General features: G+C 40.4%; 3 protein-coding genes, 2 long non-coding RNA genes and 1 pseudogene across 10 annotated transcripts in view; 4 read left to right on the top strand and 2 right to left on the bottom strand.

Moving 5' to 3' along the window:
* The window catches only part of LOC123480698 (uncharacterized), a 9,749-nt gene extending 9,383 nt beyond the window's left edge, over positions 1–366 (bottom strand). The window contains exon 1 of the long non-coding RNA XR_006656787.2: positions 91–366. This is a non-coding gene — a long non-coding RNA (uncharacterized lncRNA). The remainder of the gene's footprint in view (positions 1–90) is intronic.
* On the top strand, positions 361–3,176 carry LOC128779968 (uncharacterized). The gene is made up of 3 exons (XR_008425990.1): positions 361–440; positions 1,915–1,974; positions 2,848–3,176. It is a non-coding gene; the product is annotated as an uncharacterized lncRNA (long non-coding RNA).
* Positions 3,177–20,790: 17,614 nt separating this feature from the next.
* On the top strand, positions 20,791–48,660 carry CA5B (carbonic anhydrase 5B). 2 transcript variants are annotated; one of them, XM_053917191.2, is made up of 9 exons: positions 20,791–20,984; positions 21,639–21,746; positions 29,546–29,732; positions 37,534–37,731; positions 42,511–42,629; positions 43,688–43,783; positions 44,306–44,368; positions 45,347–45,502; positions 46,464–48,660. In XM_053917191.2, exons 3-9 carry the CDS (start codon positions 29,591–29,593, stop codon positions 46,641–46,643), a joined length of 954 nt encoding a protein of 317 aa, XP_053773166.1. In that variant the 5' UTR covers positions 20,791–20,984; positions 21,639–21,746; positions 29,546–29,590; the 3' UTR covers positions 46,644–48,660. The 2 variants fall into 2 exon arrangements, with proteins under 2 accessions (XP_053773166.1, XP_024425647.1); XM_024569879.4 differs by lacking the exon at positions 21,639–21,746.
* Positions 48,661–53,767: 5,107 nt separating this feature from the next.
* On the top strand, positions 53,768–72,852 carry ZRSR2 (zinc finger CCCH-type, RNA binding motif and serine/arginine rich 2). The gene is made up of 11 exons (XM_024569886.4): positions 53,768–54,124; positions 54,530–54,609; positions 56,596–56,686; positions 59,658–59,766; positions 59,975–60,061; positions 61,871–61,909; positions 62,515–62,633; positions 66,427–66,640; positions 69,378–69,433; positions 70,191–70,300; positions 72,335–72,852. The coding sequence occupies exons 1-11, from the start codon at positions 54,084–54,086 to the stop codon at positions 72,832–72,834; spliced, it is 1,446 nt and encodes a 481-aa protein (XP_024425654.1). The 5' UTR covers positions 53,768–54,083; the 3' UTR covers positions 72,835–72,852.
* On the top strand, positions 60,799–60,907 carry LOC112313433 (small nucleolar RNA SNORA26; annotated as a pseudogene).
* A 2,244-nt stretch (positions 72,853–75,096) lies between the features above and the next one.
* Positions 75,097–103,531, bottom strand: AP1S2 (adaptor related protein complex 1 subunit sigma 2). Of its 5 annotated transcripts, none has more exons than XR_008425996.2 (6): positions 103,355–103,525; positions 100,997–101,175; positions 94,005–94,113; positions 93,271–93,408; positions 88,551–88,645; positions 75,097–76,575 (listed from the first exon to the last, which is right to left on the bottom strand). XR_008425996.2 is itself a non-coding variant. In XM_053917303.2 (6 exons), exons 2-6 carry the CDS (start codon positions 101,173–101,175, stop codon positions 80,594–80,596), a joined length of 516 nt encoding a protein of 171 aa, XP_053773278.1. In that variant the 5' UTR covers positions 103,355–103,531; the 3' UTR covers positions 79,219–80,593. The 5 variants fall into 5 exon arrangements, 3 of the variants coding, with proteins under 3 accessions (XP_053773279.1, XP_053773278.1, XP_053773280.1); XR_008425997.2 differs by lacking the exon at positions 75,097–76,575 and adding an exon at positions 79,219–80,633; XM_053917303.2 differs by lacking the exons at positions 75,097–76,575; positions 88,551–88,645 and adding exons at positions 79,219–80,633; positions 81,314–81,363 and having other exon boundaries at positions 103,355–103,531.
* Positions 103,532–142,168: the final 38,637 nt, after the last annotated feature.

Below are 142,168 nucleotides of genomic sequence, written 5' to 3'. Positions count from 1 at the left end.
CCGATGGACAGGCGGAGCCACGGGGTAGCGTAATGACACAAATGACGTAACAGGGAGGGGCGTGGCTGTAGGCGGAGAGCAAGGACGTACCTTACTGTGAAGGCGCGCCCCTTCCGTGGGGCGTAGCTTTGTCCCTCACAGAGACGTCACAAGGCTGATCCCGCTGGAAGGAGGGTTGGACCTAGGCGGAAGGCAGGGGCGCGGCCAAGTTGGCGCGCAAGCGCGCGACTGCTGCAGAAGCTCGGAGCGACCTAACCGGAGGCGCCGTTAGGAAGCGAGGCCGGAGCGGGGGCGGTGACTGCGTAACGTGAATAAGCGAAATGACGTAATCGGCGTGAGGGGCGTGCCTAACCGCATAGGGGCGGGGCCAAGATGGCCGCGCGCAGAATCCTCTCGTTACAGTAGCGAGTGCAGGGGTTTGCGCTCAGAGAAAGGTTCGGGTAAGTTTCCACGGGTTGTGGAGCGTGGGCAGCAAGAGGGCATAGCTTGCTAGAGAGCACGGGGACCCTTCCACGTATAGGACCACGCTCTGCGATGCGTCCCGGAGTCGGGACAGCTGTTGACTTCGCTAGGATGGCCACATTCCAGCAGGACTTCTGAATAATAGTGGGGAGGAAGCAGGAAATCTTCTCTTTCCTACTCTAATCCTGTCCCTCCACGCTGAATATCACTGGACAGCTACACCTCTTGGCGTCTGTACATTTAAAAAGTAGAACAGCTGTCCCAAAGAATTTGGGAGCTGTGGGGGTTGCAGTTCCAGAAACCCAGGGGCCTCAAGCTGGACTCATTCAGACCTGCATTGTTGATCTTTCGCCTGGGAGGGTGCTATGGAGAGATTCACAGCCACCCCCAGGGCGGAAGGTCAATAGTATAGCTGTGTTATTTGGACAGCTCTGAGCCTTCTCTACTTCTCAATTCTTTCTTCTTTTCTGTTTCTTTTGTACCCCGTCCCGGGAGCTGGAGGGGAAGAACCTACAAAATACAAACTTTGTTGGTGCCTGTGATCCTTTGTGGCATGAGTTAAAAGCTGCTGCTCTGAGGCTACTGCAATCTTGTTTTAATAAGTGTAATTCCCCTCGTTCAATTTTGCTGAGAAAAGCTTGAGAAACATGGGGAGATAACGAAGTTGTGTACACTTTAATTTGGGTAGGATTTATTCTTTGTCAGCAAAAACCACGTTGCTTTCTGCTTTCCCTTCTTCCTTTACTTACAATCTGGCCAGTTCCACTTTGCAATTTAAAAATCTTGCAATTTAATTTAAAATTGTTGGAATATGAAGAAAAGTCAGAAATCTCTGATGGAAAGCTGCCGCATACCCGACCCATAATCTGCCCCTGAACATCTCTCATAAAGGTTACTGTACCGAGCCTGCCTTGGCATCTACAGTGAACCAAATTCACCCCACCCACCCTCCCTCCCTTCCCGGCCCTGGTAAAGAGCTACACTGTTCTTGAATATTTTGGAAATGAAAACCTTCAGCTTTCTAGGGCTCTCCTCCTTTACTCAGAAATTGTAAACTCATTACCAGGACTGAAATTCACCTAAAGGCCAAAATGGGACAAGGGCTCCATTCCAGTGCCTGTGTATACATACCATGCAAAAGGCTAGCACCACTCACAGCTCAAACAGTAAAAGTTGTGAATTGTGGCTGAAGATGAATATTGGGACATTCCAATGGAAAGAGGGAGGTACATTTCACTTATCAGCAAACAGCCTGCTCATTTGTCTTGTATCTGCTTTCATTCGATACGTTTATAACATTCTAAATTGTCAATTTAGATGCAGTTTCAGTACTGGGGATTGTTTTTAGCTAGTCACCAGGTATCTGATTTTAATTAGCATTCTATTACGATTAGCATTCTATGACAGTGAAATGTCAGTCGTTTTAATGTTTTCTCATTTATTGTTCTTTAGCTATCCAAACATAAAGAGCTACAAAAATTGGAGTATACCATTCCATCAACTAAGCATAAGGTAATATTTGTTTTGTAAATCACTTGAAATATGTTTATGTTTCAATCTCAGACTAGGAACTGCAAGGCCCTTTTTGTTGGGAGATGTCATTCACCTCAGTGGATTCCGCTGGTGGGCACTGGCCACTCTGGTTTTGCTGCCATGCCACTGAGCACTCCGGGACTTGGGAACATAATGGGGTCCCCTCCTCTGCTCCTGACACCTGCTCCTTCTCAGTCCTTGTGGTGACCCTCAGAGCAGCCTCCTTAACTCTAGCTACCCTCCCTCAGGCAGGAGGCAGAGAAAAGTTGGGCTCAAATTTGGTTTGTCCACCTTTAAAGAACACTTACCTGTATCCTTCAGGACAGGTGGCTTTGTCCAGCCCCAAGATCCACTGTTCAATATTCTGAATACCAAAGGGGCCGCTCCCTGGAAGTCCATATACTCTCTTAACTCTTTCCCTCTCCCTTCCCCTCCATCTCCTCCTTTTTCCTTCCCTCTCTCTCCCTCCCTTTGGAGTCCAGGATCCTGGCTCCTCCTAACTTGCATTGCATTGTACAAAGGGAGAGGACTCTATTAGACTCTTGGAAAAGGAGCCACCTTATTTATGCACCAGCCACCACGTAATGCCTCCCGACCACCCACTAGAAACTCACTAGAATGGAGGGAGGACATGCGCTCTGCAGTGTTCCCACCAAGGAGTGTTACAAATACACAGTTGATCCCAGGAACGAGGCCTGGCCCTGATTTGGCCCTGAGGTGCTCAGAGGGCCCAAGGAGCCCCTCTGGACCACTGCTTGTCCCCAGACACTGCTAGCATCATTGCCTCGTCATCTGCTTCCTGGGTGGTTTTAACCATGACATGATAGCTCCGTGACCCCTTCCCTTGGCCAGGATGCCCTGGTGGAATTTGGGTCATTCGACCCTGCCTGCCTGATGCCCACCTGCCCAGATTACTGGAACTACTCAGGATCCCTGACGACCCCACCACTCTCTGAGTCTGTCACCTGGATCATTAAGAAGCAGCCTGTAGCCCTGGCTGGTGTGGCTCAGTGGAATGAGCACCAGCCTACAAACCAAAGAGTCGCTGGTTTGATTCCCAGTCAAAGCACAAACGTGGGTTGCAGGCCAGGTCCCCAGTTGAGGGAGCACGAGAGGCAACCACACATTGAGGTTTCTCTCCCTCTTTCTCCTTCCTTTCCCCTCTGTCTAAAAAAAATAAATAAATAAAATCTTTTTTAAAAAGCAGTATGATGAGGTGCGTTCTTTCCATTTTCCCTCATGGATATTCTAGTCTGCCCCATCAGAACAAGGCTAGGTAGGCTCAGACTTTGGAATCAGTTTTTAGCATCATATAATGCTTTCTTGCATTGCCTCCCAGCCAATGTAAGAAAGGCAAAAGGAGTTCAGACCACTCTGGTTTGAGACCCCAGACACTGAGAGAATGAGTCAAAGCCCAGGGCGCCAGCTGACTGCCTTCAAGCCATCTAGAGAAAGGGGTGATCGTTTCCCTTGGGCCCAGGCCTGGGCCTCTGCTCCTGGTGCAACAGGGTCCAGAGGAGGACACTGCCACCACCCTCCCTGAGCCTTCCCTGTCTGCCACCCACCTTGATGCAAGGATGCCACTAGCCCAGGCCACACAGTCACAGCCTTAGTCTGAGGTCACCACTGTGTCCTGTTAGACAAGGTCCTGAGTCTCCAACCCACAGTTCTTAGGCCCTGGAGAGCCTTGCTCTAGCCCTGCATGAGTCACAGACACCAGGAGGCCACCTCCCAAGGCGCCCACTGGCAGGTCTGCCGAGCCCCAGACCCTCCCCCACCCTCAGCTGGCAGCTCCCACGTGCAGAATCACTGCTATGATCAAACTGTTGCCTGCCTCCCATCCACCCCTGTCCCTGCCTTTTCCCAGAGCATGCTCCTCAGGGAGGCGTCTTTCCCCCATTGGCCCACTTTGTATACCTATGAGTGTGTTCTTAATTTAAACAATTATAGGCATTGTTATTATCATGAAGATTCTCATAGTCTTTCTTTAAAGATACATACAATAGGATTTCTTCCACACTACAGTTTCTCCACCTTGGCACTGTTAACATTTGGGGCCAGATAAGTGTTGTTTGTTGGGTGCTGTCCTCTGCATTGCAGGAATTTAACAGAACCGGTCTCTAACCTCAGGGTGCCAGCAGCATATCCACCTTGTGAAAATAATGCCATTGCCAAATATTCCATGGGGTGGAGGTGGAGGCTTGGGGGGAGGGGTGTGTGTGTGTATGTGTGTGGGGGGGGGTCCAAAAAAAAAAACAATCACCCTGGTGAGAACGACTGGGGGACAGTGACCTCTACTGGCAGGAACAGTCAAGCTTGGTCTCCAAAAATGTGTGATTTTAAAACACATCAAAGATTCAGAGATGAACAACATGAAGTGGTGCATGCTTGGAAAATATTTACCCAATTTTGTGGAATGAATTATTCATGGTCTTGCCATTATTAATAATCAAACAGTGTAAAGTTTTTCCTAAATGAGCTACTCATTTAAGCTCTCCAGGTTGGCAAAAGTTGAAAATGTTAAATAACAACAAATGCTGGGAAAGATGCAGACAATTAGAATCCCAAATGGTGCTGTAGGTATCAGTGGGTCCAGCCATTCTAGAAATGTTTTCTAGAACGCTAGAACGGTGGGCGGCTACCAGTAATTCCCTTACATGGGGAGAGAGAAAGGGAGAGGGAGGGAGAAAGAGAGGGGAGGATGCTCTCTGCCAAACTCTGTCAGAGCTGAGAACTGGAACAACCTCAATGCCCATCAGTAGGGAACAGAGAAGTAAATCTGGTATGGCTACCAAGCGAGTACTAGTCCACAGACTCAAGGGAAGAGAGCCCAGGATTTCTAGACCACTGGGCTATTGAGTCGGACAAGTCTATGTTGGGCAGATGTGCTCTGCATTTCAGGATGTTTAGCAGCTGCCCTGGCCTCTGTCAAGTAGGTGTCATTAGGCCACCTCCAGCAGTGACAATCAAAAATGTCTCCTAACATCGCCAAATATCCCTTGAAGGACAGAAAGAACCCCCAGTGGGAAGCTACTGAAATAGAGCTACCCGTTTGGTTTTTTTTTTAAGGGATAAATGTCAAAAAGTGCATTATTGAATGAAAAAGGTGGGGGCAGAATGTTATGTGTAGCACTTGCCATTTACATGAATTAAAGAAATACACAGTAATACTGCTGGTACAAGGGAAGAAGCCAGCAGCCAGGTATGAGGCCATTTGAACACTTGGCCTATGTTTTTCTTTCCATCTAAAGCCTCTTTAAATGCGACTCAAACATGAACTTCATGGTATTTTTCTTTTGAGAGTCAGAGAATGTGGTGTAAGCCAAGCAAAGTCCCTTGTCCCATGGAGCCTGATTTCTAAACCAGTGGAGACAGAAGACAACCAAGTACCGTATTTTTCAGACCATGAGATGCACCTAGATTTTAGAGGAGGAAAATAGGAAAAAAAGTTTTGAAGCAAAAAAAGAGGAGGAAAAAATATTTAATAACATAAATAACATAGTATTTCACCAATGTCAATGTAAGCTACATTTGGACTATAAGATGCACCCCCATTTTCCTCCCAAATGGGGGGGGAAAGGTGCATCTTATAGTCCAAAAAGTACGGTAAATAATGTGCACGCTGTCAAGTGGGCAGAAGTGCGGTGGAGAAAGATAAAGCAGGAGGAGGAATGCACGCACTCCCGGGACACGACACGGGCCCCAGTACTCTCCTGTCTTCCCCTCAGCATGGAACTACACTAGCCCTTACCATGAATTCAGATTCTGTACTCAGTGATTCTTTAGCGTGGCAACTCACGCTGTAATGAGCACCTCGGCAAATAAAATGATAAAATATAAATGTCTTCTCAACTTGGAAATAAAGATTCTCAAAAGATTAAAATGTTGCCGAAATACTCAACCCAGCACTTGCAATGAAACCGTTACTGTGAGATACAAACAGCCTGGCACGGAAGCTCTACAAATGAAGCTTTGATTTAGCAGATGACTTCTTGTCATTTGCTGGACGTGACTCGGGGCATTTCATTCTACAAGACTTAGTAGAAAGGGGCTGAGATGTCAGCGTGTCAGTGAAGGCACTGCTGGTGTTGTGAGAGGAAATTCCTCCTCGTTACATGGAAATGTCCTGAGTGGGCGCCACACCGAGTATCTCTCACCCCCACCCTTTCAATGCCAGAACGGTCTCCAGTCACAGATATGGCCCAGCAACGTACACATTTCCATGTGCTGCAACACAGGGCCGGGGTCAGTGCCATGCCCAGGTGAGAAACACTTACAAAGCTCTCCAGATGTGTCAAGGGCATGAAGAACAAGGGAAGATGCAAAGACTGGCAGACTGGATCAGGCTAAGGAGGAATGGGTTCTAGAACAGAAAAGGACCGCTGGGGTAAAACAAAGGAAACCTGAAAATGCTACAGTTTAGTAGTATTGAGCCAATGTCAATTTCTTAATTTTCATGTATCTGTCATGGTTATTTAACATAGTAACCTTAGGAAAACGGGTGAAGGTTCTACGGGAGAATTTCTCCACCTCAGCACTACTACGTGGTAGGCCGGCTAGCTCTTGCTTGTGAGAAGCTGTCTATTCTTTTGAGGGATGCATCGCGGCGTCCCCAGGCTGTACGCGCTAGAGCACCAGACATTTGCAAACATCCCTGGGAGCAGTGGAGGCACAAAGTAGCCCCTGGTCGAGGGCTGTTGGTACGCAGAATCTCTCTGTATTATCTTTGCAACTCTTGTAAATATCCCAATTAAATACAAACACTCACAAATACAGGAACACGGCAGTTATTTTTAAAGTTCCCTGGACACACTAAAATGATCTACAAGAATAAAACAAGGCAATGGATTAATAATGGTGCTTACTGGCTTCCTTGATACAGATGTGACAAATACACATGTACTTAGAACAATAAGGAAGAGCTGAATTCAATTGTAAAGTAATGGGAACTGTCAATGTAAGGGTGCTCTTAATACTTATTAAAAATTTCTGAAAATTGGTTCTGTTGTATATTCAACTGTATCAAGTGTTTGTTACAATACCTCCCACTGTACTAGTGTCTTAGGAAGCACCGTTTCCACCATTTACCCAAGACTGATATTAGCCAAAAAAGGGAGTAGCTTTAGCTGCTTGGGCTCTTCTTCAACAGAAGAAACTAAGCGTCCCTCCTGCGTGATGCTTGCACCAGGAAAAGTAAGTCTAACATTAAACAAACCGAAGTCACTGGTGCTCAACAAACACCAACCACAGACATCTAATTGCGGACATGTGTTCATATTTTGTTCAGATGCAGGCAGTTGCAGTAGCAATGAGTAAGCACACCTCCTAACACAGCAAGGGGGAGGGAAAGGGCCAGGGGAAGCACACCACAGCTTCTGGAGGCGGCTGCAAGAGCAAGGCCACAGAAGAAGATGGGGACACACTCAGGGACTGGGGCTTCCTCCTGCTTTGCACGATGCTCTGAGAAATCAACTGAAGTCTTGTCTGCCCCAAGAGTGTGACAGGGAGGCTCAAGGAGAGAGAAAACCCAGGCAGCAGGGGGCTACTTCGACTGTGGCTGTTCTCAGTCTTAGAAGATCTCAGCACAGAAAAACTCCTGTGACTCTGTATGGTGACATATATTAACTACACTTATTGCGGTGACCGTTCCCCAATATATGCAAATGCTGACCCATTACGCTGTATACCTGAAGCTAGTACAATGAGGTATGTCAGTTACACCTCACATAAACAAACTGAGATGCCATTAGCACAGCTCAGTAGAAAATATGTGCTTCAGGCTGTAAATAGAGATGGGTCTGCTGGCGTTCTTTAAATTTACTTCAATGACCATTTTGACCAATTGTTTTTACCAAAAAAGTGATTTTAACACATGCACGAGCGACTTCTTTCTGCCAATCACTGAAAAGGAACCAGTGCCCACGGCCTTTCCTCGGGTGTGGAGAGCCCTGGTCTGAGGGGGCTCTCTGAGAACTGGCTCCCCCGCCATTTCTCTCCAAAGGACCAGACAGGGCCAACTGCGTCCAGCGGGCACCAAGAACGGGCTCTTGTTTCTGGAAATCAGAAGGACTAGGTAGCAGCTGGGCTGTGTCTCTCCAGCACAAGACTGTTAATCCCCTTACCGTGGATACAGCACCATGTTGTTCCTTGGCAGATCACAGGACTTGTCCCTGAATAACTCGGCAGAGGAGGAAATCCATTCTCTGCCCGCCACCGTTTCACTCAGAGACAAAATGCCTTGCCTGAATTAGACTTCTTCCTCTCTTGCAAAAAATAAATTATTGTAAGAAATATTGAGTAAACTTGAGAAATACTGTAAACTTTCAATTTAGGTTAAAGCTTCCTTAGAAACTACTTTCAAAATTATAGTATTCCTGTGACTCACAACTAGTAGATAGTAAGTCTTAGAGATCTAATGAAAAGTATAGTGAGGATGGACAATACTCTATTGTAAACATTAAACTTGGTAACAGACTAGCTCTTAAGTATTCCCACCACAAAAAAGAAATGATAATTATGGGAGATGATGGAGCTATTACCTAATGCTACAATGGCAATCATAATGTATAAATGTGTCAATTCAAAATGTACACCTTAAACGTACATATTATATATATTTCATTTTGTAAAAATACTAGTGAAGCTGTTTTAATAAATCTGGCCTAAGTCTTATTGTAAAAACTTGAGCCCTGTGTGCTGTGGCTCAGTGGGTTGAGCATATCCTGCAAACCAAAAGGTCACTGGTTCAATTCCCGGTCAGGGCACATCTCTGGGTTGTGGCCCAGTCCCTGGTTGGGGTGTATGTGAAAGACAACTGATAGATGTTTGTCTCTCACATGGATGTTCCTCTTCCTCTTTTTCTCCCTCCCTGCTTGTCCCTGTAAAGATAAATACAACATTTCAAAAAGAAATGGTACAGCAGTGCATAAATATTGCTTTGGTTTGCAATTGTTTGTTTCACGTAAAGCTGAACATTTCATATGTAAAATGCATTTTTGGATCTATTTTTTTGTAAATAGCTTAGTGATACTTTGTCCTGTTTTCTACCAAAGTGTTCATTTTTCTCAAAACTTCTTGCACCGATACGTGTGTGTACAGACATTGTCGGTTATCCGCTCCCCCTTTCAATTTGTTATGATTTTTTATGCATTTTCCTATTAAGTAATCCTGTATTTCACATCATCTACACATCATTTAAATTTTTCTCCTGCTTTTCAACAGTAATACCGAACTGTTGATGTCATTGTTGCTTTGTCTCATTGTAGTGGCCCCATCAGAACTACAGCTAACGGTGAGGATAGCACAGAGCCCTGTCGTCTTCTCTGCTCTATGGGAATGCTGAGGTTCCACAGGGTCTGGTGACTCACTTTCATCAATATGTGTCATGAGATAAAAGTATCTTCTATCCCTAGTTTACTGAAAGTTCTTTCTATCAATAATTGATGTTGCATTTTATCAACTGCCTTTTCAGTATGTATTAGTATGATCACTGGGGTTTTAGCACTTGGTGCATTATACTAATACATTTCTTTACATTGATCCAACCCTTAGAAAAGTTCATTTTGATGATGCTACTTTACTTATTTTGCTATTTGTGTCCCTTGGATTTTTGGATCTATTTTTACAAGAAGAATAGCATATGGGCTCCTTTTGAGGTGCTAATTCTTGATGATTCTTTTTTTGTCATTATATTACCATCTTGAAAATTGGATGCAAATATTTCCAACATTTTCTATATAGAGAAATACTTTAAAAGCATAAGAAATAAAAACTTCACAGGCAAACCATCTGGAACTTGCCTATTTGGGGCAAAGAGTTTTCTGAAAACTTTTCATTGTTTTTCATTGTTAGTCATTTCAGATTTTATACTTCTTTTAAAAGCCATTTAGAGTCCTTTTAATGTCTAAGAAAATTATTTAATTCATTTGGATTTTCCAGTATTCTTGTGAGATTTATAGAATATTTGTCATAAAGTTTACTTGTTGCTATGTTGGTAGTGAATACATTTTTTTTTTTCATTTTTCATTAGACTTGCCAGAATTTTTGCTATTTTTTTTACTGTATTATCAAAGAATGTGTTCTTGGGTTAATCTTTTATTTTTATTCTTTCTGTTTTCTGGTTTATCAATCTTATTTACATTTACTAAGTCCTCCCTCCAGTTGTTAAACTCATTTTGCTGTTATATTAATAACTTTTGAATTGACTAATAAGCTCATTTATATTTAGACTTAGTTAATAATGGAAACATCTGTGGCTATTAATTTTCCCCTGAGTACTGGTCTGGCCACATGACGTAAGAAGTATAGAAGTGCAGTGATCTCACCCTGACCTGTGTGGCTCAGTTGATTGGGTGTTGTCCGGGTCAGAGCACACGCCTTGGTTGTGGGCTGGTCCGCAGTCAGGGTGCATGCACATGCAAGAGGCAACCAATCAGTGTTTCTGTCACACATTGATGTTTCTCTCCATCTCTTGCTCCATCCCCTCCCCTCTCTCTAAAAATAAATAAATAAATAAAATTTTAAAGTACAGTGATCTCATTATTATAAATTATCAAAATAATTATAATTACAGTTTCTTGTAACTCAGTAATTACTTAGAAAAGTGTTTTCCAAATTTCTAAGTATGTTTCAGATTTAACTATAAATATATATGCATATGTTACATTCTAAATGGCATTCTTATTGCCCTGGCTGTTGTGGCTCAGTTGGTTGGAGTGTCGGCTTGTAACCCACAAGTTGCAGGTTCCATTCCTAGTCAGGGCACATGCCTGGGTTGTGGGTTTGATCCCTCATTGCGGGTGCGTGTGACCCCCCGTCTGGATGTGTTGATCTCCAGTCCAGCTGCATATGGCAGGCAACCAGTCGATGCTTCCCTCTCTCATTGATGTTTGTCTCTCTCCCTTCCTCTCTCTTAAAAAAAAAAAAAACAATGAAAAAATCATGTCCTCAGATGAGGTTAAAAAATAAATAGTGTTCTTATTAGTCTCAAATACATTAATACATTTTTAGTCTTAGAATTTATAAGAGGAAGTTTGTAGGGTTTACCCATTATCTCCAAATCTATATTATTAAAAACTTCAAATAAGCATCTAATAATATTCTTTTTAAAGGAATCATGAATGAACACTACACTATTAGAGTAAATTTCCTATACTTATAAAGCATTATATGTGATTATTTCACATTGTTTTAATATAGATATATCATAATGTTAAAGAACTGTGAAATGGAAAATTTCTCAAGGTAATAAGATTTTGATATCAGGATAAAGCAAATTCCTGGTGATGGGCTGATGTCCTTATATGTTTGGATTTATTTGACAACAACAAAAGAAATTGTCAGATGTGTGGCCCAACATGGCATGATTCAAAACATCAACTTTTATAGTTCCTGTCAGGTGCAGAGAAAGATAAAAACTCAATTATGACAAATATGAGACACTGTCAATAACTTGACTTCACATCCAAAGACACCACATGTTACATATCACATAGAAAGTAGGAAAAATGAATTAATTGCTAAATGGCTTGATGGAAATCTCAATCTAATGGATGGAAAACAGACCTGCATACTAGAATTCTTGCCTCTCAATGTACTCTCTTTACTTTCTTACATTTTTCAAAATCTTGTACAAATGTAGTGTTTGTTTTGATGTATAAGTTTTAAATAGTGAATGTCTACAGGATTCATATCCTTGTAACTTGCTTCCTAAAAGGCTCATTTCAGCAATTCCACAAATAGGAGCCTAATAACTTACTAGTAACAGTGGTAATGGTGACAAATAAAGCAGTTTCAATCATTCTGAGTATGTTACTATTGACTTCCAATGTTCCAAGTTCAGAGAACACAGATAAAAAGTTGAGATTACTGTTGCTGTAAGCAATACAAAAGGCACTGAGTTCCTGAGACAGGAAAAAGAAACACATTTTTCCATGTTTTTTCATACTCCATGGCACTATTGAAAAGCAGTTTCTTGGCACATGACTATTGAGCTACTGCTCTGGAGGGTAAATTAAATATGAGGTCATGCAAAAAACACATGAGTCATTCTTTTTACTCATTCAAGATGCCTTTTAAAGTTCATCAGGGTTGTAAAAGCATGTGGGCATATATGTAGCTTTAATTTACCTGTAATAAAACAAGAGGTAATGAGAATTGATGTTGCTTTTTAATTTTGACCCCAATCATCACAAACAAAAATTTCCTAAATGTATAGCACCTAAATCTCCTACAGTAAACCATGAAATTGTTTAAAATATGATGTTACTTTGTACATTTTTATGTTTTTGGAAAAATATATCTGGCTGAGATGCTTTCAAAGAAATTAAAATACCTTTAATTACTGAGTACAGAAACTTTTATGAGATTTAAAAAATCCTGCACTTTTTAAAAAAATATTTTATTTATTTATTTTTAGGGAGAGGGGAAGGGAGGGAGAAAGGGAAAGAGAGACATATTGATGTGTGTTTGCCTCTCATGTGCCCCCTACTGGAGACCTGGTCTGCAACCCAGGCATGTGCCCTGACTGGGAATTGAACCAGCAACCCTTTGGTTTGGAGGCTGGTGCTCAATCCACTGAGCCACATCAGCCAGGGCAAAATCCTGCACTTTTAAAACTAGCATCTATACGCAGTAGAATACTACACAGCAGAGAGAAAGAAGGAGCTCCTACCCTTTGCAACAGCATGGGTGGAACTGGAGAGCATTATGCTAAGTGAAATAAGCCAGGCGATGAGGGACAAATATCATATGATCTCACCTTTAACTGGAATATAATCAACAAAAGAAAAAAGCAAACAAAATATAACCAGAGACGTTGAAATTAAGAACAATCTAACAATAGCCAGAGGGGAGGGGGGAAGGGATAGTGGGGGGAAGGGTTTTCAGGAACAACTATAAAGGACAAAACCAAGGGGGTGGGTGGAAGCAAGGGAGGGAGGTGGGTTTGGCTGCGGGGGGGGGATGCAGACAACTGTAACTGAATAAATAAATAAATAAATAAATAAATAAATAAATAAATAAATAAAACTAGCATCTACTACACTTATTTAGCACCACTCACTAATTTTCTAGAACAGAAGTTGTAGAGTATTAATCAAATCTGATTCTTCACCATTTAATTGGAATGAAATTGATATATAATAAACAATTTGAAGAGGTTTATAATCATTACCCCAATATTTTCAGAACAATTAGAGAGGTAACACATGATTCTACTCTCTTTGACCTATCATCAGGTTAAGATATACTTGTTTAGGGGAATAAAAGATTTTTGCCTCACAAGCAAACCTATTATATTTTAGCTCAGTGGTTCTCAATCAGAGGCAATTTCTCCCTCAAAGAACATTTAGAAATGTTTGGACACATTTTCACTTGGTAGAACTTCAGGGGGCCAGAAATTCGGTGGCACCTAATCAGTAGGTGGAAACCAGGGACTCTGCTAAACATCCTACAATGCTCAGTACAGCCCCCATAGCAAGGTGTTGTCCAGGTGCATATGTCAAGAGCACTGTATCTGAAGAACCCTGTTTTAAGGTAACAAACGGTGCTGCTTTCATTGTGCAGATGCTTTTGGGTCAGGGATCACATATTTCTAGTTTCCCAATAACAGAAACAACAACCTGGAATCTAGTATATTGGAGACAATAGTTGGTGGTAACAATTTTGGCATCATTACTCTTATTGTTCACATGTGTAAGTAAGTAAGCCACATGTCATGGTCTGTGGAAAACCTCCTAGCTGTAGGTGTAGTGAGTTTTCTCCTTACTGGCTTAGGTACCAATGATCAGGTTCAATCTTGAATGTTGTATAGAAGCTACTTAGGAGTGCACAGTTTACCTTGAAGAGTTCTCAACTTGAACACACTGGTATTGTATTGAAAGAATGCAATAAGTTTGATTTAAATTAACTTTTTACACTGCTTGTGCAAGTGAAGTTTGACTTTGACCCAAGTCTCTTCTCTTTTAAAACCGTTTTCCCTGTGACGACTACAGCATTTCGGCTATTCAAAGCTCTATATTTATGAAGGTTTCTTTCCACATTGCCACCATCAGTGTAACTTTTCAATTTGCAAATTTCATCAATCTTTGTCTTCCTTTCTTTACTCCCATTCGTCTTATTTGGGGTTATTTCCATGAACACAAATAATAAGTAAGAAGAAAGCACCACTTAAAGGCCTAACTAATGTTTCTCTAAAAATTACCATTTAATAAACTTTGGATACTGATTAAATGACAGATCAGTCTAATATATATAATATGTAATTTTTTTCATCACACATATTATAAGCGTATCATTTATCATTTTCTCTAAATTCTAAATTTATTATAAGTTCATTTATGTTATTAAGATGGTTAATTATAGAGTAGAATAATCAAATCTATGATCTTATTTCTACTTAAATCTCAAGATCATTACCACCATAACTAATTATACCCTGCCTTATCTACTTTATCTAACTTGCCGAATCAAAATTTCATTTTAGTTTTCTTTTTAAGACTTATAGGGGAAAAATCTAGACATTTTGATGGTTGTCAGATGGCAGGGGGATTTGGGAGATGGGTGAAAGGTGAAGGGATTAAGAAGTACAAATCGGTAGTAACAGAACAGTCGTGGAGATGTCAAGTACAGCATAGGGAATGTAGTCAATACCATTCTAATAACCATGTATAGTGTCAGAGGGTATTAGATTTATCAGGATGATCACTTAGTAAGTTATATAATGTCTAATCACTGGGGTGTACACCTGAAACTAATATAATATGGTATGTAAACTAACTGAAAAATAAAAAAATGATTTACATTTACCCAAAGGAAAGGAAAAAAGAAAAAATCTTGCTTTAATTTGCACTCAATTTTATCCCCTCTACATATCCCCTTCTTGAGTAAACACTTAACTATTAGTATTAAGTAACAATGTTGAACATTCCCTTTTTAAAAGGCTTTATTTATTTACCCCTAGAGTGAGGGAAAGGGAGGGAGAAACAGAGGGAGAGAAACATCAATGTGAGGGAAACATCAATAGGTTGCCAACTGGAAATATGGCAACCCAGGCATGTGTCCTGACTAGGAATCAAACCAGCGACCTTGTAGTTTGCAGGCCAGCACTCAATCCACTGAGCCACACCAGCCAGGGCTGAGAATTGTTTACAAGAAAAGACTTCATGGTTGCAGCACCTTCCTCTTGGGACCAGTGAGTTGATTCCCACAAAGGTTGTTTGGGGAGGAAGCCACTTCTCTCCTCCTTGTGTCCCCACTGGGGTCCTCCAGGCCCTCACTTTCCTCTAGTTTATGACATTGGGGCTGTTTGGAAACTCCTCTAACTAAAATGCATGCATACTGCCCGTATGACTGTGCATTCCACTCTCTAGTACCTAATGCTTAGTCCTTGCACGTGATAAGTACTCATAGGTTGCTTTTAATAATAATGTTAAATTAAAAATTTTAATGGAAAATTGGAGTTTGTGTATCTTTGGATGTATCACATGGTTCCAAATGATCTAGCTGGAAGGTAAGAATAATTGATTATAGGATTTTAACATTTTTTAAATATTTTATTTATTTATTTTAGAGGGGAAGGGAGGGAGAAAGGGAGGGAGAGGAATCAGCAATTTGCAAGAGACACATCAATTGGTTGCCTCTCTCACGCCCCAACCAGGCACCTGTCTTGCAACCCAGGCATGTGCCCTGACTGGGAGTCATACCAGCAACCTTCTGGTTCACAGCCCATTGTTCAATCCACTGAGCCTCACCAGCAAGGGCTGGATTTAAAAGTTCTTAATAATATAAGGGTTGCATTTCTCATGGCCCATCAATATTGGATTGTTGAATATAACTGAATTAACTAATCATAATCATAAACTGGATTTCTAGGAAGCCTAAAACTGTTAGAAATGAAGTATCTTGAGGTACATTATACATTTTTTCTCATTCCTAAACAAAAAGAAAAAAACACTTTCAGGATCTATCATAAACAAGGCTTTGGAATACTTTTGTCCTTATCCTGATCTTTTATGGTGTATTTTAAGATGAGAAAATCTTATGAAACTAGGATATTCAAATGGCTCGTGAAATTTTGTAGGTTAATTACAGCCATAACCATTATGAACTTTGGCTTATATTTTACAGGGTAAGATGTTTTTACTTCAGTGAAAGTTAATCACTATCGCTTGGAAACAAAAATTATACAAACTGAGTAAGTGTAATTTTGCCAGCGTTATATTCCTAAAGGGGGAATTTAAAGGGCACTCACTTAAATGGGATGTATGTGTGCCTGTCTTTGTGTCTCATCCTGTGAATGAACACCAATAAATCATAATGATTCCCATGTAGTAAAAGCAAGACTCACACCAAGTCTTCTGGTATTTCCTCATAGATGTTTCAATATTTATACTAACTGCTTCTTGGATGTACATTGAAAGTTTTCCATGGTGTTGGCACACAATGCTTATTTTTCTAAGCTAAAATCCTTACAGCTAGAAAAATCTAGTAGAAGTTTTTGGTCTTTACTCACCTAATAGGCTGCCTGTTGTAGTTTACCCAGAGGTGTGTAGCCTTGCCTATGTACACTTCATCTGCCAGCCTTTATAAAGAGGTGACAAGGCATGGGGGCATGGGGCCACTTTTGTTAGATGCTCTCATTTTCATAACAGAACTTTAAACTACCTTCCTCTTCAAAGCAAATAAATGGGTCAATATCTCAAATTTTCTGCTCTGAAGTTTTGACCAGTGACAGTGACCTTGCACATAGGATAATTCTCAATACCCTATAATGAGAAATGTTGCTTTTGGAGACCGGAATGCAAGGCCTCGATTCCTACAAATCAGAGATGCCAGACAGGTTGTTGCTCACAGCGGACACTCACCCATCCTGCCACGTTAACCCCAAAACTTTTTCATTCTGAGTGTGGACTCAGCCACAGAACTTCCCAGCACAGTTATGCAGGCAGCTTTTGAGAATGAATCGGAGTTGAAATGTAAGTTGAAATTTACTTGCCATCCTGGGTGACAATAATGTAAATGCTACCCTGGATTCAGCCAGACCATTCATGACTTGTGTACTTTACTCAACTGAACAGGAAAGTTTGGACAGTTCATAGCATCAGTTTAAAGCACTGTGCTTTGTCATTGTAGCAATGGTTTCCACTGAGGGGAACTGTGTAATTCCTTATGACACCTATTTTCCACGTAGCTAACATCACTTTTATGAGACATCAGGATTTCTCTTGGTACTAAAAATCAAGAAAAACTATAAATAAATTTTTTTAAAAACCCAGCTTTTATATCTTATGAACACAGGAAAACCTTAAAATGATTGTCATTCTCTCTATGGGCATTCCAAAGTTTACAGTCAAATCTCTGGCCCACTTTAACAAGAACATTTTCCTCCTTGCTCACAAGGACAAAGGATCCAGTGGATTGCCTATTTGTTTATCTTATCATTGGCTGAATTATTCTCTTTCTTTTAAGTTCCCCTTTTCTTGATTCTTTCAACTATGTCTTTAATCCGATATTGCCTATATTTTCATAAGTTGCATCAAGTCATTTGTGAAGAAGTTAGCTATTGTTACCTACGTAAATATTAACACAAGTAACAGCATGTATTTGGTCTCACTTCCTGTTATTTTTTAAGACAAGAAATGAATGCTATTTAAAACATTTTATAGAAATGAAGCAGAGTTCTCAGGGTCAGAGTGAGCCTAATGAAAGTGTTCTATTGAAAAGTTCTTTGTGTTCCTTCTAGTGCAACATTAGTGAAAGTTCCCACTGTCTTCAAGGCAGAAATGGAATGGAGGATGGGAAGGGAAGAGAAGGGAACTAATATGTGATCTTAAAATCTGTATTGCTGGCATATAAAGAATTATATGTAGTCGATCTTGCTACTATGGAGGGAAAATATAGCTCTCTACATGAGTTAAAGTGGCATGCAATTCAATGAAGATTTATTGGTAATTTATTGTGTAAGGGGCTGTAGTAAGTACTCTAAAATTGGCTTCCTATGTGTTCTGGCCAAAGATATTCCTACTAATCAGATCAAGAAGACCTGTGGTTACTGTCAAATGACAAAACAATTTACTAACTGCTTTGATGTCCTTTATTCAAGGGAATACAATCCATGGGTTGAGGGAGTCCAGTGCTTCACAATCAGAGGAGCTCTCTTCCCCAGGGATTCTGGGCAAGAGCGAGTTTTGTAGAATATTAGAAGAGGCAACGTGGAATTGGGGCAGGATGGGCTAGGAGGTCGGAGATTTCTTCATAAGGCAAGCAGGCCCTATTTTCTAGGGTAAGGTAAGCTAGGTAAAGCTGACTTGGACAATGGTGATTGGTGAGTGTTAGGTGTCCTTGACAGGTGTGTACCATAAGTCCAGGACGACTTAGGTTTGGATTGGTGACATGGGCTGGGCCACTGGGGTGGCCTCCATTTTGTGGGTCCCAATAATACAAATTAACTTTACCATTACCAAGTCCTTTTCCATCTATCAATCCCCTTAACACACATTCCTTTCTAGTCATTTCTTGTATAAAAACCAAAGTTGGGGCAACTTCAGGCTGTAAGATCCTTGAGGTTTGTCTTATTTATCACTGGAATATAGTACTTGATAAAGATCATTTGAATGAATGAGTGACTGAATGGCTAATGGAGAGAGCCCTTCCCCTAGAAGTGCCCATTTAGAGATTTCTGGACAAGAAAGAAATGTAGTTATAACCTCTTCAATTCTTTTTTCCTTCTGGACCCAGAGTTGTAAATGGAGGGAGCAAGTATCACATGGGTACTAGACTTATTGGGGTGATCACTTCATAAGTTATATGTAAATGTCAAATCACTATGTTGTACATCCAGAACTAATATAATATTGTATGTCAACTGTTATTGATAATGTTTAATTATTTTAAAAATCTCTGGCTCACCTTGAACAACTGCTTTGGATCTGATGGCGAACATACTAAAATGCTAAAATTCTCATTGGTTTCATTATTCTCCATCCATTTAGTCCCCTTTTCCTTGGCTCCTTCAATTATTTCTTTTATCTAGTAATATCTATACTTTAGTAAGCTGCCTCAAATCATTGGTGGAAGAAGATGAGGTAGAAGTAACTGTATGAAAACCAACTGAGTAATTTATATAGGCTCTGTTTGGATTGATTTCTAAGTTAATTTTTCAGGCAAAAATGAATTACAGTTGAAATATTTTATAAATGAGTCAGGATTCTCAGGGTCATGATGTTCTATTGAAGCTTATTCTTTTCTCTGTGTTCCTTCTAGTGTAACATTTTGAATATTTCCACTGTCTTCAAGCCAGAAATGCAATGGAGGGAGGGAAGAAAAAAACTAAATATGCTATCATAAAAGTTTTATTGCTGACATGAATAAATAAAAGTAGCAAATCTTACTGCTAGGAAGTGGGAAAATGTTATCTTTCTACAGATGTGAAAAGGGCAAACATTCGATGAAGATTTACTGAGATTTATTATTTTAAAAAGTGTGCTAAGTCCTATAAAAGTGGTTTCCTGTTTGCACCCAAAAGCATTCCTACTAATCAAGTAAAGGAGACCTGTGACTATCAAATGCTTTTCCACTTGTCAACCACTTGCCACATCCTCTTTAATGTTCTTGTCATAATTGTTGCATCTAAACCCAAACTCACAACTTCAGACTCTAGGCTCCTTGAGGCTCATCTTATTTGTCAGGGGAGCATGTACTCAATAAATATGATTTGAATGGATGAAGCATATTTCTGTACAGGGGTAGAAAAGCTGGTTAGATCCTCATCACTTTTTTCTTGTGGTAAATGGAGAGAGTAAGGCTAGCTGAGTAACCTCAGCGCAGGCTGGGCTGCAACCAGCGTTTCAGTCTAAGTGTGTTGTCTCCACAGGCCCTAGACAGGAAGAGCTCACTGAATGCCTAGGAAAGTTCATGTGGAGGAGACATCAGGAAATACAAGAGTTTCCTTTCCTCCTCTCATCTGCCTGAGGGACTAGAAAGAAGTTCAGAGGATGTGAAAACTGGCTTGAAGAAACTCGGGTGAAATGGACATGAAAACTAGCGGGAAGGAGCACAGCTGCATGACCTGTCTAGTGTTTGTGTTTCCCTCCTGAGCCACCTACTCTTAGTATATTGTATTGATGTTTGGAAATGGTAAAAACCTGAGGAAAGTCATGTTTTTTTTAGACTAGGCTCTTAAGCCTGCAGTTTTTTAAAAATTGTTTTTCAAGTACAGTTGTCTCCCTTTTCCATGCCAGGATGCCCCCCCGCCACCAGTCATCCCCGCTTCCCACCCTCCAACCTACCCCCTATGGCTTTGTCCATGTGTCCTTTATACGTGTTCCTTGATAACCCTTTCCCCTTTCCCCCCATTATCCCCTCCCACTTCCCCTCTGGTCACTGTCAGTTTGTTCTTAATTTCAGTGTTTCTGGTTGTATTTTGCTTGCTTGTTTGTTTTGTTGATTAGGTTTCACTTATAGGTGAGATCATATGGTATTTGTCTTTCACCACCTGTAAGCCTGCAGTTTGACTTCCCAGGACAAAATGACGCCAGCGCTCAGTTCTGGGGCAGGGGGTTTTCTCTAGAGACAAGTTGGGACTGGGGGCGGCCAGACGACAGCGAATTCCCGCGACCAAGTCCCGCCAGGGAGGAGGGAGGGCCAGCAGCTAGGCGGGGCGGGATAGGAGGGGTGGAGCCAGAGGGAAGCAGAGGGGCAAAACCAAGGCGTGGTGGGCCCTAGGGTAGCTCAGGAGGAGGCGGGAGGGAGGGGCGTGGCTGTGGGGGGAGGGGGCTGAAAAAGCCAAAGGCACAGTAGCACTGTCTGCAGTGGTGTGGCCAGGGCAGCAAGTAAGGACGTGGAGGTGGAGTGACCAGTCATATGAGGCATAGTCTAGAGGTGGGGGCGTGGCCACGGCCGTGGGACTAGACGAGGGGGCGTGGCTATGATGGCTAAATTTGCAAGCCCAGGCTCCGGAGTAAGATTCGTGCTCTTCGGAAAACGGTCAGGTAAGGGCCCTCCGCGGTGTTGGAGGTATATGGAGCGGGGCTACAACAGGGGCTGGCAGACTCGGGGAGGGCTGGACACTCCTCACATACCCCAGCACCGCCCTGCCGGGTCATGGAGCTAGGACAGCTGTTTGTTGCCGGGGTCCCCGTGGGTTGCCCCGGGGACTGGGTAGCCTAGCAGGGCATTGCCCTCCCTGCCTCCCCTCCCGCCTCCCGCCCCGCAGCCCTCTTCTTCTATGGGAGTCACCAACCAAAGGGCTGCACTTCCTTTAGGGTTATTTGCACTTGACGGGAAAACAGATGCCCCAGGGAATTTGTGCGGGGTGTGAGGAAAGTTCCTTAGGAGGGAAATTTGCTAACGGTGGTTGGCCGTGAATAACTCAAGAAGCTGTGAAATAGCTGGACACAGGGGTAAGGACTACAAATCTGAGATTGCGGTTCCACAAGCCAAGGCACGGCTAGCTGGGACTGACTTGGGTCAAGATTGTATTTCTTCCCTCCCCTGACTATGCCAGGGTCTGTGGTTGGAGTCACAGCCACCCCCCACCCCACCCCAAGGCAGGGGTCGGCATTACAGCAATGTCAAGGGGACAAATCTCAGGCTTCTGTGTTTTGTAATTCCTTCTTGCATTTTCTTTTTGTGCCCTGGCCCAGAATTGGAGGAAAACCACCGAAGTACAAATGTTGATGGCAGTGAGTCTTTGTGGCATTCAGTATTAAATGCTATTGCCTTGAGGCTGGTGGCAACCCCTTAATATTCATGTAAGTGCCCTCCCTTTCCATGTATTTTAACTGGGAAAGTTGGAGAGGTGCAAAAAGTTAATGTGTACACCTTAATTTGAATAGAACTTGCTCTCTCCCAGCCACTGAAAACCACATTGCTTTCTGCTTCCCCCACTTCCATTACTGATAAATCTGGTCATCTTTACTCTGCTATTAAAAGTCTTGCTGGAATGTGGAAAGGAGTAACCAGATTTCTCTAGTGAGGGAAGCTGCCTCAGACCCTACCCCGGATCTGTCCCAGTGCATCCCTCAGAACGGTCGCAGTTCTTGGTATGTTGGAAATGGGAAACATTTCAGATATGCAGGGCCTTCTGCCTTTACTCAGGTGATTTTTACGTCAATACCAGGACTGTAATTCACCGAAAGGCCAAGAGCAGCAAGCGTACCATTCTCTGTGCCTGTACACACCTCCCTGGAGCCAAGGGAGACGGTGTGAAGGTTCAGTTGAATGCAGTAAAGACTGAGTGAATTGCGAGCAAAGGAGTGAACGTGAATATTTTAGAAATCTGATGGAAGGAGGATAGGCTACACTTGGAAAGTTAGTTGCAGCCCACTAAGTAGTTACTAAAATGTATTTTGAAATCTTTGGCAACCCCAGATTAGAAACATACTTTCAGAAAAAAAAAAAGTGGGTGAGAGGAGAAAGCTGCGCTTTCTCAGTCAAGACATGGAAACATAATCTCTAATTTAAATTCAGAGAATGGCAAGAGGCTGACGTCCTTTCTAAATCAGGAGGTGAGAAAATGAAGGGCCAATCTGATAAGGATGAAGGAATTTTTTCAACGTAATCATAACCTTTAGTAGGTATGTCTTAGCTGTCTCTTTTTCATACATATAATTGACTTTATCAGGCAGGGTTCAAACTATTTGTCATTTAATAAATACATGACTTATGAATGACTACTTTCAAAGCTTTCAGAATTTTCACTTTTCCACACATATCTAAGTCTGCAAAACAGCAGATGTGTTAGTAAAATCCAAAGACATACATAAATAATTAGTGATAGCAAAGTCATATAGTATAGAAAACTTAGCATTCCTGGGACCCGTCCAGTCCATGGTTCTGGAAAAATTAATATGAATGGAGTCACTTCAAAATGGAATTACAGCTGTCCTCCCAAAGGAACTGCCTTGCCCATCTTACTCCTCAACATAAACCTGGGCAAAAAGCCTTCAGACTGGGCCTATAGCATTATATACCAAACAACTGCAAAGCTAATAGGAAAGTAGACATGACTATATGACAGAAAATGAAAGACATTCTTTAAAATTAGCATCACTGTTAACTTATCTATAGCTATAGGAATTCCTTCCTTAGCCTATTAACACCCACAGAAATTCCACCTATTCCTGCACTTATTCTCCTTTCCTTTCTCATAAAAACCCCTTGCCTTCACCACTTCATCAGAACACTATTTGGGTTTCTGCCTGAATCAGTGCTTCCTGAATAGCTGTTCTTCCAAATCTCAAATAAACGCTTTGTTGCCTATCACTTTAACCTTTTATTTTTAAGTTAACCCTTCCATCTTTAAGGACAGACTTAAGTAAGGACAAATTTTCTGTGAAATCCAGTAATGTGGTAGTAGTTCATTGTTATGTATTATGTTTGATAATTAAACATTATTTGTGGTTTCACAAGCTTGCATTTTATGAGATCCTGGGTAAGTTCAAATAACCATCTCTGTAACTTTTAATGTAACAGAGAGGATTGGCTTTAGCCTTGAGTATAAATAATCTCATGTATTATTAGAGATAGTGTAGCCCAGCATTAGCTATACTGAGTGTCTGTTTATTTGGATTTTCCTGGAACCCTCCTTGCCCCTGGCCTTCCATGCTCCATTCCTTTCTTGATTGCCTTTGACTGTTCCTTCTCCATCTCTTGGCAACCTTAATCACTCCATTTTTTTTCCAGTCTCCCTCTCTACACCTGTTACTCCCAGAGGAAGAGGGTGATCCTTCTCTCTCTAGCCTCATAACCTCTCCTGAGCACCAGAGCTGTATTGCCAACTCTCCTACACCTTTCCTCTCAGCCCTACCTTAGACCTTAAGTCCAATGTATAATTAGACGAGGACTGTCATCTTTCCCTTCCCACCTCATGCCAGGTTCTGTTTCTCTGATCAGGGATACATCCTCATTCTACCACCAGCATCATCCAGCTGTAAAATCACGAAGCCACCTTCAACTTCTTCCCTTTTCTCTCCTCGAGTTGAGTGCAAAACCTATGGGTGTTTTGTTTTGTTCTGTTCTGTTTTACCAAAATGGTGATCTCTTGAATGCAAAGTACCTTGTCCATCTCTACTTCTGTGCAGTTCAGTGCTTCATATTCTCCACTTGGATGATTGGGATTTCATTTCAAACTCCACATGCCCAGCTCCGAGCTACTAATTTCCCACCCAAAACCTGTTCCACACACTATTGTCTTCATCTCAATTTATGGCAACTCCATTCTTCCAGATACTTAGGCCAAGAATCTCCCAGTCGTCCTTGACCCCTCTCTTGCACATCTTACGGGCTGTATTCCCAAGGTGTGGCCGACACCCAGCCACTTCTCACCACCTGCACCACAACATCCTTACTTCCAGCCCCAGGATTATCCTGAATGATGTCTCTGCTTCTTTTCTGCCGCCCATCCCAGTTGATTTTCAGTAGGGCACCCTGAATGATCTCTTAAAAATATAAGTCAGATTATGTCCCCCTTCTGCTCCAAAAACTTCATCGTGTCCCCATTCCGCTTAGAGCTGTAGTTCCGAATTGGAGGTGATCACCATTCTCCAAGGGCCATCTGCCATGTCTGGAGATGGTTTTGATTGTCATAGTTGGAAGGAGGGTAACACTGGCATCTAGTGGGTAGAGACCAGGGATGCTGCTAAATGTCCTACAATGTACAGGTTGCCCCCCCCCCCACCACACACACAAAAAATCGAAACAGTTATCTGGTCAAAAATATCAACAATGCTAATGCTGAGCAACCTGAGTTGGAGAAAGAACCTTTACAATGGCCTGGACGTCTCCTCAATCTGGTGTCTGTTATCTGTCAACCTCATCTCCTCCTACCCTCTTCCTGGTTGACTCTACTCCTGCCCTCTTGACCTCCTTACCCTCCCTTGTTTGTGCCAGACACACTTCCGCCTCAGGATGTTTCCACAGGCAATTCCCTCTGCCTGGAATACCCTTCTCCCTGTTAGCCGTATAATGAATTCCTTCGCCTCCTTCAATCCTTTGCTCAATTTCCACCTGCTCAATAATGCTTCCCCTGACCAATTTGTTTAAAGAGCCAACACCCCTTCCCAATGGCACTCCAAATTCACCTTATTCCGCTCTACTTTTTACTGAACATACTTTAATTGTCTCTACAACTAACTTATGTATTAAGTTGCTTATTATCTATTTTTCCCTACCGAAATGTAAGTTCCACAAGGGTAGAGACTGTGTTTTGTTCTCCAACGAACCTAGCATTTAGGAGATGTTTGATTGGTATCTTGGTGAATGAAAGAACAAAAGAGTGATGGGATTGAATGAAGGCTGCTTGAAGGAATCACCTCATCACTGGCTTTCCTGGCTCCATTGTTTGCCCACTCCCATCCGTCATGCGCTGCGCTGATCAGAAACCATCAGAAACCCTCTGTGCTTCCTCCTATACACATGGAATAATATCTAAAAGCCTTCCAGTCCCTTGGAAATTAATATTCTACAAATTAATCTCAAATCCCCAACCATCCCTACTTTCCAATGTGTCCCCGTGGGCATTGCTTGGCCAACACCTTAACAGACTTGGAATTATGGGATCTTTAGATACATTTTGCTTTATTATAAAAAGTAGGATTTTACAAGATTTAGTTTTTGTTTTTGTCAAAAAGCACAAGGTAATATTCAGAGTCAGTGTCCCTTACAGTAAGATCAGCAGTATTCTTAGGAGACAAACAGAAGTTCAGTCTTCCAGACCACTATGTGCAGTCCACTACTGGGTGGGCTTTGTGGAAGAGGACAACCTAGAAGGTGAGGTTGACATCAGGCCCTCTGGAGCTCTTGTGTCCCCCTAGTCCTAGAGAGCCAGTCTGGAAGTGGGCAAGAGACACTTCCCATGGGTGAGGTGTCATCAGCCACCACCCTTGGCATTGTGCACAAACGGCATGATTGCAGATGCAGAGCAGTCCCCAGGGCATGAACACGGCCTTGGAATTCAACTCTAGCCTTCTGCTCGCCTTGGAATTCAACTCTAGCCTTCTGCTCGCCTTGGAATTCAACTCTAGCCTTCTGCTCGCCTTGGAATTCAACTCTAGCCTTCTGCTCCAGCTCAGCCTTGCCCTAGGGCTTTCCTGATGGCTCTGGAGCTAGACCAAGGATCAGTTACCCAGACTGCTCTAGGTACCATGGTAACAGGTCTCAGACCTTCACATGGCCCCTTGTGCAGGGCTAAGAGCATGCCTACTCATTTTTACAACTCTCTTGATGATCAGGCATGCTGTTGACCTTGCCTTATCACAATATTCTCTTTGAAGGACAGGCCAGCAAGTCCCTTCTGTTGAGTATACTTTGTACTTGACATTGTGTTCCTGGAAATTACTATGTCTCTTTTTTAATTTAGATTGTAAGCAAGAAAGGAGTCCTCTTCCACATGGTTACTCACCTCCCGCTGACACTGGGATTGATTACTAAAAAAACACAAGGTTCTGCCTATTTCAGCCTCAATTGTCCCGTCTGGCCTTGGCCCCTAAGCACCCCTGTCCCTCTATGTCCTCATCATTGCTGACATTATCCCTGCCCATCTCTCTATCTCTGCCCCTGCTGTTAAAATAGACTCTCCTAATGCACATGGTTCAGATGTTACCCCTCCTTAAACTTAGAGCTTCTGTCCTCTGTTCATAATGAGTTTAGTCAGGGCTGTCATCACACCTGGCTTTGATTAAGAAGTATTTGTTTAATTATGTTAAGTGAAATAAACCTTACTCAGAGAAAAAATATATAATTCCATTTATATGAAGTATGTAGAATAGTCAAATATATAGAGACAGAAAGTAGAACAGAGGTTATTGGGTTTGGGGGTGGTCAGGAGGAATGGGAAGTTATCTTTTAACAGGTGGAGTTTATAGAGGAAATGATCAAAAAGCTTTGGGCATAGATACTGGTTATGGGTACACAACATTGTGAGTATATGTAATGCCACTTCAAAAAAGTGAAAGTGATAAATATTATGTATATTTTACCACAATTTTAAAAAGGTAACCAAAATAACATAGGTTGTTAGTTTAAATAGCTTTTCCTTGTATGTTACAAGCTTGTGAGAATAATAAGAAAACATGACCTTTTTATCTTTACCCAGCACACTGCTTTAGATGAGATAGTCGCTCATTATTGTTTCAATTTGGGAATGGAAGTCAGTAGAAAGACGAAAAGGAATTAATGTACATTTTGACACACCTGCTCCCTCCAAACATGTATATATACAAACACACACATAAAACTTATGAACAAAGGTGACTAACTTGGTTTGAAAATTTCCAACCCCTTTCAACAGTGAAGGCATACTTTAGGTGTCACTGCCTTAAAGAACCCAGGAAGGGAGTCAAGCCTGCAGGTAAGGAGCCTCTGTGGGGCTCAGGAACTTCCACCACTGACCTTTCATGTGGTGACCTGCATCTCCGCTCCCTGAGGTCTGTGTGTTCATTGGCAAAGTGTTGCAGACAACAGTGCACAGCACGAGGCTGGAAGCTGGCTCCTCGTCACACCCCATTTTACAGTACTTGTCCAGGCACTTGGATTAATAGCTAATTAAAAAGAGTTCTGGCTGGAGCCCTCGGTGATTCTTTTCAGGGTAGTAGCTGCTTTCTGCCTTCACTGGACACACCCCACCTTTCCCTTGCATCTGGCCTTCTCCCCTGTAGCTCAGATCTGGTGGAGTTGAGGGCAGTGGTACAGGGTAGAAGAGCTAGTTCACAGCCAGTTAATAGCAGTGAAGTACATGAAGAGAAGAGAGGGTGAAATCAGAAAGGGGGCCTCCTTTCTCTGCACTGTGGGGGATCCTAATGTGCTTTTTTTATATCTTACACCCTTCTTGGAAAGAAGGTATGAACAGTAAAATTCAAGTCTGTAAGTACATATGTCCTTAGTGGCCTTTCAATTTCTCTTTCTCTGCTATTTGGCACCTGTCCTCTCCTGGCATTGCCAAACTGTTGAGAGGCCTCTAATAAGCCTAAGGCAGAATCTGAGGAGGCTCTAACACCTACTGAGAACTGGATTGGTTTGTGTTTCCCTTCCCATACCATTTACATTATTTTATTATTCACATGACATAAAGTTAGCCATTTTAAAGTATATAATTCAGGAATATTTAGTACATTCACAATGTTGTTCAAACACCACCTCTGTCTAGTTCGGAAACAATTACATCACCCTCAAATAAAACCCCATACCCATGAATCAATTGCTCCCCATTTCACCCTCCCCCAACTCCTGGCAACCACCAAACTGCTTTCTATCTCTAGATTTCCCTTTTCTAAGTATTTCATATGAATGGAATCACGCCATATGTGACCTTTTTTGTCTGGCTTCTTTCACTTGGCATCATGTTTTTGAGGTTCATCCACATTGTACCACGTATCAGGACTTAATTTCTTTTTATGACCTTGTTCATATTTCATTCCAGCACCCAATACACTGCCTGGAGCAAAGGAAATGACAATAAATGTTTGAATGAAAATGAATACTGGCAGAATTCCCCATCCCTGTAAGACCAGGCTAGGTTCATATTTGGGTAGGTTCCTCTTTCAGATGAGGCACAACTTTGAGGGTCCTTCAGATCTTATAGAGAGAGATATGAGACCCTGCTCTTAAAACACAAGCATTTTTTTTATTTTTAAAAAAGATTTGATTTATTTATTTTTAGAGAGGGAAAGAGAGGAAGAAAAACATCGCTTGGTTGTCTCTCCCATGCCTTCAACTGGCAACCTGGCCCACAACCCAGCAATCAAACCAGCAACCTTTTGGTTCACAGGCAGACACTCAGTCCACTGAGCCACACCAGCCAGGGCTAAACACAAGCTTTTAAAAATGTTTCCAATGTACAAATAAACCTACAAATGGGTGATGATGACATGTAGAAAAAGGAACTTAATACTGAGAACATACTAGCAGTCACTTCATTATTCTCAGTTCTTGAAATTAGGATCAAGGTCTTCCCTATCATCGAGGTCTTCTCCACCTACTCATCAAGTAGCCATCATGTGCCAGGCACTGTGTCCCTAAGAGATGCAGCTGTGACTAAGAGAGAGAGTCTCTGCCACCGTGGGGCTTAGATACTGGGGAGATGGAGTTATAAATTACATTCCTGATGAGGTATTTAGTTCCATTGTGATGAGCTCTATGACCAAGAGTAAGAGTACACTGGGATCATGAAGAGAGGCACGGTCAAGGGAGGCTTCTAGGAACTGACGTTGGGTGTGATTATCAAAGCATAGATTAGCCAGGCACTGAGGGAGTGAGAGTGGTCCAGAGAAGAAGGAACCTCCGGTGTTGGAAGAACTCAAGTCCACGTGGCCAGTGTGCAGGCAGGGGCAGAAAGCGGACATGACAGACAGCAAAGGAGTGTTGTGCTGGGGTGACTAGTGAGTTTCAGGAACAAGAGTGGCTAAACTCTTGACTCTCATTTGGGCCTCCTGCATCCCCATGGTGTGTGCAGATAATCTGAGTGTGGTCGTCCTGCTTAGAGGGTTCCACATGATCCGCAGTCTCTACTACTTACAGCTTTTACTCCTCTGTCCTCCTGCCTCTGGGTTATTAGGTTCCTGCAAGTTCTCTGCAATCTGACCAAGACCTCAAGCCAAAGATGGTGGTGATGAGTAGCCTGAGAGTCATTCTTCAAGCCTCTCCATGCAAAACACTGTGGAGAAAATTCCAGATTCCGAAGTCCGCACCCGTGAGGCCCTGCAGCCTCTACACCTGCACTTACAAGACCCGGAACCGAGCCTGTGAGTACACTGCTGCCTCAAAGCGAACAGGAGGCTTGTACTTCCATAACAATCACGTGTGTCAAGGATTTGTACATAGGATATCACCGGCATTCCAGAGTGGGTTTGTATTGACACATAACATGTGTGAGTCTGAGGTGTGCCACATGGTGATTTCATGCACTTGCATATTGTACGATTACCACAGTAAGAGTTGGGAAGTGCTTTTCTTGACCAGTTTTAATATATTTTAAAAGATTTTATGTATTTAGTTTTTTAGACAGAGGGGAAGGGAGGGAGAAAGAGAGGGAAAGAAACATCCATGTGTAGTTGCCTCTCACATGCCCCCTACTGGGGACCTGGCCCGCAACCCAGGCATGTGCCCTGACTGGGAATCGAACCAGTGACCCTTTAGTCCACAGGCCAGTTCTCCATCCACTGAGCCACACCAGTCAGGGCCAGTTTTAACATTTTAAAATGATATTCACACAGAAATAGGACAGGGGAGATATCCCAGTTCCAAGTACTTTGGAACCTGTTCTGTATTGTTTCTTGTTAGCATTGTCTTTTTATTAAGGTTGATCCACTGACTGCGAATGATTTCTGTGGATCTGAACTTCCTAGAAAATGGGTATTAATGCTTGCTAGCAGTTCAGAACAGTAGCTGTGCCCTCTGGAGTATTCTTTCCCGAGTTAGCCATTGCAGGTACTTCTAGCTGACCAACTGGTCAAGTGTGTGTTCTGCTGTAAACGCAGCAGATGGTCTTCACCTGAAACCTCTCGCATCTCATCCCCTGCAGAAATACCAGTTACATGCACGTCTCTACGAGCCAGGGATTTTCTCTTGTGGCACTACTGGCATGGGTGGGTGGTTCTGTGTAGTTGGAGGCTGTCTTGTGCACTGTAGGACGGTGGATGGCATCCCTGGCCTCTACCCACTACATGCCAGCAATAGCCCCTGCTCAGCAGTAACAATAAAAAAGGTCTGCACACATTACCAAGTGAGCTCTGGGGTACAAAATTGCCCCTGGTTAAGAACCATCGAGATGATAGGAGAGGATAACCTGTGTATTTGTGGAGAGATGAGTTTGAGTTTATAGAGAGATGAAATGGATAAGTGTATTGTTGAAGAGGAATTTTTTTTATTTGCCATTATTTTAAAGGGGTTGACTCTGAGTTTTCAAATGTTAGTTTTCTTCTAGGACTGGGTTTCTCTGCTTTTTCCCTTTGGGTTTAGTCTCTTTGACCTCATATGTACACAACAAAAAATAGGTAAGAAAAGAATGCTTGTAAATTAGGAATGATAATCTAGCTAAATCCAAGGACTTGAAACTGCTCCATCAGTATATTTTTATTGATAGTGTATTTTGTTTCCTCCCACGTTGACTATGTTCTCGTTAAAAAGAACTGGCCAGAGTTAAAGTATATTTCTGGTTGTTGGGTGTGGCTTCCTACCAGCAAGCCCACATCCTACCCACACTGGCTTATTTTCAACACTGGCACTTTGACGCATAAAGTGGAAAAAAATACTCATATTATCTAGTTAATAAAGTTACTTTATAAACAGAAAGTTGAAAGATATAAGTCTAAAATCTAATATGCTCATATTTTTAGGATAGTTTTGCTTCTGTTTTGCTGACCAAAAAAAAAGTAGTGGTAGCTTGGGAAAGTAGAGCTTCCCTTGATTAAATTTCCACATCAGATGTCCTTCTTGGTAAGTTACTAAGAAGCACAGGTGACAGTCACCATTTGATTTGGCTTTTGTCATATGATACCCTCTCTCCCTGTTTTCGCCCAGGACAATAGTATGGTCCCTGCTCCCTGGGCCAGTGGGCAGATCTTTTTCTGACATACTGGTATAAAACCAATATTCATTATTTCTGGCAGCTCAGTACCCCAGTAGGAGGGCCAGTGTTCGCTGACTTGTGACGAAGAATGACCCAAGAGTGCTGAGGGTTATTAGCAAAGATAACTGGAAAGCCCTCCTGGCGGCTGTGCCGGTCCTGGGATGGTTATCCTCCTCACCGTCTTTCTCATCATCATAGGTGCAGTGCCTCCCTCAAGTGGGACCACATTTAACACAGGGGGAAGCGGATGAAGCTGTCAGTAAAGGAGGATCTGGCAAATTCAGAAAGCAGCATCACACAGAACCCTGTGCTCCCTGATTTACTTCACTGCCCACCCTCTGCCCAGGCAATCCCTGGCTGTAAACTCCAATTGCTGTTTGCTGTTACCTCAGGTGGCAGCCACTAAATGTTGACAGTCCTAACTGCGGAGACTGATAACATGATAAAATATAGATGAAAGCATTGCATCTGTATCCAGGAGGAAAATAAAATCACTTTCAATTAGTGTATCATCCTGTGAAATTCAATGGAATTGTCACATGAAAGAAATTTAGGCATCAGATCTTAGACCATGAGAAAATAAATTTAATTAGGCTGATTCTTAATTTAATGGAATATAAAGACTATCATCTAGAATGGAAATGGTATAGATCTGTTTTTTTCCAATGATTGTTAATGTTATGATCTCTTTACTTTTAGAAAGAAAGGAAACATTTCTTTTCAGGACAACCTGGAATAGAATGGCAGTGTATAAAATATGGCCACTAGCCCTGGCTGGTGTGGCTCAGTGGATTGAGCACCAGCCTGTGAACCAAAGGGTCACCGGTTCGATTCCCAGTCAGGGTACATGTCTGGGTTTGCAGGCCAGGTCCCCAGTGGGGGGTGCATGAGAGGCAACCACACATGGATGTTTCTCTCCCTCTTTTTCTCCCTGCCTACCCCTCTGTCTAAAAGTAAAAAAAAAATTTATATAGCCACTACACTCATATATTTACATGTAAACATAAACTTACTAAAATGTTATGGCCACATGTGGCTAGCATGGACCATATAGGAAATGCCCATTGTCAGTTTGACAGGATTGGTCTGTATTATAACTGAACTGTGTTAGAGAGTTGTTCTGTATTCTCCAATTAATGGTGAAGGGCACAGATAAAGCCTGGAGAGCAATAGTACAGTATGTCCTCAGCTAGCATCAGGGATGGTTTCTTGGAGACTATGACTAACCAATTATACCATAGGCTCATTCATATAAATAAGAGTTAGGTTCCTATGGCATGCATCTGTATATCAAGGAGCCTATGGTAAACTTGGTGTCATTGTAGGTTGTTTTGCTTAAAGTCGCAGTTTCCAAGAACTGTGTTGAAGATTTAACTGTATCAGAAAGAGTGTTTTGCAATGTCTTCTTCACCAGGAATTCTGGTAATCCCAGAGAATATCATCCAGGAACACCCAGACTGTGTTGTCTGTCGTTAACTTTCAACAAGTCTTGAGAAACAGTGGGCTGGTTAAGAGCAACGACCTCTGGGGTATCTGCAGCTACAGGACTGTGGGCTTCGGTCTCCTGCACGGGGAACTGCATGTGTGTGCTGCGGTTCACTGGGTTCAGCACTGCAGGGCCCTTTGCGGCCCCGACGCTCTCATAGGGCAGTTTGCTAGGATCACCCTCACAAAGTCACATGGAGAGTCCCTGTGTGTCTAGTCACTGCACCGAACCCTAGGCTTACTGGGTGGTCTTCAGTTAGATAAGGAAGCAGCACATCTCACTGTAAAGTATGGTACAGTGCAAGACGCAGGAGAAAAAGCTAACAGAATATAGAATAATGCTATGCAGTAGTTAAATAATATGAGCCACAAAAACGAGCCATGTAGGCAATTTTATATTTTCTCTGTAATTTCTATAATTATCTCTTTTTTAAGAAAAACAAATAATATGTCAGTTATATCTCAATAAAACTGGATGGTAGTAAATTTTATCAGTTGTGAAATTAATTTTACTGATATAGAAAATATGTAGGTAAAACAGCATATAGGTGAAAGTAATTTTAGTAATATATTTTATTTAACCCAATCTATCCGAAACATTATCACTTTAAAATTAGATGAATATAAGAATTATAAATGAAATATCTTACTTTGTTTTTTACTAAGTCTTCAAGGTCCCTCGGTGTTTCACATTCACAGCACATCTCAGTTGAAGCTAGTCACACTAGGTGAGTGGAGACCATGTAGACAGTGCAAGTACAGAGAGCATTTGCCTGATAGTAACAGCCAATGAGGGGAACACAATGTAATGTGGGGGTTGTCAGGGAAGGGGCTTGAACTGACCTTGAGAGCCTGGTAGGATTTTCAGAAATGAGAGAGAAACAGGCAGCTGTGATCATGTCAATGCAGGAGGTGTTCTGGGGTATACCTGCTTGCCTGGCTCAGAAACTATGGGTGAGCAGTAAGATTAGAGAGCTTTAGTGTCAACTTGTTTGGTTTCTTCTATCAGTAAAATAAGCATTGAGTACCTCCTTTGTGCCTGGTACCGAGTCCAGCCCTCGGCATGTAGAAAAAGTACAGAACTCTGGCCCTAAGTATTTAGAGTTGACCCAGGCCCTTGGAGCACATAAAGTAAATGCACATTATATGAGGCACGTTTGAGTGCTAAATAGTGTGAGAGTGAATGCAGTGTGAGTTCCGCAGAAGGAAAGGTCATAGTGGTTGGGAAAAATGTCAAGGCCAGAGTTTGGGAAGATGGAGTAGAGGGGAGTGAGAGAGGAGGCCAAGCAACCAAGAGGCATGGTATGAAGTTGTGGGCAGGGCAAGGAAGAGTTAAACCTGGAAGATTTTTAAAGAAAAAATAACGTGGTCAGTTGGGTAATATGAAATAAAGATGAAAGGAGAATGAAATCTTCCCGGCGATGTTCTTAATCATTTTCATTCAATCCACAAATGATTCAAAGCCAGCTCAGTTCTGGCCTGCAGAGCAGCAGGGGAGGCAGATAATTACACATATGTGCGTAGTGAGGACAAATTACTTTCATTCTACTCTTCTGAATTCTCGGCTGAGCTCCCAAGACAGACTAATCAAAGAAAAACAAACAGAATTTTAATAACATGGATACCAAGCCAAGAAAGAAAGAGAAAAAATGTTTTGGGAGCAAGTTACCATATACAATGGTTTTATATAAAACATCAACTGTCTTGTTTATTTTGATAAGCAGCAGTACCAGCTTCATTTGTAATGCAGTCCATGGCATTGGAAAAAAGAATTCTGTGATTGTTGATTATATTATACATGCAAAGAGAAGATAAATGTTGAAAAACATTTTCTTAAAAAAAAACACATGTATACATAGGAGTGACAGAGACCCAGGGAAACCGAGTAACTCCTCAAAATGACGCAAGCCACCACCTAGTTCAGACCAGACCCCCTCAGTAGTCCTCACAAACTCTGAGTATTTATAGTCTAAATGTCCCCTTGCCACACTTGTTTCTTCATGTGCTCTTAGGGGTAAGCCGCTGTGGGGCCCCTCAGCAGCTTAGCTGCTGAGTGTTTATCAATGAGAACAGATGAGATGACATCCTGACAAAGTTTACTTTGTATCCAAGTCACTTGTATCAAAACAACTTTACTTATAAAAACAACTTCATTCTTAGATGAAAACAACTTCACTCTTAAAAACAACTTCAATTTTCATAATAAACAAGTAGATTTGAAATTATATCAAACTGATACACAACAGGTGTGAATTCTCAAGACCCCAGCCACAAGTCTGAATATCTCAGAGGGGAAGATGTGAAGACTCTTTGCTCCAGGCATATTTAAAATTGACTCAGGGCTGTTCTAGGTGTTTAAAAATATCACAAAATCCAATACAGCTTTTTATTTTTTATCCCAACAATAGCAGTTCAATACTAAAATTAAAGGACATGTATCAAATATGGCACTACAAGACAACAAAAGAGGAGGAAGATAAGGCTCCTGCCTGCAAGGAATTTGCAGTCTAATCCAATTATAATATGAGTATATTGTACCAATTCATATACAGTTTCCACTTTAGATTTCTGAAACAGTTCTTGTTCTTCACAAGTTCTTTCATACTAAGAGAGAAAACCCAATACATTAGTTTCAGACCTCTCTAGAAATGAGAGTACTGCATTATATTTAAAAATGGAAAGAAAAAAGTGAATACTCTGAGTTTGCCTCTGCTTTTAGGTCTAGACCAAGATTTCTCCACTTTGGCATTGTTAACATCTGGGGCCAGATAATCTGTGTATTATGGGATGTTTAGGTGTATCCCTGGCCCCCACCTGCTAGATGTTGGTAGCATCTTCTTCCAGTTATAACAACCAAAAATGTCTCTAGACACTGCTGAATGTCCCCTGGGGGTATAATCCCTGGTCTAGAAACTTCCTGGAGAGCTTTATGTCTATACTGCTGGGGCACTTTTTCCCAAAAAGACAAGGTTAAGATCTTGCACTTCCAGCTTTGGGTAACTGCTTCAGAGAGAAGAATGTTTCCTCTATAAGACTAAACCAGAGGCAAGTTTCCGTGTTGTTGTTGTTGTTGTTGTTTTTAATCAAAACAGGAGTATCAGGGACCCTGCCATACACAAGGAAGTTTGACTGGACAGCAGCTGCCTTGTCACTTTCTCAAATCCTTAAACTCATTCTTAGCAGTGGGGTGAGGTGCAGAGGGTCATCAGTAATGATGTCTCTCAATTCATATATCTTTTAGTTCTCCTGTTGGTCTTAGTTCTACCCACCCATGGTACTTCTAAAGGGCAGAGAACTCTAACACCCAAAATCACATATGTGGGTTCAATCCATCATGCATGGATATCTGAACAGATCTATCTGTGTAACGGGGAATTCTGCTGAGATTTATCAGGGACTTGCCACAAAGACTGTTACCAAACAGAAAGGGTTCACTTGCCTGCACACATCAAAGCTCAATAAAACACAAACAGGAGTTTGCAGCAAGGAAAGTAAAGGTTTACTTAAGGAAATGGCACCAAGACCAGAGACACATGTGAGTGATTCTCAAAGACCTGGCTCCCTTATGGCTCGCATGAGGACTGACTATATACAGGACAAATGATTAATCATAGTGACTAAGGGAGTTGGGGTCGTGGGATCTATTGATTGGTTGGGGCCAGAGAGGGAGTAGTGATCATTGTAGCGGGTCCTGATGTCAGCCACGGGGTCAGTTTGTCCAGTTTTGTGAAGGTGTGGTGGGTAGGGACATTCTGCTTTTATGGTCCTGGAGCTAAAGGACAATGAGATCAAGATATTATCTTTAGTTTGAAACTGTTCCCTAATCAACAGACCTGCAGTTTTATTCCTAAGACCATTTGATGCTAACCAGAACCTGGTGTTCTAAGGGCTTGTACCATGACATACTGCACACCCACTCCTTTAATGGGTGTTCTAACCTGGTGATTAAGGGAGTGGGTGTGCAATATGTCATGGTACTATTAGACTGGACAAAGCCAGTGCGAATTAAGGAAAAAGTCATATTAAAGAAATGAAGTTCCTGTGCAGTTACAATACCTGGTGCTTGAATCCTTGGTAGAAAAGTCAGCATCAGTGGTATTATCAGTGCCCATGTGGGACAAACTGTGTATATACACCTTAATATATAATGCCCATAGCTATTCATGTTATAAACAGAACTCTAGGAACCTTAGCAATGATAATACTCTACCCAGGTTTTGCAGAATGCCTAATCCTCAAAGCTTGCTTACACAAGAGGTGAATTCCGCATGCATACTTAAATAGAACCATATCATTCCTCCAATGGGATTCATCTCTCTCTGGTTCTCTTTGCTCTGACATATTTCTCTGCTGTGATTCAAGACGTATTTGAGTCTGTACTTAAGGGCTTAAGTGTCTCATGTCCCCCATTTTCCTCATTCTTCTGAATATTGGTATGTAATCCCAGATAAGGGACATCCTGAGGACCATCCTGATATGCTTTCTCCTAGTGCACCCACTCTGGGAGAGAACGGACCTGGTCCCGGCAGGTGAGCGCCAGTCGCCCATCAACATCCGGTGGAGGGACAGTGTCTACGATCCTGACTTAACACCACTCACCATCTCTTATGACCCGACCACCTGCCTACATATCTGGAATAATGGATACTCCTTCCTTGTGGAATTTGAAGATTCTACAGATAAATCAGGTGAGGGCCAGACTGGTAGTCTCATCTGGAGTTAAAGGCACAGTTTCACCTTGGGGACACTTGACAATGTCTGTAGGCATTTCAGTTGTCAAAACTGGAGGGCAGTGATGTGACTGACATCTAGTGGATCAAGGCCAGGAATGCTGCTAAAGATCCTACAATAGACAGGGCAGCATTCATGAAGTTATCCAGCCTCAAATATCATTAGAGCTGAGATCGAGAAACCCTGATCTAAAGGAAATTAATTTCCTCTTATGAGTAGGAGGAAATGAGTCCATGAAAGTGTTCATGAATTAAGTGAAAGTATAAATTAAAGCATAAATAGAGATGTTCACTCCTATTTATCCTGGCTCTAGGATTCTCAACCATACCTTGGTTTTCCTTGTATTTTCATAGTGATGCTCTGAGACCTACACATGGCCCTCTGGCCCAACTGCAAACAGACTGATCCTTGGATGAGATTCATCTCTCTCTGGTTCTCTTCCCTCTGACATACTTCTCTGCTGTGATTCAGGAAGTATTCGAGTCTATCCTTAAGAGCTTAGGTATCTCTATGTTGTTGTGCATTTTCTTCCTTCTCCTCCATGGTAGTACACGATCCCCAAACCCTAAACATCTTATTTATATTTCTCAAACTAGAAATGGCTCCTTTTTCTCCAAATTCATCAGTATCTCTCATAATTTTTGCAAACTCTAGAGTTTGTCCCCACCTCAACTGGAAACCTATAATATTACATTTTGTGTAAGGATTCCAGGAATCTTCATAACAGCAAGCTAAAGTCCTGTGTTCCAGGTGACCATCTTGCACTATGGTGAGCTCTGCCTGTCTGCCATAAAGCTCTACCATTACTCCTGCCAGAGGTAGACTAATGGACAGACTCAATGTACAGAATACCAGCTCTCATATGTTCACTCTGGATGCATAGCAATGCCCTCAATTAATTAGTCTCAATCTCATTTAGGTCCTTAGCAACCTTTTTTCTTCTGAGGATCCTAAATGGTGGTCAGCCTTCTAAGGACCTTGACAGTCTAGGGACTATTGCCAATATATTATTGCTTTGTTGAGTTAGCTTGGGAAGTTGTTCAATGGGTTTCTTAATCAAGTAAGTTAATCCCAAGATAGTTCAAGGCAAATAGCTTTTTGAGCTATTTGCTTTTATTTTTTAGTCATGTTTTTTCTCATTTGAACAATAAATCCAAGAATTTTTATACACCCATTTGCATAGGCAATCTCTTATAGAAAAGCAAGTGACCAACATTTTTTTCATAATAGCTCTCTAGATACCTCCAGACACAATAAACTAAGTCATTCCTTAATCTTACCTTCCTTCCCTAGGTGAGTTAGTGTCACACTCTTTTTACAAAATGCAAGAAAAATTGTAGAGAGGTTGCTAATTCTCTACTTGTTTTATCAGTAAGGACCAAAAGAGATAACTCCTTTTCATTATGCTTTAGTAATTATTTTCTTTAAGATACCGTTAATCTTTAATAAATACCTAACTCTCTACCTCTTTCTTTTTCCGTATTTCAGTGACTGTCTCCTAACTCCTGCTTATTCTTCACTGCTATTTCTCCATGCTGTTTCAGAATAACCAATAGCATTCAGAGAGGAAGAAAGAATGAATGAACGTAAAAAATAAAGGAAAGCAAAGGCATCCTAGAGAGGAAGAAAGGCAAGAACAAGTCTAATTCTAGAAAAGAAAGGATCTAATAAATATCAATGTCTATAAATTTCCCTCCAAAAAGTAGGAAATGCTGCTACAGTGTGCTTTACAAAGAACTGAGGATAAAGTGTGCAGAGGAAGGAGCTGGATAAGGTATGTGACAAAAACAAAACATGCCAAATCTTATGGGATGCAGCAAAAGCAGTGCTTCGAGGGAAATTTATAGAAGAAAATGCCTATATTCGAGAAGAAATTTCTAAAATCGATAACCATGCCTTCTACCTTAAGAAACTACAAAGAGAAAAGCAAACTAAACCCAAAGCAAATAGAAAGAAGGTCTTAATAAAGAGCAAAAATCACTGAAATCAAAAGTTGGTTTTTCTAAAGATCAACAAAACTGACAAACCTTTAGCTAGGTAGACCAAGGGGAAAAATAAGAGAAGACCCAAATTGCTAAAATCAGAAAATAAAGAGGGACATCATGACCAGCCTTACAGAAATTAAAAGGATAAGAGAAGGCATCTGAGCATCTCAAACCTCTGCCCTCTGCTGGGCATTGTTTTGTTACTTGGCTCTTCCAAATAAGACAGTTATTGATTCTAATAAGTGCATATAAGCTATGCAAAATATCATAGGAAAAAGCACTGAATTATGCCAGGGCTGAGTCCCATGGATGATTCCTGTAAATGATCACCTGCTCTGAAATTATTCCCATTGGCAATATCACCAGGCATTAAAGAGGAGAGATGAGTCCTGTTGTTGTTCTCTTAAGGATGCTTCCTGCCCCATGTGGGTTCCCTTCACACTTTTAGGAGCATTGCCAAAGAACCTATTAAGAATGCTTTCACAAACATTTTAAGTTCTCCATCCCTACTTTTGGTCCTACATCTACTTTTTTGGATTTCAATATACAGAGTGGTGCAACCAGGAGTAAATCCCATTTTAGAGCATTTCCATCATGCCCAAAAGTTTCATGCCTGGTCCTGCATTTCCTTTTATTTGTATGGAGCTTGTGTATTACCTTTCCCTTCACTGTCCCTTTCTCTGCCAGCTCCCTCACCTCCACATTAAAAGCAAAAGAAGGGAGCAAACATAACATAGGCTGCTTACCTGACACTATGCTAGGTATTTTATATTTCTTATATATATTTTTACAAGTTTAATCTCCTCTCATGTTAGAACACAAAAAGAACAAAACATCAACAATCTCAAATAAATAAATATATAATTATTTGACATATCTTATGACTACTCTGCTTTCTAATTCACTATCTTTTGTCACCCTTCTCTGCCCCATTTCTTGCCAACTGTACTTGCCCCTCTCATCCATGCATCTGCCTTGACTGACCTTACCCTTTTCCATGCTCTTGCTGAGGTTACCAGTGATGTTTCAACTAACCAACCCAACAGACACTTTACAATCTATTTCTTTAGTTCCTGGTTTCATCGAGGATTTTCTAAATGCCAGGCACTGTGCCAGGTGCTCAGAATAGAAAGAGGAAGAAGGGATGGTTTTGCCTTTAAAGAACTTACAATGTGGTGGGGAGACAGAACTAGTGGCACCATCTCTTCTGTCCAACCTATTGTCACCCAGTGGGAGTGTGTGCCCAACGTGGTCATGGTGTCTCATTCTCAACTTAAGTTGGAAGTATGGATTTTTATGTGAAATCGTCCAGATTTAAATGTTGGCAATGAATGTAAAAATGTCTTCAGTATGATGTGGGTGAATCCAAACACAGCTGAAGACCAGTTCTGATCCCCGCCCTTGAAGCCACTTATTGGTGACATCTCCTCTCTGCCTTGCTCATCATCTTTGAAGGAGACACACAGTAAGTGTCCAGGAATTGTGTTGCCAGTGTGGTTCTGGGGATAGGATAGAAAAGGTGGCCCTCTCCTCTGCCATGGTCACTTAACTTGGGACAAGAACTTCAACTTAATTCAACAGATCAGATTGAATACTTGCCAAACTCGTGCTCACAATATGGAGTTGGCACAGAAAAATAAGGATTTGGGGGAGATGTTTTATTTTTATATCAGTACACTTTAGTACCATCCTCCTATTAATTTAGTAAATTGATGTGGGTTTATGCTCTGCACCTCTCCTGTCCCCCAAAGAAAAGTAGTCTTGCTCACTTCTTACAAAACGCCTTCTTTTTAAAGAGGAAGTTAGGTAAAACATTTGCAAAAGCCAGAACAATACATAGCAGACCATTATATGACATAGCCAGTGTATTTGGTCCTTGGGAATCCCTGAACTCAATCATTCATGTACATAAAATTCAACGAATGATGTGATGAACTCTAAAGATCATTAAGATAGATGGCATGCATGGTTTTCGTGTTGTATTGTTTTAGCCATGGACAGACATCACCAGGGGCTGATTAGTTGGAAGAAATGAGGAACTCATATGCTTTAGCAAATTCAATCAAAAGAAATCAGCACCACCCCAAGCCTGAAGAAGGGTGACTCAAGAAACTCATATCCAAATATTTTCCCTATACTGTAATGTATTGATTTCACTAGTTTCAGAGAACTTTAGTCTAAACAAAAGGTATTCATTGTCTAACACAGTGAAGCTAGTGGTGAAGTGTGTGTATGATTCAATTGTTCACTGTGTCCAAAGGGAAATATGTGATATTTTTAACTTGCAAATATCCTATTCCATTTCAATGAAAGGGAAAGGAACAGTAGTATCTACGAAAATTGAAAAGCAAAGTATCAGTGCACAAAAAATAAATAGAATATCTTTTGTCTCCATATTTCAGTTCTATGAGATTGGATTGGATAAATATGCTGAGAGAAATAAGCATTTTACTGTACCCGCAAAAAACTGGTTACAGTAAATATAGAATATAAAAAGAAGTCAAGAATTGGCCTTTAACAATTGTATGTAGCTTGGAGTATAGTTAAGTCTTAGTCTCATTCAGAGTGCAGATCTCCCCCTTACACGTGTATTACCTGCATGGAACTCAAGTGTATAAATACATGAATATAATACAGTGTGCTCCACTTAAGACAGTTCATATAGAAAGTTCACTCACAGATTTGGCCTTTCCCCTGCATCTCCCCTGGCATCAAAAACTGTCCCCTAAATTGTTGGATGTGCCATTTCAGTGATCAAGGGAGGACCTCTGGAACACAACTACCGATTGAAGCAGTTCCATTTTCACTGGGGGGCCATCGATGCCTGGGGTTCCGAGCATACCGTGGACAGCAAATGTTACTCGGCAGAGGTAGGTTGAGATGCGTGGGAACAGGGACAACTGTGGTGAAGTGGGGATAGTTCTGATTACTAGTTCAAAGAAATTCTCAGGAAGGACCAGGCGGTGCCTATAAATCTAAATAGCCCTCTCAGGGGCATATTAGATCATTCTCAGTTGTTATACATGAAATGATAACTGCCCTCATCTCAAATAACATAGCAGAAATGAACCTTAAGTTTCCAAAATGGAATTCTTTCAGAATTCTAAGATAAATTCAAATAATAGGCTAAAGTAAAAACCCAGGGAATAGTGCAGGGCCACCAGGTCCAATTAATTCAAGTGATTGATGATGGGACCCTACCAGTAAAGGAAGGCTGGGACAAAAGAAACAGAGAAAAAGAGCAAGATTTAGCAAGTGCTTCTCAAATACGAGCAACAGGACTTGAAGCAGGGTGCTCTTCATGAGAGGAGAAGGAGAGGAAGGAAACTATGACCTTGCGGGTCTTACTTGGGAGGCTGGCTAATGAAGCATTCACAAATGATAGACGAGAAATAATTTGTAGTGAAATATAGGGAGTACATAGGCACAGAGAATTTCTTCTAACAACTTCCCCCCTACCTTAGTTTTAAGTGTTACCTTAAAAACAAACACATTTTAACTGGTTCTCCCTCAGAGAAATGTGTTTTCAACTCCTGTCTAATTGGCATAGGGAGAATCAATTTCTCCCAAGGTAAATATCTCTCCTTTATATGCAAATAGTTTGGGATATGAGTGTTTCATGCAAATCAGGATGGGAATGGACAAATGTTGCTCCCTCACTGAAATGTTAGTCCCTCTACTATATATAATTTATTTTTCTCCCCAAATAAATGTCTCTATTCCAAAGTAATATTAATTTTCACTGCTGCATGCATTTCTTCTTGTTCTTTATTTCGATCTCATTTTGTACCACACTGTTGTATACTTTTCCCAGTGGATTTATCTTGGGTGAGGAAACATATTAAAATATTGTATATTGAATAAGACTGTCTGTTTTGGAACGATACTATGTGGTCACATGTCAACCCATCTTTTAATGATGTTTCAGCTGCACCTGGTGCATTGGAATGCAGTCAAATTTGAAAGCTTTGAGGATGCAGCGCTGGAAGAAAATGGTTTGGCTGTGATAGGAGTATTTTTAGAGGTAAAAAAAGTTACTAACATTAAGTGATATGTAGTATTCTAGGATGAAAGGATACAACATTGCAATGCTAAGTTCTAAGAATATTGGGATAAAAATAAATACTGGTTAAAATACAAGATTATTATGAAAATATTTTTAATGTTATAAAAATGCACAGTCCAATAGCATAGTCACAAGCCATATGTGACAATTGAGCACTTGAAATATGGTTACTTCGACGGAACAATTTTTAATTTTAATGAATTTAAATTTCAGTTTAAGAACTGATAGTTAAATGGAGGGGCACCGTTCCCTGCAGGCATGCTGAACCTGTCAGCAAACAGCCTGCTCATTTGTTCTCTGTGTAGTTTAATTCAGTGATGTTTATAACATTCTACATTACCAGTTTAAGTGTAGATTAAGTAGTATGGTTGGTTTGTTTTTATGTAATAACCAGGTGGTTAATTTTAACTCACATTCTGTTATAGTTTTAAAAGTGAGGTGTCAATTGTTTTTAATATTTTCTCATTGCTTCTTCTTTAGTTAGGGAAACATCATAAAGAGCTACAGAAATTGGTGGATACATTGCCATCAATTAAGCATAAGGTAATATTTTTTTCAGCATCACTTGAAGTACATCTTATGTTTCAGTTTCAGAGTGGAAATGCTAACAAGGCCCTTTGAATTTGGAAATGTAATTAATGTCAGTGTAATTGAGGTTCTCTTTGAAAGTTCCCTAGATGACAACTTGCCATTTATGATGCTTGTGTGTTGAGAATGAGAATGCCCCTGTACCTGGGACACCTTTTAGGGGACAGAAGGGTTTCCGCTGGTGGGCACTGGCCACTCTGGTTTTGCTGCCATGCCACTGAGCACTCCGGGACTTGGGAACATAATGGGGTCCCCTCCTCTGCTCCTGACACCTGCTCCTTCTCAGTCCTTGTGGTGACCCTCAGAGCAGCCTCCTTAACTCCAGCTACCCTCCCTCAGGCAGGAAGCAGAGACAAGTTGGGCTCAAATTTGGTTTGTCCACCTTTAAAGAACACTTACCTGTATCCTTCAGGACAGGTGGCTTTGTCCAGCCCCAAGATCCACTATTCAATATTCTGAATACCAAAGGGGCCGCTCCCTGGAAGTCCATATACTCTCTTAACTCTTTCCCTCTCCCTTCCCCTCCATCTCCTCCTTTTTCCTTCCCTCTCTCTCCCTCCCTTTGGAGTCCAGGATCCTGGCTCCTCCTAACTTGCATTGCATTGTACAAAGGGAGAGGACTCTATTAGACTCTTGGAAAAGGAGCCACCTTATTTATGCACCAGCCACCACGTAATGCCTCCCAACCACCCACTGGAAACTCATTAGAGTGGAGGGAGGACACGAGCTCTGCTGTGTTCCCACCGAGGAGTGTCACAAATACACAGTTGATCCCAGGAATGAGGCCTGGCCCTGATTTGGCCCTGAGGGCCCAAGGAGCCCCTCTGGACCACTGCTTGTCCCCAGACACTGCCAGCATCATTGCCTCGTCATCTGCTTCCTGGGTGGTTTTGACCATGACATGATAGCTCTGTGACCCCTTCCCTTGGCCAGGATGCCCTGGTGGAATTTGGGTCATTCGACCCTGCCTGCCTGATGCCCACCTGCCCAGATTACTGGACCTACTCAGGATCCCTGACGACCCCACCACTCTCCGAGTCTGTCACCTGGATCATTAAGAAGCAGCCTGTAGAGGTTGATCATGATCAGGTGCGTTCTTTCCACGTTTCTGCGTAAGGAAATTCTAGTCTGCCCCTTCAGGACCGCGCTGGGCTCTGACTTTGGGATCAGTTTTTAGCATCTTATAATGCTTATACATTTGTACTAAAAGGTGCTAACTTCTTGTCTAATTTGGGTATGAAGTAGGAGATGCTTCAGTTAACCAGAGAGAGAAGTTAAAACTTATGAAACAAGCTTTTTACTTCCATATTTGACAAAAACAGAATCAGAAAAAAGAGCAGAAACAGAATCATAGATATGGAGATCACATGGAGGGTTATCAGCTGGCAGGGGGAGAGGGAGAAATGAGGGAAAAGGTACAAGGAATAAGAAGCATAATTAGTAGGTATAAAACAGACAGGGGGAGGTTAAGAATAGTATGGGGAATGGAGAAGCCAAAGAACTCACATGCACAACCCATGGACATGAACTAAGAGAGGGGATTGCCAAAGGGAATGGGGGGGTACTGTGTGTAGGGGGGCAAAAGGGGGTAAAATTGGGACAATGTAACAGCACAATCAATAAAATATATTTTTTTAAAAAAAGAATTCAGTTTAAACTTGAAAAAACAAAACATTTTTGGTGCTGTTACATCAGGCCCTTCCTTTTTCATTCTCTGGGCTGCTGTTTTGCCCATTTTTCAGGATGAAGTTCCTGGGATCAAAGATGAAGTAACTCATTCTTGGCAAATGGCTAATATTTGGGGGGCAGGACCTTTGACCCCCAGTTCTTGGGCCCCAAGTGCCCAGATGGTCTCACCAGCTCCTGTTCTCTCTTCCCCACACAAGGACATCTTCCTCCTTGTCTGGTGGTGAAGGCATTCCTGTCCAGAAATAAGTTCTTCTGTGTCCACTTTTAGAGGAATGTTTGAGTTGTAAAAATGAAAGTAATTTTTTCATTCAGTGAAGCAGTTTTTCCATTGAAATGATTTGTGTTTTCTGTTTGTTTCTAGCTTGAGCAATTTCGGGCCCTCCTTTTCACTTCCAAGGGAGAGAAAGAGAAAAGAATGGTGGACAACTTCCGTCCCCTTCAGCCTCTCATGAATCGCACTGTGCGCTCATCCTTCCGTCACGATTACGTGCTCAATATACAAGTGAAACCCAAGCCGACGACCAACCAAGCGAGCCCCTAAGTGCCCATTTCTAGTTGGTGTTTTGCGTTCATACATACTAGGTTTTAAAAAATTAACTAACACTATTCTAAACACCTGCATTTAATACTAATTGTAAATGTGCATTTCTTGGTATGGCAGTGCTCCTTCAGTCTTTTATTGATTATGATGGTTAGCACTGATGTAGCAGCGAGAGACACAAGTTTCTCTTAGAGCAACCTGTCTGACATTTTTGGGCTGGTGAGTCACAGACACTGACCATCCAAAATGCAGGCCTTTCAGCAATAGCCGCAGAGCTCATTCTGGTACTTCTTGGCTGAACATTGGCCATGGTTGTAGGTACGTTTTATTTCAAAACATGGATGAGTTTTCTTTTATAAGGCCTTCTCAATGAGCATATTTGCCCTGATCTTTAGTTATCTTACTAGTACATATGCTTCCTCACTGATTATCAATTTATGATATAGAACAAATATTTTGCAATCCTAGGAAAACAACAATTTACTGATATCTGAGGATCAGATCTCTTACTTAAAGGCTTGATCATATAGAAAGCATATGCAGTGTAGAACATTTTAAAGATAATGCTCAAAGTGCCTAGAATTTAGAATTCTTTCAGACATATCTACAGAAGAATTTTTCAAATTACTAAAATATAATCTATAGTTTATACTATTATTTTGCATTATTTGTACATTGTTTCATAGACTATGATAATATTTTTTGCAATGACAGAACTATTTTGGCTTCCCTTGAAAAGTGTCTAAACTTTATTTCATTAGTTGAGGTTCCATGAAAGGCAGGTAATCAGAATAAATCTCCCAATTTATACAGCGGCTTAGAACACTGCTACAGTAGTAGGGGGAGAAACTTGTCAGGCAGGCTAAAATCTAGATAATTCTACAAATTCTGTAGAATCCATGCCTGTATTGCCCTTGCTTGTATATATCTTGGAATGTTGCTAATTGCCAATAAGCCTGTGTTCAAGCCCAATATTGCATTAATCAATAGTATTTCTTTCATTAATATGCTAGTCATCTCATCTGCAAGATAGGGTTGGATAAATACATTGTATACTTAACACTACTGAACCATACACTGAACAACGTTAAGATGGTAAGTTTTTTGTTATGTGTATTTTACCACAATAACAAATAAATAATAATTCAGTAGGAATAAACGATAGAGTTGGAGTTGTATGTGTAAGTTTAAGGGGATATCTCTGCTCTAAAGGAGTTTAGAAGGGGGATAAAGGCATTTGCTTCTAGGGTACATGCCTTTTCTGGGAAAGGGAAAGCAAGTATACCCTGGGAAATGAATACAATTCTTAAAAAAAAAAAGTCTTATTTATTTATCTTTAGAAAGAGGGGGGAAGAGAGGCAGAAAAACAGGGAGAGAAACATTGACAGGAGAGAGATGCGCTCTGACTGGAGCTGAACCTGCAACACTTCGCACCGCGGGACTATGCCCACCCAACTGAACCACACCGGCCAGGGCTGAATACAATCCTTAAAAAGATGAATGTGGGGCCCTGGTTGATGTGGCTCAGTGGATTGAGTGCCAGCCTGTGAACCAGGGGGCCACAGGATCGTTTCCCGGTCAGGGCACATGCCTGGGTTGCAGGCCAGGTCCCCAGTAGGGGGCATGCAAGAGGCAACCACACATTGATGTTTCTTTCCCTGTTTCTCTAAAAATAAATAAATAATATCTTTTAAAAAAAGACGAATGTGGGGGAAAAGTTTGTGTCAACTAAATGATCTGCTTCAAACCATAGTTATCTTTAAAATGTAGACATACAAGATATGCATTATTTTTCTCACACAGGTTTCCCTCCTAGGCCTCTTGCAAACTCTTAATACAAAATCCTATTGCAGTGAGTTTCCAAATTGCAGTGAGAAGCAATTTACAGAACACCCAACTTACCCTTTTATCTTAGAAATACAAGGGGTGTACAGCTGACCCTTGAGCAACATGGTTTGAAATGTGTGGGTCCACTTATACATGAATTTTTTTCAATAAATACTTGCAGTACTGTAAATGTGTTTTCCTTATCATTTTTTTCACATTTTTTTATTGTTCAAGTACAGTTGTCTCCATTTTCCCTCCACCACTCCCCCCCACCCCAGCCATCCCCACTTCCCACCCTTGATCCTACCCCCCTTTGGTTCTGTCCATGTGTCCTTTATACATGTTCCTGAAATCCCTTCCCCTTTTCCCCCCATTATTCCCTCCCACCTCCCCTGTGGTTACAGTCATTTTGTTCTTAATTTCAATGTCTCTGGTTATATTTTGCTTGCTTGTTTGTTTTGTTGATTAGGTTCCACTTATAGGTGAGATCATATGCATTTGTCTTTCACCGCCTGGCTTATTTCACTTAACATAATGCTCTCCAGTTCCATCCATGCTGTTGCAAAGGGTAAGAGCTCCTTCTTTCTTTCTGCTGCGTAGTATTCCATTGTGTAAATGTACCACACTTTTTTGATCCACTCATTTACTGAAGGGCACTTAGGTTGCTTCCAGCACTTGGCTATTGTAAATTGTGCTGCTGTGAACATTGGGGTGCATAGGTTCTTTTGAATTGGTGTTTCATGATTCTTAGGGTATAATCCCAGCAGTGGAATTTCCAGGTCAAAAAGCAGTTCCATTTTTAGTTTTCTGAGGCAATTCCACACTGTTTTCCACAGTGGCTGCACCAGTCTGCATTCCCTTCAACAGTGTACAAGGGTTTCCCTTTATCCACATCCTCGCCAGCCGTTGTTTGTTGATTTGTTTATGATGGCCATTCTCACCGGTGTGAAGTGGTATCTCGTGGTTTTAATTTGCATCTTTCTGATGGTTAGTGATGCTGAGCACCTTTTCTTATGTCTCTGGGCCCTTTTTATGTTCTCCTTGGAGAAGTGTCTGTTCAGGTCCTTTGCCCATTTTTTAATTGGGTTGTTTGTCTTCCTGGAGTGGAGTGGTATTAGTTCTTTATATATTTTGGTGATCAAACTCTTGTCCAAGGTATCATTGGCAAATGTTTTTCCATATAGTTGGTTCTCTTTTCATTTTAATGATGTTTTCTTTACCTGTGCAGAAGCTTTTTATTTTGATGAGGTTGTTTGTTTATTCTTTCCTTTATGTCTCTTGCTCTAGGGGGCATATCAGTGAAAATATTGCTGTGTGGAATATCTGAGATTTTCCTGTCTATGTTCTCCTCTAAGACTTTTATGGTGTCACGACTTAAAAAGTCTTTTATCCACCTTCTTTATGATTTTCTTAACATTTTACTTTCTCTAGCTTAGGTTATAGTAAGAATACATATATATAATATACAAAATATGCATTAATCAAATGTTTGTGTTATCAGGGCTTCCAGTCAACAGTAGGCTATTAGTAGTTAAGATTTGGGGGAGTCAAAAGTTATACACAGATTTTTGACTGCTCAGGATGTTGGTGCCCCAACACCTGCATTGTTGAAAGGTTAACTGTTCAGAGTGGGGCAAAAGTAGGTTTACAATCGTTCATATGGAAAACAATACAATAATAAATAAATAATAACACAAGAATAAACTCTGTGTTTCATGTACTCACAACTGTAAAACTACTTTTGTCCCACCTGTATTTATAGGGTATTTCTCAGGTTGCCACTTCTGATTTACTTACACCTCGTGTTCTGGTGTAATTATTAACAGCACTCTCTTTCACTCTCAATCATGTCCTAGTTTGCATGATAAATTCTTGGTTACCTTCCCTGCAGGGATTATGGAAACTTCCTTGGGGGGGGGGGTGGTTTCATGCATGCCTTAGTCATCTGCCCGCCAAAGGGATAATATAGACTCCCTGGCTACTGATACACCCTAGCAGGAAACTTTTTATCTGTTTTATGCCTCCAAAAGTGTTTTACTTGTACCTTCGTAGACCTGGAGGGGGAAAATGGGCTTGAGATCTGTCGAAGGGCTTTTGTATTTAAATTGCTGCTCATCTTTATTGAATAATACTAGATTAATAACAACAATTTCTTTATCATATTAATATTTATTGAATGACTTTTTCATACTATTATTTGTCTTGAGTATGGAAGATGTCTGCAAAATTAGTGAGACATCCTTTAACATGTAGATCAGAAAGTGACTACAAAACTCATAAGGAATTCACTAGAGAAGCAGGAAAGGAAAGATCCACCGGCTCCTCCCCAACTCACCTCATTCTGTGAAACCTGGGCACGATCTGCTGACATCACCAATAAGGCAAGCTGCCTGCCCCTTTCTCCTTTCCCGGGGCTACATGGTTCAGAGTAATGTTGGCTATTGTAAAACCAGGCATCCACCTGAAAAAAAGTTTAGGAAGCTGTCTTTCTGGGAGACACATTCTTTGGCACGATATTAAGAAAAATACAGTATTGTAATCACTTTAGGTATTTTTCTGTGTCACTAGAAGAATCATTATTTACTTGATACCTATTCTACTTAATGTTTTACTCTTTTTAATTCAATTTTGTTGGTTAAATTTTTTCATGTAAGATTTTATTGATCAAAATAGATATAGTTCATTTAAGTGAATATGCTCTCATTTTATCATATAATTAGTACATATAAACAATACCAGCTGTGTTACAGATAAATAGTAATGCACTCTTGTATTTATGGACTGAGTGTGTACCACCCTCCCCTAAGGTGATAATGGATTAGGATTTAGAGCCTTTGCAGGGGGGGGGGGGGGGAATTAGTGACCTTTTAGGGTGGAGACCATCAGGGTGGAGACTTTGGGGTTAGTGACCTTTTAAAGGAGACCCCAGGGAGCTTTCTCACTCCTTGCACCATGTGAGGACAGAGCAAGAAGATAGCTGTCTATGAATCAGGAAGGAGGCACTTAGCAGACACCGTATCTGTTGGCAACCTGATATTAGACTTCCCAGCTAGAACTGTGAGAAATAATTTGTGGTTATTTATAAACCACCAGTCTGTGGTATATTGTTATGGCAACCAGAACTGACTAAGATGTTGTCAGAATATGTGCACTTTTATTCCCGTTTTTTAAATTCGACCAGTCTTCAGAAATGTAGTGATTTGGTTTGGGTTCCTGGTGGGCACATCAGCTCTGCCACCATTCATTCTCAAACCACCGGCACTTGTGTTGCTTTGACCTTACCACTATACAAAAGAATCAAGTAATAAGAACTGTCACTGGATAGTTCTTTCCTCCAAAGACAACTTTTCATTAGTTTTTACAAATCAACATTTTTCCTATTAATACGCATTCATAAGTACTTTTATCTTGCTATTTTTAAGTTATAACGTAATCTGCAAAAATATATAATGCCACTGGCATAGCAATGAGGGTTGTAGAGACTTGAGACTCCATTGTATGTCTTTGAATAAATATAATACTGAAATTAATCATAGGTAAGGAATGGAATTTTGTTTATTTATTTATTTTCAGAGAAAGGGGAAAGGAGGGAGAAAGAGAGGGAGAGAAATATCACTGTGATTGAATCAGTTGCCTCTCATGTGCCCCCTACCCAGGCATGTGCCCTGACTGGGAATTGAACCAGCGACCTTTCAGTTCTTAGGCTGGCACTCAATCCACTGAGCCACACCAGCCAGGGCAGGAATGAAATTTTCTTTCCTGAGGATTTCTGCATTGACCATTGAGTGAATCCTAATACCACTGTCCTACTAAAGCAAGAAATCTAACTGAAAGAGTCCAAGCCTGGCATTCAGAAAGTAGACACTTTTTTCTTGCTATCCTTTTATGCTTGCAGTAAACAGATACATTTATGGATTATTCTTTGGTAACTTTATAATAACTAAGACTTTATTTAGTAATAGCATCATCTACTACATCATTTATATGAGTAAAATATTTTCTTTTTTAGATAATCAGCTATTTTCTACTGACAGTATAAGTTAAAAATTTAGGCATTTTCCCATAGAAGGGGCATAAACTGAAATAGACACACTTGAGAATAAGTAGATGTATTTCAAGCACCAAGGAAAAATAGGAAATATATGTTATAAGATCACCTTGTTTTATTTATTGGACTCTCATAGCAGAATGTATCTTTGCATTAAATTTTTACATTACTTTTTTCTTGTGATCTATCAATTCAAATGATGGTAACTATAGTTTGGAAATGGAATTGGCTTTTTAAATTAAGAGTACCTTCCTAGAAGACATTCTTTCTTATTGTTATTACCTGAAAGTTTGGTGCAATTTATAAGAAGTGTTACAGATGTTTTCAGAATGGCAGTGATTCTCAGCCTAAGTCCTGGTCACAGGAAATAGCAAAATTGGTGACTTGCACAGCCTACATTCTGTGCCACTCAGGGCATTCTCTAGTTTGGGGATATAACTTTGAAGTCTCTACCTTCAAGGAGTTTAAGATTTAGTGCAAGAAGCAGACCTTCGAAAGCAACAAAGTGCAATATAGTGTGATAAGTGTCATGAAAGGTGAAATACCTATGCTGGGAGCTCAGGCAAGGTGAATATCTAACTCCCTCTTGAGGGGGTCAGGAAGTTTTCACGATAATAATAAAACAACGAAGGTGTCAGGGACAGTAACTATTGCCAGGCACTATGCCAACATGCAGCATACCTTTGGAAGTATTATTGTTATCTTGATTGTTACAGATGAGAAAACTGGGGACTAGACATTAAGGAATTTACCCAAGGTCAGAGAGCCAAGGTTTGAGTTTCCTAGTCCATCCAAGTCCAAAGCCTAAGTCTCTAGTCACTGATGCCCTGAGCTGAACTAGATCAATATGCAGGTGTGTTTACTCCAAGTGGCTCTATAAGAGGGTGTAAGGCCAGGCTTTAGGCAGAGTTTGGGCTTCTGTTGAATGACTCCAAGGAGGAACCAGGGGAAGCAGGGGCAGTTTAGTAATTGGGTAGCTCAGTAATTTTGATTTGGAGCAGAGAGTAACAAAGCCAGACCATGGAATTAAGTTCATGTGCAGAACCGGTAGGTGTGAATGGAAGGGGCTTTGTCTGAGGCGCTGATAGATGGAATCCTGGCAGGAGGAAGAGCCGGGGGAAGTTGAACTCGAAAGCAAGGCAAGCTGCTATAGGTGGGGTGGGGTGTCATTAATGGGTGAGGAGAAAAGAGGGAGGAGTGTGACTTTAACCTCCAGGCTACCAGACGCTCCACTGTGGTGTAGGGAGCGGAAGGGTTAAGGTACTGGGGAAGCGCTAGGAGGGAAGAAATACTTCCAGGGAGGGGTAGAAAATTTTGAGGAGACATTTATCTGTGCAGGATTTCAGAAGACGAGTCACTCACGGAAATCTCTCGCTTTGCGTCTTGGGTCTGCCTAGGAAGAGGTACCCTCCCTCGCCCCTGCCAGAGACCGCGCGGACCTGCGCCTGCGCGCGGGTGCACACGCGCGCGCTCGCGCGCTCGCGCGCTCTCTCTTTCTGTCCGTTACTCTCTCTCTTAAACCCGCCTTTTCCGGCGGCTCCGGTGGGCGTGGTGGCGCTGGCAAGATGGCGGCGCCCGGAGCGTTGATACTTCCGGAGAAACCAAGGTAAATTGGGGTGAGGGTGATGGGCAGGCCAAAAGAGGGGACTGAGGTTGATCCTGGATATGGAGGCTGTGAAGGCAGGAAGGAAAAGGGAGCTAGGTCAACCAAGCGAGCCACCGCGGCAGCTCCATCCCTTCCCGGTGCGCGGCGTGGACTATCCCGGACGTCAGTGGGCTAAGGGAGTCGAGGAGGGGAACAGGTGGCCAAATGGAGAAGACCTGCCCTTGGGGCCTGGAAAGGCGAGGGATGGTAAATACGTGTTTTGTAATCAGAACACGAAAGCGAGATTTCACTCCCGAGCACCCGATCGCTTTCCTGTCACTGTAAACTGACACTGATGAAAGAGGAGCTCAGGCAGGCAGCGCTGCAGGTGCAGTCACAAAACTTGTGCTTTTCTCCTTTTTCCAGCCACAAAAAATACAGGGCCGCCCTGAAGAAGGAGAAACGGAAGAAACGACGTCAGGAACTTGCCCGGTTGAGAGACTCAGGTAACGGACTCCTTATTCTGTTTTCTATGTATGAATTTGCTCTTCCCACTCCCATCCTAACTTGCCCCAGTGTCAGAAGTGTGCCGAGTGCTGTATCTGATAAGAATGGCTGTGGCTACTGTCTCCGAAGTAAAGTGATACTAGATACATGGAAACAATGTACAGGAAACAATGTTACAATACTAAAGAGGGCGAAAGAGGCATCGTGAATCATCATCCACTGATTATATGTAACTATTCATAAAGTATCTAATATAACAAGTGCAGGCAACATGAATTACAGCAGCTAGTACAGCCCTTGCACATAGTAAGTATTCGGTGGACACTTTTCTTTGCAAAACCAGCAGGAGTTAAGGATTTTAGATATTTTGCAAGTTTCTCCAAACTTGAGTAATATGAGACCCTTTGTAAACTCAAGTTATTACTAATATACTATTGAAATATATAAGCATAAAACTAGTTATGAAACTTTTAACTATAAAACAATGTACTTACAAATTACAAAAATAAGTGAAATTACATATCCAGTAAAAGTCAAACCTGCATTAACTCAGTGTTACAAATGATGGGAGACAGATGCTCACAACATGAATATGGTACTGATTGGAGTTTGAAATGCTGCTACTACTACCATTGCCCTGGGGTTATTTACGACTTTTAAAATTTTCTGTTCAAGTACTTTGGAACATTCATCTGTACTGGCCATGGGATCACTTGGCCTTCATGTGGCACAAGCTAATATTTATATATTAAGCCTGCCTGTTTAATAGAATGAAATTAGTACTACTAACTTAGCTATAAAATTATATTGTAGTTATCAATGCTGGTGGAAGCACTGAAATCACCCTGGAGTACCGGGCTATAGTGATTGCCATCCTGATTATCCAGAAAATCCTTATTCAGTTATCGTGACAATTCTTGAAGACCACAGACCATGGCCTCAAGTAACCGGGATTCTCAGGCTTGAGAAACATAGCCATAAAGGTTTTATTTACCAGTGGAGTTGCTTAGTAATTATTTTAGTGGCAATGCTTGCAGTATTTAGAATGGAAAGAGCAATGTGTTTAACTGCAGCCTTTGTTAGCATCTCCGTTTTTTTATTCATTCAAAACTGGTCCAGTAGAGGCAGGATACATCAGCAGGAATGAAAGGAAAAACAGGGTAGGTTGGAGTTAATGATTCTCTTAGTGATCCCCTCACCCCCTTAAAGTTCTCAGCTGCCTTTGTTCATTAACCTGTTTTCTTCTAACACTTTTTTTTTAAAGCTCATACTTTTTTCTTTCCATTTTAAACCTGTGACTGTTGTTTGTATTGTGTTGATTTGTTTTCCCTTTGACTTTGCAAAGTGTTTTTGGAGTGAACTTTTGTGGAGAGGCAGATGTATCATGTCCTTTGGCAGTTTAGTCAGTTGAAGGATGCAAGTCACAGGTTTGTTCAGAATTATATGGCTAATTGCAGAGCTAAGATTTAAGTACTTGTCTCTGTATTACTGCTCCTACTTTTGTCCACTCCAGCTTCACAATTCTTCGCTAAATTGTTATTCGTGAATACTGCAGCCTACTAAACACTGCTGTTCATTGCAGCATGTATTGGGTGGGTAAACATGACCCCGAAGGGTACAGTATACAAATATTCTAAAGAATTGCTATAAGAATGAATTGACAAATAATTGGTAGAAATTTCTGGAATGTCAACCTCTCAATTACAGGTAGCCTCCTTAGCACCCAGTTCCACTTAAAGTAACCTGAAATGAGCTGCCTTGTCAGCAAGTTGTAAAACTGGTGGGATTCCATATCTAGTTACATGTGTTGTCAACTACCAATATTGTCATTTTTGATACTCACATTGTACCAAATTTGGGCAGTTGGAGCCTTACTAGAAAGTTTTAAAAACAGGATCATACCCTAAGTGTACCTAGATATTTTCCTGAATTATTGACTAAGGTTTTATAATACTCCATTTAATAAATCCTTTAAATTCCCTCAGGTCTCTCACAGAAGAAGGAGGAAGAAGAGAAGGAAGCTATTATTAAACAAGAAGAAGAAGAAGAAGAAGAGAAACTGTTGGAGATACAGAGGTCAGCACTGACTGAAACCCTTCTCATGAAGCCAGTTATTTGATTTGAGTATTATGTCTCTACTAATAAGTATGGGTCTTCTATATAATACCTTGTTCAAAATAGGTCTTATAAAATACCCTGGGTAAACTATTTCGGTCTCTAGCTGACAAGCTAAAACCAGATGTTGTCTTTTTGTTTTTAATGGAAACATTTTTCACTGATTTTACTAATTCATAAATGTTTATGAGAAGAATCCAAATAGCCCTGGCTGGTGTGGCTCAGTGGATTGAGTGCCAACCTGCGAACTAAAGGGTCATCGGTTCGATTCCCAGTCTAGGGCACATGCCTGGGTTGCAGGCCAGGTCCCCAGTAGGGGGCATGTGAGAGGCAACCACACATTGATGTTTCTCTCCCTCTCTCCCTCCCTTCCCTTCTCTAAAAGTAAATAAATAAAATCCTTTTTAAAAATACAAATAATTGAGAAGTATAAAAAGTGAAAGCTTTAATGAATTCAACATAGTCACTGTTAAGAGTGTAAGAAAGAAAATGTAAGTAAAGTAAGATACTGTACTTCCATATTAGTGTAATACGATGATATCTTTATACATATCTTTCTATGAATTGCTTTTTTGCTAAATATATAGGCTATTTCAGTGTCGATGCAGATTTAATTCAAGCATTTCAGTGGCAACATAGTATCCATTGTATAGATACAGCATAATTTATTCTTTATTCATAATTTATAGTTTACCAATGGACATTTAGGTTATTTACTGTTAAGTAACACAATGTTATTAATTAATTTACATTCAGGTTTCTTACTATTGTATACAAAGTTGCAGTGACCATCCATGATCATCTATCCTTGGTAATTGTCCTATTATTTCCATAGGAAAATGCCCGGAAATGAAATGGTTGGGATCAAAGGATCCCATACAGTGTAGATGGGCAGGTGGGAAGGGCATCCCAGTTTGCAGTCTGCAGCCCTTCCAACAGTGAATCAAGGTGCCCATCTCCCTATACCTTCACTCACACTAGGTATTATCAATTTTATAAACTCCTATATTCAAAGTTTCATATGTACTTTTTTTTTTTTTAGCAGAGTTGAATATCTCTTTATATATTTTCTTACCTCTTAGTAGATTGCTTCAGTCTTGCGTCATTCTCTTTTGGGATTTTTTTTTAAGTTTTTCGTAGCAATGTTATTACTTGATTGAGGATATTAATTCTTTATCTGTCATATGTGTGATGTATATTTTTTCTCATTTGAACCTCACTCCTAACTTGGCTTACAGCATTAAGTACCATAATTTGATTTTAATGTCGTCAACTTTCATCATGATATCTGGCATTGGTGTCTGACTTATAAAGGCCTCCCCCACCCCAAGATAACAAAATATTCTGTTTTTTTCTCTCAGTATTTTCATTTTTATTTTTAACTTAAACACAACAATGGGAATGTGCTTAATGCTACTCACTTGTATACTTAAAAATGGTTAAAATGATAAATTTTATGGTATGTATATTTTGCCACAATAAAAAATAAAAATTTTTTAAAAGGAGAAAAAACTTTATGGACACTCTCTAGCTATTCAGTGTGTTCACTGGAAATATTGCTTCTTATAATTAATTTATCTACGTAAGCACATAAATAGGTGAAATTATCAAAATGCCAAAAAGAAAAAAATATAATAGTGATTGGGAACATGGGAGTGGATTCCAGTGCCGGCCCTGCTACTTATTCGCTGTGTTCAAGTTGCGTAATCTCTCTAAGCTTCAATTTTATTGCCTTAAATATGGAGATGAGTCCATCATAGTACCTACCTCATAGATTCAGGGCAATTAGATGAGATGGTAAGTGCATAGTGCTTAACATACTGTTAGCAGATAGGAGGTGCTATGATAACTCTGGTTCTTATTATTATAGATTTTTATAGATTATAGTTACACAGTTGACCCTTGAACAATGTGGGGGTTGGGGGCACCGACTCCCTGCTAGTCAGAAATTCATATATAACTTTTGATATTTGCAATACGCCAGTCTCTACCATGGCTAAAAGACGTGTTCCTAGTATCTGCAGCTGGAAATGGAATATGTTTTCCCTGTAGAGTATTTGAAATTGTGGTTAGGTCCTCGTGCTCGACATAAAACCTTATTTGACCCCTAATGTCGCCAAAGAGATATAGAACAGTTTCTTATACTTCATTTCCATTTCCAGGTTCAGTGAGAAAATGCGCTCTAGGTTCTAAACATGCATTGGCTATAAACTTTTGAAATATAACCCATCTTTAAATTAGAAACTTATGATATTAGAGGTGCAAGACACCATTTTAAGATAATACTACTCTAAAGTTCGTCATTTTAAAAAATAAACTAGGCACCTGCTGATGTATTGTTATAACTCCTTGTCATCTTAAAACCTGTAGTTGAAAGACAAGATCATGATGTAGTTTTATTTTTCTCTCAGCAGTTTCAGTGCTTGAGGCAGCGCACAGGAGTCTCTTAAGTGTATAAATAGCAGTCCAAAGGTTTATGGCAGAAGATGCCAGTTTTTCCCAGTGCTGCAATATTGTAATGGACACTTTTAAAACATATAGAATAAGAAGGGTAATAATTTCTAAATGCGAAAAGCTGATATGGCTTCGAAACTCATTACTCACTTTATTGGCACCTAAACATAGCTATGGTCAACCTACGGGGAAAATTGTCATATCATTGTTATGTGTAAAAGATGTCATACATACGAAATGTAGAAGTAGTGATTTGAAGCTGTTACCCTATAGGAACATAGTTGCTGAAATGTAGTGCTTTTCTAAGATCGTTACTCATGTCTTCTGACCCTCTTACTCCCACTTAACTGCTTTCTAGAATATGTCTTTCATGATAGTTGAATCATTCCCACACATGTCATTTTTACTATTGTGTGTGTATGTATATTTGTAGATTAATGCCCATTTCTTCTCTTTGAATACATTATCACATTGATAGGCAAAAGTTACATGAGGAGTGGTTGCTGCGGGAGCAGAAGGCACAAGAAGAATTCAGAATAAAGAAGGAAAAGGAAGAGGCAGCTAGAAAACGGCAGGAAGAACAGGAGGTACGGTATTAATCAGATAGCCAGGTGACCAACTAGTTCACCAAAACTCATTAAGAGTTATGTGTCTTGAACTTAAAAAAATGGGTATCATCCATTTGACCGATGCTGTTCAAGTTTTTCATTTATTTACCCTGTATGTTAAATGTTTTAAAACACTAGTCTGAAAAAATACTACTTTTCCTTCCTCCCTCCCTCCTGCCCCATGAAGAGAAAGTTAAAGGAAGAATGGGAAGAACAGCAGAGAAGAGAGAAAGAAGAGGAGGCGCAGAAGCTGCAAGAGAAGAGAGAAAGAGAGGTGATTCCTGACACAGGAGGATAAACGCACTGCGTATCCTCTTAGTGAGCAGACGTGGCAAGTGATGGGGCTGGAGAATAAGCTTTAGGCATAGCAGGGTTTGGGCTCTCCCCCCCCGCCGTCTAGAAAGAGTTAAGTTTTTAGTAAAGTACACACTAGAGTTTCCTTCTGGTGCTCTTGTTTTCAACTGTGCAGTGGTGGACCTTAAATTAAGGCTTTTCTTCAGCTTTACTCATCTTACCCTTTATACCAAGGATTGGCAAACTGTTTCTGTAAAGGGCCAAAGTGTAAACATTTTAGGCTTTATGGTCCGTACAGTCTCTGTCGCAAATACTCAGCTCTGCCAGTGGGATAGATAATCTGTAAATGAATGGTTGTGGTTGTGTTCCAATAAAACTTTATTGTTTTATTTACAAAAACACAGCTTTACACTTTGTACCACTCTAGAGCAAATGGTGTTTTCCTGAGGTTCTGTTTCTATGGATTAACTTAGAGAATAATATTTTGTATAGTTTCCGCATTTATTTAACTTATGAGAGTTAACTCCTTATGGCGAGTCAGCAAGAATTAGTTGATTGAAAGAAATCAGGAACTCTTATATTAAGGAATTAGGAAAGTTTTGGGTTATTAAATCGTGACTTGCTTTCCAACTTGGGCTATAACACAATTGTAGCTAACACATAGTTGCTCATTTAAAAAAATTTATAATGTATTTACGTATCTCCTGTATCTTCAGGATTCTTTTTAAAGATTGATTGGGCTAACACAGAAGGGTAAAGTAAGTCTCCATAAAACCCAGACACGAGGTGGTAAACTCCTCTTTGGATCCTGTCTGGAGTCACAGCTGGGGGGTAAAAAAAAAAAGATTGATTGGGTATATTTTGTTGCTGTTCCTTAACAGTGTGTTTATTTCAAAGATATCACAGCTCATCTTTCCTTGACTCATTTTTCAGGATGTATGTTTTCTTTGTATTGCTGAGTTTGAATAGCATGAAATTGGGTAGCTAATCATTTTATCATGGGGAAAAATGCATTTATTTACCTTGTAGTCACAGCGGGGTCGATGAAGCCTCTATGATATTTGGTTTTTCTGTCTTCGGCTATCAGTTCATTCTAGTGCAGGTTTTTAGACACCCTTATTTGAGCACCGCTTTCCATACAAGGCAAAACTACGCTAGGTTTGTAGGGGCACAACAGTTGTTTGGAGCTTGTCATTTTTTAATAGAGAGTAATTCCCATTTTAGCAGTAGAATGTTCTTCAATTGAGGTCTTTCTGGCATTAGGTAAAAGCTAAGGCTTCTGTCCTGACTGATGTGGCTCAGTAGATTGAGCGCTGGCCTGCAAACCAGAGGGTCACTGGTTCCAGTCCTGGTCAGGGCACATACCTGGGTTGTGGGCATGTGCCCTGACCAGAAATCAAACTGGCAACCTTTTGCTTTGTGGGACAATGCCTAATCCACTGAGGGCATGGCTAGCATTGTGTTTTATAATATTCATTATACCTCATCTCAAAAAGTAGAACATCATATATATGCTCAAATATACTAAATATGATTATTACTATAAGATGATATTTTCAATATTTTGCATGCTGAGCCATTAGATGTCCTATTAGAACAAAAACTGAAATATATACCCTTTGAAATCTTTTCAGAAGATATGTGCTTTAGAAAGCAAATTAGAAACTGAAGCTTTTTATATGTGTGGGTTGTTAAAAATTATTACACATGAGATTCTTCACCAGAGGAACCAGATGTGACGTACCTGATTTCCAGGTTTTCATAAGTCCAATGTTTGTACCATTTGTAGGAGGCTGTGCAGAAGATGCTGGAGCGGGCTGAAAATGAGGTATTTCCACAACCTTTCGTTAAGAATTTGAGACGGATGAGCATTTCTTTAAAAACAATACTTCCAGCGATGTTAATTTTGCAGTTCACTGTTTAGATCATGTCTGAAATACCTGGAATCACTTTTGCGGCTCTGTGGTTTATATAACAAGAGCCACGAAACTTATCAATGAACAAAAGCAAATGGAATCGAATCACCCCTGTGGGCTATACTTGTTCCTAGTCCTTAATGTACAGATGAACAACAGCGCACACTCTTAGCCCAGGGGCATAACCTGCTTCAGAGTAACCTTGATTTCTCTCAGTGGTGCTTCTCTGTCAAGTCTTTTGACCCTTTCCAGAGTGGGTGGACAAAGGGAAACCTTGGTGACTGCTCCTGGTTGCCGTAGTGATGCCTGATAATGGGCAATGACCGGGAGCCAAATGTCTTGGCACAATTGTTTGTAAAGTTTCAATTGCATGTTACAACTTAAGGGTGTATGTTGTTAAAGGAATGTTTATTTTTAAGTCTTTATTTTTGACCAGAATATTTGAATACATTTTAAACGTTTGATTCTTCATGGATTTTTACACTACCAGTAATTTGGTTATGGTTACTTTCAACAGTTGGAAAATGCTGCCACATGGCAGAACCCAGAACCACCCACGGACTTAAGAGTAATGGAGAAAGATCGAGCTAACTGTCCATTCTACAGTAAAACAGGAGCTTGCAGATTCGGAGACAGGTAACTAATTTGTTTTATCATGGCAGAATTAAGTGCATCAAAATGTTGAGGTGTTTGAGTTCTGTTTTGGGGGGTGACTCAGGCTTGAATTTGAGGTGTTTACAGTCAGGCATCTGCTGTGTTCTTGCTGCTTCTCCACATCCCCGTCTTTCTGTCGTCTGCTCCCCCTGCACTGCTCCCCCACAGCCAGTTTTGGGGAGAGGGAGGGCTTCCTTTGCATTCTTTCCACAGCTTTATGAAGACCTTTTGCTTTTTGTTCCTGTGCTTGCATTAGTTCACATGGGACAACTTGAATAGGGAAATCAACTATTTCAAGGGACTGGAGCAGCCTGACTTTATTTTTTGAATGGCAAACATGATGCACAAAAGAGGCTTTAAAAAATTGGCATGCCTAAAGGGATAGCTGTGAAGGATGGGATCCAAGTGAGGGGAGGGAAAGTATTGTGATTTATTCCCAGTCAGCTGTGACTCAGGAACCGACGCCAGGTTCAAAAACTGGCGTTAGTGGCTGTCACTTTGGAAAAGTTACTTAAGCTCTCTGTGCCTTCGTTCCCTCATCTTCAAAATGGGGATCAAAAGTAGTATCCCCTTATAAGAGGGTTGTGTGGCTGAAATGAGAGAATGCCGGGAAAGCAGGTAGAACAGTGCCCAGCAAGTGGCAAGCACTCTCAGAGTGGTTTTTGTTTTCATTGCCCTTATTCTCTGAGACACTCTTGTTCCCTGCTTCTGTCACATTGGTGCTTCCACAAGACATTCACGTGGAAAACTAAGTGTTGACATCTTCATTTATTTAGCAAATATTTATTTGTGCCAACTATATGCCAGGCAATGGTGATTTTTATAATTTGGCCTGTTTATGAATAAATAACTCAAATTGGGTAAATAATTCATAACGGTGAATGAATCCATCTGAGGTAAAACCTAATTATTAGTATGCATTCTGCAAAAGAAAACATCTAGTCACATCTTACTGTTGTTTTAATTCCAAAAAGGGATATGAATAGGCAATTTAATATATATTCAGAGAAACTGTATGTTGTCTCTTGTGTTTATCTTATTCATAAAATTATCCATGCTGTAAGTTCATTTCCTTCTTTGAAAATATGAACCTTCTCTGTCCTTTTCTTCTTTTTAAATTTAAACCTTAATACTATTTTATATCTTTTAAGAACAGTGGTCCTCAACCCTGGATGTGCATTAGAATCATCTAGAAAGCTTTTTAAAAATCATGTCCTACCTCAAATTTAGTAAATCAGAGTCTCTAAGACTTGGGCGTCCTTAGTTGAAATGTCGTCAAGTATTTCTAATGTGTCCCAGGATTGAGAGTCCCCAGTGTAGGGTGTGTTAACTCCATTTATATTTTACATCAATGTGTGGTTGCCTCTCACGTGCCCCCTACAGGGGACCCGGCCGGCAACCCAGGCACGTGCCCTGACTTTGGTTCGCAGGCTGGCACTCAATCGCCACACCCGCCGGGACTCCTTTTATATTTTCCAGTAGGATTATATATTCCCAGAAGGTCTGTGAAACCATTTACAGGATCTGGTTAGTAGTGAAAGCTGCTTCTTGAGGAACTGGGAACTAAGGAAACTTTATTTCCCTTTGTACTTTTACAGGTGTTTTCCAAATGTATGGTCATTTTCATTGAGAAATAGTAACGACTGATGTAAAACACGTCCCCACCAAAGAAAAAATGTACCTTTGAAAGACAATAGAGACTCAATCTGAGTTCACATCTGTGTGGGTAGTTGAACCAGATTGCATTTGCAGGATTCCTCATTGATGATATAATCTCTAACATTTCCTTGAATTTTAAGACTTGTGGTCACCTGGTTCTCGATTCTCCTTCTGTTGGGCATAAGACGGAAGGTGAAATATCCCAAACAATTTCAGGAAATCAGTTGACAGTGCTGATTTGCGGAAACAGGAACGGCCTGTCAGGCTCTCGAAAGTCACCCCTGAGAGTTGTTTCAAGGAAATACTGATAGTGGTCAGATTAGTTTGTGAACATTCCTTAATATTTTGACAGGCATATGCAATTTCACCATCACAACTATCAAAAACAAAGTAGGAGTGATTTGGATATTTTCATTGTGTTGTGTTGTGAAATCAAATTCAATGAAAGTAGCAGTTACAAAATCCAGCACCATCCCTTCGGACAAAAACACTGTGCCCCTTTTACAGGGAGCTGCAGGGACCTGCTCCAGATCACGTAACTGTTCTTTTCTGTTGAGGTCTGTCACGTCATCAGGCGAACACGTCCCTAGCTTAAGCATTTCTTTGGTGGTTCTGTTTCTGTGAGTAGTAGAGTTTAATTCTAGAACCTTTCTGGTGTCGATATTTTTTGGAGTCACAGCTTTGAGGGGATTTATTTTTTTTTCTCTTCAAAGAATATACTTACTGACGAAAGGTAAAACTTACTTATTGGAGTAGTCATTTATACCTTACCTGTTTCCAGAAGCGAGTTAAAGAAAACTCACAGTCTCCTGCACTAACTTTATTAAAAGTAAAACAAATGGAAATCAAGGAAAGGAGGAGAAAGTGTGTTGTGAATGTGCCGTACATTTGGCCCTGGGTTTGAATACATCCCAGGCAGATGACGAGCTATGTCGTTCTTACCGAGAAGGAAGAATGAGCAGTATGTCTGGGAAGCCAGAGATTTTCCTGGTATTGGATTCTAAATGTTTCGCCCATGAAATAACTGTATAAAGACACTGAGTAGGAAGGTGGACAATAACTTTGATAGATGTTTTGTTAACTTGCATATGTAATTTTCACGAGAATTTCTTACAGAAGACCTTCAATAAGTGATTGAGCCTAACCGCACTATATATGAGGACAAGGGTGGGGGTGGTTCCCTCAAAAAGAGAAAAAGAGGCACAGTCAGTTAGCTTTACCTGAGGGAGCATTTGGAGCCCCACACCATTTATTGTCTGTCTTTGGGGTAAGGTAATGTTTAAGTAGGTGATTTTGTGGCACCTACTTAAATATCTGGGTAATAATAGGTAAATAGTGTATCCTAAACAAGGGTCCTCAAACATGGCGGACCTTCAGGACCAGGTGGGGAGTTACTTTGAAAATATGGGCCCCCCATTCCTTGAGGTCTGAACAGATGGTTTGGGTCAGGAACTGAGAAATCTCAGTTTTCCCCCACATGATTCTTAGGATCACACAGGCTTGGTACCACAGCATCAGACTGCCTTCTCAGTTCTCTCTTGTCTCAGCTGACTTTTCAGGAGGAGCTACAGGGCTGGCCTTGAATATACTCACATCTCAAGGCCTCTCTCCAGGCCAGGGGATTTTGCCCTAGACAGGGACTTTGGCTCTGTTTCAGAACTTAGAGACTCTCTTTTAACACCCTGGGAACTACAGTCAAGTTCATTCAGATGTAATAAGCCCGTGAGCAGAATGTTAACCTTGTTGACTTGGTTTCTTGTTTAATTCGGCATATGCTTCCTACTTGTAAAATTCTGATTCACTGCGAACACTGTCAGCCAGGTTGAATCTTCACTCTGCACTGTCAGCAGCTCTACTTGGGAAGGTGGATCTCATCAAAAGGTCCCTATCAAAAGGAGAGAAACGTTGACGTGTGGTTGCCTCTCTCGCACCCCCTACTGGGGACCTGGCCCAAAACCCAGGCATGTACCCTGACAGTGACCCTTTGGTTCACAGGCCAGTGCTCAATCCACTGAGCCACACCAGCCAGGGCTCTATCTCCAAATGTAAAGCAAACTCTTCATGTGTAATGTGTAACTATTGGGCTACTGAATGTAAACTTTTGCCTCCTGTGCAGGTGTTCACGTAAACACAATTTCCCCACATCGAGCCCCACGCTCCTCATTAGAAGCATGTTCACAACATTTGGAATGGAGCAGTGCAGAAGGGATGACTATGACCCCGACGCCAGCCTGGAGTACAGCGAAGAGGAGACCTACCAGCAGTTCCTGGACTTCTACGAGGACGTGCTCCCCGAGTTCAAGAACGTGGGGAAGGTGATCCAGTTCAAGGTGGGCATACACAGTGTGCCTGAAGGGGATGGGTTCACTCCCTGCTGAAGTACCTGACGGGATGGGGGAGCAAGGGCACTCCATCTGGGTGGGGGCGTGTGTGATGGCACAGTGCCTGCCCCCATGTCGGCCACCCAGCCACTCGGTGAATGTAACTTCCTTCTGTAGGTAGAGGTACTGTGTGAACTCGTGCTAGCATGAAAGTTCCCGGGTGCCAGGGCCCAGATGGGAAAGGCTGTTTGATTTCTTCAGTACCTTCGTGGTCTACCTCTTCCAGCCAGTGAATTCTCTGCAGAAGATCCCTACAGACAGCCATCCCAGCACTCAGTTAGTTAGAGACCACCTATGTTGGACGATGCCCTCTCTCCTTCCCTGTCTCCTTCCCTCCCTCCCTCCCTCCTTCCCTCCCTCCCTTCCATACTCATCCCTCCCTCCCTCCGTCCCTCCCTCCCTCCTTCCCTCCCTCCGACTGTAGTGGGTCTCACCTAGAGCTGCAGTGTACACACTGTGAACACCGCTCCACTTACTGAGTTTGTTGTCACATTGTTGCATTACACTGAAGGTGCCACCCCAGGGGCATGTTCTTTCTTCTGGAGCTGTCCTGGAACAGTGGGTCTTTATTTTGTTTTACATCGTTTCTATTCATTGGATAATTTTAACACTCAACATAGTTTTCCCAGAGTTACATTTTGGTACAGCATATGGGATGAAAAAGAGGCATTCGGATTGCACAGGATTATTTGGACACATTCCTGAAGGCAAGAGCAAAGTCAGGTGCACTAGGCGCTGCTCGTGGGACCCAGCAGTTGAACCCTACCACAGTGAAGCCTCCCGCTTTGTGATTTGATCAGATCCGATCCAGAGTATTCTTTTATGTTGGGGCAGGGGAAATGTCCCATAATTTGGAAAAAGATAGGAATAGAGCTGTTTATTTTCCTGCTCATTGCAAATGACAGTTGGAACGGCCAAGAGCAGAACAACTGCTAACCAGCAACGCTCGTGAAATTCAAGGTTACGATTCTTTCTACCGATTTCAAGGTTTTTAAAATTCTTTAAAAAAATTTCTTTCCCCTTTGCCTTTGATTTTTGTTGCATATGCATTCTGGAACATGTCACCTGACCTCTCCGTACCTTTTCCTCATCCCCAAAGTGAAGGGACTGGACATCAGCGGTTTCCCTGGCAGGGCCCCGACATTATACTGCTCCATGAGCTTAGTGCTGGAGTCACTTTCAGAGTTCAGACCCGTTAGTGGAAATCACATCATTGCCTGTGACAGGCCACCTACTAACCATGGTGTATTCTTTTTTTAATTTTGTTTAGAATTCTATCAGCCAAGCTCATGCTGACCACATTGGCAGTTATCAATGGAAAGCTGTTTGTTTAGGAAAATTTCCAAAACCTCACATTTATCATGGAAAATTAATAACAGGGTCTTGGGAACCACTGGCTTGAGTGATCTCTAGGGTCCCTGGTGCAGCTGATGTGGCCTCCTGAGGTATAAACTTGTCCGTTCCTATGGATCTGGCCTATTTTTGGGTGCTCTAATAAAAATACAGTAGAACAAATTTGTAAAGTTAAGCATTTATGTTGAAAATAAAAGCTAAACAATACTATGAATATTTGAGGACCTTTTTATACCATTACATAACGTCAAGTCAGATGTGTCATTGTTGAAGGCCATAATCAAATGTTCAACCTAACTAGTAATAGGAACAGTGCGGATTAAAATAAGAGATTATTCACACCTATCAGGTAAAAAATTTTAAATTTTCTTAATACCAAGAAAGGACAAGGATGTGCAAGTTAGTAAAACCACTCCCAAGGGCAGGAGTTTGTCAGCACCCAGTGGAGGTGCAGACGTACAAATCTGCACGCCGCTTGTGGGCGTGCATGCTGCACAAGTCTGCTGGCCGCTGCACTGTTTGTTGGTGAAAAATTGGAAGCCCTTTGGATAGCTGTCATTAGAGGAACAGACAAATTAATCTGATAATTTGATATATCCGGTATACAGCCGTTAAAATGAGTCATTAAGTTTATGGGATTACATCTTGAAAAAAGAATGTGGAAAGAATACTATGTATATAAATTTTTTAGATGTACAAAGCAATGCTATATGTTGTCAATATATATACATGTTTCTTGGCATAAAATACACACATAAAAATGTGTATACCCGTATATACATAGTGGACATGGATATATTTTATGTGTGTGTATATTTTATGTCTTTGTGACGGTGACTATAGATATTTCTGTGTGTGTGGTGTGCATTTATGTTTGGAATGCAAAGGATACACCCATCCTCAGAATACAGTGCTCATGTACCTGATGGAGGAGGGAGAATAACACGGAAGAGCTTCAACTGGGTCTTTAATGTTTTACATATGTAAACATTCTCAGGCAGAAAGGAGGGGGGTTAGTGTTAAATCTGGGTGGTGTGTGGATGGGCTGGTTTCTGTTCCCTGTATTCTTATGCATATGTGAAACATTTCATAATTCTGGGGAAGAAAAGGATCTGGATGAACAGAGATAAGATCATTGGGGTCTGGGCTACTGCTGTGTGCTTAAATAGACGTGAGAGTGGGGTACTACCTGGAATTTGGACTCTTCAATTGACAATTGGTAAGTACTTTTGGTAGTATTGACCTGGACAAAGTGCATTTGATGACTGAAGGGCTTCTTTTCCTTCGTGTTTTTGTCTTTTGTTTAATGATGGAATTCTTCATTGCTCCTTAGGTCAGCTGCAACTTGGAACCTCATCTGAGGGGCAATGTATATGTTCAGTACCAATCGTAAGTATTCTGAACACAAATGTCACCTTTTGTCATAGCACAGTGTCGTGGATTATGTTGAGGCCTGCAGTTGTTTCCACTGAATTTATAACTTTCATATGCATGGTATTTTTTAAAAATGTAAATATTAAGAGCTGATATAGAAATATGAAGGGATTTGAAAATAATAGGTTCGGATTTCATTCTTTGTATAAGTACATAGTTTTGAATCTTTTATAAATGTAGTTTTTTTACTTCAGATAATTTTAATAATTAAAATACAAACTGAAAGGGATAACTAGAATAGACAATAGAAAAGTACAAGTCAAGAGTATAAGTTGGGAATTGAAGCCCCAAGTAATCTTAGTGTGCAGTTAGTGTATCATTTCTGCTTGTTTTGCTTTTTGCCTGGGCTGTGCTGTGGCTAATGAGTTAAATTAACTATTGTAATAAGAACAGCAATGCTAGCTGAGAAACAATGGGCTGTGACAATGGAAAATACTTCTGCATTTTTAATGGTCCAGTCTTCTGATTTAAGAAGCTTTGACTCAAGCCAATTTTCAGGCATCAGAACCACTCAGAGGGTTATTAGAAAGAGTTCCTGGATAAATTGTGAGCTTCAGGAACTTGAACGTTCTAACGAGTACTCTTTCAGTAGTACAAAAGCAGTGAGATTGGTGATCCTACAGTCAACTAACAAAAGGGTTAATTAACAACAGGATTAATATACATATTAGAACGTTACTATAAAGTGCGTCCTTTAATTTGTGGTTTGAAGGGAAGAGGAATGCCAAGCAGCCCTTTCTCTGTTCAATGGACGATGGTATGCAGGACGACAGCTTCAGTGCGAATTCTGCCCAGTGACCCGGTGGAAAATGGCAATTTGTGGTAAAATACATGATGATTTCCCCCCAGTTGTTCTACACTTATATAAAGGGACATTCTTAGTGGAAAAAAAAACAACAACAATCGTTTAAAGGGGTGAAGCAGCAGGTGAACCAAGATCATTATATAAAGGCCATCACATTTTACATCTGTGACAGACCTTTGAGTCTGTTTATGCATGAGATGATTGCGGTCACCGTGTGTTGGTGGCAGAGTTGGAGCTGAATTGGGTCTTGTCATTCTCAGTCCTGGGCTGTGTGTCTGACACTTTAGGAAGCCTGGGAAGTTGTGTCCATGGGAAGCCACCTTCCCTTACCGTGGTTTCAGAGCTTTTTGCTATTCGTTTGCTCCCCTAACTTGAGCAACGTTGTTTTCCCCGTCTTCATCCCTAATGAGTCTTTGGTCATCTTTGCCACCTAAAACATTACCTATAACCTTCCCTGTCTTACTTGAAATACATGCTTTTGTGCAATAGGTTGATTCTAACTGTAGGATGTGGTGAGGGTACATTTAGTCAGACCGGCTCATCGACAGTGGCCCCAAATCAGGAAATGAGTCAGTTCTTTGAATACCCAGCAATTTGGACAGCCTCGTTCTTGTTTGATTTCTGTTGGATGGGCTCAGCCAAATTGTATTGCTGAGCTACCTGTTAGCAAACACACGGAGCTATCCAATGCCTTAGGGGAGCACGTGTCTGACCCTTTATTTTGCTTTACATTTGCCTGCTTAACATGTCTTACTTAAAAATCTACAATTTAGAAAGTCTGGATCTCTGGCAACCTGGTCTTAATGGATGCTGTCACTTAAAGACCATTTATTCAAGAGAAAAAAAGAAAGACTTTGGAATCCCTTGCTTTGGAAAACCAAAAGAACAATTATAGCTTCAGTTGAAAGGCTGGGGACTGAAAGAAGTAGAACTGTTTTCTTTATAAAGGCAGTTACTTTTGTCAGTTCCAGGCAGTCCAGTATGATTTCAGTGAGGTGCTTCTGAGTGTGACTGACTCCCCCAAAGCAGGGGGCTATTTCACTTGTCTTTTTCAAAATAACAGCTTGGTTGTTTTTCCTAGTTACTAATGATGTTGAGCATTTTTTCATGTCCTTGTTATTGGCCATTTGTGTATCTTCTTTGGAGAGATGCCTATTCAGATCCTTTGCCCATATTTAATTAGGTTATACGTCTTTTTATTACGGAGTTGTATTACAAGTTCATGATTTATTCTACAGACAAGTCTCTTATCACAGATATGATCTGTCAATATTTTCTCCCATTATGGGGGTTGTTATTTCACTTTCGTGGTGTCCTTTGAAGCACAAAAGTTTTTTTGTTGAAATCCCATTTATCTATTTTTTGCTTGTGCTTTTTTGCTGTCATGTCTAACAACCCATTGCTTAGCCCAATGTCACAAAGATTTTACTTGTGTGTTTGCTTCACAGTTTTATAATTTCATGTCTTACATTTAGGACTGTGATCCATTCTGACTTTGTTTTTGTATATAGTGTATGGTACGGAGGTATTTCACTTTTAACTGTTTTACACATTTGGAGAATTTCCTGCTTTTAAAAAGAAAGTTTGAAAACCCCAAGAGGATCTCTGAATTCAAATAGATTTCACTTTTGACAAGAATCTCCCATATTAAAAGCACTTGGTAAATTTAAAATTAGGCCAGTGTTTACCATCTTCTTCTTAAAGTGTTAATTAGGGATTCATTCACATTGGCAGTGAACAGGACGGTGCAAGCCTAGAACAGACTGTGGTCACCACTTGTTCAGTTGCAGTCCACGCTGTACTCCAGCAGACGAGCGGGATATCCTGGCTAATTAAGACTTCTGATTTGTTACTTTTCACAGTGCCATTTGTTAGAACACTTGAATATATTTGAAATTCTGGGAACCAAAACTGTGACATCGATTTATGTAAGCCCCTTTTAAATAATACACAGAAGAAAATAGTTCTGTCACATCCAACATGAGAAATATACTTTCTAAGAAGGATAAAATGCCAGCCCTAAATGCTTTTTCCCCACTGTGCCATTGCAGGTTTATTTGAAATACAACAATGCCCAAGAGGAAAACACTGCAACTTTCTTCACGTGTTCAGAAATCCCAACAATGAATTTTGGGAAGCTAATAGGGACATCTACCTGTCTCCAGATCGGTCCGGCTCTTCCTTTGGCAAGAACTCAGAGAGGAGAGAGAGGATGGGCCACCACGATGAATACTATGGCAGGCCCAGGAGGAGGAGAAGCCCCAGTCCGCCCCGTTCCTACAAAAGGAATGGGGAAGCTGAGAGGAAAAGGAGAAGTAGCCACAGGGAGAAGAAATCTCACAAACACACGGCAAAAAGTCATGAAAGGCACAGTTCACGAAGTAGAGAAAGAAAAAGAGACCGCAGCCGGGGCCGGGGCAGCCAGAGCAGGAGCCACCGGAGCAGGAGCCGGAGCAGGAGCCGGAGCCCTAGCCCCACTAGGTCCAGGAGTCGAGGCCGGAGGAGGTCAGGTAGTAGGGACAGAACTATTCATAGTCCCAAACCCAAATAAACCGATTTTGTTTTGAAATGATTGCATATCTTATTTATTATGGCTGCTGCCTACCTGGATAGAGGGCTCTGAGTTTAAATGGGTTAGCAAGTCTGGCAGAGCCCGATATCATCTGTAAATCTTAAAAATCCTCTTATTGTTTGGTAATTTATGTGAGCTGAAATGTGTAAACAACGTGAATATTATTTGTAATCCTAACCCTTACAGATAAGCAGTTAAGCCCTGGCTGTTGTGGCTCTGTTAGTTGGGCGTCCTGCAAACTGAAAGGTCACCAGTTCAATTCCCGATCAGGGCACGGGCCTGGGTTGTGGGCCCAGTTCCAGTTGGGGATGTGCGAGAGACAACTGATTGATGGTTCTCTCTCACATCAATATTTCTCTCCCTTTCATTCTCCCTCCCTTCCACTCTCTCTTTAAAAAAAAAAGTCACTTAACACTGGAGCATTACTTTAGTCTTTTTTCCTATGGGTGTGTGACCATTTTTTTACAGAAATGTCTGCAGTTGAATATGCTTTTTCTCACACAAAATATTATATTTCTTCAAACCCTATTCTTAATGTTATTTTTACTCACTGAATAGTGTGGATCAATTTATTCAACCATATCCCTTTTGTTGGATTTTAACTTATTTTAACTCTATTAAAGAATCCTGTGCTGCTAACAAACAATCCTGTGGTGGATTTCCTTACTTTCATATACCTCTGACCATATTTCCTGAGGGTAAATTACACCAAGACATATAAATACTGAAGTATTTCCAAATTGCCCTTGAGAAAAACTACAAAACAATTGTCAATAATAAATGTTACCATTCGTACACCCCACATCACTTTTCTCTTTGCTAATTTGGTAAATTTTATGTGTTTAACTGTTTGCATGCATTGGCTAAGTCAAAGTTTTTTTGTATTTAGTGGCCATTAAATTTGGTTGTTTGTCCTTTATTAGTAATCAATTAGATTTTTCTACATGCAATAGCTGAGTACCTTTTTTTACCCTAAAATTCAGTCTCTGAATTTTAAAGGACTAAAGGGTAGTCCATTCTTCCCCCCTTCTACCCTATATTTGCAGTCCTTCCTCGGCTAGAGGTTTCCCATTAGGGTTTCTTTTTTGTAGTGTGATGGAGAGTTCTTTATATACAGGTCATTGCCACCAAATATGCCTAGAGTTACAGCAATTCCCATAAAGTGGTTAGAGAACATTCTATTGAAAATGCTTGATAAAATATTGTTCTTAGATTTCAGAGCATAAAAAATGCTGTCATGCCTCCTCATACATTTTTAATTTCCTTATTAACCTCCTTTCCGTTGACATACTAGGGATCTTGAATTTCAGAGTATATGGAATTTGGCAACTTGAGATTTGGAAATGGAGATTTAAGGACACACAAAATAGTGAAGGTAACAGAAATAGGAATAGAAATTTCAAGACTGGGATTTCTGAGTGATATCTGTTGAAAGTCAATCCTTTACTCAGTAGTCTATAAAGGGAAGTATGTGGTGCAGAATACATTTTAAAAATTGGTGTGTTCCAGGCTTTAAATGCCCTAAAATGACTGAAAATTTTCTGTATCTATAGGATTCACTAATGCTAATTATCACCAAATTCAGTATTTTTCAATACTTTCCTAAGGACAGCCAAATTACTCCAACTTTAATAGTCTAGTAGCTCATGGAGGGGAAAATGTCACGGAGGGTAAACACCAGCTTGTGCTCAAGATTATGAGACGCTGGTGACTTTATTATGAGACGCTGGTGACTTTCCCAAGTGTTAATGGGCAGTGTGCTATGGAGGGGAGAGAAGCAGCAACTTCTAAACCACTGCCTGGTTCATTATCCTGACAAATGTCCATGTCGAACTTAAATTTATTAATGTTTTTTAAACTTATAAACTGATGACTACTTATGATTCAAACATTCCAACTCTACATTGCCCGCAGCCCATAGGCTTGTTTTCAGTAACTGTTGGAGGCTCTTCAAAGCTGCAACTCTTTTTCTTCCAACAGATTAGCAACTTAATTTGATGGTAGTTGTTTCCTTGTCTTAAAGATCATTTCAGTTTTCTAACATTTCCAATCTGCAGTCAATAGGGGAGGTCCCTTAACTAAGCTTGGATTTGCTGATGAGACACTAGATGGCAAAATCAGTCTGTTCAGTGAGTGTGCTGCCACCTCCAGTTCATGCGGGGGGGATCCACTTGATTTGGAATACCTTTGATTACCTGCAGTCGAGTTGCTCATTCGGAAAGAGTAGAAAAGTCCAGTGCATCAGGTTTTAAAAGCAGCATTTATTGATTGAAAATAAATGTGTAGATAAGCTCTCAGTAGCATGGAATCCACATCATTTTTTAATAGACTTGAAAGTATGTGTGTGCTTTTAACAACCACCACATTCAAATGGAAGTGAATTTTCAACATTTCACTGAGAAAAAAAGTTAAAATTCTTCCGTTAGCAGCTCCTCCATAGTTTGACAAGCTTTTGGAAAGAGATAAAAACACACTACAGTGGTGTACATTTAACATTTATTACAACTAATTGGCAATGGGAGAAGACAGTGCACACGTGGCCTGAATATTGGTCACAATCACAACAAAGCTTAATCCAGCCCAGCAGATACAAATGAAAGTGTAAACCGTGAGGACGTTTACATATGGAATATGTATAAAAGTGACATTGATACAGCTTTTAAAAATATAGGGCCCACTAATGCCATTTTACCTCACTCAGCTCTCACTTTTATATGAAAGGTGGTATATTTTTATTTCTATAAGATTCCACGTAACTAGAGAATGCTATGGAAAGGCAGGAAGCTGCCCCTAAAATTTGCAGCACTTCTAAGTGGAGGGAAGCAATAGGGGTGAGCGAAGTAAATTTGGCTGCAAGAAGCACCCCGGAAGGAACGTTAGTGCTTTAAACGACTTAGGCAATGCTTTGTGAAGTGAGGAACGCATTTTCTGAACGACTATCATGAAGAATTCCTGGTAAATCAACATTTCCATTTTACCTGGGGACATCAAAAACAATCCAATGAAGTGGCTAAATGATTACGACCACCAAAAATTTATCTCGAGTCAAATATTACTCAGCCTTAAAAATAACATGCTCACTATTATGAAATACTCAATCTGTGTTCATCCCACATTTGGAATGCCAAAGAAATAATTTTTAGTGCAAACGTAATTCCAATTTAGTCATGTGTTTTCCCTTTGTTTCCAGGTGTGTAGTTTCCAGTAAGGGTCTTTGGTATAATTTGGTTTTTAAAGTTTCAGCGTAAGAGTTAGATTTTATTCATTTGATATGTGATGCCAATTCCCTTTATTCTCATACACACTGAAGTGTACTGGTCTTTGGTTTCATAAGTTTCTTTTGCCAAAGACACTATTAATAAATGTATATTGCCTGATTGTCATTTTCATAGATATATAATCAGATTAAGAGAAACACACCTATAAAACTTAAGATATCCAGGTACCTTTCTTTTTCTGTATCACTCAAATTCATGTTTAAGTCTCCTAAGTTATGAATTGGCTAACCAAAGTTCCCTTTAAAAAAAAAATTGTGTAGGCCCAAATGAAGCAGCTTAGCGTAACAGTAATACTGACAAGACGTCATCTTACACCATTAGCTAACATGGACATGAAGGCAGTGACCATCTACAGTGTATGAAATGCCACAGGAAGTCATCAACAAGGGAGAAGTTATGTCAGTCCAATCTCTTCAAGAACACTACGTGGGGTTTCGGCTTCCTGTGGAGGGAAAATGTGAAACTCTGGTAAGCAGACCTGGGTGGCTTGAGGTGAAACTGACACAAAAGGACGTGCAAGTTTCAGAGAAGCAAGCAGCAGCTCAGTGGTATGGGCGGGTTCTACTACTGCGAGCCAGTGGTTATTTCCGGTTTTGTGTGGGAGCCACGGTATTTTCTGCATGCATGAAATATCTGTTGACTACTGACCAATGTGTTGGACACTGTTGCTGTAACACAAAAAGCAGGGAAACCCACAGGCGATTTAAGAAATCGTTGCCTGTCTCCAGGAAAGGCTCTCTTAAGTGTTAAAATTCAAAACCTCCCGTTAACAAAAAACAGGGGAAACCGCAAGTTCTCCTGATTCTTCACATAATTTTGGTTTCTGTGCTTTTGAGGGTCACATGTGTTTAGAGAAACGTCTACCTCCAAGTTTTTACTCCGTTTTTGACTTAAATGTGCCAGCAGCAAGGCTTCAGAAACTCACCTCCCCAGACCTTCCCAGGGCAACCAGTGGCTTCGGTGGAGGCAACATACATAAAGAATGCTCTGTGATAAAAGATTTTTTTGTCCTACGTAACAACCAATACTAGCTTTAAACATGAAAAGAAGACGAAGCAGGCATATATCTAGAAAAAAATTATTTAAAAATTTCCCAAAGTGGCTTATTTTGCATTTCACAAAATAAAAGGACCAAGTAGATCAAATTTCAGGTATTATTAGCAACAATTTTGTAATTAAAAGGCATAGCATATTTTAATAGAAGAAAACAATGTAACTTTTAGTATCCAATAATAAATTAACTTACTTTTGCATCCTGATTGTGGTAAAGCACAAAAGGGAAAAAAATACATTAAACCATAAGTCCATAATATTAAACTGTATGTAAAGCATTATATGGAATAATTTAAGTTACACTTAAATTCTATGGTCTGTTTCCTCATTGGGAAACAAGGATCATTAGTACTTACCTTCACGTATAGAGATTAAGGGATAAGGCTTAGTACCCCGACTCACAAAACTGCTCAAAATCTGTTGCCTGATAACATTACACAGTTGCAATCTAAATGAAGTTACTGATCAGTCAGTAGTAAATGAAGTACTATAAACCAACTTTATATAAAATTTGTATAATGACCTTTTAGTATGTTTGTATACTAATGAAAATGGTTAAAAATCAGCCTTGGTGACATAGGCTATTTTTTATAAAGTATTCTTGCCCACCCAAAATTGAACCTCAACCTAGCCAGAGTATAGATCTAAATAAATATGGATGATAAGAAAACAAGTTAAACATCGCTGCAAGATTACAATGAGCCAAATACAGAATGGAGGGAATTTTACAGCATAGGTGACTCAGTTAATAGGAACAAAAAGGCAAGGGGGAGAAAGCAGAGTTGTGGAAAACTAAGAGAGGCTTAAGAGACATCAGCTACACACAATGTGAGCCTTGTTTGGAATCTGGTTCTGACAAGCCAATTCTAAAAATATATTTTTCAGATTATGAGTGATGCAGTAACTGCTGCACCAAGGAGGCAGGTTGTTTTTCAGTTATGAAAAATCGAACCGGAATTACCATTAATTTCATGGGGTGTGGTACTTATCTTTTAGGGATACATACTTTAGTTTTGAAGATGAAATGATACGATGTCTAGGGCTTGCTCTAAAATACTGAGGCTAAATGGGATGGCAGTGGCTGATGAAATTAGTATAGTAATCAAATCAGACTGCTGAGGTTATTGAAGTTGAGTGACGTATATACATGAGGATTCCTCATACTATCTATTTGCATGTCTCAGTTTTCATGACATAATTTTTAAATAAAGTCTAATGGAAATGATGTAATACTCCCAGGAGTGATGTAAGCCAATCTCTCATTTTTAATGTCTAGCCTTAAACATTAAATACACTGAATCACATACGCAGTAAAATAGAATTTTTAAAATCCTCTTCATTTAATGTTAAATACTTTTAAAAATCTCATACTTCAATGTATTAATTAAAAGCTTGCCTACATCAAATTCTAGACACTTAACCGTCTTAAGCTTACCCATGTAAAAATGTCCCCAATCCTACTCCCTGGAGCTGATTTCTCCTATGTGCTCACTGCCTATGCCAGTCAATCTTATATTGCATTTCTTGAGGAGAACCATGTTGCTTTTCAAATATGCATTATTTAAAATACTCGTCTTTTTAAAAAGACCTAGAGTTATTTACACATTTTATTCCTTTGAGATTTGTACAGAGAGTACAGTTTTTTCAAATTGTGTTTATAATATAAAGTATAATTTTCACATGTTCACACTGAAACTGTAGCTTAAAATTGCCTAGGAAAACTATTACCCAAGAGTCAAATTCATAAATACATAGAAAGTAGAACGGTGGTTACCAAGGGCTGGGGGAAGAGGGAAATGGAGAGTCGTTTAATGGGTACAGAGTTTCAGTTTCGCAAAATGGAAACTTTCTGGAGATTTATCACAACAATGCGAATATGCTTAACACCACTGAACTATGCACTTAAAAACAGTTAAGCTGGTAAATTCTGTTGTTCTTTTACCACAATTAAAAAAATTATCTGGAAAAACTAAAATGTGAAACACATTATCGAAAGCAATGGAGAAGAAAAAGTCATTCACATGAGACAAAGTACATGCAATATTTTTATTTTAGACATGCAAGGAAAGCTATTTCAGAATCTACTAATTCAAAGCAAGCAGCTGTATACAGAAAACAAAACAAGCAACATCTTGTTACAACAGCTCACCACACAGCATCCAGAACAAACAGGCATGAGACAATGCATATTTATGCAACATTAAAACCAGGTAAATAATATATTGCAGGGATGGAGGGGAAAAATGGAAATGAAAGACCAATGTTTTCCAACACTTTCAATGTAGAATGCTAAATTCCTCATTTGATAGCCCGTCCAGGCGCTATGGTAAGAATGGTGAGCACTGGTTTGCATGCCTGCCTTGTACACATTTTCATAGGTCTTCTCTCAGTGGTAAGCCAGCGTAAGCATCTTTTGAATTTATTGTCTAATGACAGCTTACTGAACTCAGGCTTTAAACTCTCTAGGTATAAACAATGAATTATTTGCTACTTTCCTTTTATAATAAAGTATATGGCATGTTTTACTAAAAGTATACACTATAATGATCAATAATGAAAGGTTTTAATATTCAGAAATATAAAACCATAGTTAACAAATCATTAAGTATTTTAAATGAAGACTATATGATAAAGCCATAACCAGTAAGATATAAGTATTTAAACTTATTTGAGTATTCAAATTTGACTATATAAACTCTATTATTTTGAAAGGGTCACTTACTACTAGATATTGCAGGTGAGATTTTTCTGACACAGCTTTCTGATAGTTCTTAAAGGGATTGTTTGGTATTATTATATAGCACACATGTGATTCAGTAAATGTGGCATTACAAATTTCTTAAAAACTGTGCATCTTTTACCTTAAATGATGTAATTGTACGGATTTTACTAGTATTTCTGAACACACTTGTAATGTGATACATTAAAACACATTAGCTCATATAGACTATAATATAGTCACACTAAATAGTTTTTCCCCCCAACATTTGAAGACCAAACCACACTATATATTATGGCACTGCTTATTTAAACCTAGCATTTCAGCTGCATTTTCTTTGGCAAACATTGTAACAATTGCTAGGTTTTCCTCTTACAAGATTAATCACAAATGGTTCACAAATGACATGGATGTGTTTAAGATGAAATATTATGAAAACATTCATAGGTCACATTTTTTCAGAAGAAATTAAGCCAGCTGCAAGCAGGAGTAAGCTATATCAAGATCACATATAGAATGAAAATAAAACAGAAAAGAGGAATAAGAACAGGAAACAATTACAATTGTAAAGGTATTGATTCTGAAACATTCTATTATTATAAGATGGTCACCAAGCTGAGGATATTTTCTTTCATAAGTGTATCAGCTTTCTATGTCCTCTGTGAGACTCTGCATACACGTCGAGTAGTCATTTAGTACACTGGGACATTAAAATATTCATGACGTGGCTACAAAAGAAATGCATATGTTCTTACACACAGTATACAAACTCACATTCAGATTTCTAGACGGTCTAGTGCACAGTAAAGAAAACTTAAACAAATTTTTGTTTTTGTTCTTTGGTTATGGCTGAATATTTTAACTCCTAAACAATGCCCAGTTCAGATTCATCTTTTATTAACTTTACTTCATTATTTATTTATTTATAAAAAATCAAAATGACCTACATCCTAGAGAAGCCTACAATATTTTCAGTGTAAGTCATCTGGTCAATGCTGAGTTAACTGAAAATTCAAGTAGAATGCTCCCTCCCACCAGCATTCAAGTTCATCAGGATTTTGTTACACCAAGTTAAAGAATTTAATCCCTCAGTGAAAATCATTACATCCTAAGACAGCCATAAACTCTTTTACAGGACCTTAAAGGAAAATCTTTCCCAAGAAAAAGTGAAAAAGCAGTCACTCTGGTATTTTAAGTAGCAACAGACGTTTTTAGCAGTTACCTTAGCTTAAACACACACACATGCACACACCCAAAGACTGCCTTCGAGTCTGGGGATATATTACTTATTAAATAATCCTTTAAAGAACTATCCAAACAGATCTGTTAAATGTCTATGCCTACAAATGTATCGAAAAAGATGTTTCTCACATCAATGAGGCAACCTGAGGGGAGGTTTTAAACTGACCTTAGAGTGTCCGGAGATGAATTTCTAGGGACTCCAAGAACCTCCTGAAACTAGAGGCAAAATTATGTGCAGGTTTCCTGAGAGGAGGACCCGTGGGATAATACCCCCACCAAAAGGCTTGTGACTCAAAATTTTTTAAAGAAGTTTAAAACTGCTTATTTGAGAACTTTAAAAATATCCTCATTTTAGTATTTATTCAGCTTGGTGCTTTAAAATGATAGACCACAAAGTCATATAAACTGTCCCAGTAAAATAAGTAACAGATCCTTATAAAATAACCATTAAAAACAAAAGTATCTGAAGAGAAAAGCCATTTAAATTACACTCTTCAGGTAATTCCTAAACAGTTTAAAGAGGTAATTTCCTCTTTTCCCCACCCAGAATAGATTATAGTGGAATGAAGCGGCAAGTTAAAACAATTATAACAAATTAAACCCCCAAATGCTTCATTTCTTCTATAAGCTCAATTTCCATGGGGAATTCTATATCTGTATCAATGGCATCAGTGAGTCACAGTATTTAATAATACTTTTTGTCAATGAACCTCTTTTAAGCATTTTCTGTGTAAAACAAAATAAATCATGGGTCATTACAAGAACAAAATTCGCTAATATCAGTTAAATGAAATAATTGAGACTATCCCTTGGGATTCAATGTAATTAGACTTTTCAGGCAATGCTAAACTATAAATAATAAACTTGACAAACTTTTCATTACAAACTGAGTTATATATCCTACTACATTCTGATGCATGTCAGTATCCCAGCACGTATTCTAGTATGCTTTCTTACACCTCATGCAACTCTTGCTGCGATACACGTTCATTCTATTTTCTGGAGAGAGAATAAGAAAAGTTTAAGTCTGTCAAATAATCTTTCACCTATATAATACCAAATCTTTGAGCATTGATATTATAGCTTTTAATCCTTTTGTCTTCTCTTAATTTGATACCATAGAGAACACATGCCCATTAAAAGAAGTGTCACAAATAGGGCTGAGTACACAGCCATTCCTCCCCAGAGGAGACTTAACTATGAAAAATAACAAATAATTCTATAGGAACATTTCTCAAGGGTGGTAGACCTTTCACTACTCTTAGGAAATGGTTGATAACAAACCAAACTATCTTTTACAGCCAATGATCCAGATTGTACTTGAACAAAAAATTAGCATTCATCAATTATGAAGAATAGTCTTCATGGAGAGAAAACACTGTATTGGGAAAACATGCTTTGAGAAAAGAAACCCTAAAAAATAAATGTATTCTTTTACTACTTTTAAGTTGCTATATATATTTTTTTAAGATTTTATTTATTTATTTTTAGAGAGATGGGAATGGAAGGAGAAAGAGGGAGAGAAACATTGACGTGAGAGAGAAACATCGACTGGGGACCTGGCCTGCAACCCAGGCATGTCCCCTGACGAGGAACCAAACCAGTGACCTTTTGCTTCACAGGCTGTCTGCTCAACCCACTGGGCCACACCAGCCAGGGTGCTATAACATATTTTAAATAACTTTGCAGTTAAGACTGATAGGGCCTGAAAATGTTATGCTATAAACAAATGCTTTAATGACCACTTAACATTTAAGGTTGATTTTAGCATGTTTATTGATTTTAGAGAGGGTAAGGAAGAGAGAGAGGAGAGAAACATCGATCAGTTGCCTCTTACATGTGCCCTGACTACGGACAGAACCTGCAACCCAGGTATGTGCCCTGACCGGGAATCAAACCCTCAACCTTTTGGTTTATGGGATGACGCTCCAACCAACTGAGCCATACCGGCCAGGGCTAAGATTGATTTTTAACTAAATGATAGATGTGTACATAATTACCCAAGGATTAAACATAACTCTAGTATTCTGGGCCCTGTACCTGTTAAGAATCATGGAATAATTGTATTTAGAATTGAGGAAGGTGAGAGTAACTGTCTCATAACATAGAAGGGCCCTGTGCAGAACTCGACCTGCTATATTCTACCACCCAGGCAAACTGAGTTTTTAGATACACTAAAACGTCAGTGACATAGATCACATGGGAATATGGGCCAGAATGAAAATAGAAAAAATTTTTAATCTGGTTATATTATAAAAATACAAATCACAAGTTTCCCTTAGTACAGACTCCTGGAGAGCTATTTTTTGAATAAAGATTAGGCATTTATTATTTTCAATCTGAAATGGGCCTTCAATCCTGGCCAATCCTTTTGCTCATCACTGATTTCCCTGTTAAGTCTATTCCAAACCCTCAACATTTTCCTCAAGCTCGCTACCTCTTTCTTTTCTCCTCAGTTCCCAGCAGCTCTCCACGAGCTCGTGTAGCTTCTCAAAGCCAAGAAAATGACAACACTCTCAATTTCACTTGCCCAGCTCACGAGGGAAAAAACCAATCTACAGCTTTCCCAACATTATTTCCTCAAGAAAGGAGGAAAAACTCATCTTGCCTAAGAGCAATGTTTGATTCCGTCCCCATTCATCCTCTCAATATAGGTACTTTGCCCTTATTCTATTAGTTTTTCATCACTCTCTGCATTAGTTCCTTCTCCTTAGTATGCTTATGTTCAACTTTCCTCCATACTAAGAATAATCTTTTTCTCACCCCCTACAAAAAGGACCACAGGTAGTGTGAAGTGTAGGATAACAAACATTTTGAGGAATTGAGTTACACCTGTTCTCAAAATCACCCACATTCCTTAAAAAAGACAAACTCATTACCTTAAAAATTCCCAGACATTCACCATACAAGGGTGATGACACAGTGATCTGGGAAAAGTACAATGAAGACGGGTAAGCTAGCCATTATCTGAAGGCTTAAGTCCTGTTGATATAATTGCTTAGGTCAACTAGTGGTAGCGAATCTAAAATTGAAAACCTAGTCTCTGATTTTCTCTTTCTAGTACAGTGTAGTCAGAGAAAACAATTCACATTTAATAAAAAATAAGTAAGTGTAATTTGAAGTTACAGCTCTACTCCACTTTTTCTTGCAGAGGGGCTTCGTTTATTCCTTGCCGTATAAAGTAGTATCCTTTGTCCTTCTTGTCCTAGAAATACAGTGGTCCTTTTGATTACCCCTCACTGAATTCTGTGGCAAAGTCCTTACCAACTCTGGAACCCTATTCCCTGTGCCGAAGGCCAAAGAGCCAAAGAGCCAGAAAGTATGCAAACTCACTGAGATCTATTTTTAGCAATGAATAAAAAGGAGAATTGAAGGCACTTTTTAAGTATCTTTTAGATGACAAGGCTCACAGTCAGTGCTATTTCACAACCAATTATGAAGCACTAGGAAAGTCAAGTGATTTTTTTTACACTAAATTAGTAATGAGTGGCAAGAACAATAATTGCTCCAGATGGTGTCTAAAATGGTAAAGAGCAGACAAATGCTTCACTTTACGTGCTGAAACTTTCTTTTTAGCAAAAGCTACTCTAAGTTTTACCTGATAGAGCAACACAATGTATACTCTTCCATTCACAGTGCTGTCATTTAAAAAATTATACATTAGAAAATTTTATACTGTCAAATGTACTTATAATACATGCTTATTTTTCACTTTTAGAAAGGGGGGGAGATCCTCAAACATTTTCAGAATTAATGCCATTAAATTAATGTCTGGCTCCTAAATCTTTTTTTTTTAAATAAAGATTTTATTTAATTTTAGACAGAGGGGAAGGGAGGAAGGGAGGAAGAGAGCGAGAGAAACGACTGGTTGCCTCCTGCATGCCCCCAACCAGAGACCTGGCCCCAACACAGGCCTGTGCCCTGACTCAAAGGGGCAACCTTTTGGTTTGCGGGATGACGCCCAACCCACTGAGCCACACTGGTCTGTGCTGGCTCCTAAATTTTTTCTCACTTGACGTACCTTAAGCATCTTTTCCATATCATTACATAGAAACTGATCTCATTTCTTTTACAGACAGGTATTTGCTTTGATCTTCCATTTAGATCATAACTTCAAATGTCCTAAATTTAATCAGGATTTTCCAAACAAAAGACTTCGTGGAATCACTGAATTTCAAATATTCAAACTCTAAATATCTTTACTGAGTGAATTCTCTAAGGCTAATTGGGCACTCTCCCTGCCAAAAAACCCCAATGAAATAGTCTTTACACAATAATTCTGTATATGCAAATTCTGTCCATTTAAACTATTCCTCCTTTAAGAAATTATCAAATCCCTAAGGTAGATGGAGAAATGGGCAGAAAATTTAAGTGCTCTAACTGCCTGGAGGATACACTCAGTTGTGTTTCCTGGTAAAAACTCAATTACCTTAATAGATGTTAACAGATTTGGTGGTTGCTGAGGAAATTAAATTATATAGGGACACCCCTCAAGCTTTGTTGTGGGTCACATGCTGAAGTCAACCATAGATTATCTCCCCAGGCACTGGTTATTGAGTAAAAGTAATTTTAGTAAATCAGAGGTAATTCTTCCAGGAATTTACGTGTTCCTAAGGATATTTGTCCTCTTTCCCTAATATTTAGGGGGTTTTTTTCTTGTTTTTCCTTTCCTACTGATTCATTGCTATCTATTCATTTATACTCTGGACTATATACAGGGTGGGGTAAAAAGTAGGTTTACTGTGCTGAGCACGCAACAGTTTACTGTACTAGTATTTATTAAATTAGTGTATTATTTTCCATACAAACAACTGTAAACCTACTTTTGCCCCACCCTGTATTATACTGAAAAGATGTAGCAGTCTTTAATGTAAATGGGATCTATAAATGGAATCTTTATATGTTGCATGGTATTGAATTAAACCAGGATTTTTCAACTTTAGCACTGTTGACACTCCAGGCTACATAATTCCTTGGTATGGGAGGGCTGTCCTTGTCACTGATGGATGCTTAGCAGCATCTTTGGTCTTAACCTACTAGATGCTAGCAGCAGCTCCCCAGCCCCACCCCGCCAGTTGTGACCATCAAAAATGTGTCCAGACATTGCCAAGTGTCCCCTGAGGAGGCACAATTGCCCCCGTCACCGCAGTTGAGAACTAATGGGTAAATCTAATTGTCTCTGGTTGGTGGGTAAGATTGTGTCCTATTGTGCTTGCCTGTATTTGTTAATTTTCCTATAATGGGAATTTTTATTGTTTTCAAAAGGCAACACAAGAAACAATAGAAAAAAATTAAAAAGAATGTGTCAGTAGAGCAAAAAAGAACCCAAAGCCTAAAATTTTCCGGAAAGTACTTTGTAAAGAAACAAAAATCATCACCACAGCTAACAGTATGCCCTTTTGCAGGCCCTAATCCTAGGGGCTCATGCAAGCAATTTAGTACATCAGGATCAGCACAGAAAAAAGGAAGAATAGAACAGAAAATGTGAGATTGCAAAATAAGAATATATTATTTAACAAAAGTTTTTTGGTGTATCTGTATGTAACTATTGTGATATAAAATGTACTTATGACTAAGGGTTCTTATCAAATACTTTTGAAAATCAGATTTACAGTTACTGAATATTTTAAGTTATTCCAACTTTTCCTTATTACAAATAGCCCAGAGTATTGGCTGAAAATGAGTTAAAATTAAACAGCAGGGAGGGGGATCCTCAAAATTCTGAAAAGCAGGCAAATAAAGAGATATGGAAACAAAGAACAAACTGACAGTGACCAGAGGGGAGGAGAAGGGGAATAATGGGGTAAAGAAGGGGGAAGTTTGTCAAGGAACATGTATAAAGGACACATGGACACAGGCAAAGGGGGTGGGATTGAGGGTGGGAGGTGGGGGCGGTGGGGTGGGGGAAAGTGGGGGGGGGGAGGAGACAACTGTATTTGAACATTGATAAAAAATGATAAAAAAAAAAGAAAAATAAATAAAATGGGAAACTAAAGCAAAAAAAAAAAAAAGCACATAAACATACAGCAAAATGATTACCACCTCAAAACCAATGACCAAGGACATTGGCCAAATTGTTTTTTATTAAATGTAAAGTGAGAGGCAAGATTTGTTCTCCCTTCTGTTTTTTTTTTTTACTGTATCTACCCTTCTGTATTTTCCATTTCAAGTATTAACGTAACCAAACCTCACTTATCCAGAATTTGTTCTAAGCAGACCCTAATCAAATTTACCAAAAAAAAAAAATTAAAATATGCTGGCATAAAAGACTATAGCCTGGTTAACTTTCAACGCAATTTCAAAGAAAAGGGTTTAGGCTTAAAGGTTTTAACATAAGCAGTGGTCCCTGCAAAGGAATTATAGGAGTTTTTCTAAGAGGATTTATATCAAAATACTTTTTCCTGTTAGATGGTATTTTATGTATTTGAAAGCATCTAACTTGTGTGCTTTTTTAAAAAAATTTTACTTATTTATATTTAGAGAGTGGAAGGGAGGAAGAAAGAGAGGGAGAGAAACATCAAGGTCTGGTTGCCTCTTGTGCATCCCCTGCAAGGGGCCCAGGCCCGCAACCCAGGCATGTGGCCTGACTGGGAATCAAACCAGAGACCCTTTGGTTTGCAGGCCGGCACTCAATCCACTGAGCCACACCAGCCAGGGCAGCATCTGTTTTAAAATAGTGTAAGATTCTTGAGTTTGACTAGCATGCCCAAATATTCTTAATTAGCAAGATCTTAATTAAAAAAAAAAAACAACACTGAAACTTATTAAAAGACATGAGTTATTAAATATCTCAGGAAATACTTATTAAAATAATTTTAAATTACAAAGATTCATTTTTTAAAGAAATCAGTTTGTCTACTAAGACTGTTACCGTTGTCTACGAAGACCGTTACCTTGCAGTCCAACAGATTACTATTTCTACAAAGATACTGCATAGTATTAAGATATATCATGTAGCCCCAGAACTAAAAGAAATCAGGTTTAGCAGCACTTTCTAGACGAGGCAGATTAACAATAGCAACTCCAGTAAATCTGTTCATAAAGTGGATCATATCGAAGGAGAAACAAATTCCTGAGTGTAATGCTTGCTTTTGGTACCTCACTTATTTTCATTTCTCAGATTGCTTTAGTGAGAAACAATAGCAATAGCAAACAAACCTCAAAAGGAAACCCCCACACTTCAAAACGATGCTATTAGTATAAAAAAGGAAGGCTGACACATCTCAAAAAGCACTGATCAACTCCATCATGCATCTATAGCTGCGGGTTAAAGACCAAAGCCCAGTAGTTAACTACTTGATCTTCACAGAATCAAGTGAGGACTTGACACCATCTCACGTGCAAGAGTTTTGCATAACACCCCATTGTATCCATGCCACAAAAATGGTAAATTTAGTAGTTACCAATAAATAAGTTGGGGGTCATAGGGACTAAAGTCTTAAATTGCTCTTTATCACAAGACATCCTCAGACAAACCTCCCCATTCTTCATTCTGGCTCTATAAAATTAAGGAGCAGAGAAAAACTGTTAAGTGCCTTACTTTACAAAGAAAATGCACTCTATATTCCTCTGTTGTTATATATGTGTATAAAATAAATCCAACTGCATCACTCCCCCTTGCACCACCCCCCAAAAATAGTCTAGCTGAAAACAGGTATTCAAGTGGTGTGTGGGGGGAGAAGTGTCCCAACTGCAGCAAAGAATGTCAGTTTAGTAATCTCAGCATGTTGCGCTTTAATTTTTAAAGAATCAAGTTAAGTATCAGTGGCATGTTAATAAAATGTTTTAAATTAAGACAAACAGTAAAAACTGGATAATGGACAGATTTTTCTGGGCTTTACCCCCAAATCTAATTATGTATTCCTACAAACGAATACCAAAAGGAATAAACAGAGCTCGATCTAGGAATGTCAAAACTAAACCCTTATTTGCCAAGTAATTAAGTAAAATAAAAGCTATCTTTATTACATAATCACTTTGTCTAATATTTTAGTGATTATTGAGTACACAGTTATGTTAAGGTCTCATTACTATTATATGCTAATAGAAAATCTACTTTAGCCACTACTGTCTGCCCTGTTTGCCGATAAAATGAAGGATTACCTACGGAAAACAAGGATTACCTAAACAAACTACGTGACATTCACACAAACCGGGCATAAGGGAAACTTTAAAGAAATTGTTCTGAGAAATATAAACATTCTTAAGGATAGAAATGTATACTTTACAAATTTTAGAAGGCCTAAAATCAAAATCATTGTGTGATTTGCACGTATCTTTAAGCTAACAGATATTTTCATTATAAATTCAAAGCCAACTTTGGTGTTTACAAGTAAGTAATTCAAGCAAAACACCCGACGCCAAAAAGAAAAATCACAAGACAGCTGACCCTTGAACAATTGCAACATCATGCGCTTGAAAATCTAAGTGTAACTTTTGATTCCCCCAAAACTTAAGTTGTCCCTCAGTATCCTCGGGGAATTCGTTCCAAGATCCCTTGTGGATACCCAAATCCGAGGATGGTCAAGCCCTTATATAAAATGATGTACTTCACTGTACACAGTCAGCCCTATGCAGCCATGGACTCCCCACTGGAGGGTCGAAAACGGTGCTGGTATTTATCGAAATAAAAAATCTGTGTGTAAGTAGAACTGCACAGTTCAAACCCATGTTGTTCAGGGTAAGCTGTACATGAAAACCTAGGTAAACATTAATTAATTAGAACTTTTACAAATTTAAGGCTGCATTTAGATAAGTGTCTTTACAGCTGTATTTCCAGTTTTGCCAGCAAAATCATTTCATGACAAAAACCAAGTGAATACTTACCCCAAATTATAAGACCAGAAAGGCTACTATAGATCTAGGTGTTTTGAAAAATCCAACAAGAAATAATTTGAGATGTATGATTTACATCTATATATACAATTTAAAAATTCCAACTATTGATAATTTGGAAAATGAAAATTTCCAGTCCAAAAAATAAAAGATGGTTATCAGCCTTAGGAAATGTATTCTGTTCAATACAAAGAAACCTCCAGTAGAATGATAGGGTTTTTTTACTATATTTCTGAGAAACACAGAAGTCGGTATCTAAAACAGAATGTTTAAAATATACATACCAAGATAATACACAAGTTAGGGGGGTTGGGGGAACAACAAGAGCACAGTGTTTAAGATTTCCCACAGCTCTGGGGTCTCACAGACCTGGGTTTGGAACCCTGGTTTTGCAACTGCTACCTAGGACCTCACTGAGCCTCTACTTCATTTGTTACAAAGGCTCTCATGAGGCTTTCTCAGGGCATCCTGAGGATTAGCAAGGATGCCTCCTGTCTAGGTGCTCAGTAAACATTAGCTATCTTCATAGTTCTCTTTCGTTATCATGGTGTCCACACAAACTTTTCTTAGCAGTTTGTGGAATGCTTTTCTCGTCTTATCCCATCATCTATTATATGAACAAAATATTCATATATTCTTCCAGAGATGTAATCATAATTCATGTATCAACATGTAAATAAATGCATTTTAGGGAACAAGTGCCTTGTCACCCCTGGATTTCATGTGACAGTATGTTGGTGAATAACCTGAATAACAGGTTAGCCTGTTAACCTAGAGCCTTACTGCTGCATACAGACTAGCTTGGCTTCATAAAGGCCTTCACCGGCAATGTATCATAACTCAGTCTAAATTCATAATGGACCAGCCACCTTCTGCCTTCCAAGAACTGAATGGTTAAAGTAAGAAAAATGGTTCACTCCGACCACTGAATAGAAAACGTCTTAATGTACTATCATTTTGGTTTATGTACAAAACAACGTAAAGGTAGTCACTGATGAGAAATAGGGCCAAAGCTCTCTTCTAAAAACAAGGAACTGTTATTAATGGTCATTTTTTTTTTTTTAAGTAGTGGGAGATGAGATCAGAATCATAGACATCCTATGATTCTCTCTCCATTCCTACTTTCCCAGTTAAAGATATAAAGATACTACTTCAAAAAAGGAGACATTACTTACTATTATAATACTTCAATAGGAGGGATACACACACACAGTGTCTCCCAAATAAATATGAACCTGTAATGACTTTCTTATCCCCTAGTACATTAAATACTCACAATACATGCTATGAAGTAAACTTAGCGTGTTTGTCATACTGCAAAGTCTAGCAATTTCCCAGTAGTTTTTTCTTTTCTTTTTAATCCTCACCTGATGGCACTTTTCTCATTGCTTTTAGAGAGAAAGGAAGGGAGAGAGAGAAGGATAGAGCGACAGATCTCTGTGAGAGAAACCGGGAACCAAACCCGCAACCCAGGTATGTGCCCTGACTGGGAATCGAACCAGCAACCTTTGGTTTTGCGGGACGATGCCCAACCAACTGAGCCACACAGGTCAGGGCTCCCAGTTGAGTTTTAAAAGCAATCCAGACACAAGGAATTATCAGTACCCTAAATATAACTCTCCAGAAAAAACATTAAAATTAAAAGTTGAGCTTCGATAATTTTAGAAATGTTTTAAGGCAAGTACAATTAATTAGGAAATGAACTTGGAGGAAATACCAGGATCTGATAGAACAGACTATAGTTCCACAGTAATGCAATATAAAAGTGATCAAGGGAAGAAGGGACAAATATGGAAAATTCCCAATTCCTGATTCTGGTTTTGACCTAATTTTTAGAAAAGTCTGATTAGTGAACAGCAAAACAAGGTGCTGCTAACTTTAAAACCAACGTTACAAGAGCGGACTATGAGCTTGTAGTCAGCATATCTGAGGTGTAAAAAAAGTCTCCCCAATGACATGTTTACAATCAATTAATAAACCCCTGCAGCAAACTGTACATGAGGAAAAGGGGCTAAGCTCAATTCACTGCCGAACAGCGAATGGCATCAGGGCAGCCAACAACATGCTTCCCTTTTGCAGGTACTTAACCATTGTCTTGGTAACTCAAGATCACCACATGTATAATGCACGGTCTCGTATTTTATAAATGTATGGCCCAGATGATGTCATCCCAACTTTGAGCAATCCCCAGGACTGATCTAGTCAGTGAATAATGCAGAAGGATTACAGAGAGCTCCTCCCTCTCCCTACAGAGGCCAATGGTTAAGAAGTTATAATGAAAAGATTTACTCTTCTTCCCAACAGAAGTGCTAAAAAATTGGATTTAAACAAAACAAATGAATAAACAAAACAAAACACCCATACATATAGAGAGCAGGTGATGACTGCCAAAGGGGAGGGATTTAAATCTTCCTTTAATAAAATAAAAAAGCACTTACCTTAATGAAAACATAGTGTATTTTTTGTATTGACTAGTCCCTTCTTCTTATGCGATAAACTTTGATTAAAACAATTATCGCTAAAGCATAATTCAACTTGGTACCTGAAGTAAGGTATCATTAAATTTCTAGAAAAAGGTAGCCTTATCTATGAAGTTTTAAATTGCAGAAATCAAAGGTACGGAAGCATCAAATATACAATTAACCCAGAAGAACTGCAGAAATTAGAAAGGGAAGGGGGTTTATTAATGACTCTGGTGATATAAGAATGTAATCAGTCATTTGACAGAACATGGTTTGTTACCTAAGATCAAGGAAAAGTAAAAATACTTTTTAGATATTTTTCTAACACAAAACTAGACGGTTTTATAAAAAGTATAATTATAACACTATTATTTGCTTGGTTACATTTGCACTTAATGGACATGAGGTAAAATATGAAATTTGGAATGGAGATGCCATAATCTCGGTCAACTCCTGATCATCTACATTAACGAGAAAAGGGGTTATGTTACCTAATTCACAACAATGGATGGAAAGGGCTCAAATTGCCATTAACTTCTGATGAATCTTTGCCGTTTTTAAAGTAGCCTGTTCTCTAGAGGTTTAGACTGTAGTGTTCTAGGGTCCAAAATGGACCATCAATAAGACAAACCATCTTCAAAGTAAATGATCCATCCGTAGATAATGGAGTTGATGTGACTGACACATATTCCAATCAATAAGCTGAACACGGACACCCCATGCCAAGCATGCTTCAGAGTAATTTCTGCAACTGTGAGAATGCGGGAAGATGACTGACACTCCCGAAGAGCAAAACATGCTAGTGTCTGGAGAACTCCAAGCTTACCTCCTGCAGTAGATCAGCCTGCTCAATTGCTTTAAGGACATTTTTCTTGGATGTCTCCTGAACTTCCCCTCCCAAAAGAAACTCATCCAAAATAAAATAAGCCTTCTCAAAATTAAAGATGATATCAAGTTCACACACCTGAAAAACAAACAAACAAAAAATAATAATAAAAAGCAAAAGGTACCTATCAACTATCAGGTAGTGAATAAATCGGACCAGAGTGAATACATCTAAATTCTTTCTAAAAATGGCCATCTTGCCAAGCATCGTTGATTAAGCAGCTTAATTTTCAAATCTCAAGTACTTGAAAATGCAATGCCTTCCCACTAAGACCCAACTCCGCAAGCTCCAACACAGGCACCTTTTCTGCTCATAAAAACTGATTTTTTAAAATACCTCTTTCCTGGGTAGTGCGATTACAACTGCCAACAAAATCTAAATTCTTCCTTAAGCACTTCTAGAATATTACTCTTTGCAGTTGGACTCCTTTCTATTCCACTATTTTGAACCTCACTCTTGCCACCATAATTAAATGCGTAGGTCTGTGGGGTCAAGCAATTTTGGCAGTTAACTGATTGACTAGGCACACTGACAAAAAACAGTCATTCTTTTCCCCTCCCACAGTTAATTTCAAATAGTCAGAATCCAAGACAATCAAATAATAAACTTGTTATAGAAAAAATTTAAAAAACAAAACCGTGGCATTCAATTCCCTAAAACAAAATATTACTCACGCTGCCAAAATACTTGTCAAGTAATTCCACATAACGATGAATTATTTCCAGGGTAATTAGTTCATTGTCCTGATCCTCAATAGCGCAGCAAAAATACAGACTAGCATATCTGAAACAAAAAACAAATGTGAAAAACATTTTACCCTATAATCATGGTTCCTTAAATATATTTTCATATCCTCTTGTGAAAGACACCATGTTTATACAATTGATTTCCTTTTTTTCAACAGTACAGATCATTGTTCTCCCAGATGACAAAAGCAATAAATGTGTAAGAGAAATTTAGAAAAGTATAGGCAAGCAAAAAAGAAAAAAATCATTCAATCACACATTTAGAAAGAGTAAATATTTTGTTCTTCCTTTCTGGCTCCTTTCTACAGAGATTCTAAAACATAACTGACTCAGGTTGTTCTGAAGTTTACTTAATTAAAATAAAATGCACTGTATGACTAATACGAACTACAAGTAAACAAAGAAGAAAATAAACCCTCCAACTGAAGGAGTTATCAAAAGTATCGTCAACGTGAAGTCAATGTTCTAGAATATTTTACTAAAGTGTAATATACACACAAAGAACACAAGTCATAAATGTGTAGCTTAATCAGTTTTCTTAAAGAAAAGTTGCCTCTTGGGTGCTCCCCACCAGGGACCTGCCCTGCAATCCAGGCATGTGCCCCTACTGGGAATCGAACTAGCAACCCCTGGGCTAGCAGGCCAGCACTCAATCCACTGAGCCACACCAGCCAGGGCAGCTTAATGTTTTCAAAGTGAACCTACCTGTGTTACCAGCACCCAGATCAAGAAGCAGATTACTGAACCCCTGAAACCCCTCTCATAGCCTCTCCAGGTCACAACCTCCCACCCCCACAGGGAATCAGTATCTTTTCTAACAGCATAAAACTATTGTTTTTAAAAAGGAGGCTTCTAGGATTGTGGAATAGACCTCAAGAAAAAAACAACAGTTCCAAGTTATCACAAAAGGTAGAGAAAGAGAAAAGAGGGAACTGAGGCCTCTCCTCAAAATTTCCAAGTTCTATCCTGTTGAAGTCTAGCTTCTCACCCTTGAAGAAGGAATAAGGCTGGAAAACTCATATTCACCTCCAAATTAGGATTTTAGCATAGTGATACTTAACCCAAGAAAGCCAAAATTTATTAATATACAACTCTTCAAATCATAGCAAATGGTGACCAGGTCCTTTGAGGATTAGAAAAGCATTTTTAAATGGTTTAAGTTTATTTAAGGCTTTTGGAAAAAAATAAAAACCTCAGGCAGTCTAAACAAATTTCAGTTGAGATTGTAATTTTCACTGAGCATTTAAGTGATTTTTAGAAAACACAATGGGCAATTACTGCTCACAGCATTAATGTAAAATATTTAAATGCACAAAATCTCCCTTTCAATGAATGAATTCCTGTTCTTCAGTATGAGAATAACGACTATTTACATAACAATCTACTAATTTCAACATTATCAAAAACATTTCATCTGATTTGAGCTTTCCAACGGCAAGCACCATCATCCTTGATTACAGAAGACAAAAAAAGAGGCCCAAGAGTACAGGGCCTGCCAACTGGTTGTACTGGGACAAGAAATCTGATCTTCAGACCTTAACTCCAGGCCTTCCCATCTACACCAACATGCCTTGTCAGACACAGCGTGACTTTTTGCCATGTCCATGCTACCTGACTTCTACATTTAGTAAGTTGTTTACAGTGGTGAGTCTCCTGCAGCGCTAGAGAGGAGGAGGTCGAATGCATTCATTTATCATGAAGAACACGACAGGGGACCACCTCCAGCTTTAGCAAAGAGCTTCCTCTTTCTCCCAGCACTAACTTGTTTTTGTTTATCTGTTTCAAAGGCAATGGAATATTACAACTCTCCATGCTCCCAAAGCCATGCTCACCAAAGAGAGTTCTGAATTTGGGGAAATTGATACAAATGACATGTTAAGATGCCCTGAATTAAGAAAACTAAAGACTAAAGGTACTGACATTAAAAATGGTAGATTAAAAACCAGACATAGCTAACATGAATAGAGTGGTAAATGACTCCATTAGAAAGAATTCACTAATAGTTTCAGGTAAAATTCCTTTTAAGATATTTTTGGGCTTTTGTTTTTTCACTTGAATCAGTTTAATTTACTTTCTAAGCTTTAAAATGTACAAATTCTTTGCACTCCCCCCAGGATGCAAAAATAGTACAAGTACAATATTTAAATCAATACGAGTATTTGGCCAAAAGGACTTTTAAAACTAAATTTGGGGGGAGTGGTGGGAGGTAAATGCAGACAACTATACTTGGACAACAATAAAATTTTTTTTAAAAACTAAATTTCATCTGGTAATACCCTACCCGCTACCAACATGTCGACAGTAGATAGGAATTTTAAACAAAACAAATCCAATCTGATCAAATCCACAATTAACTGAAGTTTTCATTTTATTCAGTTCTGAATAAGAGAGCAGCCATTGTTTCATACAATGTACTACACGGCATCAACTTCAGAAGAAATGATCTGACTGGTTTGTGCAAAACAAGAACAGTTATCTTCTTTTAAAAGGATGGGAGCCTTTCAAACTTAGTTCTTTTTCGTTTGTCACAATTTCCAAATAAAGTAAACAGCTCCAGCGCCCTATATGACTATGTCTTCAACAAAGACATCATATAGCCACTTACAGACATAATCTTTGGAACATTCTATAGTTTCAAAAGGTGTTTAAAGTCTCAAGAATACACATTTGCTATTTTTTTCTTCCTTTTGTCTTGCTTGCCTCATATATCCATTGCATCAATTGGACTCAATGACTTAAAGATGTTTTCAATGTTACTGGTAAGCAGTCGAATGCTTGCGCCATCCTTGGTCCTTATCCACCATACTGCCTCTTTACTTACAAATACACAGCACTTAAACATGAGTCTAAGGTCCTCAATTATATGAATCATTCAGAAATAATTTAAGTATCACCAGAACTGATGTGTCTAAACAACAACCGATAATACGTATATATATTTTTAAGGCACATATCTAAATGTTTGTGCCTGCTCAGAATGGAAAAGGAGCCTTCAAATTAAATGAATTCTTCATTGTAAGTGAACATCTACTTATTAGGGTTATAAGACGGTACCTCTTTCCAGAGAGCTTAGGGAAGAAATAGAAGCATAATAAGAACAGGTAACATTCACTGAGTCCTCATCTTTTACCATTTTAATTCTCACAACAACCCTTCCAGAGAGATATCATTATCACTTGCATTTAAGAGACCCAGGCTTAATTGAGCAACCTCCCCGGGAAGTGATTTGACTCCAGAGCCCAAGTTTTCAATTAAAAACTACAGCCAGGAACTGTATTAAATAAAGTAATCCTGCACCTGGCAAAAATTAAAACATATTAAAAGCAATATTTTAACAGGTTTGAATTGGGAGAGATAAAAACTGTTATACTGATTTAGTAAAAGATTACAAAGAGAACCTCAAGTGTACTCCCTATTTTTAGAAATGGCTTTGAAAAATTGAATAACGAGTTCATTTTGTTCTCTTAGTGCATATTTGTAAGTCTAAATCTGAAGTAAAATTAATAGTAGACTAGTAAGAAGAAAGGTATGTTTGGTTATTTTTAGCAGAGCGGATTAAGGCTTACTCTAATTACTGGCACTCAGAGAACATCTGAAAGTTCCTATTCTTATATTCAAAACACATGACTTCTCCACAGTCAGCTAAATATCAGCTGACGGTGGGTGAATGTAGCTAAACTGTTCTCAATACCCACAGAGTCATTAAAAAATTCTTTTGTTAGTAAAGAAAATCAGTACAGTAGTCTTTGACAAATTCTCAAGTTAGTAATTTGGAGATGCATGGATTTTTTTTTTTTTAGTTTTAAGACTTTAATCCAATGCCTCTTCCATAACATGCTGCACAAAATAGAAATTAAAAAAAAAAGCATATAGTGTTCTGTCTTCAAAGACTCTCAAGAGCATTTATTTTAGAGACGAGGAAACAAAGGCCAAATGACTTGTTCCCAATCGTAAAACTAGCTAGTAGTACAAATGGAATAGAACTCAAGTCCCCAGGCTTGGTGTATTTTTTTAGCTATACTAATTTTATCCTCACTCCCTTCCCACCACTCCCTCCGGTGAGGGGAAATCGTTATGCACAGTGCTCAGAAGGGAGAAAAGTGGGAGACGACGTGGGGAAGGAAGACCGGGGCAGATCACTTGCTGATCCGGAACCATAGTTCTAGTTGAGATTTCTCTGGAGCTAAGCGGTAATTCTTTTGCTTAAAAAGTCTTCTCTTCCAGCTGGATAAGGATAAATAATCACCTGTTCATATCAACAAATCAATATATCCTTACTACAATAGGTGAGGCTTTCAGTATGAAATGAGGGGATGCGTGGAAAGAATGATTAAATTCTAACTTTTGTATGTGCATTTTATCTCAATAAAGCTTTTTTTTTTTTTTAAGTGCACCTTTTATTTATAGGAGCTTGATGCAAGTATCAGAGTCAGGTTACATTACCCTTTATAACCTTTAAAAGAAAAAGCAGCGGCCCAACATGGGTGGGCTGAATGCTGCATGTAGGAATACCAACTTGCGCTTTCTATTCTTCCATTTAATGGGCCATTTCCTTCCGCTGTAGGAATCTCCATTCCTGGGATTCATTCCCTTGCTGGTATTTTCATCCTCCACACGGGGGACTCCTTCCCCTGTCTAATAAGCTTAAGTTTCTCATATCTTTTTTTAAAATACTGTCCCCCACTCCTAGGTCTACCGGTAGTTATAACCTCTTCTGTCCTTCAGAGCTGAGCTGCCCAAACAATCTACGCTTTCTGTTTGAATGTCTCCAGCTCTTCACCTTATTTCGAGAGGTCTGACTCTACTATTCTACTGAAAATGTTTCCACAAAGGGCATTTATGAAATGCTCACAGTAAAATCTCATTGATTCTTTCTTCACTTTAATTGGACTTTATGTAACATTTGGCACTGGTGACTCTCTCCTCTTCCCCATGTTACTCACCCTATATGCTTACCCTCTCCCCCTTTTCTTCCATCTTGCACGTGGGTGATCTAACACATTATGCCTAATTTCCCCCCAGGCTTCCATGCCTATGCCTGCTGCAAGAAAACTAGGCATCTCCACATTGAAGTCACACGGGCATGTCTAATTCAACTTATCTAACCACCTCCCCATTCAGCCTGCCAGGGGAACCAGAAATGTGGAATCCCTCCATTCCTCCCCTTCTTTCCTGCCCTCCCGGCTTCTAGCAGTGACCAAGTCTTATAAAATTTACCTGGGTAGCAGCTCTTCCTCCCCGACTGAGCACACAGCGAGATGTCTTCCTTCAGGAACTCATTATAATGAGATCTCCTAACAGATCCCTCAGGATCCAGTCTCAGCCCCTTCCCCACCCATTCTCTCCAATTACAAGGATCTGTTAAGGCAAATCTGTTCTTTTTCCATCCCTGTTTAAATCCTTTGTTTCTATGCTTAAAAATCTGACATGTAGCTCCTAAGTCAGTTACTAACTAGCATATGACCTTAGACAAGTCACTTCTTCCAAATTCTTTGTTAGTTCTTTTTTTTTTTTTAATAAAATTGAAGGTTGATTAACAGTAGTGATTTTCAAACTCAGGAACCACTTCCTTTGCCGAGGGTAGAGGCCAAGTGAGCAGGCCAAGTGAGCAGGGGGTTACAGGAAGGAGTCCACTCTGTACTTCACAAGAGCAACCTCACTTCCACTTGTTTCATTTAAGGTTCTATCCTTGGGGCAAAAAGCATTTTTTGAAAAATCACCTGAAAAGTAATATAATGTTATATACCAATTCTACCTCAATTTTTAAAAAATCGCTTAAATCACCTAACTCGATATTTTAAGACATCTCCCAGCTCTAAAATGCTGTAATTTCTCTCATCAAGTACTACACCAAACACTGGATACAGAATCATCCAAAGATGACTAAATTCATTTTATTGGAAACAGGAGTCTATAGTATTTTTAAAATCTTCGATGTCCTATAACCTCCATTACTTCCTCTGCCATTTCCCCCACAGAATACACCAGCCACGATCCACATTTGGAGTGAAACACAGGAGAGTGGAGATACAACCCGGATTTCTCTGCAACCCTCTTGGCAGCCACAATTGTTAGTTCCCTACACATCCCCCATAGAAGAGAATTTTTCACATGCAGAAACTGTGCAATCGTATGTTAGAAACTGTACATCCTCATATGTCAAAAACGGTACATTATTCCTAACGGTACAGAAATGGGTAAAAAAAAAAAACAAACCCACAAAGTAAATATATTTCTTTTAAGATGATTAGAATGATCTTGAGAAATTTATTTTAAGGTATTAAAATTTTCAGATACTAATTAAGATATCTGGCATTTTTTAAAAAGCTTAGTGCTCATCAAAAATGTTAAAGTCGGTTCTTGGCAAAATTATCTATCAGATCTAATCACACCACCAGCAAAGCAACAAGTGTACCTCAAATTAATAAACACTACTAACGGATCCCGTATACACACAAAAATGGTCTATGTATTCAAGGTGTTTATAAGTTGGTAAGATTCTAAAAGTCATAAGTTGGTAAGATAAAAGGCATGTCAATTGTCAGTCATTTGTAGATTTTTGGGGATGGGTAGGGGGGAATACTTGTCTAAATTCAGGGAATTACTCACACAATTTAAAATACTGATCCTAACTCCCCCTGCAAAGGAATGAACTCTTTGAATTTTTCTAAAAAGATGATTAAGCCATTAATTATATAATTAGTTGTAAAACAACTCCCGATTTTATCACGGAAACTGGGTAATCAATCAAAACAAGTTATTTTAAAAATATAAAGCTTTTTATCTTAAGAACTTTACCATCCATATCTTTGTTAATCATTATCTGTAAATGTTCTCTCTCAAAATCTGCAATTTCTACATTAGAAATGACCAAACATTTGCTTCTGCTATTTCACCTTTCTGAAAAAGAAAAATTATACCTCTTGTAAACAATCTTCAGATCTCGCCACTCAAGAAAGCTGCACATTTTAGGTTTCCGTGCTAAAACAGTTTGAACAAGTTCCCTTGTGATCTTTTTCTTCTCTTTGTCTGATAATGGGACATACCACTTCTGCAGCCGAAGCTTTCCCTGACGACTAAAAAGCAACATAAACTGCATCTGTTAAGATAAACAGAATCAAAATTACATGCAATACTTTGACACAATCAAGTTTGGATTAAGATGATATGTCTCACAGGGAAGCTTTGGGGGGCTTGGCGTTTAAATGACAAATGATTAGTAGCCGTCAATATTTCTATGCCAGCTAAAATAGCAGGGCATTCTTGTAGAATGATCTTCCCACCCGATGCGATGCAAATCTCCCCACCCCACCCACTTCCATGGACATTTGGAGTCTGCAGAACAAAAAGAAAAACAGGCATTAAGTTGAAATGAAAATCTTCAGGTAAAAGAGAGACAACTCTTGCAATTTAAGAAACTGTTGTCTATCTGTGCTATACATTCCACACTGTCTAATATGCATCAAAAAAGAATTGTTAACACCAGCTGGTTTAGGTACATTTGAAAAGAAACAGACGCCCTGCTCTTTTTCTCCCTGAGGCTGTTCTTGTCCCAGGATGAACTACTTGTAGGCAGGCTGCTATCACTTAGAATGCTCTCTTCAGTTTATGCTTACATATTTTTTCAGTTACAGTTTGCATTCAATATCATTTTCATACTTACATATTTTAAGCAAGAGGTCTAAAATATTAACCAAAAAATCCCATAAACGCACATTTTTCTCAGTAAAAGCCTAGTTTTTAAGTATCTCATCTCATCTCACTCTTTAAAAATTCCAACACAAATATGCACACAATAAAGTGGTTATGTATTATGAGAGAGAATATAAGCCTTTAAAAAGCCAAAATAAGAGCTACCCCTATTCAGAGACATTACACAAAACACTTCATCTAAAATTTAAAAAAATAGCATTTACAAATGGAGTGGATGCTGAATTCTACGGTATTTTTTACACTTACACTATTTTGTATACATTTATTTGGAATCTGCTAATCTGTTGATTAGTCTACATGTTTGATTTTCACGAAAAGCTTCTCCTAATTCAACTGGTCTTAAGTGCAAACAGATAAGCATTGTTTCTATGAAGGTAATTTAAATGTGGAATTCAGACAGGTACTTTTTTCTTTTAACTATAGTTCCTTTAACAGTGTCATTGCAAATAAGATTCCAGCCTAATTCTTAATATTCACCACACCATCTCAAATTTGAACATGGGGTAGGAGAATTTACACAACCAGTTTAGAATAAAAAGGGCCCTAAATTCCGCTAAAAAATTATTGCCACTTTTTGTACTAATCCAAACTGGCACCGGCAAGGTATTTAGAAATTTATAATGCGAGGATTTAAAACTGGCTTATTACACCTTACTTAAAACACTTTACTGGCACAAAATTAACGAACAATATTCGTGGTATCTAAGTGCCTCCCATACAAGTCCTGTTAAGATAGTGGCATTCGAAGAGGACAGCAAGTAAAGCATCGACTGGACAGCATTTAATATAAGCCCGTTACTACAACTTGGAAAAGAATAGACCCGTATTCCAGGATCTTGGTGACCAGGAGGGGTGGGGGTTTGCTTTCCAAAGGAGTATGGGCTTCAAGGCTGTCTGTGGCATGGTCCCATAGACCCCTCCCTACCACTTTGTAGCATGAACAAATAATTCACTCTTTAAAATCCCGTAAATGATGTGCTAACACGGGACAAATAGGAAGGCACAAGTATTCTCTCCCTCTTGTTAAAAACAATGCTTTGATTTTACCGCCAATCACAGGGCACCTCAATTCCTCCAGACTAGTATCAAAAACAACGGGCTCCGCCGCGGAGCAGGCTCGGGGCCAGCGGTCCTCAGTCCGGCCGTCTCCGATGCCTCTCCAGTGCCCCACGGGGCCGTACTCCATCACTGATCCAGCCCCGGCGAGGTGACAGGCAAGGATTGGGGCAGACAATGGCATCCGCCGCCGCGCAGGGGGCGCCAAGGGTCCTCCGGCGCCGCCGCCCCGGACCGCGGGCCCCTCCCGAAAATGCCCCACAAAACTTGAGGGGATTCCCGGACCACAGGTGCCGCGGGACCGCTGCGGAGTCCGGGGCTGTGACCCCCGCATCCCGGGACGCGAACGCTGAAAGAAGTGAGTTGCCGGGCACCGCGCCCCAGTGGCGGGCCGGGCGGACACGGGGTGGGGTAGGGTCGTTGGGACACGCGCGGGGGGCGAGGGGCGCGCCCAACGCTCCCGCCCCACTCCCGGTCCCCGGCGCCCCAGCTCTTCCCTCGGGACTTACGGCGGCCGCGGGCCGCTGGTGCGGCGGTGCTTGGCCGGCGGCGGCTGAGGTTGAGGGGAAGCCCCTGTCGCAGCGCTGAGAAGCAGAAGCCGTGTTGCTTGTGGGGAGGGGACCGGGTTAGTGGAGGGAAGGCTTAGGCGGCTAGGGGAGGGTGAGTCGACAGACCCCGCCCCGGGGGCCGGACGGAGGAGGAGCCGGGGATGCGGCGAGCGCAGGGGCGGGCCGGGCGACGCGCGGGAAGGAGCTTTGCCGTCGCCCACAATACCGGAGACGGCACAGCTGACTGCCCAGTCCAAGGAAGCCGATTGGCCAGGTCTCTACCAAGAGGGGTGGTCTGGACCGGAAGCCAGGCCACGTGACCCGGAAGCGGCCGTTGCCGGAACCGGCGAGCCTGCGCACTCCTGCGTGTGCCTTTGGGATGCGCGCGGGCGGCTGCCTCGGCTGTTCGGTGGGAAGACAGGGTTGCGTGGTGTCCTTTGTTGACCCCACTGTGTGGGGTTAGCAAGATCTGGACCGTGAAGAGCCTAGGTCCGGCTCAGATAACTCCCGTGTCCCAAGAGGGTGGAACAGGGAGGTGTGACAGCCGGTGATGGTAACGAGGGGAGAAGGAGTGCTGCAACTGTGGGGAAAACAAGTCAGCTCTGTCGTGGAGCTCGTGCATGCCTTCAGGGGGCGTTCTGCAATTATTCTGGCACTAAAGCTGTACGGAATCCGGCCCCTGCTTCCCAACGCACTGCTACATTCCTAGACACTTTTCACCCCAACCTGTACAAGTGTCAGCCCTTGGCTTTCCCATCCTCAGTGCTGTGGACCTGATGACTTACTGCCCGTTCTCTGCGGAAAAGACCAGACTGCACCTCATTTTCAAGATCCCGCTTCCTATATACGGAGACGCCCCCTTCCCCTGCCCAGCTGTGTTCCAGTTTAGCCTAGCCGACAACTTGCTCCGCCCGGCATGCCCTTCCTCTCAAATGTCACATCTCTTAGGAAGCCTCACCCTCAAACCCCGTAAGAACAAATCCCTCTTTCACCCACATGCCCATTAAGCCTCTCTTTAGCTCATCTTGAATTTTATTCATTTTTCCATCCCGACCTAGTTCACTACCTGGTATATATAACAACTAATAAATGTGAGTTGACTGATAAGCATTATAAAATGATAGATTTGTTAAGAGCTGAGCTCTTAGTGCTGAGCATCGTGCCTAGCACATAATGGATGTCCATATATTTTTTTTTTGAATGAAAGAACGGATGAATCATCTAGTTCGACTCATCTTTTACAGATGAGGAAAGAGGAGCCCCACGGGATTAAGTGGCCTTGTTTGAGCAGACACGGGTTTCTCATGCAGAATGCTATTCATTACCCGTCACCTAGGTTCTTACAAAAGAAGCTGGAAAATTGCTTTTGTTGAGTTATGCCCTTTTTGCAGAGGTTCCCAAACATAGTCGTCAGAATTTTTTAATGGCCCAAAGTGAAAAGGAAATGCTAAGTTTTTCATGAAGCTATATTTAATCAACCTAAAGGAATCCTTTATTAGGGAGTGTGTTCTTTTGTATGTTTAAGATAGTATATAATAGGGATTTTAATGGTCTTACTTGGCAAAAAAAAAAAAAAAGTATAATACCTCCTCTTTTAAAAACTACTATGTTGCTTGGAAAATTTCCTGCTAACATGTATGATTAATGTATACTGGAGTATTAAAGAGGTGGCCTACCCCAAGCACAGGGCTGGCTTTCTGTAGGTCTTTAGGTCCCCTGCCCAAATTTCTCTGTTCAACTAATCAGGCCCCAAAGGTACGTTGTAATGTCCCATTTCTCCCTTACTACACAAACAGATGCCATGCCATGAAAACTCGCCCTCTGAATCCAAACTGCTTTTTTCTTTTTCACTACAGAATACATATATCCCGAAGATTCCTCAGATAACCATCTCCAAGTTTAAACTCATTGGTTGTGCTCCTAATGTTGGTCTGTTGTTCTGAAAATAGGGATGGGAGACTGCTGATGACATATTAGCAGTCTCTGGTGTCCCCAGCCAAGAAGAGGTGGGGGTTGGAGGTAGAGAGGGAAAGGAATTATGGGAAAAATAATTAGCAGCTGAAAGCAGCTATTACATAATCTTGGCTGCTTATTAATTTAGCAGAAGGAATGGCTTATTAAATTCTAATAGCAACAGCACAAATGCAAACAACCTAGCAATTAACAGCACAGAGCCCATTATTTTGTTAGTATGGTCTCTTCTTTTGGCAAGTGTATAAGAACAAAATTTATAGAAGCAGATGGTCTTTTTCAGTAGATTATAGATGGTTTATTCCTCAGTCTTAGTATTAAGTGCTAATTGCGCGTTTACTGTGAAAGACAAAAGAAGCTCTGTTACTATCTTTGTTAGTAATTAATCACTTGACTTTGATTCCTACAATTTTTAAATTGTGGGCTTTGTTATATACATGTTTCTTCTCACCTAGTATGTTCTTCATCTGTTATGTTAATAGAGTATCTTTTTCAATCTTCTGCTTTTTTTATGTGGGTAGTCCTGATTTCTTTGTTGTAAATGACGGTACAAAAATTATTTTTTATGTAAAGTTAAAAATCAGGTTTTGTACTTGGTTTTTTTTGTGTGCAACGGACATTTATTACATAACCATTTTTCATGGAACAAGAACATGTAGTTTCTTGCTGCAAGGCTGCCTGATGTTTCTGGTTTCGATGGCCCAGGTAGGTAAAGAAAAATTCAACAGAGTCAGAAAAGAGAACAGATTTATCCTCAACTAGGAAAGATAACCTTGTCCCACGTGTACAGAAGGGGAAGAATTGAAGGATATTTGGTAACTTGCCTTCCATTTAATTTTTATTGAGATGTAATTGACATGTAACATTATGCTAGTTTCAGATGTACAATACAATGATGATATATAGATATATATATATATATATACCTCAAAATGATCAGCACAGTAAGTTTAGCTACCATCACTTTTTTTTTTAATTTTAAAGAGTGCCTAGCTTTCATTTATGCTAAATACAAGAGGTAAGGGTGAAATGAGGAGTCTACCTTCTAACTATAAAATGTTGAAATTTTTTATGTAATCTTTTAAAAGTTTTCAAAAATAGTTTTAGTTTCCTGTTAAATGTGTAATGGCCATATGCTTTTATCTCTTTTCCCTCTCAAAACACCATTAAATGGAAAAAAAAGAGACACGTTTAAAGTATATATCTACAAGGACAATAAGAAAGGGGATATTAGCATGAGGATCTCAATAAGGATGTCAGGGTACCCTGCCACTCATCATTAAACATTGACAATTTAAGTAAAAATTGTAACATGTATATATTGAGAATATGGAGAAGCAGAAGTGAGATGTTGAAATACTATTGCTAAATCCTCACACACTCACAGTAAGAAAACATAACATGTAACAAATCAAGAAATAGAATTTTTAGTGTATTCTTAGGTACCAGGAAGTAAATTCCAGAAGCAATAATGATTCTTTTTCCAGGGACTGAATCTTGAGGTAGGATGTAATAAAGGTTATTATTGCATTTGATTTTGCTGACGGTTTTACTTAATTTTTTAAAAAATTGTAATAAAGTAGATAAAAACCCTTCTGTTAGTGCTAACATTGTATTATGAACTCACACAGAGGTCCTTTAGCTAGTTCATGCTATGTTATTTAGAAATTATTAAAGAAAAATGCCTTGTAATGGAATTCAGTGCTGAATCAGTGTAGAAGATCACAATAAGTGTAAAAAATGCTTAGAGTTTGTGACTTTGCATCTCCAAAGATAAAGTTGTTCCTAAGAGAAAAGTGGCCTAAAATGCCGAGGATTTGTTAACCAAAGCATTTCGAAGGGAGAGAGCTGCCACTGCCAAAGTCCTCAACAACGAGCTACAGAGAACTGTGGGGCATAATGCTCTTTCTTGAAGCCTGTTTCTATAGCTTTGAATAAAATACAGGAAAATGACTCTTCCATTTTAATACTGAGTGAGAGCAGTGATTCTCAGCTTGGGCAATTTTGCCTCACTCCACCCCCAGGGGACACTTGGCAGTGTCTGGAGACATTTTGGTTGTCACAATGGGGAAGAGGAGGGGATTGGAGATGCTGCCGCGATGTACGGGATAGCTCCCATTACGAAGAGTTCTCTAGCCCCAAATGTCACAACACTTAGTGAGTTAACATGCAGTAACCGAAGTCTTTTATAGACATTTCAAAAGTGGAATACACGCTATCTTCATATAAGTTTTTTTTTTTCTCTCTTAGAGGAGTTGGAGGCATTATTCTTAGTCTTTGGCAGGTAAAATCAAACATAGTCTTTTCTGCTGCAGAGACTAGCCACATACATGCATACATGAGGCAGTCAGTATTCTTTAATAGTAACTTGAATAAACTATTCAAGTGGGACTTTTTCAGTGGCCCCAGAATATTAGTAGAAGTTACTTTAGAACCTGAATTCATGAGATGACTTTCATCCATTCATTCATTTAACATAGTGTTTATTTTGTATATACTCTGTGCTGGGCACTTTAGAAGGTAATGGGGTTACAAAAATGAGTGAGACATTGACTCTGTCCTAAAGCTCCAAAACTGTTTCTCCTGACACAGAATCCCAAGGTTTTTGGAGACAAACCCTGGGTGGTCAGAGGCAATCCCCAATCAAACATATGAATACATTATCTTTTAGGAAACCCCTAGAGATGCTTCACAGAACCTTAGATATCTGGGACTGACAGCTTTAAGAACTGTTTGCCCTAATGAGCTACCAGGGCTCTTCGAAATCTTTTCTACGGCACTCTTCATTCACAGCAACTTAAGAGAGCGATTTGATATGTTTTCAACAAAACGATTTCAGACAGTATTCTGTTGACCTGGTCCCTGAAATGAAATGTTTCAGCACTAATCTAACTCAACTAACCCAGTACTTCTACCATAGTCTCTAGAGCAGGGGTGTCAAACTCATTTTCACGGGGGGCCACATCAGCCTTGTGGTGTCTTCAAAGGGCCGAATGTAATTTTAGGACTGTGCAAATGTAACTACTCCTTAACTGTTAAGCGAGAGCTCAGCGCTGCCGCCAGGTAGAAACAAGGTGCCAGGCCAGACAAAACAAGGTGGAGGGCCGGATTTGGCCCGTGGGCCTAGTGTTTGCCACCTGTGATCTAGAGGACTTGTGAAAACACAAATAGCTGGGCCTTGTACCTGTTAGAATGTACGGGGCATGGACCTCAGCCACCACCTATGCAGGAACAAAGAAGGTATACATCACCGGCTAAATACCTGACCAGAAGCAACTGAGGCATAGCCGCTGGCACCCTTGCTGGAAACCGGTTGAATGAATCCTCACTGCCCCCTCTCCTCTCGCTCTAGCTTTCTATAGAATCAGCCCTCCCTGATCAGATATCCAGGACAGATACCCTGGAGCAGATCAGCAGGGTGACTCACCCTTCCCAGGGGGTCTGCTACACACCTTAAAAGCCCTTCTACCCGTTACCCTTGTCCACCAGATTGCAGTGTCCTGCCACCTCAGCTACGTGACAATACCCAGAGTTTCTGACTCCACAGGTCTGAGGTGAAGCTTGAGAACTGCATTTCTACCAAGTTCCCAGGTGCCGCTGATGCTGCTGGTCTGACCACACCTTGAGAACCACTTCTCTATACCAAAAAAAGCTATGATCTCTACCTGGAAAGTTCTCAAAGCCAGCAATTGTAATATAATTTTCCCAGACAAAAGATCTAAGGTAATTTGAGATCTGAATATTTTTTATAGCTGACCTCATTAAATCTGATAGCATTAGGAGAGTAATGTTCCCAGTGATGTGAACCAGGAGCTAAATCTTTAGGAACCACCCGGAGTGGTGTACAATGGTTGCATGCCCTGTACACACTAATGTACTATAATAGTGTAAGGTAGAAATTATAGCGCTTAGAGAAACCTGACGTTTGCACCATAAAAATAAGATATTTACCTGAATATCACTAATCTAAAAATATTGTCCAACTACTCTGGCCAAATAGGAATCACCTCTGAAATATTTTGTCAGCAATTATAGACATGAGGTAGAAAGGAGAGGGTTTAGAGGGAGCAGCTAGACAGGATCAATATCCCTGGAGATACTGGCAGAAACCCAATGTGGTCATCAAAATCTGCCCTTTCTCTTCCTTGGCACACAGCTAGACCCTGTTCCTCAGCCACCCCTGCAGTTAGTTGTGCCAGTGGGCCTGAGATCAGCCAATGAAATTTGGATGCAAGTGATGTCAGGCCAGGCGCAGAAAAGCCTTCCACAGGAAAGCGTCTTCCCTTTCTCCCTTCTGAACTTCGCTTTTGCCCCGTGGATGTTAACACCCAGAGTGACCTTGGAAGTCACACTTTGAAGATGGCTGAGTCTCCATCAGCCTGGGTTCTTAAGTGACTCCATGGAGCGCATGCGCGCACACACACACACACACACACCCCAACTACCACATCATCATTCCTACCACCAATTACAGGAAGGAATTTTGTATTAAGCCATTGATTTTTCCAGGTTCATCTGTAACAACTGCTAGCATTTACTGGCCGTACTTGCAAACTGTTGCATGCTTAATTACAAAAAGGGGAGCCATAGTGATGGGGAGAACGGTGAAATTTTCAAGTGGATAACTGTTTTTTCTTAATTCTAAACCCGTTTTTTGTGCTACTGCATGTGTCTCATTTACATTGAAATTCAAAGAGAATTCTCAAACAATCTGAAGTTAAAATTCATCATCTATGAAAGGGGCAAGAAAGACTGATTTGTGGCTCCTTTTTACAATCCTCTGGCAAAAGCCAGCATTTGTATTGGGCAATAGGTAAGGCAAAATTTTACAGATCATAAGGGTGGAAGAACCAAGGAAATTAAAAAGGTGGGGGTGCTCATTCCAGTAAACGGTCTCTAATTGTCACAAATGAATAATATTATCATCTATTTCTTAGAATTAAGAAACCAAAGTTTACAGCTTATTTGTGACCAAATTATGTCCTTGTCTTCTAATTTCTATAGGAGAAAGGTAATTCATGTATCCTAAAGCACTGTTTAGAATACATGGACATTTTAATTGAATGATTTAGAACATTTTTAGAACTACTACACATATATTAAATATAACAAATATAATTTTAAAGGTCATTTCATTCAAAAACTTTGCTTTACAGATGAGGAAATTAAGCCCCAGAGAAGTTAATTGTTCATGATCACACTATGTGGTTAGTGGCAGATGAAGAACTAAGACCCCTATGTTCTATCTAGGCCGTGTTATCCCCACCACAATACACTCTACATTGCCACTAAACTACTAGCCCTTGTCTCATTGCCTCTTCAGTTTAATTAGTTTTTTCTGCCACTCCTCCTACTGTAGCATGTAAAGAATTCCTCTTTTCATCTCCCTTAATATTGTACTATGTCAGACCAACAAACTACACTATCTCAGCCCCTTCCCTCCACCTGATCCCATCTAGTTCCTTCTGCACGTGGCCACCTGAGTGTTTTTTCTAAAATATAAATCCAACAGAGATTAGACCCTTTGCTTTAAATGCTTCAGTTTTTTTTATTACCGCATTCAGTGTAAGTCTGGGCCAGGCACTCACTGGTACTGGGGATAAAATAGAGAACAACTCAGATATGGAACTTTCCACCAGGTTCACGTGGTATGATTGGGGTGGGGGGCACAGTTTACACTCAGCAATTCCAATGTAGTGGAGCATTTCAGGGGAGGAAGGCCGGCCTGCTGTGGGAGCACATAATAGTGTCTAACCCAGAGTCTGGGTGGTAGTGATGGATGGTGGCTAAGGGAAGTTTCCTGGAGCACACCGCTTTTAGGCCAAGACTGAAAAAAAATAGTGGGAGTTAGCTGAGAGTAGACAGGGCAAGATTATTCTACACAGGGAGAATAGCATATGCAAAGATGAACAGTTCAGTGTATTACTGTCTTAGGGACCTGAAGACAAGGTCAACGTGGCCCGGTACTCATGGGTAAAGACGAGTCTGTAATGGATAAGAGGACCATATCATGCAGGACATTTTAAACAAGATTAAAACACTTGGACTTCATATACAAATATCGGGAGACATTGCAAGATGTTAAGCAAAGGCAGTGCCATTATCAGATTTGAGTATTGGAGTTTCAGAAAGCTCACTCTGGATGAAATGTGGTTCATTGTAGCCAGAATTTAGTTGCAGGTAAAATAAGCCATTGTCACTGATACAAACAGAAGCAGTCTTAAAGTGATTGAAAGAGCTGGAAGGGAGAAATCTAGGATGAGTTTCCAGGAAAACTTTCCAGAGTAGCACTGCAGCACTTGACTGCCAGGGAACTGCCGTGCCTGCCACCAGCAGTAAGCTGGAATATTAAGAAGCTGTTTCCATAACTGCTGGCTTCAGGCCTATACTTACTCTGTTGTGATCGAGAAATGAGGAAGCTGCTGCCAGCAAAATAGATGCCATGGGTCTTACCTCCGTGGCCAGCGACTGGACACTGGGCTTCCGCTCCAACTGACACTGAGAGCCAAACGTTTCCATAACCATACTTGCCAGCAGAAAGAGCAGAGGCAAGGCCCCCTGTTATGATGTATCATTTCTCCCTTCCAAATGTAGGGGTTCTTGGGAATCTACATCCCAACCAGAAGCCTAGCTAAGGAATGTAGTTTTTTTTATTTTCTGGGAGTACCACAAGGAGATTGAAATGGCTACTGAGCAACCAGATTCACCATGCCTGCTGCAGAGGTCCAGACTGGTGACCAAGAGACCAACTGAGACACTGTTGAATAATTCACATGAGAGGTGAAGGTAGCCTGGAAAAGAAATAAAGAATAGGAGATAGATTTGAGCGGGTTTGGGAGGTAGGATTGATTGGTGCAGGTTGCTTGGATGTGGGAGCAAGGGGAATGAGTGTAAAGTCAAAGATGATACTAGGGGATTCCCTGAGAAACGGAACCTAGAAAGAAGGCAGCCTGGTGGAGAAATGATGAACTCATTTTTCAGCCTTCAAAATCAGATATCTGTGGGGCCTTCAAATGCACAGTAAGAGTTGTCAACACAAGTTCGAAGGCTCAGGAGTCAGGTTAGGACTGGAGCTAGAGATTTGTGAGTCATCTGCCTAGAACTAGTAAATAAAGCTGCGTAGGAAGATGAGATCACTGTAGAAGAATATATGCAACAATAATATTTTTTTAAAGTACTGTTGAAAACAGAATTTTAAGATGGTTCCCACGACATTCTCCACCTGATGTTACTCCCATGCTTATGTTAGGTGATCAGGCCAAAGGGAATTTGTTAAATTAAGATTATAATTAAGATTACTAATCAGTTGACCTTAAAATAGAGATCATCCAAGTGGGCCTAACTTAATCATATGGAACTCTTTAAAAGAAGATATTTGTCTCTGGCTAGTAGAAGAAGAAATCAGAGAGATTTGAAGCATAAGAGGGATTAAATGAGAGGGGTTTCTTCGTTGGTGAGATGCGGGGGCTGAGGTGGGGTACATGGAAGGACCTGAGAGTAGCCTCTAGGAGGTCATGATAAACCCAGCTGACAGTAAAAAAAAAAACCAGGGACCTCAGTCCTATAACCACAAGGAACTGAATTCTGCCAACAATCTGAATGAGCTTGGAAGAGGACGCTGAGCTCTAAATGAGAACACAGCCCCAGCTAATCCATGACTGGACTCTTGACCCACAGAAGCTGAGAGATGTGGGATGCTGTTTGTAAACTGTCTTTACACAGCAATAGACCACTTATACAAATGCCCAGGACACAACTCAGGAATACTAACTTTTAGGAGCAGGTAGGGGAAAAGCCTCCAAGGAAGACCAAGAAGAAGTGGTCAAGAGTATGGGAAGAGATCCAAAAGTATGTAGAATCATGAAGCTAATGGAAGAGCTTCTGATAAGGAGAAAGTGATCAAATGTGCCAAGTATTGCTGAGAATTCAAGTTGAAACAGAAAGGGCTCACTGGATTCAAAAAAGCCTTTTGAGTGAAGAGATGTGTAGAAATACTACAGCATATGGAGGGAAAAATGGAGAGGGAGAAGTGAACACAGGAGGTTGTATTTAAAGAGGAGAAAAAAATAGAGAGGGAGCTGAAGAGGGAGTCATGGCATCAAATTAGAGATGCTGTTGTTGCTTAAGGAGGGCAAGACAGGCTGATGGGTAGCAGTCAGTAGAGAGGGAGAAGTGATATGGGGGAAAGGAGTAAACATTCAGTACTTACAAGCACACCGAGTAGCGAGGAGGTAATGCAAGCCCAAGCACAGGTGGAGAGACTAATAAGGGAAGGGACTTTTTTTTCCATTTTGCTCAGAGCAATGAATGGTGGGAGGGGAAGAAAGGATGTGCGTAAGCACTTCGTCTGGTGACAGGGAAGGAGCTTCTTCCTCCCTGACTTAGAAGAGGAGGTAAGATTATCTGCTGGGTGTGAAGAGGGAGGTGGAGCTGGGTTGAGAAGTGTGGGGCAGGTTTCTATTAGAGCCCTTGGAGAACTGGGCAGAGGCTTCTGGAGCAATATGAAAGGATAACTGAGGGCACGGAGAGTACACTGGAGATGGAACCAGTGACTGGGTCATTCTATACTTAGTTGCACTGATGGCAGGTTAAGATTTGCCAGGTGGTTGAGATAGCAGGAATTCAAGCCAGACAAGGAAAGCAGTGACAATGAAAGTGGGGAGGGAGACTGTGGATGGTGATAGAGCAAAGAGATGAAGTAATGGGGTCAAGGAACAGGAAGACCTTGCATCTACTGAAGCCAGATTATAGTTAGAGCAACTGAATGACACACCTGGAAGTATTGGAAGATGTCTATGTGAATGCATTATTTCAGAGGCATGCAACAGATAAGGGGGGAGTTGGTGGCCAAGTGGAAAGGAGGTAAAGGTCTCTGGAGCAGAGATAACCAAGGAAGGGACTCACTTGAGTATTGAGCAGTGAGTCATTTATGTGGATGTCAAAGTCATTCAGGATGGTAGCAGGACCTAATGGAAGAGGTGACAAGAATCCAAAGGACAGGGAGTGGTATATATTGGCAACAGGGGGGAGAGAGTGTGATTTAAAAAGAAAAACAACTTGTGATATAATTTACATGTCACACAGTTCACCCATTTATAGTGTACAATTCAATGGGTTTTAGTATATTCAGAGTCATGCAAATCAATTGCATGATTTCCATCACTGCAATCAATTTCTCAACATTCTCATCACTCCAAAAAAAAAACCAACCCCACACTACTTAGCCATCACCACCCTCTTTTCTCATCCTTCACGAACCCCTGGCAATCACTCATGAGCCTTCTCTCTGTGGATTTGCCAATTCTGGCCATTCCATATAGTAAACAGAAGCATATAATATGTGATCCTTTGTGTCTGGCTTCCTTCACTTAGCATAGTGTCTTCAAGCTTTATGCAAGTTGTAGCATGCAACAGGACTTCATCTCAGAGCATGATTTTAATGGATGGAAGGAGCGTCAAAAGGGCATAGGGGAGGATGCAAGCAAACACTTCCCTTGGACGTCAAGTCAGCTCTGGTCATTAACATTCCGTGCTAAAATTGTTATAAGAACCTCTTTCTCTTAGGAGTATCTAAAATAAGTCAATATTAAATGCGAATGCGTGCTTTTTCCCTCCCCACCCCTCAGCAGTAAATATGACTGAAAGTTTAATTACAAAAACTGAGTCAGTCATTGTTTCAAAAAAACTTCTTGCCTAAGTAACACATTCATCTTCTAGAGGAGATAATGAGCAAAACTGGCAATGTCCTAATAAGCTCTAAATTAAGCACACGTAATGTACAAAATAAAAGAATCAGCAAAAAAATTTTTTTTCTACATATTGATCATTAGTCTTAATGAGAAATGCAGCAAGTGACTTTGTTCCTGTTCACTTAGAAAATATAAAAACAAGGTAAGCACGCAATTAGGAAGTTAATGTGAGGATTCAGTTTTCATCCTGTTAATGGAATAGCTTATTTCCTAACCTGTTGACTTTAAAAACCCTGGATGGCTTCATCTTTTCTGGTCTTTGGCTGATTTTCAACTACGTTAGTAACAGAAATTGTGACAACGGTAGCAGGGCCTACTAAAAGCAATAAAACCCAACGAATGCATCTACCTGCAGGAAATGCCCATTATAAATACGCGTAAGGGACTATTGTCTGTATGGAGGGACCAGAGCCCCTTATTAATACTAGGGGAGGAAGTAATCCAAGAAACTAATCGTGCTGATGAGAACGGTAAGTCTCTCGGAGGAACTCAGGTGGTAAATGACACATGAAAACCCGGGAGGAAGGAGATAGCAATCATCCAAGACTCAAACCACACAGCACAGACCTGTAACACTAATGCAGGAAAGACTAGCCAGAGGGAACTGAGACTTGCTGAAGGGTATTTGAACTTGAAGGTTCGCTACTGCAGTGCAATTTTTTGTTTGCCCAGTATCCCTTACTCCTTCTAAATTTAGTCCTCCCATTCCTCAGGGAAACTGTTTTTCCTCCTATGGCTATCACTCCCATTCCAAGAATGCAAAGTAAAAGAATGCAGGTCTGCAGGTTTGGACAAATCATATCTGAGAATATGAAAACAATTTTCCAAAGAGATTTGTAACATATCATCTGCAATCTATGGGAAACAGAAGTGCTTCCTGAAGACAGGAGATGGGCAAAAGTCTTAGTTTTCAAAAATGGGGAGAAGGTAGGTGATGCAAATGTTAATGGGGATTTCACTATTAATTCTTAATTAAGAATATTATATGGGCGATGTGTGAACTCCCAGAGACAGAAGTGAACCTTGAAGAAACCAGCAGGGATTTACTAAGAAACGACAGCCTGACAGACAGACCTTGGTTTCTTTTGTGGTTTGTTTATTACATTCGTAGATCAAAGGAATCCTGTGGACATAGCATTTTCCATATTGCACAAGGCATTTTTCAAAGACTTTCATGGTATCCTTGCAGAAAAGATGGAGAAACTGGATGGATGAAAAGATAGTTTAGCAGCATAACCATTCTATCCTAAGAATGCTGATTAATGGATCTATCTTTGTCAAATCTGGCAAGTTTTGACAAAGGTCAGAGCTATTTTCCTAGGATGGTCCTTTTTAAGTACCTGGATACGGGCTGAGTGGATCTGCTTATCAGTGTGTGGAGAACAAGAAGCTGGGAGAGAATATGAATAAAGCAGATGACAAAGCAGGTTCCAAACTGGCATTGGCCCAGGCATGATGTACCAGCCAGTATCTTTTGGAACAAGGCAGGATAAATGTGTAAATAAATGCATTAATGGCCATCTCTCCTAAAATGACATTTAAATAGGAGAGGTTTTAGTGTTCCACCCTTGGAACCAAAGTTAAGGACATAGGGAGAACTAACTAAATAGCAGCATGTAGAAAAGAAGATGGGAATTTTAGTGGCCTAAAGCCAATAAGAGACAAGAATGTGATGAGGCTACAAAAGAAAAGGGGGGAAAAAAAAACACCCAAAGGAATCTTGGGCTGTTTAAATAGAAATATATTATTCTGACTATTCTGTGCTTTTGGTAATCAATCTTACTACACTTTGATTTATTATGTTCAATTCTGAGGAACATATTTCCTATAGGATGTAGACCAACTTTAACTCCTTCGTGGGAGTTATATCACATGGTGCTATAAATCATGACATATGAGCAATAGCCGCAATGAGTGAAGGTCATTAGCTCAGGGAATAAAATATTTAGGGACAAAAGCATGGCTCTCTTACAACATTGAAAAAGATGAGATATAAGACAGAATTTTGTTTAGTTCAAGAGGAAAACAAGGATCAGGGCGTGAAAGTTACAGAGTGGTAGATTTCAGATAAAATATAAACAAGTACTAATAATGAAGAATCTGGTGTGGAAGTAGGTGAACTCCCAGGTGTTGGAAATGTTAAAACAAATGACACGTCAGAATGTACTCCTTTGCTACATGAAGGGCTTGGCACTCCAAACCTGAAGCCTTCTTTCAATTCAGGGATCCTGAAAAGCCCACTTTAAGTCAGTCTTTGTTTGGGGATGCGTTTCTGTGCATGTGTGTTTGGTGGTGTTGCTCTCCACCCTAAACGGAAATGAATGTTTTCTGAGTTATATGTCAGAAGTCTAGAATAGTTGGGCACAAATGGGAGGGAAGGCCAGTGTCTGGAATTTCCTCCATAATGCCTAAGCACAACCACTCAACGAAGGAGCTGTTTTCTCGAAGCTTCTCTGTATTTCTCATGAAGATGCTTTCTTATTTTATACCCTCATTTATAGTCATGATTTGACTTTGCATTGAGGTGACTCTTACATGAAAGTCTTTCCTTCAACTGCTTTCTTTTTGCTTGTGGATGTCTCCCAGTTTAAGAGAGAAAAATCATGCATTTTCACTACTAAAGAAACTGCACCCCCATGGTGTGATTTCCATCATTGTAAATTCACATCAAGTAAAAATACTTTCCTAATTCTCATCCCATTCTTTGCCATAAAAGCCTGAAAGAGTTTTTGAGAGCCCCATACAGAACAGCATGCCCTTCAGGTGAGGCCTACTCAGGCTTTAAATCTTGTCTTTTCTGCATACCTTAATCAGCTTACTCAATCTTTCAGAACCTCAACTTCCTCACCATTAAATGAGGTTAATAATATATATATACATATATATATATTTCAGAAAGTTATCTTGACGATTAAATAAAATAAAGTGTGCCAAGAACCTACCGTAATGCTTAGGACATATAGGTATACACTGGAATGTGAATATTATTGATTCCTCACAGAGTAACTTTCCTAACTTTCCAAGGAGAGCTAAATCCTTAGCTCTCCTTAAAGCGTGAGTGTGTGTATGTTACGTGTGGTTGAGTTGGCTCCAACTCCCGGTGACTCTGTGAATGAGTGGTGTCCACAATGTCCTGTCCTCGACAGCCTGCCCAGCTCTCACAAACTCATGCCTACGGATTCTTTTTTAAACTCATGTTTGATCCTCTCTTCCTGCTGCCTTCTATTTTCCCAGCATTATTGTCTTTTACAAAGAACCCTCCCTTCTCATGATATGCCCAAAATAGGACAAGTTCAGGTTCGTCATTTTTGCCTCCAAGAATGTTTCAGGTTTACTTTGCTGCAAGAGCTACTTTACGTCTTTCTAGCGGTTCAGAGCACCCATAGAATTCTCCTCCAGCAACATATTTCAAATAAAGCAATGTTTTTCTTATCAGCCTTCTCCACTGCCCAACTTTGTTAACTGTACAGAGTAATTGGGAATGTGAGGGTGTGGAGGATCAGCCTGGGTCTCTAATGACACATCTTTGCTCTTGATCTTTCCAAAGTCCTCCTTTGCTGCCCTTCTGAGTCTCAGCCTTCTCTTGATTTCTTGGCTGCAGTCTCCATCTGAATTCATGACTGAACCGAGATGAGCAAAATCTTTAACAAGTTTGATATCTTCATTATCAAAGTAGTATATTTCTTCTGTATAGTTCTTTAGTCATGATTTTTGTGTTTGTGACAAATGCAGCCCTGCTTTGGCACTTTCTTCTTCCGCTTTCATCAGAAGTTGTTTCAAATCATTGCCACTTTCTGCCAGGAAGATGGTGTCATCTGTATAACTTAAGTTATGGATATTTCTTTCACCGATTTTCACTCCCTTTCCTCTGAGCCTAGCCCAGTTTTTCATATATGTTCTGGGTACAGGCTAAACAAATAAGGACACAAAATGCACACTTTTCTAACACCTTTGCTTATAGGAAACCATTCTGTGTCTCCATATTCTGCCTGCACAGTGGCTTGCTGTCCACAGTATAGGTTATGCGTCAGGACAATCAATGCTGAGGAACGATCATTTATTTCAGAGCAACCCATGCCTTTTCGTGATTGATGCACTCAAAGGCTTTACTGTAGTCTATAAAACAGACTCAAATTTAATTTCTTAACACTATAATATTTCTATTTAAAATACTTAGTGCCAGTTGTCCATTTTTTCCCTAATGTAATCAGTTAACTACAGCTAAAATGTCCTAACTTCACGATTATTTATAGGTTTGTTAAAAATAAAATGGCATGATCGTAACCAAGGTCAAAGCATGCGTTTATCGTTAACCTAGTCTTTTTCTACTACCTGTTCTGTGTCTAGGTCTGAAGCTATGGTTTTCTCAAAATGCCTGAAGAAAAGCAGTTAGAGGGTTCCTGCCTCTGTAGCCTGTCCTCACCAAGCCCAGGACCCTGCTTGGTTCCTTCCTGTACTTGGCAGAAATTAGCCTCCTATTTGATTTGAAGTCATGAATCTGAATCACAGTGAGTGGTACACTCTGCTTAATGAATCATTAGGAGGACAGAGGAAAAAACAGACTCAAATACATGCTGGGTTGGTTGATCAGCCTGTCCCCGAACACTGTCCTGTTCCAAGCTATGCTAAAACAGGGAGGCTTTTGTATAGCAATGATTCCCTCGCCAGCAGTTCTGTCTGTTGAACCTAAGATGCATAGTCTGCATTCTTGATTGATTTTAATCTGACTTGGCAGCTTTCTTAAGTATTGTGGCCATCTACACGCAGGAATAATGAAGGCTTTGTATAAACAGCATAGTTTCTGGGCTCCCTGTCCCATTTCCCCCTTTCTGTCTTCTTGACCTCATGCCCCATCACATGTCAATGTCAAACTCTGCTTGGTCCTTTAGGGTCATGTTCTTGGCACTTGCTCAGGAGGTGATAAGCCCAAGAAGTAAGGGAAAAGAGAGTAAGAGACAGATAAATGATAAACAAATAATCAGATGATGGTAACTGCTACCCTTCTCTCCTCTGCCTCTGGAGCTCCAGCCTCAGAATATTAAAGTTCCTTGAAGGAGCTGTTTTTGCCCACCTCAGTGACTTTGAACACCCGTGGAAACCTTCCTGAGCTTTCAGAAAATAGCCTTTTCACCTCTTTAGTGAGGCCTCCTTGACATTCCCATATCATGGCCTCTCCTACAACTTCTTATTGTCTATTCGCCTCTAGTAGCCCAGAAGGTACTTATAAGCAGGAACCATGTCTTATTTTCTGTAGCTCAGAGATTTTACAAATGTCTGGCATGTAAAGATTGCTCAATACTCTTGGTTGATTGACTGAACGGGTCAGAAGAGTTGAAATCCCATCTTGATTTATTATATAAATAATACTGAACTGCCCCCACCCCCTGCCCCGTGATATCCCAGGGGAGCCATGCAATCACACAACACATAAACACATAACTCTGTCAGATAGTGAGAAGTGCCAAGAGGTGAGGGGAAGGGAGTGACAGTGGAAGACAAAATAAGCAGATAAGCAAATAGGTCAGGAGGTGATAAATAGCAAGAGAGAGAAATTGCAGGGAGAGGCCGCGGGAGTTGCTATTTCAAATAGAGTGGTCAGGAAAGGCTTTCTTGGCAAAGTGATATTTGAGCACAGATCAGAAGGAAATGAGGGAATGAACCAGTGGAATCTGGGGAATAAGCCTTCCAGTCAGAGAGAGAACAAGTACCAAAGCTTAGAATTCGATGGGAGGAAGTATGGCATATTGGATGTAAGGAATCAGAAGGAAACTAGCATGGCTGAAGTAAAGTGAGTGAAGAGGAAAGTGGTGAGAAGTGAGATTAAAAAAAAGAAAGAAAAAGAAGAGAAAACAGACAAAAGATGCAGCACTGATGGGCTCTAATTGCTAGGGTTTGGACTCAGGTGAATGTGATAAACCATCCGTGAAAACTTACAAATGAGACCCTGAATTCCTGTGGTTGGAAAGTAGGAGAAAAACCAGAGGAATGGAAGGGGGTGTGGGAGGAGGGGTCCTCCTAATTCTGAAAAAGGAGGCAATACTAAAAATAACAGTCTGGTATACTTGATGTTCTTCCCAGGTAATTGATCACATATTCAAAGAATAAAATGTAAACACCCACACAGGAAATTATTGAACTGTAGGAGCTAGGATGATGGGGTAACAAAGAACATCACATCAGTCATCAGATTTCCTTTTACTTGTACCTTCACTAATGGTGTTAGGCTGGTTGATCAAAGTAATGTGGTACAAATAGTGTACAGAGACTTCTGCAAGGCATTTGGCAAGGTCTTGGTATCCTTGTGGAAAGATGAATAGATATGATCTGAATGGTCACCCTGGTAGACAGATGGCTTTGTCCTTTTTTATTGCCGTTTTTTTATTCTGGTAAAATATACATAATATAAAATTTACCATTTTAACTATTTAAAAGTGTATTGTACAGTTCAATGGTATAAAGTATATTGCACACCCCTCACCACTATCTAGTTTTTTTAAATTATTTTATCGATTATGCTATTACAGTTGTCCCCATTTTTCCTCCTTTGCCCCCCTTTACCCAGAACCCCCTAATCCTTCAGGCAATCCCCACACCATTGTTCATGTCCATGGGTCATGCATGTAAGTTCTCCGGCTACTCCATTTCCTATGCCGTACTTTACATGTCCATGGCTATTCTGTGACTACCTACGTGTACTTCTTAATCCTCTCACATCTTCACCCATTCCCCCACACCACCTCCCATCTGCCAACCATCAAAACGTTCTCCACATCTATGATTCTGTCCCTGTTTTCTTGTTTGTTTAGTCTGTTTTTTAGATTCAATTGTGGATAGATATGTATTTATTGCCATTTTATTGTTCATAGTTTTAATCGTTCTCTTAAGTCTCTTTAACATTTCGTATAATAATGATTTGGTGATGATGAACTCCTTTAGTTTTTTCTGGGAAGCTCTTTATCTGCCTTTTGATTCTAAATGATAGCTTTGCTGGGTAGAGTAATTTTGGCTGTAGGTCCCTGCTTTTCATGACTTGGAATATTTCTTGCCAATTCCTTCTAGCCTGCAAAGTTTCTTTTGAGAGATCAGCTGACAGTCTTATGGGAACTTCCCTGTAGGCAACTGTCTTCTTTTCTCCTGTTGCTTTTAAGATTCTCTCTTCATCTTTAACCTTTGGCATTTTAATTATGATGTGTCTTGGAGTGGGCCTCTTTGCACCCATCTTGTTTGGGACTCTTTGTGCTTCCTGCCCTTGCATGTCTATTTCCTTCACCAAATTAGGGAAGTTTTCTTTCCTTATTTTTTCAAATAGATTTCCAATTTCTTGCTCTTCCTCTTCTCCTTCTGGCACCTCTATGATGCGAATGTTGGACCTCTTAAAGTTGTCCCATAGGCCACTTACACTATCCTTGTTTTTTTGGATTCTTTTTTCTTCTTCTTGTTCTGATTGGTTGCTTTTTTCTTTCTATGTTCCAAACATTACTTTGATTTCCAGCTTCATCCCTCTCATGTAAATTGTTCTTTATTTCAATTAGTGTATCCTTCATTTCTGACTGATTCCTTTTTATTCTGCTGAGGTCCTCACTAAGGTCCTTGAGCATCCTTATAACCAGTGTTTTGAACTCTGCATCTGATAGATCGCTTATCTCCATTTCATTTAGCTCTGCTTCTGGAGTTTTGATCTGTTCTTTCATTTGGGCCATGTTTCTCTGTCTCCTTATTTTGGCAGCCTTCCTGTGTTTATTTCTATGTATTAAGTAGAGCTGCTATGACTCCCTGTCTTGGTAGTGTGGCCTAATGTAGTAGATGTCCTATAGGGTCCAGTGGCACAGCCTCCCCTATCTCCCAAGCTGGGTTTGAGGTGTGCCCTTCATGTGAGTTGAGTATACCCTCCTCTTGTAATGGAGCCTTGCTTGCTGTTGGTAGGTCAATGGGAGGGATTTACCCAGGCTAGTCAGCTGTAAGGACTGGCTGTGACCACTGGCCACCAACATCCGCCCTCTGTGCAGGATCAGCTGTGCAGGATCAGCTCTGCAGGGCAACGGCAGGGTGGTGGTGCTCTGACATGGTCTGTAGCTATCCACTGGGTGTGCAGGCTCTGGGGTTTCCTGGATGGTATAGGCCAAGGTCAGCCCCCACCTGTGTTCTGCCTAGGGCCACCCTGCCTAAGCTACAAAGCAACCTGCAGATGGCTGCTACTTGTGCTGGGCTTGGAGATTTCCCAGGGAAAGCCAAGCTGCGAACCTAGGCTGGCTGCAGCTAGTGTTGGGCCTGCAACTCCCTGAGGCCAGCTGTTGCTTGTTTGAGAGGATTTAGGAAGTTGTGAAGTTTGAGCCAAGACCAGCCATTCATATGGAAAAACCACTGTAAACAGCCTGCAGTAGGCCTGTAAGTTGGGTGGGGCAGAGCCTCAGGGGATCTCCAGGGCAGGGCAAACAGTGGTAGCGAGGTTGATGGAGTCTCAGATATGGCACCCGCCTGCTGGCTCTGTGGCTCTGTGAGAGGAGGGCTCATAAACAGGACAATGCCTCTCCCCACCTTTATATCTGGGAGAAAGCCATGCCCCTGCTCTCGCCTTGATGCCAGACACTTCAGTTCCTACCTGTGTACCACTGGTGCCTTTCAAGCTGCTACCCAGGTGCTGGAGCTCAGAGGGAGCGAGTCTGAGTAAGTCCATGTGTGGGTCCTTTAAGAGGAACTGCTTGGGACTCCAGAAGTTTCTTCCACCAACTCAATCCTCGCTGCTTTTTGCAGCCAGAAGTTGTGGGTCTTAGCTTCCTGTAACTGCAACCCTGGGCTAATGGGCCTGAGGTGGGGTTGGGACTCCTCACTCCCAAGATATCCCTCTGGAATTTTTATCCACAAGGAAGTGGGACCAGCTCGTTCCTTATCTCTACCCCTCCTACTGGTCTGGATGGATGTGGTTTCTTTAATTCCGCAGTTGTTGGATTTCCATTCAACTCGATTTCTGATGGTTCTGAGTAATGGTTGTTCTCTAGGTTAGTTGTAATTTTGATGTGGCTGTGAGAGGAAGAGAGACTGAAACTATATCCCAAGAGGTGATTAGGAGTCACTTGGCAGCTTCCCTAGGCCTTGCAGGGACTGCTTGACTTCGTATGGAGTGATGGACCATATACAGCAGGAGATATTAGCTTTTGCACACACTCCTCCCTCAGCTATGTGGTTTTCCAATGCAATCTGACTCTGACTGTTTTGCCTCCCTCTTCCACTTTTAAGGACCCTTGTGATTATATCAGACTCACCCAATAATCCAGGATAATTTCTCTGTTTTAAAGTCAGCTAATTAGTAACCTTAATTCCCCTTTTCCATGTAATGTAACATATTTACAGGTTCTGGAAATTAGGACATGAGCATCTTCAATGGTCCGTTTTTCTTCCTACCATACCTTACACCTTCCTTGTCATCTCTAGGGCTTGAAAAGATCTCCAAACTGCTGAGAAGGAACCAGGGGATGGAATTCTGGCAGCATTATCATCCCACTGTTTCCTTTCATTGCAGATACCATGATCCAGGGCTTCTGCCGTCTTTGGGCAGAAGGCTTATGACCAGCTAGTCACTGGTCATTCCAACTCGGCCAGGTGACTTGCCAATAACCCCTGGGAAGATTTGCCCCCCATCCCCTTAAACCCTTCTGTCTTCCCAAGACCATAGCAGTAGGTCAAGTGGTCTTTACCTCACATTAAGTGCGAGGTATTTAATCCCAGAGCAGGGACAAATACCGCACACAGTACATAATGAAGGGGCAAGGCAGGTTTACTGAGGAAACTTAGAGGAGGGTCAATGAAATGTATGACAATGGCATACATATATCATGTATGCCACCTCCCAACTCTTCTCTTTCCATAGAGAAGTGTTTGGGGGCAGGGCACACTTGAAAGCACCAAGTGTTGACTCCAGTAGAAAGAGTCTGCTCCTCTGTACTTATAGAGACGTTGAGATGGGCAGGAGACACCCAATTGAGAGTGCATCATCAGGAACTAGGAGGACTTGAGGTCAGTGGAATGGTCTTGCTGAGGCAAGGATCATCCTAATCTGGAATTTGCACACAGCAATCACCCTTCTCACTTGAACATTTTAAAGTCCTTCCTATGACACAGCTTGTTGCTCGGCTCCCTGAGGGGAAGCACAGCCTGTTTAGCAGACTCTCTATCTCTCTTGAGATGGCAAACTGATCAAATTTTCGGATGACACCCGAATGGAAAGTGTACTAAATGGAAAATGCACCCAGGATTTTGAAATATTGAAGCAAGCCAGTAAGATGAGTAAAACCTAAGCAGATGATATGTATTTGTGATTTTTTCCTTCTTTTTCTTTTCTTTTTTTTCTTTCTTCGCAAGTATGTCTAAATACTCCAACACCAGTGGGTAAGATGGGTCACCCATGAAAAAACTCAGAGGTTTTCTAGACATATATATAAATTTGACATATATATAAATCTGAGATTAATTTTAAGGACTTGATTTTTCCTTCAAAGGGTAACAGAAGCCAGAAAGAATAATGCCTGCTAAAGAAAAATCAGCATGAAAGTAGCTACTAGATCTCTTAGCAGAACCCAGAGGCTACCCAAGTAGCCTACCAAGGAATACCTAAAAGTGTCTGAATTTATTTCCAACATCCTATAACAGATGAATGTTAAAATTTCGACAATATGTCTCCTAAATCAGCAAAGCCAAAAAGCCACTGGTTACCAAACATTTTGCTTGATGTACTAATGTATCTCCTTCATTCTCAGGAGGAGTTTTCACTAAGAATGTTCCCCTCCACTTACCATACATAATGCAATTAATGAATGGAGTGTGTACATGTGGGTGGAGGTGGAGGTAGAAAAAGTACTATTTAAATGCCAAAGCAGAAACTGTATTATTCCGGAGTCAACTTTCCCACCATAAATTTTTAAAACCTCAAAATCCTTATATAATATTTTTTTTATCCTCAATATCATGAGAGCAGCAAAGAACAAGCTAATTACTTTCTAAAAAATTTATGAAAAAGTAAATCATAGAATTCCATTCAATTTTTAACTACGTATAATATTTATGAGTCCACAAATTGCAACTGAAAATAAGAAAAAGGTAATAAAAGTGATCTGTTTCCCACTGGGAAACATACATTAGGAAACTCGAATCCGCACTTGCGGTCCTATTCACCAGACTTTCTCTTTGGGGCCTGGACAATTAGCATAATACTTACAGATTTTCAGATCAAGAATGCCTCCTAAGGTTTGAATTTTCACAACTGACTTAATTTCCACAGTTTTAGCTGATATCAAAGAACCTAGCTCATAGCCAGACTCAGAACAAAAAATCTGTATAAAATGACCTAGGAATGTTTGTAGCCCCTGTCCAATTTCAATCACCAGCACTTACAACATTCACATAAATTAAACTTGAATGTTTTGGCTTTCATTGTTCCTTGGACATGCAATCAGCAGGAGGAGAAAGGCAGCTGATAAATAAAACATGCAAGAATATTATAATTTCCAAGTGGTGAAACAGAACTCATCTGAATGTTACAGCAAGTATGATTTCAAAGTCATGTTTGCTGTTTGAAAACACAAAGAAGTGTTCTGTGTTATGTGGTAGTGTTCGAACTTAAGCTACTGATTACTTATAACTTCAGAAACACAAATTCATATATCAAAACTATGAGTACCCTAGCAAAGATTAAAACAGGAATTGTTCTAAAACACAGGGTAGAATTTAAGTGCTATATGTAATTAAGCTGACATCTTCATGAGCAACACACAACATTCAAGTCAGTATGGAGCCACTGGATGAGTATAACATAACCAAGCTGAGTCTCAAACAGTCCTAAGGTAGGAAACATCAAAATTGCTCTCTATTAATCTCAGTACTATTCACTTCAAACCCGTTTTTTCCTGAAGTTGCTTGCTGACCAGAATGTTGATATTTGATAAGTTATAAAAATAAGCATAGAGGAGGGCAATAATCCCAATAAACAAACGTTTTGGGAATGCTGATAACAAATAATAACCTCTTTTAGATTAAAAATAATCTGCCTCAAAGAAGATGTAAATGTATTTTGAATTTTCCAAAAAGATCGTCTTTCATCCACAGTCAATGATAAAGGTTGCAAGTCCCAAAGAGAAATGTTGAAAAGAGCATTATATCTTCTCACTTCCCCAAGACAGTGTCATATTACTTTAGTATGGGAAAACAGGTGAATATATACTTTTTAAAGATTGTACCCTCTTTTAACCTATCTGGAATCCTACAGTAATAATTAGCATGATGATCTGGAACACTACTACTGTTTTAATTAATGTGTGAACATCTCCATATTGTTATTATCAGGAATGAAAATGTTAGACTACAGACCAAGCCCAGCCAGCTGGTTTCCCCTTCCGTACATGGAATGTTCTGTAGGGATTGATGGCTAAAATAACAATTGTTCATGTATTTTAGAAACTATGACTATACTGAGGAGGTCAAATATGCAAATCCAGCTTCTCTCTGGGGGTTCCACTGATTCCTGGTGTCTTTTCCACCCACCTGCTTCCTTCCCTTCAAACTGCTGTAAGTGTCCCCAGATTCCTTCCTCTTCGGTTTGCATGCCCTTCTGTTCAGTGACCCTAGACAAATGTTGCTTCCATATCTCGCCTCCCCTCTTCCGTAGTCATGCAATTAGGATCAGCACTTTTTCCTGTTTTAATGTTTTTCTGAGAAGCAGTTTGCCCCTTTACACTATCACCCTCTATGAGGAAACACCCATTTTGCAACCTACTTTGTCATGACCACTTGGACCAAATCCTGACCCCAAAAGATGAATGGAATTGTGTTTTAATTAAAATCAGGGGTCAATGGATTAAGAGGGGAAAAAAAAACCCTTGCAGTTCAAGGTTTCATTTGTGGATATTATAGCTTAGATATTTCAAGAAATCACGTAGATGTTTTGAAAAGGAAATATAAAACTGAAAGAAACAACTCTATGGTTAATGTGGTAACTGTCCTATATAAACTGAAAACTTTTAATCTCGTTTTTAAGAAAACGTTTTAAAATTCCTTCCAGTAGGAATAGTAGAAATACAACCAGCAATAAAAAGGTCTAAATGAAGAGAAAAGACTGCAGTTCCCCTAAAAAGGAGTCCTACTTTCTGTGAAGAGAAGTGCGAGGTGGACAGCCCTGACTCAGCACAGATGGGACAATAATAGCTTGGATTGAATTCTTCCACCGCAGGACTATCTATTTCATTAGGGTTTAGACTCGGAGAGAAAGCTGGGCGTTTTTGCTCATTCTTATTCTCAAAATAATAATATCCTTTCCTTGAGCCAGTCAATTTTATTTAAAGTTTTCTATAGCTAACACTGCTATGAGCTATAATACCCAGCAGGCTCTTCCGTACGTTACAAAGAAGTGGCAAAGCTATATTACTTTTTATGGTGCAACCCTAGTGATCTCCCCCTTTCCATTTCATTTTTATTTACATTATAGGAAGACCAAAAAAAAAAGTTGAATTTCTCTGTTATCCCTCGTCTCTGCCCGTGTTAAATTGTTTTTAGCTCAGTGAAAAATGTTTCCACAATACGCATTTTTAATTTTTTTATTTTTAAATTACAGTTGACATATAATATTATATTAGTTTTATGTGTAGAACCCCATGAGTAGACATTTATATAACTTAAGTGATCACCCTGATAAATGTATAAACGTAGTACCCATCTGACACCATACATAGTTACTACAATGTTATTGACTATATTCTGTATACTGGACTTTATATCCCTGTGACTGTTCCTTAACTACCAATTTGTACTTCTTAATCCCTTCACCAACCTCCCCAAGCCCCCTCCCATCTGGCAACCATAAAAATACTCTCTGTACCTATGAGTCTGTTTCTGTTCCACTTGTTTGTTTATTTTGGTTTTTAGATTTCACATATAAGTGAAATTGTGGATGGTCTCAGAAAAGGAACAATGGCCTCTGTTAGCACTTCTGTCTGGGAGAGAGCTAACCCCTAGCTGTCACCCTCATGGCAGATAATTTAGATCTTCCCCATATGTCCAACATGCCTTTTGAACTGCTGCCCCCATGCTGGAGCTCAGAGGGAGTGAGTCTGAGTAAGTCCATGTGTGGGCCCTTAGTGAGGAACTGGCTGGGAATGCAGTTACCCTCCATCTCACTCAGCCACAATCCCCTCTGGTTTTTACAGCCAGAAGTTATGGGGACTTCTCTTCCCAGCACTGGAGCCCTGGGGTGGGGGACCTGGTGTGGGACTGGGACCCCTGGCTCCTCAGGTAGACTTCTTGATCCAAGATATCCCTCCCAATTTTTATCCATCACATGTGAGTGTGGGACTAGCCCGTTCCATGTTTCCACCACTCCTACCAGTCTCCATGTCGCTTCTTCTTTGTATCCTTAGTAGTAGGACTTCCATTCAGCTACATTTCAGATGGTTCTGAATGATGGTTGTTCTATAGTTCAGTTGTCATTTTGATTTGGTTGTGGGAGGTTTTGAGTACCATGTTTCCTTATGCCACCACCTTGACCAGAACCTCGAGACCACAACACATGTTTTTAACATATAATTTTCCATAATGAAGCAAGGTAAAATTTTAAAAAACACTGACATTGTTGTACTAATTGCTTGAGCATCCTCTGTATAAAACAATAGAATTATTTCTAATATTTGCTTGAAAAGACCCTTTTTCTTGTGAAGAACTCACTCATAGAGTCAAATAGAGTCAGCAAAGTGCATGCATAAAGGGGAAAATTAATCTATGCCTGGCTTTATTATGATACTGAGATACTTTTCTCTCAAGAAACTAAAGCCCATGGCACCCATCCCCAAACCCTCTTGTGACGGTGCTACGAAGTGTTCTTTAGTGATCAAAGTGAGGATGTTGGTGTAACATGTAAGCTGTGAAGGAGTATTTATGTATAAGTTAGTTTCATCGTTGGCTTAATACTTATCTATATCCAAGGCTAAAATGAGACACTTAGAAGTTGCTTTGCTAGTTTTGCTGCCCCTGAAGCAGACCCTGAGACTAGGATTTGGGTACAGAGAGTAAACTGGGAAGATGATTCCGGTAAACATGAGTGAGGGAGTGGAGATGGTTGAACGGGAAGTCCCCCAAAAGGGTGAGCTATTAGTAATTATAACCATGCACCGATGAAGCTCAAGGGAACCAAGTAGCCTCTGAATCACCCCACTGAGGATGGGAAGCCAAGGTATCTAGCCACAGGCTTCTGGCCTTCATTGGTTAAAGGCTGCCCTGGGGGAGAATGAATCCCTGGCACTACCTGTACACCCTGAGCACAGGCTGAGCCAGCTCCAAAGGTGCTCAGGAAAGCCCTCAGGCAGAGATGCAGAGACACAGGTGGCTGCTTGAGGTGGGAGCTCTCAGTGTGTATGAGACTGTGTTCCCTAGTAGCTGCAGGTGAGCCCAGAGTGGGCCAAGGGCACATGGGACAGGGCATTTGTGACATATGCTGAGAAGCCAACCATCCTATATGCAGGCTCAGAAGCAAAGTCAAGAGCAGGTTTTGGGGCTCTTACTCATGCTGTCTGTCTAGGTCCCAGGCCTATCATAAACACTTTGCGTGTGTAAAGCATCCTAGCTAAAATTACCCTGTTTCCTTTAACACTGTGTATTGGTACTATTAGCTATTTTTAGATGCTGAGCTTGAAGTGCTGTTCGGCTTCTACTATGTTTCATGAAATTTATTGATATACTTTGGGAGGCAACATATTCTACTACTATTTGTTCCAATGCTGGGTTTTCATTAAAATCATCCAAGCAGCTTTGAAGGAAAGTACTGATGCTTCACCCATTGAAAGTGAGGATCTCTGGCAGTGGCGCCAAGTCCATGGTGTGTGTGTGTGTAAACTGTCCATATGATTTTCATTGCAGTCTAAATCGAAACTGCTGTGTAATGAAGAGTCCAGATTTGGAAAACCTTTGAAATCAGATAGGCTTGAGTGTAGATTTCTGCCACTAAGCAGCTGTATAACTTTCTGTGAGTACAAACACCTTCTCTGGGGCTCAGCTTCCTTGTCGTAAAACAGGGATACACATCTATCCTGGACTTCTCTGAGAATTACATGGATGCAAAAAAGGTCTATTTGTGTGCCTGGTACATAGTTGGTGCTTAATAAATGTCAGTCCTCCCTTTCACAGTACCTGCTGGCTTGTTCTGAAAAGTGTTACTGTGTTTCCATATGTTAAAAAATGAAATTTAAGTTTTCACACGTAGGTGGAGAGGATGGGGGGCTGTAAGAACAAATGGAGGAGGGCAGGATAGGATTGTTACACTCTCCGAAGTTAGTAAAAGGGAATATAACAAGAGAACAAACAATTGGCTGAACATGGGAATAAGAAAACTCCTAACTGGTTAAAATACAGTTATGCGATGGCCTCCTCTGGGACACATTTAGGATGGCATGAGAGCCAGCCCGTGCCAACGACAAGTAGATTCTGTGGGGTCAGGCCTTACCCTTATGGAGTATCTGTATGGAGTTGAAGTCTCCGGTGGAAATACCTTCAAGCACAAGGAAAATATTCACCAGGGGGCCTTTACAACACCCTAGATGTAAGCTAAGTATCCTCTTCTGGGTTTCTTGTGTTACCTACAAATGAACATTCACTATTGTATTCACAGTAACTGCTTACGCATTGACTCGAAGACTGAGGGTGTTTTTGGGGGGTGGGATGGTAGGCTGTGTTCGTTCATAGACAATGCCTGGTACACAACTGAAGTTCACCCATTACCAAACTAAACTAAGTCAAAACAGCCTGGATCCGTGTGGTGGGCCTTCAGATTGCCTCTCCCCTTTATTTTAGGAATACTGAGTTGCTCTGATTACAGGAGGCTCTAATGTCAGACGAGACAAAATCTGCAGCCACATAAAGAACGCCAGTCTTAACATGGTGACGGAATTACATAGGAAGGCAGAGGAAAGAGTCACACATACACGGAGCTAGGGTCCTTACTGTTGGACTTTTTCAGTTACGTGAGCCAGTTCTGTTTGAGTTGGATTTTCTGTACCTTGCAAGCCGAAGTTCCCAATGGATATGGTTATAGCTGGAAAAGGCTGTCTCATGTCCACAGTCTTTTGACCCCTGTTTGGCCATGTAAGAAGGGACCTCAGCCCTGGAACTTGTCCTCACCAAGAGATAAGAGCCCACCCAGCTTGTGCTGGGCTTATTGCCTTGTGCAGGCCTTTCTTTCGCGGTTTTATGGTCAGTGAGTGTTCCTTCATTCTGCTTAAGTGTGTATGTCAATGGCCCACAGGCACGTACCCAGCTTTCAGTATTTCACACTCCAAGGGTAGGGAGCAGGGTCCTTCTGCTGTGGCACTGGAGGGTGTGCATAGGCCAACTGCCCTTTGTTGGCTGCCTGAGGGACTTGCTGGCCATGGAGGGCAGACACCCACTATTAAAGCTGATCTTGTTCAGTTCTTCTCCACATAAATAAAGCATTGTTCCATTCAGTTCTTGCCTGTGTTTTGTTTTCCATGGCAATTCTGATATGAAGATGCAATGGGCAGAGAGGTGTTTGGAGTCTTCCTCTGGGATTGGGAGCCAGTTCTTGGTGTTCTGCTTGAACATATATAGTTAGATCTTGCACAAAAGTATAGTGGGCACATTATCTTTAGATAAGCATGTTGATGACTGAATTCTTAGCATCAGTAGTTGTATTAGTTGAAACTTTTTTTTTCTGAAAGAGGGGAACGAAGAGAGAAAGAAGGAGAGAAATATCTATGTGAGAGAGAAGCATCCATCAGTTGCCTCTCCTATGTGCCCTGACCAGGTCTGAACCCACAACCCAGGCATGGGCCCTGGTTAAGAATCGAACCAGCAACCTTTTGCTTTGTGGGATGATGCCCAATCATCTGAGCCACACCAGTCAGCACACTTGAAACTTTTTTAGACACATGAGAAAGCAAACAAGAAAGAGTTTAGATAAAAAGGGATTTATTGGAAGGATCTTTGTATAATTCATTGCACAGTTTGTCTCTGTGGGGCAGTGATGTGATTAAAGGAAAGATGCCCATAGACATCGTTAAAGGAATATGTTTTTTTCTGATGTCAAAAGACACAGAAACCTAGTTGTATGAAACAACCTTTCAAAGCAAGAGACAATGTAGCTTGCATCCTTGATTTCTCCCAGATCCCTTTAAGGTTAGTGGGCACAGAGTGAGAATTTTGCTGGATGGGAAAAGCTCAAACCCAACTCTTTTCTTGGGGTCTTTTTACTCTATTAGCCCCTTTGAGTCGTACTGCAGAACTTGGCTGCCTGCTTGCCTAGTCACCAGATATAAGAAATAGACACCAAACAACCCTTGCACTTTCCTCATTTGTCATGAGACTGCTGGTATTAGAAGTTGATTTCCCATGAGTTTCTGAGCCATTAGGCCTGCCTGAGGCCCATTCTACTTCTACAACAGAGGCCGGAACCAACAAACCAAGTTTCAGGGAAGCAATAACCAGGGCAGCCTGGGGAACTTCAGGGACAAGATGGGGGTTCTCAAGATTTCACCTTCCCCACCCCCCATCTCTGCTTCTCTCTGCTGGTTTCAACCAGGATGTTGAAACCCTGGTTGATGGCAGCTCAAGGGCTCACATCCTCCCAGCACAGACACCTGAAAAGAAACAGTTCCTTTCCCTTAGGGCTCATTTGAAAATGTCCAGGGAAGTTTCTCTGACAGAGCAAGCTTGGGTCATGTATCTTGTCTTAGGAATTGGGTTGTCTTAGAAAGCTGGGGCAACTGTAACAGAATATCAGACACTGGATGGGTTAAGCAAAACATATTTCTTACAGTCTGCATCTGGGAATTCTGAGATTAGGGTGCCAGCATGGTTGGCTTCTGTTGAAAACCCTCTTCCTAGTTTCCAGATGGCTACCTTGCTGTGTCCTCACATGGGGGAGAGCAGAGAGAGGAAGCAAGCTCCCTCCCATTGTCATGAAGCTCCGCCCCCATGACTTCATTACCTCTGAAAGGCCCCACCTCTTAACACAAACATTCAGTCCATCACATGGGCGATGGGGGCTGGAAGGAGGGTATTATGATTCCCAGTGCCATTGAAACCACGCAGTTGGGGGTGTGAAGGTGAGTCCTCCAAAGGAAAGAATGGGTCGTTCTTAAAAGGTAGCCACATCAAATAAGTAGATCCCACCACAACAGTATATAGTAAACCTTTGAAATCCAAATAACTTTCACTACTAATGCCACTGACCCTGCTGAGGAAGAGAGGTCATCCCCAAGAGCGTCATTTCTTAAAGAATGGTGCCCAGCAGTGTTGTTTTTCTAATCATGTTCAGTTGGGACAAATATTGCTTTGCTCCTGTTCTGTCAAGAAAACACATAAGAACAGAGGGGGACTGTAGGGTTCTATGTCTATTAAATGTCTAGAGCAAGCAAATTCATAGAGACAAAAGGTAAATTAGTGGTTGCCAGGGGCTGAGGGGAAGGTGGGGGTGATAGCTAAAAGATACGGAGTTTCTTTTTGAGGTGATGCAAATATTCCAAAGTAATGATGATGGTTGCACAACTTTGTGGATATGCTAAACACCATTCGATTGGACTCTTTAAATGGATGACTTGTATAGTATGTGAATTGTATCTCAATAAAGCTGTTTTATTATTATTATTTTTAAAGATTTTATTTATTTATTTTTAGAGAGAACAGAAAGGGGGGAGAAAGAGACAGAAACATCATTGTGTGGTTGCCTCTCACACATCCCCTACTGGGGTGGGGACCTGGCCCCGCAACCCAGGCATGTGCCCCTACTGGGAATTGAACTGATGACCCTTTGGTTTGCAGGCTGGCACTCAATCCACTGAGCCACACCAGCCAGGGCTATTATTATTACTTTTAAAAGAACAGAAAGCTGAAAAGAAACTTAGAAAGTGGTGAAATAAGAAGCGCAGATGGACACCCCTTCAGCAAACCAGACCCACAACTGAAGATAGTGGGAGAAGGACAAGGTCTTTACCGAACTCAGAGGTATTCTAAGTATGGACCCCTCACCAGCACCTGCTTCTCCTGGGAGGTTGTCAGAAACGCGAATCCCTTGGTCCTACCCTAACTCCCAAATCAGAATCTCTGGGGATCATTAAAGGCGAGGAAGCATCCATTTAACTCGTTCTTGCTTTGAATAAATAAGAACTCCTTTCCTAACAGTGTGAGGGGTGCTGTCAACAGTGCTTTCCAAACTGCAGGTCCAACAAAACATAAAAGCAGCAGTAACGTATTTTTCTAAAATGTTATTTGGACAATGAACCCTTAATTTTGTACTTTGCAGATAACGACACCAACACAGCAGTGCTTATTAACAACCAATAGTTTATTTGCTGGAAGCTGCTAAAGCAGTTAACCAGACTGATGTGCCTTGAAGCTGCAAGTATTTTCTCCGTGACCTGCTGGAAAGATACCTCTATCATTTTTCTCTAGTGAAGATGCTGCAATTGGTGTGAATGCAATGAAAGCTGAGATGCAAGTGGAAATTCAGAGATAGTTTTGTCATCTTGAAAGCCAATTACCTGCTCCAATGCCACATTTCCAGATCCAAGGTTTGAGGACAAATTTATCTCCTGTGATCATGTGAAGCATTGTAAGTGCTGCACACATATTAGAAATAAAAAGGCAAAACAAGAAAAACAATCTTAACACTGCTTCTGAAAATATTCAGAAACGTGCGCGGCTTAATTCTTCTTTAAGCTGCGCACAAAGCTGGGTTGGGGAGCCTGCTAGTGAAATTGCACTGTCACCATCCACCTAACTTCGAACTCCAGGAGGTAAATTTTGACGACGGTCAGTTACTATTAGGCAGGGAATGTAATAAATTGGTGGCAACATCACGAGGAACAGAACTCCATTCTGGCAGTGCTGGACAAAACCACTGGGCGTCAGCTCTGATGACTTCGCTTGCAAGCAAATGTCCATTTGGTGCACAATTGCAAACGTTCGGTGCCATGGTTGAAGGGGCGGTCCAGCCGCTGTCTCAGCTCAAATGTTGCTGTAGCTACAGTAAAATGTCACTCTGTAAAAAGTGAGCACTCTGAGCATAAAGATGCACATATTCTTTTGAATTAGCGTTTTGGCTTTCTTTGGGTACATTCCCAGAAGTGGGATCACTGGGTCATAAGGCAGTTCCACTTTTAATTTTTTGAGGAAATTCCATACTGTTTTCCACAGTGGCTGCACCAGTCTGCATTCCCACCAACAGTGCACGAGGGTTCCCTTTTCTCCACATCCTCTCCAACACTGGTTGTTTGTTGATTTATTGATGGTAGTCATTCTACAGGTGTGAGGAGATACCTCATTGTGGTTTTAATTTGCATTTCTCCGATGGTTAATGACACTGAGCATCTTTTCATATGTCTATTGGCCATCTGTATGTCGCCTTTGGAGAAGTGTCTATTCAGATCCTTTGTTTATACTCTAATTGGATTGTTTGTTTTCTTGGTGTTGAGTTGTATGAGTTTTTTTTTTAAATAAATTTTGGATATTAACCCCTTATTAGATGTACCAGTGGCAAATACATTCTCCCATTCAGTGTGTTGTCTTTTCATTTTGTTGATGGTCTCCTTTGCTGCCCAAAAACGTTTTAGTTTCATGTAGTCCCATTTGTTTATTTTTTCTTTTGTTTTACTTGCCTGAGGAGATGTATCATAAAAAAATATTAGTAAGAGAAATGTTCAAGATTTTATTACCTATGTTTTTTTCTAGGAGTTTTATGGTTTCAAGTCTTACATTTAAGTCTTTAATCCATTTGAGTTTATTCTTGTACATAGTGTAAGAAGGTAGTCTAGTTTCATTTTTTGCACATATCTGTCCAATTTTCTCTACAACATTTACTGAATAAACTGTCTTTATCCTGTTGTATGTGCTTGCCCCCTTTGTCAAATATTAATTGACCATATAGGCATGGGTTTATTGCTGGGCTCTCTATTCTGTTCCATTGGTCTATATGTTTGTTTTTATGCCAGTATTATGCTGTGTTGATTACTATAGCCTTGGAGTATAGTTTCATATAAGGTAGCGTGATACCTCCAGTTTTGTTCTTTCTCAAGATTGCTGTGGCTATTCGGGATCTTTTGTGGTTCCATATACATTATTTGAATACTTGTTCTAGTTCTGTGAAATACGTCATTGGTATTTAGATAGGAATTGCATTGAATCTCTAGATTGCTTTGGGTAGGATGGACATTTGAACATTGTTAATAAGGCTACTAATATATTTGCAAATAGAGCTTGGCCTTCTTCTATTTCCCAGTAAAGCTACTGTGCCAAAGCTACTTATATCTGAACTAGTTCTCATAATTATGGATGCTGGTGGCTGCAGTAGACTCCATTTTTTACATACTTAGCATGCATTACAACATACTTTTGATATTAGGTTTACATTCTGAATTATGTTTATTGAATAATACTCCTTATTTGTACTAGAGCCAGGGTTAGAAATGAAGTAGCCTTGGGAAGCAGTGTCAATATTAAGTTGAAATATATAGCGCTCATAACTGGCTGAATGCTGACAATTTCACGTGGCTCGACCCGATAGGCACTGTATGGTAAGCCTGCACAAGGGCAGTACTGTAACCCAATGCATGGTTCCCTCATCAATTAGAGCTTTGGTTGGTTATCATAGTTACTGTAGCTACCGGCCCGGGGGGAGAACTTTCACTGAGCTGTTGGAGGGACCGTTTTAATTATTATTGGAACTTGGGAGGCTTGTCTTTCGGTTATTTGCTGTGCCGATCTTTCCCCCCTTTATCTACTTCTTTGCATTTAATTAAAGGTAGCCATTTAGAACTTGGATGCCCAGGTGCACAAAATATGCCCAGGTCTTGAATATTGAATAGCAAGTAAGTCAACCAGTAAAGAGAATTCTAACTTTAATTTGTAGCTTTTAAACTTTGTAACCAGATTAATCCCAGGGCCCTAGAGTAAAGAAGGTACAGGATATTTTAATGTTATTTCTTGTCAAGAGCCCCTAAAGATAGAGGGCGTAAGAGATATAACAACTACCTCTTGTTCAACATCCTTGAAGGTAAATACTAGCTATACTTTGGTCTAATAGATTTGGAATAAGAAACTTCTTTGTTGAAAAAAAAAAAAGACTAAAAGTAACATATACTAAAATGATTTGAATTTTACAGATAATACCCTGCTAATATTTTTAGTTTAGCACCATCTGTTTATCTGAAATTAAATTTCTGGCAAATAATCATGCCAGGAGTGCTGTTTTTATTTTTATGTGCAGATGAAAGAGAGAATAATAAATATCTGCTTGAGTTTAAGAAATATGTTGATAAAGTGTGTGTGTTTTTTTTTAATCTGAGTTGGCTGAGAAAATGACTTTTTAATCTAGTGGCAGCTGCTTTCATTTGGCTTGTGTTCAGCCTAAATAGTTTATGTTGGAGACAGATCATTTGTTTTATATTTCGATACAGTACAATAAACAGTGCCTTTGGAATTATGAGGAGGACCCAGCTATTGCAAACATCTTATTCTCCCTGTTAGCCTACCTTTCTAATTGTTTTTTTTGTTTCTTTCACCAACACAAGTGGCATACCATAGGCCCGTAAGTTAAAAGCCCTAGTGGCAAATTGCATGCTGCCTGCTTGCCCTCTTATTCTTATTTGGCTTTAAGAGAGTCACATCCTACATAGTAATTGGCATTTGTTTACAGGAGGGGGAAACGACGGCTTTTGAAAATATGACTCAGTGGAAACGCTTTTTGTCACACCGGCTTGCAAATAGAATCACTGCAGTCCCCCTGAGTACTCTGGGTGATTCCACTGGGAGCCTGATTCTTCCCAACAGAGTGTTAATTAAAGCAAGCCACTTCTTGGCACCTCGCTCTGCTTCAGCTGCACTTCAATATCCTCCAGCTACCTCTTTAATCAACAATATGTGTTGGGTGTCTACTTGTAGTGAGAGGCACCGCATCTACCACCCTGATAGCAAAGGCAGTGGCAAGGGCAGGGGTTGTATTGCATTGCTTCAAACTCGGGACACCGTTCGTATCTGCCGTTGACTTGGAATAATTGAAACTTCCAAAGTAAAGTGTGGGTTTCATAGAAGAAAGAGACCTGGCCTTTTTGTGTTTGCACCCCAGCACTTCGCACACAGGTGTTATTATGTTTATCTAATAAACTTACTTTTCCTACTGGGCAGTATGAAATTATAATTTTATGTACCAGCTTCTCTTAATATTGCAAAAACAATGCATTATTTTGAATGTAGAGGCTGGCCTTCAGAGATAAACTTACTACTCAAAAAGTGAAATACAAGGTCTAGTCCAGGAGGAATCCAGCCATGTAATGTGAAAAATAGAGACATTTATTGAAGAAAATACGAGATACAAGAAACATTGTACATAGGACAATGATGCCTCAGCCTTCTTCCTTCAAAGTAGGCACCTTGGGACCTCACACAGGTCTCCCAATCGCAGTCAGCTGTCCCATTGTATTTTCCTGAATCTCATCGGTGGTCTGAAATCTCTTCCTTTTCAAAGGAGATTTTACTTTTGGGAAAAGCCAGACATCACAGGGCACCAAATCTGGGCTGTAGGGGGACTGAGTCACCTGGGTGGTTTGATGTTTTGCCAAAAATCTCTGTACCAGATATGATGCATGAGTGGGCACATTATCATGGTGAAGCTGCCAACCATCAGTTGCCCATAGCTGCGGACTTCTGAATCATCCGAATAGTTTCCATGGAGGAATATTCAAGCCTAACACAAAGTGTGATGCAGATTCGTTGCTCTACTGGCTCAGTCAGTTTCAATGTAACAGCCACACAGTACACGTGCTCACTCAATGGTGTCTACTGCCCGCACTGACTAGTACAGTGAACTCATCATCGTTGTTCACGCATGTGCATTCCAGTCCACTCTCCTTGGCTGCCAGGTTCTATTCATGTCACACAAACCGTTCTCGTTATATTAACAATGGCTGGACTTTTTCTGGGTAGACCTCATACATTTTTAAAGAAAATTGATGTGTTAGCTCGGCTGCCACAATAAAACATCACAGACTTGGTGGTTTAAATAACAGACATTTATTTCTCACAGTCTGCAAGCTAAAAGGTCCAAGATCTAGGTGCTAGCTGATTCAGATCCTGGTAAACACTGACTTCTTAGCTTACAGATGGTAGCTTTCTTGCTGCGTCCCCACGGCAGGGGTGGGGGAGAGAGACACAGAGAAAGAAAAAGAGAGAGACAGAGACAGAGGATGAATGAATTTATTTCTTCTTATAAGGCCATAGTCCCATATGATTACAACTCTACCCTTATGACCTCATTTATCCTTAATTTCCTCCTAAAAGACCTGTCTCCAAGAGCAGCCATGTTGGGGCTTAGGCCTGCAACATATGGATTTTGGGAGGACACAACCCAGTCCATAGCAGTTGGACTGGACTAAAACAGGTACTTTAATATTAGGACTTTCAGATTATCTTAAAAAGAAACAACTTTTAAAAGTTGTATTAATATTACCTTCTAATTTCATATCTCAACAGTAAGTCAGTTTTTAGAATTGTATTTAAAGTTTGAAAATATACCAAACGAATCTATGGAGTTTTTAAAGTCAGGATAGTCATTCTGGGGGAAGCTACAGCAACTGAAAGGGGACACCAAGGGGGCTTCTCGGATGCTTCCGTGCTCCATTTCATTCGGGCACTGACTCAAAGGATGTGGTCAGTTTGTGAATATTTGCTAGCCTGTTCATATATAATTTGTGCACTTTTCCTGTGTGTGTGTGTGTGTGTGTGTGTTATATAGGTCAACCAAAAGTTAAAACACCAAAGGAAAAGAAATCTGAGTTATACATTTAATACTACATATAAACTACACAATTGCCCCATTGCGTACCAAAGTTACCAGCGGTTAAAATATAATGAGTAGGAATATAGGAAGAAGACTAGCCTTGTACAAGGTTGAGTAGAATTATCTTTCCACAGGCAGAGGCAGAACTGCAGACACAGTGAAAATTTCTGGCTGACATTGCTCGATGCTGTTTTTCTCAGCCTGGTAGCTCAGCAACTGGAGGCTAAAGAGCCAGGTTTCCAGGGCGAGGAGGAAAGCTTTCTATGGAAGGGACAACATGGGCTCCAGATCGGGGGCATAGCCTGGACCTTCTCGGGAGTGATGGCAGTTTTAAGTGGGTTGTAAGCAAACACTGCCTTGTGGTTCCAGGAAGTTTCAGCTGCCCTACGAAGAGGCTTTGGATCTGAGCAAGTGCCAAAGCTGGCTTGCCTAGATGATGCGTGGAGCTGAAGAGTCAAGTCATGTTTGTAAACCTGGAAATCGGTGTCCCTAGAAGCTTCACAGTCACACTCCTGTTACTGTACTGAAGGGGTCTATTTGCCTGCCAGAGCCCAATGAGACATGAACAGGAGCTCGCAGCAAAGAAACTAAGGGTTTATTTTCAGGAAGTGGCCCACCCAGAGTCACACGTGAGCTAATGCCCGAAGACATGACTCCCCGAGGGGGCTTGCAGAGGATGGGTTATATAGGAGAAACATCCTTGATCATTGTGTAGGGAGTCGAGGTCCAGGTCAGGGTCATGGTCTCTGCTGATTGGTTGGTGCTAGGGGTGCATCAGGCCCTGATGTCAGCCAGGGCGTTACTCTGTCTGGTTTCCCTGCTGGTCTGAGCCTGGAGCTGAAACACAACTGAGGCCTAGATGTTATCTCTAGTTTGATTGAAACCCTGTCTCTGTGGTCAACAGACTGCAGGCTATGTTCCTGACATTATTTGAGGCTGATCAGAACCTCATTGTCCTGAGGGCTTAATGATGAAGGGAGTGGGCGTGCAAAGGGGAAGGAGGCGGGTGAGTCACGATGAGGCCGGCTTGAATCAAAAGGAAAGAAAGGAGAAAAGGTCATTACAGAAATGAAGTTTCTACTCTGTTACATACCTAAGGTGGAGCTTGTCTTCTTTAAGACAATGCAGTTACACAGTTTATGCCTGTAACCTATTAGACCGGCCAGCGGTTGCTTTGTAGAGACCTTCCAGGCTTCCAAATAGGTTACTGCTCTAATTCCAGAACACTAGGACCATGCT

The sequence above is a fragment of the Desmodus rotundus genome, chromosome X (genome assembly GCF_022682495.2).
Source record: "Desmodus rotundus isolate HL8 chromosome X, HLdesRot8A.1, whole genome shotgun sequence".
Taxonomy (NCBI): domain Eukaryota; kingdom Metazoa; phylum Chordata; class Mammalia; order Chiroptera; family Phyllostomidae; genus Desmodus; species Desmodus rotundus.
The sequence above is the reverse complement of the archived record's forward strand: the minus strand, read 5'-3'. Positions and strand labels throughout refer to the sequence as shown.

Coding starts and splice junctions, on each gene's coding strand:
- CA5B (XM_024569879.4), top strand. CDS start 29,591: ATGGTGGTGATGAGTAGCCTGAGAGTCATTCTTCAAGCCTCTCCATGC. Junction 42,630..43,687: donor GCAAATGTTACTCGGCAGAG/GTAGGTTGAGAT, acceptor ATGATGTTTCAG/CTGCACCTGGTGCATTGGAA. Junction 45,503..46,463: donor TAGAGGTTGATCATGATCAG/GTGCGTTCTTTC, acceptor GTTTGTTTCTAG/CTTGAGCAATTTCGGGCCCT.
- ZRSR2 (XM_024569886.4), top strand. CDS start 54,084: ATGGCGGCGCCCGGAGCGTTGATACTTCCGGAGAAACCAAG. Junction 60,062..61,870: donor AAGAGAAGAGAGAAAGAGAG/GTGATTCCTGAC, acceptor TACCATTTGTAG/GAGGCTGTGCAGAAGATGCT. Junction 70,301..72,334: donor GTGGAAAATGGCAATTTGTG/GTAAAATACATG, acceptor GTGCCATTGCAG/GTTTATTTGAAATACAACAA.
- AP1S2 (XM_053917303.2), bottom strand. CDS start 101,175: ATGCAGTTTATGTTGCTTTTTAGTCGTCAGGGAAAGCTTCGGCTGCAG. Junction 94,114..100,996: donor CTGAAGATTGTTTACAAGAG/GTATAATTTTTC, acceptor TTTTTGTTTCAG/ATATGCTAGTCTGTATTTTT. Junction 81,364..93,270: donor AGGCTGATCTACTGCAGGAG/GTAAGCTTGGAG, acceptor TTTTGCCTCTAG/TTTCAGGAGGTTCTTGGAGT.